This window comes from Heloderma suspectum, chromosome 4, assembly GCF_057233095.1.
Source record: "Heloderma suspectum isolate Gila_16-S chromosome 4, 16-S_ref, whole genome shotgun sequence".
NCBI classification, from domain to species: Eukaryota; Metazoa; Chordata; class Lepidosauria; order Squamata; family Helodermatidae; genus Heloderma; species Heloderma suspectum.
In genome coordinates this window covers 262,446,129-262,590,307 of record NC_139461.1, presented here as the reverse complement: position 1 = coordinate 262,590,307, position 144,179 = coordinate 262,446,129, and the positions used below count along the sequence as shown (strand labels likewise).

Genomic DNA, 144,179 nt, shown 5'->3' with positions numbered 1-144,179 from the left:
GTGGATTGAAGCGGCACAATGAAAGTTGAATTCTGCATATGGCAGTGGGTCAACAGACTAAGTTTTTCCTTACAGTTATCACACACTGAGTTGGTTCTTTAAAATAGGATTTTAAGGCTGCAATCCCATGTACATTTACTAGGGAGTAAGTCTTATTAAACTCAGTGAGAGCAAACTTGTGCTGCGTATGAACTCGTCTCCTCCCCACCCACCCATCCCAACTTCACTTCCAGTGAGAGAAGGCAAATAAGCTGCAATAACTTCAAAAGACAGACTTTGATTGTGTGGCCTCCAGCAAGCTACAGTCTCTCACCATCTGCACAGTTTCTTATCCGTAGAATGGAAGGGAGCATGGTCTACCTCACAGAGCTGTTGGGAGAGCAAAGACAAAAGGAAGATATAAAACTTCACAAGTTAAAAATGCTATATCTGTTATAAGCAGCAGCAGCAACTACATCAAAGCTATTCCTGGGATTTCTTTCTTCTTGGACATGTCCATCTCAGCTCTCACAAAATCCAGGACCCCTGCTAGTGTTTCTTTTGTGCTTTTCACTTCTTGCAAATTACTAGTCCTGCCTGTCATTCTGCTCATAGGAAATAGTATTTACAAATTTAGGCTGTTGTTGGTTTCACTCTCATCATCTTATGACAAGCATCCTGCTCAAGAAGATGAGTTAACATCTAGGCTTAGTAAAGTATACTTTGTTTTCACAAGAGACACAAGGTTGCAATCATATATACTTTTACCACTGGTGAGTAAGCTTACTGAAACATAGTGGGGCTTCCTGCTGAGTTAACATGCATAGGATTGCACTGTGTGTGAGGCTACAATTTCAAGAAATCTTACCAGGGAGTAAGCTTCATTAAGTTCAATGGGTTTTACTTCCAAGTAAACAAGTTTAGGATTGTACTGTAACATGCTCTTGTGTTTGGTGGCAGAAAGAACAGACCAAAAGAAAAAAGAAAGAAAAAATATAAACATAAACTTTCCTACCTTAAGTTGCACAGATGCAAATAGTAAAGAATGGAGGGGAAGATGCAGGAAGGTAATATGAACTGATTCAACTTACCTTATATATTCAGATTTTTGTACCACAACATTTAAAGAGGAAGCCTGGATTTGTCACATAGAAAATCCAGAGTTTGATTAAGCTGTGCTATAGAGATAGAAAGGAGTTTAGGCACATGAGCCTGCAAAAATGCCTATTTGATGTTAAAAGTTTCTGGGTTAATCTTTGTCACTGTAGGCTGTTTAGTGACTTCATGCTGTGTTACTGTAAGGCAGAGAATTTTGCAGAAATGGCCAAAATGCTACTCTTCATGAAATACTCCTGAAAAGACATAATTGTTAATGGATTACAGTAAATCCACATCAGATTATCTCCATTACACCCTATGAATACTGTGTAAAGAGCCAAACATCAGAGATATAATGTGCTGCTTTCTATCAAGGCTGTCAACATACAGTTCTGGAAATGATAGGAATGTTAACATAAGGCACTTCCTTAACACGTACGTCTCAGAGAGGCTGCCACAGAGCAGAGACTATACAGTAGACCAGTGGTCTCCAATCAGTGCAGACCTGGGACAACTTGCAATATGGGGTCATTTTCACTCTCTCTCTCTCTCACTCACTCACACACACACACACACCTCATCTCTCTAGTCACCTTTGGCTTCTATCCATTGACTTTGCCTACACTTTCCCTCCTCTCACTTATCACATTCTGTCATGTCCTTTGTCTTCTCTATTCCCTCCTCTCTGATCCTACTCTCTCCTTCTGTCTGTCAATTTCTCTCACTTTCTTTTCTTTCTGCCTGCCTCCTGCCTTTCTGCCTTCTTCCTTCAAATGCTTTCTCTCTGGTTCTTGCTCATTTACCAGGGGTAGGGAACCTCAGGTCTAGGGCCAAATCCGGCCCTCCTGAGGGCCATATCTGGCCATGCCCACCTTCCCCTGGTCCCTCCCCTTTTCCTCCAAGCACCAATCATGTTGTGGTTTCCTGGCTTTTGTGCAGTTTTTCCCCCATTCTAAGGCTTGGTTATTGGCAATAAGAGCTTTGAGTTATATATGCTGGTACTTTCGGGCTCACCTCTTTTGCCTTTGGCCCTGCTGCCTTTGCCTTAGGCCCTGCCCCCCACTGTTATGCGGCCCTTGAGAGCTTCTCCGGAATTGAATTTGGCCCTCAGGCTGAAAGAGGTTCCCCACCACTGTCAAATGCCTTCACCTTCTCACTTCCATAACATGTAACATAATAATTAGAATGCCTGAGCATATGCAGCAGGCGACAGCCACAGCAAAGATCCTCCCTTCTCATTAGCTCTCAATAACCACATTCTTAGAGTTGCTGTCATGTAGGGCCAAACAGAAATCCCTCCGCCCATTTCACCACACCATTTGTGGGTGGTGAAAAGGAGAGCTTTGGGGGTGTTTATTATTTTTGAAGGGACAAAACTCTCTGCCCACCACTAGAGCTCCTCCCAGCAGCCACCATATTTTTCTCCCAGAAGCTCCAGTCAGAGTGACACTATGTCCACCATGTAACATCACCCTCAGGGGCTTTGGGGAGAAAAAATGGCAGACACTGGGAAAAGCTAGTGGGTGGTGAGTCATGTCCCTCAAACCCTTCATCCACCAATTTTTCATCCCTTCACCAAATTTTTGTGCGGGAGATGGGCCCCCTTTCACATACCCCAGTGTGAAACAATTTGAGATGAAAGTACTCTCTGGAGAACCTTTGGCTCAGCACTATTTTCCAGTAATTCCGCACATCTTTCCACTATTCTCCAACCCAGAACCTTTTTCATCCACTTCTCTGCCAGCCCAGGGCTGCAAAATTAAGCCTGCAATCCAATGCATGCTTATTCTGTGAGGCTTCCTTCCATGTAAACATGCATAGGATCATGCAAGTTCAGGGGTCCACTTTTCATTGCCAGTCATTATTTCCTAGTAGCCAAATGTAAAGTCTACTTCCACCACAATATATTGAATGAAGCTGTTCAAATGTCACACAAAACCATAGCTTGGTGTTACATAAAGGAGCCCTGAGAAATGGGCTTTTCATACCACAATTCCCACCTCCACTTTTGGTGTCTCAGCATCATTTGCCAAAATTAGCAAATAATTGCTGAGAGCCAGAAAGTAAAGATAGGAATCATGGCACACAAGGGGAATAGTGAAGTGGGGTGGGGGCAGGGGGGAGTGTACAAGGCTGAATTTTCCTCTAGCATTATTTGAGGGTGGCCAGGTGTCCTACTTTACAGACAACAACCCTCTATTTGAAGGTATCCTCTGTTTGAAAGGCCAAGTCCAGATAAACACCAACTATAAGAAGGGAGAACAGGGGCCTTGAAGTTGCCCATCATAGATAACACCTGGATAGTAGACTGAATAAAAATTAGGGAAGATGAAACAGGTGTGTGGACTGCAATCAAAATGGGGGCAGAACTGTTGTGATTAGTCAGAAGTAATGAAAAGGCACTCCAGATATCCTCAGCATAAAGGGAATCTGTTCAGAGTATATATTTGTCATAATTTGACAAAGATTTACCAGCAGGGACAATTGATGGTGCCCTGCTGGTAAATCCACTCAGTAATTGTCAAATTGATCATCCAAAAAGCAATTAAATTATTTTCCCACGTGGTCTCTATATCTCCACAGCTTTCCCCCTTATGGTCTTTAGCCAAGGCAAGTATTTTGAACAGCATGAAGCAAGGCATGCTTACTTGGAAATACGTCCCACAGAGTTCAGTGGAACTTTCTCCCAAATAATTATGCATAGGACAGAGGAAGGACATGACACATCATGTCCCCACCAGCAACTTCCTGAGGAGGAGACCAGGAGCATGCCCCCCCCCCTCTCTCTCTTTGAGCATTTCTACATGAGGCTTTTATTGCACACTCATGATTGGTCACTCATGGAAGTTTGTGGGTCCTTCACAAGATATCATCAACCTCCAGGGCATCTCCTGCGCTTTCTGACTTGTATTCCAGTTTTTAAATGATCGGGGGTAATGCAGTAATAAATGTTAACCTGCTTTAATGCCAGTGTAAAATTGAGCAGTTCTGCTATGACACAGCACCATCTAATGGCTGTATAATGAAACATGTAGAACTTGCAAACAAAGGAAGTCCAGGGAAAAAAGCACATGTCAGCCTGTGTAAGGAGCTCATCTTAATCCTGGAAAGAATCCTGAAGCAGAAGTTCCAGTAAGTTGTGGGATAAAAAGTTTGGGATGGAGAAGCCCCCCACCCTCTCACACACATACACGAATCCTTGAGAAAAAGTAAAACTAAAAGGAAGTACATTTTGCAACAGAGGGCAATTTCTCATGCAGCACACAGAGATGTTCACATGATCCTATTTCTCAAAACCATTATAGGTGAGGACAAGGCATTTCCACCCCTGCTCACAAAGAACAGCCCCTTGAGCTGCTCAGCAAAAGCCCCAAAAATAAAAACAAGGGTCAGACATTCCCTTGTCTGAAACAAGGGAATGAAACAAACCTCACTGGTTAGTTGAGTTTTCCTTCCTAGGGAAGCATTTGACAGTCCCCCCCCACACACACACACACACACGCACACACACAGTTTGGTTTTTTTGTGTTCTCTCTCTGGCATGTACATTCAGCAGCCATGCATTTCTCTTAGCCCAATATAAAACTGTAATACAGACACCCTCATGCCTCCCACATCCTTTCTTTCGAAAACTGGATTGTTGTCTTTTATCTCTTTCTATGTCTGGTTGCCTGATTTGTATTATAGCCATATACAACAGTGAGGCATGTATGAATATTAGAAACAAACAAGTGACAGTTATCATTTAGACACTGCTTCTCTGGTAGGCTGACCACTTGCACATCATCAAAAAAGAGGATTTGTATCACCCAAAAGGAGGACAAAAGAGGACACTAATTTTTCATAGAATTTGCATGTGCTGATTTATATGTCTATAGACACACTTTTTGTTTGTTCAGTCATTAAGTCGTGTCCGACTCTTCGTGACCCCATGGACCACAGCACGCCAGGCCTTCCTGTCCTCCGCTCTCTCCCGGAGCGTGCTCAAGTTCATATTCATTGCATCGGTGCTAGAATTTTAATAGAAATACAATACAACTCAGCACAATAGAGAAATATTTGTCCGGAGTACCTCTGTGCTTGCTCAGTGTGATGCCCAGGTGCTAACTGTTAATGGGCAACTTCACAAGGCCCATGCTGTCCTTTCTGATGGTGTTGCATAGTGGTTAGAGTGTTGGACTAGGATCAGGGAGACCCAGGTTCAAATCCGCATTCAACCATAAAACTCACTGGGTGATCTTGGGCCAGTTACTTTCTCTCAGCCTCGCCTACCTCTCAGGGTTTTTGTGAGGATAAAATAGGGTGGGGGAAGAACCATGTACACTGCCTTGAACCCCTTGGAGGAAGGGCAGGATGCATATATGGTGTTGTTGCTGTTAAGCACCAGCAGCCATGTATTCTAAATTGGGGTGGGCAGCCTCACAGCATTCCTAACCATTGGCCATGCTGGCAGGGGCTTCTGGGAGTTGAAGTCCAAAATGTCTGAAGATCTAATAATATGACAGGGGGCTGTATTGCAGTGAAGCAGCAGTAATTCTGCACTACAAGAAGACAGCGTTGCTGCTTGCTCTGGATTTGCCTCTGAAGGGGGGCTTCTCTACACGAGGTATTTATTGCACACTTGTGATTGGTCACTCAGGAAATTTGCATGTCCATTGCACGATTTCATCAACCTCCAGGACATCTCCCACACTTTCCCCCCCTTTATCCTGCTTTCAAAAAGATCAGAGATAAGCTGTAATAAAAGTTAATGGCACCATATCAGCAGTGTGTAATGCCGGCATACCGTTATAATGCGCTATGAACTTGCTCAGGAATTATTTTCCTCGTCTTAAATCAAGTGTCCCCCATGTAAATGCTTGAGTGCATTTCTCTACCGCAGGCACAGAGGGTCTGGCGGCTCCCCTCCACCCGAACAAGCCCAATCCACACTGAGTCAGTCCATCCAGAACTAGCGACAGTGAGCAAGTAAGCAGCTTTGCTTTCTCGAAGCAAACGCCGCTGCCCGCTTCCAGCCCACTCACCTACATTTGGGGCTCAGGGTGGGGTGGGGGGAATGGGGATCGTAGATTTCCTGGGGTCTGTGAGGAAAAGGTCCAGCACAAGTTGAGCAACGAAAACAAGACTCACTCCCCCCCCACTCCTTTGCACACATCAGGGAGGGAGGGAGGCACTCCCTCCATCCCTCGATTCAAACCATGTGAGGATGTGGGGGGGGGGGTTGCTTAATGTAGAGACGGTCTGGATCTCTGCTAGGCTGCAGTGGAGTGTGTGGGCAGAGGATGTGCTAGTACTCAGCAAGCAAGGCAGTGGCAACCAAAGGCTTAAGATAGGCAGGACAACGTGTTCTCTCCCACTGGGAAGGCTGGGATGTCCCTTGCTAAGCTTAAAGCTGAGGAAAGATGAAACTGTTCCTGCCTTGTATGGGCATGCTGAAAACAGGCAAGACCAGTTCTGTACCAACAAGATATCCCACAGAGTCCCTAACGCAGGAGAACAGGTGCAGTAACAGAGGGGTAGGCAAAAGGTAGATCTCCAGAGGTTTTGGACTTCAACTCCCAGAAGCCCCTGCCAGCATGGCCAATGGTCAAGAATGCTGGGAGATTACGTTCAAAACATCTGGAAGTTTACTTTGTGCCCACCCCTGCACTAACAGAAACAAAAAATCAAATGGATTTGGACTGGAGCTTTTTTTGTGGGGGCAGGGGGAGGTGGACACATGGAGATGGAGATTAGGGGCGGGAAAATGCCACACACCCCTCTGGAATACAAGGCCTGGGGTGGTTGCTTCACATTGCTTTATAAGGCCAGCCTTGAGCAGGTTGCAGTGGTACATGGGTGTCCAAACCTTTGAAGGTACTGAATGGTTCTTAACACAGCTAGACATGATGTGCTGGTCTCCTCTGGTGCAGCAGGCCATGGAAGTTCCCCTGTAAGAAGGGTACTTACCCCTGATCTGAAGTATTCTGGGAGCAGAGACCCACTGGGAGAAATCAGGCTGCAATGCAGATATAGTAACTTAAAATGGATTATGGGGTTCATGTTCTCTGTTGGCCTAGTGGCCCTGCTTTCCCAGAGTATTACATTCAGCTCACATTCAAACAAACACGCGCACACACACACCCTTTGAAGCCATTCTCAGATCATATGCTTCTCCCTTACCAGCAACTCTCCAAGCCCTTTAGCATATTGGTATAACTGACAGCATTTTCAAAACATTCCATGCAACACACTTCTGTTTTCAAAAGACAGACAGAATATGAGTGATTAGCAAAGGGAGAAAACAATGCAAAAAAGGTCACAGTGGCTTTGTGTTCATTCATGATCTGGCCACATATTGAGCAATAACATATACAGATCTGATCACTTCTGCAAAGGATGCCATGTTTGCATGTCCCATTTTGGCAGATGCTACCAGAGATAAATGCAACCACAGGATATTCTTCCTCTTCTTCCCATGCAGTGTCAGCTATTTGACTGACATCTGTGTGACTGTGGTCCTCCTGCAGAGCAATATTTGCTGGAAAGTCTGGTGTGACTTACAGTGGAGTTGCTTGATACTGAGAAAGCGTGGCAACCCAATGTTTAGTATTGGAGGTGATAAACACAAACTAGAGCCAATTTAAAAGAAGTTCAATTCAACTTACGTTATTAGTGCTTTTATACACATCATCAGAGAAGGCTATTTAACACTGTTTAACTACAAGCACCCGCTAAAGCTTGGTGTGTGAGCATAAGTGAGCAAAGCCTTCCTTTCTGGAGAGACCACACGACACTCCTTGTTGCAAAGGCAGAGGAAGGGGGAGGAAGGAGCAGGAAAGGGAAACTGAACAGACTACAGAACATTCACTATTGCATCCTAGTGTCTGGAAGCATGCGGAGTTGTTGCTACTACCCAACAATATTATGTGGGGACTGTAGCCCTGCTGATATTCCTACACATCCCTTCCCAAGCTTGAGTGCTGCAGCACAATAGTTCCTAACTTCTACAACTTAATAATACTTTTTAAAAAATCACAAAGTGGCACAGTTTGGGGAGGAGTCATTCATCAGTAGTAATGTCATGGTCACTATCCAATTGGTGACTGCGGTATATGCACAATCACCTTCCATGTGGCAATGAGATGCTGGAGAAAAATTGCATATTCCTGCAGAAGGGCTATCTTAAGTCAAAACTTCTGGATCTCCTCTATGAATAACACCAGTATACTGATGTTACTGTGTTATAAACAAATCATTTGTCGTGGTTTTTAACTATATAAGATAAAGAGTTTAGCTATTTGTATCACAGTCTTAAGCAATCAGGCAACTCTGGGGCTATGAAACATTTACATTTATCAGTTTGCCACAACAAACCAGCTTCTCCACAAACCCATTTCTTCTATGGAGCTCTTTGCACAAAGCCCAGTGAATATACTACCCTTGTAGTTTTTAACAGTAGCTATCATTCAAAGGCCAAGACTTCATTACACTCACTAAAAAGTTTTACTTATTACAATCAGAGGTGTGATTTGGACTTCAGTAACAAAGAACATAGGCCTAATGATTGTTTGGCACTGTTTATAATTAGACCAGGAGGTCAGGCTTCAGTGAAATGTACTCTATAAATATCAGACGAAGGGACTTATCAAAGGAACGTGCTAATCGTAAATACTCCAGAGCGAGAGGGGAATCTTTTTCCATCTAGCTTTTGCCTCCTACAGCAGTGTGCTATTTGGAGGGTTCTCTGCTTCCCTGCATCCAATGTTTGAGTTGGACTGGTCTGACGTTCTCTCGCTTGGAATATGGGAAAGGAGCCCAGGCAAAACCTTGGCAAATAACTGCACAAGGGAAATAAATACGGAGTTAGTTAGCGGCCCTTCTCCGTGAGCCCCTGCCAAAGGAAGTGAGGCGGGTGGCTACTAGGAGGAGGGTTTTTCTGCTGTGGCACCCCGGCTCTGGAATGAGCTCCCTAGTGAGGTTCGCCTGGCGCCTACATTGTATTCCTTTCGGCGCCAGGTGAAGACCTTTTTATTTTCCCAGGCATTTTAGCATTTTAGCTTTCTAAATTTTTATCTTTGCTGTTTTAAATCTGTATTTTAAACTCCTGCACTGCTGCTAGGTTTTATTGTGGTTGTATTGTTATATTGTGGTTTTAATGTTCTATATATTTTAAATTGTTTTATTGTGTGTTGTTTGGTTTTAATTTTTGTGAACCGCCCAGAGAGCTTCGGCTATTGGGCGGTATAGAAATGAAATAAATAAATAAATAAGTTGTCACCAGAGTCCTTTCCTTCACTGAAAGACAGCCTTTCCTTGCACTGGAGAAAAGAACAACTCATCTCCCATCAGATATAGACTGTTCATGGCAACACTGGTGACCCAGGACAAGGCTAAACTCCAAGCCAGTGGAAATATACCCATTGCAGTTCCAGGTTTTTAAGAGCTGGAGCAAGACACCCTCAATGGGCCTCCTCCCTCAGTGACTCTGCCTTTTCACTGCCATTGTCACCAGGTGCTATGAGCATTTCTACATGAGGCTTTTATTGTATGCTCATGATTGTCCACTCACAGAAGTTTGCAGGTCCCTTACACAATGTTGTCAACCTCCAGGGCAATGCTTTCGAACTTTCTGACCTTCATCCTGCTTTTTAAAAGATTGGAGATAACCCAATAAGGAAGTTAATCCCATATATCAGCTGTGTGTAATTGTACAGTTCCACTATAACCACAGCGCCATCTAGTGGCTGTAAAATGAAACATATAGAACTTGCCAAGAAAGGAATTCCCTGATTCAAAGCACATGTCCACCTGTGTAAAGGAGCCTATCTTAATCCCACAAAGAATCCAGAAGAAGCAGCCCCAGTAAGGACGCAGGATTTTAGCCTCATGTGGTGAAGTTCTATTACTCCTCATCCTCTTTCTCAACATTATTGCTTGCTTCACAGGTAAGTGATCAAGTAGGCAGTGGCATCTGCTGTTAGGGATGTACGAAACAACTTACCTGTTTCGTTTCATACATCCGCAGTGTGTGGGGGGGTGCTCTGTCCCTCCCCTTGAAATCCTTGATGGCCGGCTCTACTCCGTGGCAACTCTGCGGAGCCATGGGCCGGGGCAGCCTGCAGCAACATCTGGCCGCTGCTGAGCTGCGCAGGGACACAAATGGTGGCTGCTGTAGCTGCCGCCATTTGCGTTCCCTTTTTTTTGCCGTGATTGTTGTTCTTCAGTCGTGTCCGACTCTTCGTGACCCCATGGACCATAGCACGCGTCCTGCGCTCTCTCCCGGAGCGTGCTCAAGTTCATATTCATTGCATTGGTGATGCTATCTAGCCATCTCATCCTCTGCCCTCCCCTTCTCATTTTGCCTTCAGTCTTTCCCAGCATCAGGGTCTTTTCCAGAGAGTTTTCTCTTCGCATTAGGTGGCCAAAATATTTGAGCTTTAGCTTCAGTATCTGTCCTTCCAATGAGCACTCAGGGTTGATTTCCTTTAGGATGGACTGATTTGACCTCCTTGCAGTCCAGGCGACTCGTAAGAGTCTTCTCCAGCACCACAGTTCGAAAGCATCAATTCTTCGGCGCTCAGCCTTCCTTATAGTCCAGCTCTCACAGCCATACATTACTACTGGGAAAACCATAGCTTTGATTAGACGGACCTTTGTCGGCAAGGTGATGTCTCTGCTTCTTACTATGCTGTCTAGGTTGGCCATAGCTTTCCTCCCAAGGAGCAAGCATCTTTTAATTTCATGGCTACAGTCACCGTCTGCGGTGATCTTGGAGCCCAAGAAAGTAAAATCTGTCACTGCTTCCATATCTTCCCCTTCTATATGCCAGGAAGTGATAGGGCCAGATGCCATGATCTTAGTTTTTTTAATGTTGAGTTTCAAACCAGCTTTTGCACTCTCCACTTTCACCCTCAACAAGAGGCTCTTTAGATCCTCTTCGCTTTCTGCCATTAGGGTGGTATCGTCTGCGTATCCGAGGGTGTTGATAATTCTCCCAGCAATCTTAATTCCAACCTCTGATTCATCCAACCTGGCATTTCTCATGATGTACTCTGCATATAAGTTAAGTAAGCAGGGTGACAATATGCAGCCTTGTCGTACTCCTTTCCCAATTTTGAACCACTCAGTTGTTCCATGTCTAGTACTTACTGTTGCTTCTTGACCCTCGTACAGGTCTCAGGAGACAGGGAAGGTGGTCTGGTACTCCCATCTCTTTAAGAATTTGCCACAGTTTGTTGTGATCCACACAATCAAAGGCTTTAGCGTAGTCAATGAAGCAGAAATAGACGTTTTTCTGGAATTCTCTTGCTTTCTCCATGATGCAGCGAATGTTGGCGATTTGATCTCTAGTTCCTCTACCTCTTCGAAACCCAGCTTGTACTTCCGGTAGTTCTCGGTTCGCATACTGCTGAAGCCTAGCTTGTATGATTTTGAGCATCACCTTGCTGGCATGTGAAATGAGCGCAATTGTGCGGTAGTTTGAACACTCTTTGGAGTTGCCCTTCTTTGGAATTGGAATGTAAACTGACCTTTTCCAGTCTTGTGGCCACTGTTGAGTGTTCCAAATGTGTTGGCATATTGAGTGCAGCACTTTAACAGCACCATCTTTTAGGATTTTAAATAGCTCAGCTGGAATACTGTCATCTCCGCTAGCTTTGTTGTTACTAATGCTTCCTAAGGCCCACTTGACTTCACTCTCTAGGATGTCCAGCTCAAGTTCAGTGGCCGCACTATCATGGCTATCAGGGACATTAAGATCTTTCCTGTATAGTTCTTCTATGTATTCTTTCCACCTCTTCTTAATCTCCTCTGCTTCTGTTAGGTCCCTGCCTTCTTTGTCCTTTATCATGCCCGTCTTTGCACAAAACGTTCCCTTGAGGTCTCCAATTTTCTTGAAGAGATCTCTAGTCTTTCCCATTCTGTTGTTTTCCTCGATTTCTTTGCATTGTTCATTTAAGAAGGCCTTCTTGTCTCTCCTTGCTATTCTCTGGAACTCTGCATTCAGTTGGATATATCTTCCCCTTTCTCCCTTGCTTTTCGCTACCCTTCTTTCCTCAGCTACTTGTAAAGCCTCATCAGACAGCCACTTTGCTTTCTTGCATTTCTTTTTCTTTGGGATGGATTGAGTTGCTGCCTCCTGAACAATGTTACGGACCTCCGTCCATAGTTCCTCAGGCACTCTGTCTATCAGGTCTAATCCCTGAAATCTATTCCTCACCTCCACTGTATATTCATAAGGGATATGACTTAGGTCATACCTGAATGGTTTAGTGGTTTTCCCTACGTTCTTCAATTTAAGCCGAAATTTTGCAAGCAGCAGCTCATGATCTGAGCCACAGTCAGCTCCAGGTCTTGTTTTTACTAACTGTATGGAGCTTCTCCATCTTTGGCTGCAAAGGACATAAGCAATCTGATTTCGATATTGACCATCTGGTGATGTCCATGTGTACAGTCGTCTCTTGTGCTGTTGGAAAAGCGTGTTCTCTTGGCAAAACTCTATTAGCTTTTGTCCTGCTTCATTTTGTACACCAAGGCCATGCCTGCCTGTTATCCCGGTGATTTCTTGACTTCCTACTTTAGCATTCCAATCCCCTATGATGAAGAGGACATCTTTTTTTGGTGTTAGTTCTAGAAGGTGTGGTAGGTCTTCATAGAACCGATCAACCTCAGCTTCTTCGGCATCAGTGGCTTGGGGCATAGACTTGAATTACTGTGATGTTGAATGGTTTGCCTTGGATTCGTACTGAGATCATTCTATCATTTTTAAGATTGTACCCCAGTACTGCTTTTCCCACCCTTTTGTTGACTATGAGTGCTACTCCATTTCGTCTAAGGGATTCTTGCCCACAGTAGTAGATATGATGGTCACCTGAATTAAATTCGCCCATGCCTGTCCATTTTAGTTCGCTGATTCCCAAGATGTCGATGTTCAATCTTGCCATCTCATGTTTGACCACCTCCAGCTTACCTTGATTCATTGATCTGACATTCCAGGTTCCTAAACAATATTGTTCTTTACAGCATCGGATTTTCTTTTCACCACCAGACACATCCACAGCTGAGTGTCCTTTCGGCCTTGTCCCAGCCGCTTCACTCTTTCTGGCGCTACTTGGAAATACCCTCTGCTCTTCCCCAGTAGTATATTGGACACCTTCCGACCTGAGGGGCTCACCTTCCGGCATCATATCTTTTAGCCTTGTGATACGTTCCATGGGGTTTTCTTGGCAAGAATACTGGAGTGGGTTGCCATTTCCTTCTCCAGTGGACCACATTTTCTCAGAACTCTCTGCCATGACCTGTCCATCTTGGGTGGCCCTGCACGGCATAGCTTATGGCTTCACTGAGTTACGCAAGCCCCTTCGCCACAACAAGGCAGTGATCCATGAAGGGGTTTGCCGTGATAGGCTACGTAAATATTTACGTAGCCTATCACCGCCTCCGCAGGGATGCAAATGGCATCCCTGTGTTCCGTGATAGGCTACGTAAGTATTTACGTAGCCTATCATGACTAAAATGGTGAAGCGAATGGCCATTCGCAGAGCAGCTCAAACCGCAGCAGGTCAGTGCTCCGTTTTGTGTGCCTTTTGTGGGGTGGGGGGCGGGGGGCTTCGTTCTGCCACGGGTTTCGGGGGGCCGAATGCACTGGCATTCGGCCTCACCAAGATCCGTGGCGGAATTCTCCACCATCCCTATCTGCTGTTCCTCCTCCTCACCATCATCGTGTGGGCCAGAGCAAGAGGTGGGTTGCAGTGGTGAAGCAGATTGCAATGGTGAAGAAGGGAAGCAACTTCAGGCGGCTCTTGTCAGTGGGTCCCTGCTGGGGTGTGGGCCCTCGGCAAGTGCCCAACCATGCCTACCCTTGATGCCAGTCCTTCCCATGAGCCTAGCAATTAATATGGCTCTGACCCTTTATCTTACACAGAATACAGCATTCTTGCTTGGCAGTGAAATAATGGAAACTATGAGGACATGTACTGCCAGCCCCATTTCTCTTTGCTCTCTGTACCAGCACAAATGAAAATTTTATTTCTACTAAGCAAATGTTATTTTCGGTTGTCAGGAAGAACCAGAGGCGAGATCTTTATTTTTATTTTCTCTTATATACTGCTTTTCCACAGGGTAATGTACATGATTCTCACCCACCTTCTTTTATCCTCACAACAACCCTGTGAGGCAGGTTAGCCTGAGAAGGAGTGACAGGCTTAATGTCACCCAGCTTCATGTTTAAGCAGGGATATGAACCTGGGTGTCTCCAGTTCTAGTTCAATATTCTAACCACAACACTGCATTGATTCTCTTTAAGCACACTTTATGGGGGGTGGAGGCATACTGTCCATCTCAGACACTCATTTGACAAGCTCATCAACATTACAGTTCCAAGGCAAATCCAGTGACTTTTTCATTACCTTGCCCTACCACGTTATGATGGATTTGAGACATCCTCAGCACCCATTCCTATGAGAGAGCTCTGGCAAGCAAGTTGGCCCCTCAGCTCCAGTTACTCAATGACTGTGTGTCTCATACATACACCAAAGGTTCTGTTTATTAGTTGGCAGCTGCCCCAGCACCTTCAAACTCAATGCTTGTTAAGGTCAAGTGTAAGGGAGTTTGTTCATGGAAACTTTTCAGTGCAACCACATTGCGCTATATATTCTTGTTGTGGGAGATGGGGATGGGAGACTCATTCTCTCCACTGGGCAAAGCACACGTTGTTGATTTAGTTCTTCCACCCAGCTCAAATTAGCAACATTTCCTATTAGCTGGATATATGCATGCATATGTGTTCATTTAGGTATCCCTTGCCAGCCAGGATCATCCTCAATATGTGGGAGCTTTCAATTATGTATTTAAAGGCGTGGTCATCCATGTCAAGACCTTAAATAAAGGTATATTTCCCTTGATTAAAAGCCGCACTGAACTCTTCATGCCAGAAGGCAGTTAAGTCATATGATTTAACTTTGGAAATGTTCTCCCCCACCCACATAAATGATTACTGTAGCGTCCTTTGTATGCTCAAACCGAGTATGTTCTTGTATGGCCAGTTGTGAAGCCGGAGCGAAAGCAGGAATGGGGCTTTGACTCCAAAGAAAGAAGTAGGTCAGGAACCCTTTCTTCTCCCAAAATGGTTCCCTAAGACTGCACACATGCCAGGTAGGACTTTGTCTGCATTCAGGGGTACCATATTTAGGAAGTGCAGTGGACACTGTTTCACACATAAACACACACCGAATTCAGATGTGTGTATTCACTGGAACACCTAAATTTCTGGCGAACTCATTGGTTCTATATAATGACCTGGTTCGCATGATCACCACAGCTTAAATAAGCCATGTTGGTTTAATGTTGGAGACGCTTTCCTCTAGAGATGCTTTCTGTAAAGAGAATGTGGGATGTAGTAAAGCCAGGGCCAATCCTAGTGGTGGCCAACCAGCTTCAATGGTCAAGAGCCAAGGAACAGTTAAACTGTTTAAACAGGAAAGCACTACATGTCCCATCCTTGTGTCTTTCCACAGAGGAAGTGGGGAGCACAAAGACACAACAACCTGATTTGCACAATCAAAAGAAGCCACTGTGGCTTGTTTTAATTCCTGGCGTGTGCTGGGAGCCATTTCCCTAATTACCCACCCAGGCATGGCTTCTTGTGTCATCCAAACCTGGGCACCATGGCTTGTTTGAGGGGGAAACAACCCTCAAATAATCCATGACCTGTTGTTGGGTTATTTGAGGGTTGTTTCCCCCTCAAACAGGCCATGGCTGCCCAGTTCGGACGACACAATAAGTTGCACCCAGGTGAGTAATTAGGCAAATGGCGCCCAGCACACACCAGCACACACATGACTTAAATAAGCCATCTTGTTTAAGCCACAATAATTGTGTGAACTGGGCCAATAAGTGACTTTTGTTAAATTAATTCAATAGACCCATGTGCTAGGAACGAATGCCAGAGGCAAAAATCACTTTGCATATGAATAAGGTGCTTTGTAACTACAGTTATTGTGAGATATTACGACGTAGCCACAACACATGCCCATAAAAATACACTGGGTTTTGTCTTTTTGCAATTCGATCTTGAATGTACACAAGATCAAATTTTGCTGCTTTATCTTGCTGCTGAGAATCATTCCCACCCCTGCAATAAAAACTGGAAATGGCACTTATGTCTGCTTGGCTTTTGGCAAGTTGAATAATTTGTCATAGACTCAAACTGTAAATAGGCTTAGGAGCATATCGAATTGCTATTTATGCTTAGGGGGAACTATTTAGGCAATCTGATTCACCATGTACATAGAGAATTTGCTCATGGTGTATCCAGCCCAGCACAATCTGGGCTGAAAAATGAAGTGGCCACCTATATGCAGAGTAGTCCTATGAACTCGGTCAGAGAAGAGTAAGGCTCTTTTGCCCCTGGTCCACATGGCTGCCTTTACATATCTTTGTCCCATCCAGGATCATTCCTCAAAACTCTCTTTCAGGAAAGCTTATCTACTAGTACTGATCTTCTCACTCGAGGAACTGCTCGAGCTTCAAAGAACTCCAGGATTTCCCAGAACACAGTCTTAAAACCACTGCTGTACACTCCCCATCCTTAGCAGACTAACCCCCACCATCCACATTATAATGACCTGGTTTGCATGTAATGGTAGCAATTCCTGGATTGTTTAACCCAGGAATTGCCAGGGGTAAGTGCCATGTGTGAGTCATTTTCAATTTCAATTAATGTTTTGTGATGTGCAAGCAACTCTGGGTTGTTTATGGGTTAAGCAGCTTCCAGGTTCGCAAATCATGAAACAACCCAGGAAGGGAGTGTTCCTGGTTTGTTAAAATTAGAAATGGCTTGTGCATGGCACTTTCCCCCAGCAATTTCTGAGTTAAACAACCCAGAAATTGCTGCCCTTAAGTGAGAACTGGGTCATTATGTCAGTAAAAGAACAGAGCAGGAAAGGTCACAGCTGCAACCCTGTTAATAAACGTGTGTGTGTGTCCGTGTCCATCTGTCTATCAGTCTTTCTTTACATTGCGTCTTGCACCCCTGGCAGGTATACAGATAGTTTGGTATGCAGTATTGGCAAGCATATTCTGGATTGGTTCTCACAAGCCTGTTTCAATTTACAATATTTGCATACCACTTTTCAATCATAACAGTTCTCAAAGCAGTCCTCAACAATAACAAAATGATTAAAATAATATCATATTAAAACAATTAATTTTAAACTATTATGAAAGCAACCCCACAATTAGCAGATAAAAAACAATGGCACAGCACCGAAATTCAAAACTGTCTCAGATGGTATCAGCATTGAAAGGTACAATGAAACGGGTATGCCTTTCCCCTCCCTTCAGAAAGGGAATGTGATCATAAAGGGGGGAACGAATTCTGCATTTACCTTCCAGGCATGAAGAGAACATTCTGACCATAATAGTTGGTGTCCTGTATCCACAGGCCCAAGGATTTTATTCAGTTCCTGCACCACGCCCATTGTTTCTGGTCATTGTTGAAGCTACAATGAATCTTTCTCAAAAGGTGTGCCCAAAGGTGTGGGAACAAGAAGTGCTGGAGGGTTTATAGTTTCCATGCATAACTCGGTTTTCCAACATTTCTTTTTTTTTTCCTGAGAGGATTCACATGCCTTTTACAACTGCATAACAGATCAATATTCAACAGGTAGAGTTTACCCTTCCATGGTGTCTGCCTGTTAAGACAATGCTTATCTGCTGAGTCTGTGTTTCTTAGGCAGCTATTAAAGACATAGGAACCCAACCAAAGATGTTAACAGCCCTATGAACAACTGATGTTAGCTCACTTTGTGTCTTCACTTGACAACACACAGCTGTATGTGTTGCTATGCCTCTGGGCATTTCACAGACTCTTCTTTCACCTCATCCTTGGGCCTTCAATTCTCTCCCATACTGGGTCCATGAATTGCTACCTCCCCTAAACCCCACCTATCTTCAGCAGAGCATATGCCCCATAAAATGCCACAAACACCCTAATCTCAAATATACACACCCCAAGTTCTCAATTAAAGTTTAATCCCTCATCACTATAAACTCTTCCTAACCAAACCTCTAATTACCCTCAGTCAGCATCCAATTATACACAAAGGCCATAACCTGCTAGGTTCTGAGCACCTGCAGAAGAAATTCAAACTAATAGAATGAGATGGCACGCTCTCTTTCAGATCAGGTCAGAACAAATGGTGAAGCAAGCATTTTATAAATGAAGAGCCAGCAGCCAACAGCAAAACCTTCATCTCTCCTTACAGTAATCACAAAGTATATTTAGGGTGCCAACAAAGGGAGTTTTGTGTAGAAACCCTGACTCATATCCCACAGCCTCACTAAATACCTTCTTCATTTTGCCTCAGGAAAATGACTCTTAAAATTCAATTGCCCAAAAACCTCATGTGAAAGAAACCCATAAAATTTATTTATTTATTTATTCATTCATTCATTCATTCATTCATTGCATTTATATCCCACCTTTTTTCCTCCTTAAGGAACCCAAGGCGGCATACATAGTCCTCCTTCTCCTCCATTTTATCCTCACAACAACCACCCTGTGAGGTAGGTTGGGGTGAGAGTTTGTGACTGGCCCAAAGCCACCCAGTGAGCTTCCATGGCTGAGTGGAGACTAGGACTAGAGACTAGAGACTAGAATAAAAACACATTACATTACTAATTCCATATCCTGCACTGGCTTCCAATGGCAATCTCATATCCACGCACTGACCAGACCAAGAGCTGCTTAACTTTAGCAGGTGGCCACACAATTATCATCATCACCATCATCAATCACCATCAATCACCACGACGACCACCACCACCATCCAGTTTGCCCCATCCCATTTTTGCGTTGAATATTGATGGTCTCCTGTATAAAAATGAAAGAAAGAGTATTGACAGCAACTGGATAAAATTGGAAGAGTTCTTTCTTGGAGTTACCTTATTGCAGCCTTCCCCAACTACTGTCCCCAACATATTGATGGACTATGGCATCCTCCAGATATATTGGACAGCCATGCTGACTGTTGGATGCTGGGAGTTGTAGTACAGCACATCTGGAGGGCCCAAGGTTGGGGAAGGTTGTGCTATTGCAATGGCATCTTTTTAAATAATAGCTGTAGCGCTGCTATGTGGAAACTGCAATTGGAGCTGGGGGGGGGGGGCTGTCTTCCATCTCATTACATTCTGAGAAGCTTTAGCAAGGGAACATCTCATTGAAGTCTGTCTTCAATGCAGTTTACTTGGAAGTGCACAGATGGCATGTTAAATATTAACAGCACTTTGGAGTAGAATTGTCACTCTTTCTTTCAATGGCTCCGCTCTTATGTCTTTAAGAAATGCCTAACACTAACACAGAGAATTTTAGCTGGTGAAATTTTCCCAACTATGCTTTAAAAAAGAAAAGCTTTATGCTTAATTTCAACTTGTCCAGCAGTTGGCAACTTTTTTTTGGCCAGCTTGTGTTATTTCCAATGGGGCTAAGGTTTTTACAGGACAGCTTCACTGAGGTTTTGACCCATGGCCCAGAGTTATTTCCTGTCTCTCACCCTTACTGGCCTCCAGAATTTGCTGTCTCTGAAGCACGTGCTTCACTTTGCCTCATGGTAAGGCTGCTCATGATTCAATTACTATCTGTCTTTAAAGTAATGAAAACATAAATCTACCTGCAAGGGTTATTTTGTGGCGTCTTTGGGTTAATGCACTGAAGGTACTTGCCTTTCAATCACTCACTACTCTCTTGCATCATGTCATGGGCGCTCCCCTTTAAAGCAAAGGGTACCCTCACTTCCTTAGCAGAAGGAGTTGTGCTCTGTAAAATTCCAGAGAGATCAGATCTCTAGAGAAAACTGTCTCCAAAGTGCTGACTGCAGCCCTCGCACAAGTGGTGAAGACTTGCAGTCAGGTTATTTTTAATGTCACGTTAAATGGAAAATAAATATTTGAAACGTATTCAATATTTCGCTAGTGTGTTCCAAAGTGTCTGCCTCACCTCCGCTTCCTTCCTAGTGAGGAGTCCAAAGAAGCTCTCTGACACGCTCCTTCTGAAGGTTGTTTGAGTACAGGGAAAGGAGAACTCAGCAGCTCTTTCAGAACTCCTGTGGTCTGTGCAACAGCCCCTTGTGTCATGCACACTTGTGGGTGGATCCAGAAATAAGTCCAGGAAGATCCATTACACTTGCTTAATAGATTACCAACTTGAAATTCACAGCTCTTTATCTACGTATGTACATATAGGATATATTTTTCCCCCTTTAAAAATAACCCACCCCCAAAAGTGGCTTACAAAACAGAATTTCATGCAATGCAAACAAATAAAAATAAACAACATTCCAGTTTAGTAGAACAGAAAAACATCCTTAATGTTCTCTGTTTGAATTATCCTATCCAAGATTAGCATGTAAATACAGAAAAAAAAATCCTTTCTGCAGAGGATGCTTTGAACTATGACAACAGATTTTCTACCCTTCTCCTATTCTGCAGTGAATTTGGGTGCCACTGTGGGAACGTAGAAGGACAAGTTGTGAGGATGCTTTATATCCAGGGCTTTATATTCTACAACACATCTGAAAAGGACATTCAATTTGGCCTCCTACAGACATCACCTTGTCTACAAACCAAGTCTCTAGCTCTCATTGCTGCAGGAAATAAACATAAGAGTTTGACTGGCAATTGGGAGTATCAGCTAAGGGATTAGTAACTAAAGAGAGCTTTGCAGTCATATTCAATGCATCAGTGGAATTAAGATCCACCAAAATTCAGTGAGACATATATAAATGTGCATATGATTGTAGTATGGAAGGAGTTCTAATCCTGTGGGTGGCAAGCTGACCTTGGCCGGGAGAAACCTGGATTCAAATTTCCCATGGGCTCATGGAAATTTCTACATTTCCTGAGGATTTCCTCAGCAAGTTGCTATCTCTGAGGCCTAGCTCTCACAAGCAGCAGATGAGGTGATGAACCGGTAGGAAAAAAAGACTCCAACTAATACACCAGGAATAACCCAGGCTAGAACCCATATGAACCTGCTCAGGTCCTATCCTAAGATAGGTCTCAAGTGGCCCTGCTCTCTAACCCATCACTAAAATCAATCGGGTTGACAGTACTAGGGACAGGGCCTTTTCAGTGGTGATCCCAGAACTGTGGAATTCCCACCCCCAAGAACTCCATGTGGTCCCCTCTTTTGCAACCTTTAAGAAGACCTTAAGCCTTTTTTCTTCTTCCAAGCCTTTTACTTATTTTTATTGATGGCTTCCTGTGTATCATTTTATCTGATGCTGTCTAACATCTTCTTGACCTGAAAATTACATATCCTGTCTTTCTGCAAGCAGCTCAGGCTGGCATGCATGACTATGCATTTTATTGCTGTAAGCCACTTTGGGAGGGCTTCTGCCCTGAAAGGTGGCCAAGAAATGTTTTAAATAAATAAATACATTCTCTCCCCGCAATTATCCTCATAACAACCCAGTGAGGTAGGTTAGGCTGAAGGTGAGCCTAACTGCTCCAAGGCCACCAATGCCTGAGCAAGTATTTGAACCTGGATATTCCAGTCCTAATCCAACACTGTAATCCAGCCTTCCCCAACCTGGTGCTCTCCAGGTGTGTTGGAGTACGCCAGCTGGGGATGATAGGCATTGTAGTCCAATACATCTAGAGGTGCCAGGTTGGGGGAAACTGCTGTAACCACTATACCACACTGGTTCCACAAAGCCAATCATCTTACACTGAGCATCACTTCAAAGCTCTGCCTCCCTTTCTATTTATTTATTTATTTATTTATCTTTATTTTTTAGCTTGCAGACATTTTTGTGCCCCCCCCCCCCGCCCGCTTCTGTCTTATATGGTACCTGGTTTCAGCCTTTCTAGTCCAGCGGGTCATGTTTCCCTGCTGTTTGCCAAAATGAGATGGATTGCAATAGAATTAAATCGCTGCAGAAGTTGGATTCCGCAGCCTGCAGGATGCCCAGTAAATGGCCTTTATCTTTTAACTTTTCTGCCAGGGAACCTAAAGAGTCGCTTTCCAAAAGGGCTCCTGTCCCAGATTCTCAGCTCCCCTGACAACGACTGGAAAACAAATCACAACAGAACAACACAGCCAGTGGCAACAATCCTGCCTTCACTGGTGCTGACAAGTCACGCTGACAACCAGGAAGCGGTTCCCCACCCACAGCTGAACACAAGCAGCCATTGAGGATTCCCAGGGCTTTCCCAGGAGGAGTGGCTTAGGGAGCAGGGCAAGGGGGGGGGGGCTCCATTTGTAACGAGAGAGGCGCTCAGGTGTCTCACGCAAGTTTGGGGTGAGCCATGCCTTCTACAGCAATGGTTTATAATGTAGAGATATTCCCTTATTTGAGATACTAGCCGATCTTTCTTAGAAACTGGCAAGTTTTAAGCATGCCCTCGAGTCACAAGAGACTGTTGGAAGAAAGGAAGGCCTGCAGTACAAACTGACTGCAGATTTCAAGTGGTGTGTTATGCCAGTTCTCACCTGCAGTTTGTATTTGTAGACCCCAAATCATTATGTCTTCTCCAACTCCAAAGTTCTCCACATTAAGGGCTGCAGCTCAGTGGTAGAAGACACGCTCTGCATGTAAAGCGGCCTAGGTTCAATCCCCAGCATCTCCAGGTAGACCTGGAAAAGAGCCTTGTCAGAAACCCTAGACTGCTGCTGCAAGTCAGTGCAGCCAATACTAAGCTCAGTGGGTCAATATAAGGTAGCTTCCTAGTGTTGTAAGTTTGAGAGGTTGGATTAATGACCTCCGGGGCATCTTCCAACTTGGTGGTTCCATAGACATGCAAGCCCTTATGGAATTAGACTCACAGGAAATGGCAGAGGCATGTTCACTGGCCCTGCCCAACTGTCACAGCCCTGTCACCTGGCCCCACTGCCTTCTGTGCCCTTGAAGGGTGAAGGTCTCATGCAAGGAAATTCTTCTATGTATGTGGTCTCCCCATGGAATTTAGAAAACCACATGAACAGGGCTCCAAATTGTGCAAGAAGCCTAGATGCATACAGTGCCAGCTCCAGGTTTTTGAAGGTCCTTGGGCAAGACAGCCCCAATGGGCCCCCTCCAGTGTGCCCATTCACACTAGCATGGGGGGAAGGTGGGTGGAGGAACTACGCTGTGGGGAGGGCTAAGAAACCCATGACGCATTCCCCCACACAACCGCGGAACCACACAGAGCAGCGTGGTTCCCTTACCCATCCCCACAGCATGGTTCCGGCACTGTTGCGCTGGCCGCTCCACTGTTGCTAAGCAAAGATGACCATAGAGATCCCCACACTGGCTAGAATGTCACTGGATGTTCCAGACACTCTAGGCGGCCGTCTCTATGGTGGCCAGGATTTATCCACCCATTGCCCGAGGGGTGACACGGTAAGCCACTCTGGGGTCCCTTACCCCCACTGCAGAGGGTGGGTAACGGGAGTGGGTAATTTACCAGTCGTGGACGGGAAACCACCCATATGACTAACCCATCACGGGTCACTCCTGAACACCACGGTGGGTTAGCATGTCATCTGAACCCAGCCAGGGAGTCTACGGCTGAATCTACACACAGCAGTTTTATCGTTATCATACCGCAATGGTAATTATTGGTGCACATGACACCAATGGGCACCAATAGTTATCACTGCAGTATGATAACAGTAAAACTGCTACTTGTAGATTCACCCTACCTTCTCACCACCATCGTCACCAGCTGCTGTTGTTTCTCATCCTCTTTCTCATCGTTGCTACCACTTCCTTGCTTGATGGGCTGAGAGCCGGAGAGCAAGCAGGCTGTGGCGTCTACTGCTCCTCCTCCTCACCACCACCATTGTCTGAGCCAGAGCGAGAGGCAGGTGAACAGGCAGGTTGAAGTGATGAAGAGGAGGAGCAACCCCAGGGGGGTCTTGTTAGGGGCCCCCTCAGCAGCTGCCTGACCTTGCTTACCCTTAACACTGGCCCTGTACATACAACAGGGCCTCTGCTGTAGCCCCTCATCCTCCAATGCATGGAGGGCAACAGGACTGAGCAATGGGGACTCCACAGAGGGTGTCTGAAAAGGTCAACCGATTCTAAGACAGGAGTTTACCTTAATAGGTCTCCTTTGTTAGGCAGACTAGAGGCGGTATGTTGTCATGGGAATTACATAGATCAGCTCATTGCTCACTAAAAAAAGGTAAAGGTAAAGGTGTCCCCAGCCAGTCGTGTCCGACTCTAGGGTGTGGTGCTCATCTCCATTTCTAAGCCGAAGAGCCAGCGCTGTCCGAAGACGCTTCCGTGGTCATGTGGCCGGCGTGACTGAACACCGAGGTGCACGGAATGCTGTTACCTTTCCCGCCGAGGCGGTACCTATTTATCTCCTTGCAATTTCTTGCTTTCGAACTGCTAGGTTGGCAGAAGCTGGGACTGAAGACAGGAGCTCGCTCCGTCACGCAGCACTCAGGTCTCGAACTGCTGTCCTGCCGACCTTCCAGTCTGCAGTTCAGCGTCTTAACCACTAAGGCACCGCGGCCCCTCATTGCTCAGTAGCTGACCTTAACTCAGAAGCAAGTCCCACTGACTTCAATACAACTTACATCCTAGTAGGTATGTATACCATTCCAGCCTTAATTGCACCCCAGGAGTTATGTACATGAGCATTCAGTGCAGATTGCTACTTGTAACAGCTACTGAGGCCATTCTACAGCTGGAATGTACACCACTGAGCAGAAGGTGGTGGCGGAACAGACCGCACCATTTCAGATTGCAGATCATGGTTCTGAATGCTCCCCTACCCTACATTACAAAGAAAACCACTACTTCCAAAGTAGAAAGGAAATACAGAAGGGAGTAGGTTGGTCTAGCTTTCTCCCTAAAATGCCATTTTTTCTACTTATGGAGAGTCTTGTGGCTGTGGTATTGGGGGGGGGGGAGAGGAGGTGTTTAAAAATGACGTCACCCACTTGCAATGGTACAATCCATTCCACTGCGAGGGTAGGCCAGGCAGCTTTCACACCAGAGCTAGTAGCGGTGCTGTCCTATGCATGTCTACTCTAAAGCAAGCTCCATTCGAGTTCAGTGGGGCTTAGAGGTGCGAGTGCATTGGGCTGCAAGCTGAAGAGAGCAAAAAGATGTGTTGAGCAGCGGTAGGGCTTAACTTGAGCTACAGCTTCGTCTGGGCTTCTGTTTCCAGGACCAGGGCCAAGCCCAACCATGAGCAGAAGTCGGTGCTGCTTTTGGCCAAGTGCAGATTGCTTTCCCCTCATCTCCCAGGGTCCCCAATCCGTCCCCGCAGCCTTAGGAGCAAGGTGTTCCAGGACGTCACCCCGGGGGCTCTTTTTCTGAGAAGTGGAGCCCGGGAGGGGTCCCTCCAAGGCGAGGAGGCGGGTCAGCCACAAACAAGCGCGCCCCCGGGCCGCCCCGCACCTGCCTCCCCCGCAGGCCCCGCCCCGGCCCGGCCCGGCCCCGCCCTCCCTGGCTGGGAAGCGGCAGCCGGCGAAGGCGCCAGCCCGCGAGCCCTTCGCAAAGGAGCTGCCGCCGTCGCCGACGAAGGCCCCGCTGCCATGGGGAGAGTGCAAGGAGGGATGCGCTGTGTCAAGTTCCTGCTCTTCATTTTCAACTTCATCTTCTGGGTCAGTGCGGGGCGCCGCGGGCTGGAGAATCAGACGGGGCCGGAGGGGGGGCGCGGGGCTCCGGAAGAGGAGATCCGTGGTCAGGGAGGGGGGCGAGCTGGGCGGGACTGAGGCTCTTCGGGAAGGGGCGCAGAGCGAGGGCTGGCCAACGCCGGAGCGCAGTGAGCATGGTGCTGCGAGTGGGAGGGTCCAAACCGTCCAGCGGTGGGTCTTTTGCGGCGTGCTCCCGCCTCACCACCACGAGCCGAGTCCCTTGCCGCCGCCCCCCCCCCGCTTCTTGCTCCTCCATGGGGCTGCGAACTGGCCCGCTCGCTGTGCCAGAGCCCCACGAAGCTGACTCCCTTCTCCCCCTCGAGCATCCTTCCCTGCCCAACCCCCGGTTATGCCACTCCTGGGTCTCCCTGGGCGGCCAGGCTGAAATGACAAAAGCAAGAGCCGCTTCGCACACGCCTCCTCGTCCGAGCGCATTGGGGAGCCTAATGCCATCTCTCATTGACGCCCCGGATGACGGACGGCTGAAATGCTTCAGTGGGGAAAGGCAGGTTCCTGTCCTGTCCGACCCTCTCTTTCTGCAGCGGCTGCTCTGCACATACAAGCCATCAAGTGATGACTCTGCGTGTATGAACTTGTCTGAAGATAATGAAGCAGTGTGTGGTGGAGTTAGTGTGTTCTGACGCAAGCAGCACAGCGTGGATCATCTGCCATATGATGATCCACGGCAGCCTTCCTCAATCTGGTGCCCTCCAGCTGTGTTAGACTACAACTCCCATCAGCCAGCATGGCCTGTTGTCAAGGATTATGGGAGTTGTGGTCCAAAACATCTGGAGGGTGGAATAAGGCATGTATTATTATTATTATTATTATTATTATTATTATTAACTTTTCAGGTTATATACTTTTTAAATTAGGGGCATTATCAATCCTACCAAAGCTGGCTCCATGATAGTAATAAATGTATCTAGTGGATGAGTTGCCTTTGTTAATGTTCCCACCTGCATCATGCCACTATCTTTCTCTTGGGGGCTGGTGAGGTCATCAGGCCAGGAAAGGTGTCTGCCTCTGCATCCCTCTTGTGTAAATGCCAGTAATCTGTAAATTATCTGTATCACTGTGGGTTTGCCCCAATAATCTGTATGGCCATTCACACCGGTGCCGCAAGTGAGGCAGGCTTGCACCAGTCAAAGCCAAATGAAAAAGCTGAAACCCTCAATGATGCCAAAATGGTTTATTGCATGTGATCGTGATGTGTTTTAGTGGAGTTGGGGTTTTGTTTTTAATTTCTATGGGAAGTCAGTCAAGAAACCACTACAAGTTTTAAATAGCACTGATATGTCAGCATTGGTTAGAATACTGCATGAAAGCGAAGCTGCTCGTACCTGAAGGATATAAAAAACTTTGTGGAGGTTTGGTTGATTTGCCTAGAAGTGCTGTTAACCTAGTGCAGCCTTCCCCAACCTGATGTCCTCCAGATATATTGAAATACAGCTCCTATCATCCTCAGCATGGTCATTAGCCCATACTGGTTATCATCTCCTGAATCTGCATATAATAAAAGGTGACCATGATTAGCCAGAGTTTTCATTCCATTCGAAGAGTGTAAGGACGGCAGACTCCAGTAGATTTGCCCTCCCCCAAAATCACACTTCACTTCTCCCTTTTGATGTATCCATAGACTGCCACCAGCAGCAGCCTTGCCCACCCCTCCTCCATCACTGACTGGGCAGACTTCCATACTCTCTCGCTAGATAGGATGGCTTCAGGGAACCGGTGAGGAGAAAGCAGGCAATAGAGAAACCTGTCTGCGCTAAACAGTGCAATGCCAGGTGGTTGAAGCTAGACTTGACCACTATTGGTATTAAGCAATTTTTTCCCATAAGAAAAAGCCTGAGGACTAGTTATGTCTGGCAATTTAAGCTAGAACTGGTTGGTTGGAAATTTGCTTATAATCTGCAATCAAGTCACTAGTTGGCTGATCAGATAATTTATCAATCATTTGCTTCTGAAGATAACAGTCGTTAGAAGGATTGTTTGTTCTGTTGCCTAATATCCTGCCTGCAGAGCTGTGATCCCCTTTCTTAGAAACAGCTTTTAATTTCAGCATCTCTAGTCACATGGTGAAGGAACAACTGCCAAGGCTGAGTGCATTTTAGGCGATGTAATGAATTCAACTTTGCTCTTTATCTTATTAACAATTTGGATTAAACTTCTCCAATTCGTCTATTGCACATACAAGAATCCTGGGCTTTGCTGTACTCTGATGAGAATTGTTCCATTAGTAGAGAGATGTTTTACCCCCTGAATTCCAAAAGAATAAGCATCACTTTAATTGCTGGTACTCTAGTTTATATCTCGTACAACACATCTCCCAGATCTGAGTACCAGTACAACTTGCCAGTAGAAAAAATAGCTCTTCAGCGAAACCATAGAAACAGCAAAGGAAATAAACAGCCACAATGGGGCACATTTGTTTATCCTTGACATTGTTTTGCTATCAACACTTTCTCAGAGCTGTGTGGCTTTCTGTGCCTAGGCAGTGCAGCTGATCATTAGAGGGAAGCAAAAAATTAATGATTCCCTAAGGAACACTTTGGGACTCTTAAATATGGGCACACTCCTACGATTACATAAAATGGCCCATGTGAAAATAGTCTTCCCTATAACTCTCTTCTGTAAGTTTACTAAGACTTTTGGGAGCTTGTTTGGTTCCTTCCAAGGACAACATCTCAGTTTTTAAATGCAATGAACAGTAAAGAGAGTCCAGAATAACAACACAGTCCTATCCATTGAGTTCAATGGGACTTACTCCTTGGTAAGAAGCATGTATAGGATTGCAGCCTTAATATCATGTATTTGAACTTCCAGGGCCGCATTTATTTATTTATTTATTTATTTACAATATTTGTATAGTGCTCCACATCAAAAGATTTTGGAGTGGTGACCAGCAAACATAAAAGAATAAAACACTATGGGAAAACAGTTAAAACGTTTTAAAATGTTGACTTGGATTCCTGCATTGAGCAGGGGGGTGGACTCGATGGCCTTGTAGGCCCCTTCCAACCCTACTGTTCTATGATTCAATGAAAAGAGAAAAGTTCTGATAAGGCTGAATTTAGTAAATCACAGCTGATCACTCAAGGAAGGCCTCTCAAAATAACTGGAGGCACCAGAAGGAATACAATGTTGGCATCTGCCTTACCTCCAAAGGCAGGGAGTTCCACAGGAAGGGAGCCACCACACTGAAGGCTCTTTTCCTGGTGGACTCCAACCAGGCCATGGGTCCATGTGGAACCACCAGGATCTTGCCCTCTGATGACTTCAGTGACCGGGCAGGTTTGTTTAGGACTTTGTACACTAGTACTGCTACCTTAAACCTGGCTCGGTAGCAAATAGGCATCGAGTGCTGTTCCTTGAGCAAAGGGGTTGCACACTAAAAAGGAGCAGCTCCTGACAACAGCTGAGCTGCTACATCCTGCGCTAGCTCCAGTTTCTGGACCAGCCTTAAGGGCAGGCCCACATAGCGTGCATTGCAGTAATCCTGTCTTGAGGTTACTTATACCTGTCCCGCTGTTATCAAGCTATCCTTGTCTAGGAGAGGCTGTAGCTGGCAAACCAGCTGAAGCTGGTAAAAGGCACTCTGAGCCACCGCAGCCGCTTGGGCCTCCAGTGACAATGCTGGATCTCAGAGTACCCCCAGACCACAAACCTCATCTTTCAGAGGGAGAGCAACCCCATACAAAACAGGCAATGAGCCTGTCTCCCAGACTCGGGAACCACTCACCCACAAGGCTTCCATCTTGCCAGGATTCATTTTCAGTTTATTGGCCCTCATCCAGCCCATTACTGAGTCTAAGCACTGATCCAGAACTTGCGCAGCCTCTCCTGATTCAGATGTCACAGGGAGATAGAGCTGCAGGTAATCAGCATACTGATGGCATTTAGTTCCGAATCCCCTAGTGACAGCTCCCAGCAGCTTCATATAAATGTTAAATAACATTGGGGACAAGATAGTACCCTGCAGAACCTCATAGCTCAATTGCCAAAGGGCCAAGGAAAGGTCACCTAATGTTAACTCTGAAATCGGCCCTGTAGGTAGGACCAGAACCACTGTAGCACAGTGCCTCCAATACCCATCCCACGGAGTTGACCCAGAAGGATACCATGGTCAATGGTATCAAAAGCCGATGAGAAATCAAGCAGAATTAAAAGGGTTGCACTGCCCCTGTCCCTCTCTCTAGCATATATTCCATGCTAAAAACAAATCAAATATCTGCATCAAGACAACCTGAATTTGGTGTGCTGTAAAGGCCTATTTTGCATATTTCCTTCTTCTCCCCCCTCAGAAAGCAGAGAGAGGGTCTGACCTTGGGTTCAGATTTTGACTTGAATGTGCACACCAACCTTCATTCTGATATCTCAGTCTTCAGGGGAGATATTGAATATTTTTGGTATTTTCCTTTTCCCCTTTGAAAATGAGTGCAAGGAGTTGAACTTTCAATGTGAAATTGTGTCCTGGACAGGAGTTATCCAAAGTTGATGCTGTTATTTCAATACTGCATTATAAACAAATACATGTGCAAACAAATGGATTTCCAAATATAGAAATTAAATTGAAGGTTTCAGTTTGCTTAGATAGTAGCACAAATTAAGGGTATTTGCATAATTGACTCCTGTTTTTCATGCATTGGGATAAGGACACTAAATTCTGCCTTCTCACTAGTGAAAATCCTATACAGCACTCCTGGCTTTTGATGTTTCAGCAGGTATTTCCCATATACTTCTAAGCCTATATTCACAGCCATAAGGCCAAGAAACTTGATATTTAGAAAAATGAAAGCTGAGATTCTCAGCATTCTAAGTTCTGCATCCAATACCAGTTTCAGAGCTTGTATGGGTCCTTTGGTCAGTTGCAAAATTCTCAGTGGCCGATCCTGTTGTTTTCTTCCTCTTAGTAGCAATTCTGTCCTGCTTGGTGGATACGCAGATATGGTGCTGTCATATGATCTCTTGGGGACCTGGACGTAGCATTTACTGGTAGTAAGAAAGGACACTTTTTGCCTCTCACTCAGTAATTGCTTCATCCCCGTGGTTTCTGCCTCAGGATGTGGTTCCAGGTGCTTCCAGATGGATGAATCCTATCACTTCCAATCGAAAGACATTTTGCAGCTGTACTGTCTTCCCCTCCTTAACGGAAATTTTTGTGGTGAGAAAAAAGACAGAACTGGTAGGACAACATAGGAGGGTTACAAATGGAAGACAATGCCTGGACCCTCGCATAAAATTCCGTGAATGAAGCAGTGTGATCTCTTGATAAAAACCTCATCTGTGAGCACCTGTTGTCCTTCTGGCTTTGTTTTATCATCTTACACTGTCAAACTGAGATGCTTTCATGCCACTGCAGTTTTTAAGCCAGGGGGTGGGCAACTTAAGGCTCTGCAGTTGTTTTGGTCTACAGCCTTAGCTAGCATAGCCCCTCATGAGGGGTCATGGGAGTTGTAGGCCAAAACATCTACAGGGCCACAAATTGCCCATCCCTGTTTTAAACACACCTTTCCAGTGCCCTGAAAGTTTTTTTGGGTGTGGAAAGTTTAGGTGTACTCCATATTAAAATGGGGGGGGAAACACTCCTTAAAAGCACTCAGCCAACCATCAGTCGTGCAACAGTGATCATACATGGTGCCTGAACACCCATCACTACCATTTAAACAGAAAAGTGTGGTTTCATGTTTTGTACCCAATGGGGCAACAGAGTTTTGGGGACTGTGGTGTGTATAACCTCAGAGCTGGAGTACTTCTTTAAAAAAAAAATCTTAAAAAAAATCTCCTTTGGAATAAATGGCTGTAAGCAGGCAAGAAGAGGAAAGGAAAAGATGAGAGTAAAGCTGGCAGCTCTAGTTGTGAGCATCAGAGAGGGATGTGACATGCCATCAAACCAGCACTCAGAAAATGAACCTCTCACCTTGACCTTATTACATCACAGTAGTGTCGACAGGGCGATGATGCAGGATGCAAACGTACACTTGAATATTTGTAGTCAGCACGCTACACCGGTGCTACTCTGGCAGCATGAAGAAAAGCCTCCATCTGGGCTTGTTAAAAAATGACTGCATGATTTATACTTGACTAAAACCTCTCTGCGTGCACCTGTGCAACACGTGATAATGGGTCTCTGATGGCTATTGTTTTCTGTCATAGACAAGCCTATTCCTCCCAGGTGTGACTTGCTGGTCTGTGTATAACCAACAGAAGGGATTTTAAAAACAGCAGTAAAAGCCAAGCAAAGACAAAAAAAAAAACCCATATGTTCTTAGTACGCCTACATAGGGTTGCACTGCAAGTGGTCAAATCTTAACTATTAGTAGTGCGTATAAAAATAAATGTTTATACTCAGACCAAAGACAACTGCACCAGTGTTTATTGTTCCCAACCCATTTCGAGAACATCTCTTTATCAAGGGCAGTTCTTATTAACTTCCAAACGATGTTTAGAACTTCTGGTTTGCAACTTAATTTTTGTGAAGCACCCAGAGAGCTTTGGCTATGGTGTGGTATAGAAATATAATAAATGAATGGAATGAAATGAATCGCCCTTGATAAAGAGACAATCTCGCAATGGAAGTGTCTTTGGTCTGCATGAAAAGATTTCTTTTTATGCACACTACTGATAAGATTTGACTACTTACAGTACAGTCCTATGCATGCTTACTCACAACAGAAGGAAGTCCTACACAGTTCAATAAGGCTTACTCTGGATAAGGTTACCGTTGCAGCCTTCGTAAATGAGCATCAAGGCACATTCGTCGAGGGACTCTCCTTACATGAGTCTGTAAGTATCCCTACAAAGTTGAAATGGCATTGGAAACTAGCTTATAGCAGCAGACCTTAGTCAAAGGTGGGTGTCATTTGTTCATAATTAGACAAATAGCTGCACAGTGCCCTCCAAGGGGCTGTTCGTGTAATCTAATGTGCAGTGTGGGGCCAGCATCAAAAGTAGGCATGGTGGGGCACTTGCTGAAGGCCCACATCCCGGCAGGGGCCCACTGACAAGAGCCCCCTGGATTGCTCCTCCTCTTCACCATTGCAGCCTACTTGTTCACCTGCCCCTCGCTCTGGTCCACACAACAGTGGTGGTGATGATAAGGAAGAGCAATAGACGCCACTGCCTACTTGCTCATTAGCTCTCTGCCTGTTAAGCGTGCAAATGGCAGCACTTATGAAAAAGAGGCGCAATAGCAGCTGGTGGCAGTGGTGATGAGAAGATAGACTCATTGAAGGTGGGAGTCCATTGAGGGTGCCTTGCCCAAGGGCCCTCAAAAACCTGGAGCTGGTGCAGTGGATGAAGCAGCAAAATGACTGGATAAAATGTTAATAGGACTAGAGGGGGCTTTTGAAGGGACAACCATGGATGTTGCCACAGGATAGTGCAAACAAGACGCAAAGGAGCCCTATATAGATTGCTTTTAACCAGAATGAGCATTCATCTATGGTCTTGTTTGCACATGCATGTTCATAATAACAATAATACTATTTATTCTTTGTAAAGAATTTTAAAATCAAAGGCTGTTCAGTAGATAAAATCAAAGTCAAGCCCTGCCCACAGGCTTACACTCTGTTAGAAGTCATTTGATGTTTACAACATCACAGCTCAAATGCCATGCACAGAGGTTGTCCATGCCACCTCCAAAGGCAAAACTTTGTGAATGGAAGTAGTTCATACATTCAGCTGCAAGGCATCAGAGGATGAAAGAGCAATTGAGTGTGTGTGTGTGTGTGTGTGCGCGCGCACGCGCAGGGCCACCACAAAACATTTTGCTGCTTGAGGTGAAAGACAAAATGGCGCCCACTGCCATTACATGTGTAGAAGCTGACCAGGCTGGCAGCTGAACCTTACTCTGACATTGGCAAAGGGCCAGCATCTTCCACTGCACCTGGGGGCAGCAGGCTAGCTTAGGAGGTGCAAAGCAGGCTACATGGCACACCCAGCTCTGTCCTCCACCATCTTGCCGCCGCTCTCCTCCGTCCCCAGCATCTGCCCTGCCTGATGGTAAGCCTGGCCCAGTGTTATGCATTAGCCCTATGTGTTTCTCTGTGGAAGGAGAAGAGGTCATTGGTCCATACTGGATCCTTGCCCATCTTGGCTTATAAAAACCAGCAAGGGGGGGGGGAATAGGTGGCTGAGCCAGGGAGGTGATTAATGCCTCCTTGCGAGAGGGAGTGGAACAGGCAGTGGTGAGACCACTCCTGAAGAAATTATCTCTGAACCCAGAAGATCTTAACGTGAGGTCAGTGACAAAGGTTCCTTTCCTGGCAAGGTCCTTGAGCGGGTGGTGGCCAACCAACTCCAGACACTCTTGGATGAGACCAATTATTTGGATCCATTTCAGTCAGGCTTCAGGCTGGGTTTTGGCACGGAAACAGCCTTGGTCACCCTGTATGATGACCTATGTCGGGGGAGAGACAGGGGGAGTGCGGCCTGTTGATACTCCCGGATCTCTTGTCAGCTTTCAATACCATTGATGATGGTATCCTTCTGGGGTGACTGAACTGGGCGTGGGGAATACTGCACTGCTCCTATTTGGATGGATGGCTCCAGAAAGTAGTGCTTGGGGAATATCGCTTGGCCCTGTGGATTCTCCAGCATGGGATTCCTCAGGGGTCAGTTTTGTCCCGTATTCTATTTAACATCTACATGAAACTGTTGAGTGGGGTCATCTGGAGTTTTAGAGTGCATTGCCATCAGTACTCTGATGACACGCTGCTCTACTTCTCCTTTTCATCCTCATCAGATGAGGCTGTGGATGTGCTAAATCAGCCCCTGGCTGTGACCATGGACTGGATGAGGGCTAATAAACTGAAGCTAAATCCAGACGACGTTGCTAGCAGGTGGTTCTTCAGTCTGGGTGGAGGGTGCTCAAACCGTTCTGGATGGGATCGCGTTCCCCCGAAGGAGCAGAATCATAGCTTGATGGTTCTCCTGGTGCCAACATTGTCACTTGAGGCTCAGATGGCTCCAGTGGCATGGAATGCCTTCTACCAGACTCGGCTGGTAGCCCAGCTATGCCCCTATCCAGACAGGGATGACCTGGCTTCAGTAGTCTGTGCTGTGGTAACTTCCAAGTTAGATTATTGCAATGCACTCCACATGGGGCTGCCCTTGGACTGTTTGGAAGCTACAGCTTGTGCAAAATGCAGCAGCCAGATTAATAACTGGGGCAGAAGGTCTGAGCATATAACACCAATTCTGGCCCGCTTGCATTGGCTGCCTTTATGTTTCCAAGCCCGATTCAACATGCTAGTTCTAACCTATAAAGCCTTACATGGCTAGGAGCCACAATACCTGATGGAGCGCCTCTCCCAACATGAACATATCTGGACACTATGATTAACATCTGAAGCCTTCCTCCGAGTGCCTCCTCCAAGGGAGGCTCAGAAGGTGGCAGCAAGGGAGAAGGCCTTCTCAGTGGTGGCCCCCTGATTATGGAACAATCTCCCCACTGAGGCTCGCCTGGCACCAACAGCTGGCATCTTTTCGGTGGCAGGTTAAGACTACACCGGGCATTTAATGGCATATGATAGGGCATTTATGACAATATTTATTTATTTTATTTAGGGTGTTTTTACCCCACTCTTCACCCAAAAAAGGCTCCCAGAGTGGTTTACAAGGACGAATATTAAGACAGTCCCTGCCCTCGGGCTTACAATCTAAAAGACGTGACACAAAAGGAGAAGGGATTGGGAGGAAGGAGGGGAAGGAGAGCAAATACACCAATGACTAATGTATAGGACCAGGTTGGTCTCCCCCCTGCGACGATGTTCATCCTGGGAGGCAGGAGGTGCAGCTCCGTAGTGGCCCTCTAGCCGATGGATGAAGCCAGAGTCTGCAGTCCCAAGGAACTGTCAGTTGGAGCTGCGTGTTTTTTCTAGCAGGGAGGGGTGGAGCGATCTCCCTGCAGCTCCTCCCTCTCTGGCTGATGTGTAGGACCAGGTTGGTCTCCCCCCTGCAATGATGTTTATCCTGGGAGGCAGCAGGTGCAGCCCCCCAATTATTTTGTCATTTATGTAAGTATAGTGTCTTATTGAAATTGTTTTAGCTGTTTAAATTGTTTTAAATTTTGTATATTAAAATTTTTACACTATGTTTTATTATCATGTGTTTGTGGTGTGTAATTATTGTGAACTGACCAGAGAGCTTCAGCTATTGGGTGATATAGAAATGAAATAAACAACAACAACAACATCAACAATAACAATAACAAGAAAAACAGTTGGTCACTCTTATCTCAATGCTTCCTTTGTTGGGTAAGTGTATTTGCTTGATTAAAACTGCACTTTTCTGTTCTGCCTTTCATTTTTTTCTCTCAGAGTTATCACCATATTAGTTCCAGAGAATGAGGCCTAGGTCTAGACATGCAGCAGAAATGGTAGAATATTGAGGTGGTAAAATGGACTGCATTACTTCAGATTGCTGGTGGGGACTCATATTTTTGAATGATTTTCTCTGTAACCAAAAACCAAATTTCCCTGCAAATAGTCAACTAATACTGCAAGGACAGGGATAGGCTAGAATCTTCCAGATTTGTTAGTTTTCTACCTGCAGCGAACGTTTAAAAGGAGGAGCAATAAAAATGGTATCTTCTGCTTGCAATCTGAAGTGGTGCAGTCCAGTCTACCACTTCATTCTGTTACAGGTGTAGACCAGGCCTGAGAAATGCAGTGAAGACAAGATGAGATGGAGGCCTCTCAGCCTTCCCATGTCTTTTGATAGATATATACCTGCTTTTAACATTTAACAGAGTTCTTCATGAAGAAATAAAAAGAGTAGCATGAGCGAACTCTCGCTAGCCATGGAAATATGCATTCATTTTTTGGTGTAAAAGTGCCATTTTCCTTGGGGTAGGCTCTTGCTTTTGTTCAAAGCTATACAGAATTTATATATCCTTTGGGGGGGTTGAAATTATTAATTTTCATATATGAAAATGTATCACAGAAATCTGTCTTGGGACTTAGTGGCTGCTAAGGAAGCTATTGGAGGGAAGCAGTGAAATTAATGCATTCTCTGTATGAACAGATCTGTTTTTAATTTTTAAAGAATTGTATATTTCTATTATGGAAGCTTTTGGAGTGAAGACAGAGGTAATATAAAAAGAGTCCACTGGGGTCCTGCGGTGAGCCTGATGTCCTCTGGGCTTTGCAACAGAAATGACACAGGTGCAACACCGGTGAATCCAACGTGGGCTCAGCGATCTGATTTACCTTTTCTTTCTGCTTTGGATGGAGGGTCTGCATTTTAAATTTTAAATGGGCCACTTATACATATTTCAATCCATTTGTCATCTAATTTAAGAAAATGTGTCCCTTTTTAAAATGAAACTGCAAAGCTGCTCTGGAGATGTGGGTGGAGGCTTCTTGGTTGCATCACAAGTGACATCACTTGATGCCAGCCAATCTCAGCACTGTTAGGGATGTACGAAAGTCACTTACCTTTCTGCGGATTATGTTGATGGTAGGGGGGGAGGCGTTCCGTCCCTCCCCCCGGAATCCTCGACGGGGGGGAGGTGATCCGTTCCTCCCCCCCCGGAATCCTCCACGGCCGGCTGTGCTCTGCGGAAGCTCCGCGGAGCAGCTGGCCAGGCCCAGCCAGGCCAGAGCCATCCGCAACCGGATTTCCGGCCGCGGAGGGCTCTGGGGGGAAAAACAAAACAAAACTGCATACGCAAATGGCAGCGGCTACAGCCGCCACAGTTTGCGTTCCTTATTTTTGGCCATCTTAATCTACGTAAATATTTACGTAGTAGACTATGACAGCGAAAATCAAGGGGAACACAAATAGCGTAGCGGGCGCTATTTGCGTCCCTTTTTGATTCACCGTTTTAGCCTACGTAAATATTTACGTAGGCTAAAACGGGGAATCAAAAAGGGACACAAATAGCGCCCGCTACGCTATTTGCGTTCCCCTTGATTTTCGCCGTCATAGTCTACGTAAATATTTATGTAGACTAAGGCGGCCAAAAATAAGGAACGCAAATGGCGGCGGCTATAGCCACCGCCATTTGCGTAAGCGGTTTTTTGTTTTTTTTTTAAACCCAGCCATGATAGGCTACGTAAATCTTTACGTAGCCTATCACGTCATGTTTTTTTTGTTTTTTGTTTAAACCCAGCCATGATAGGCTACATAAATCTTTACGTAGCCTATCACGTTGTTTTTTGTTGTTGTTTTTTACAAGACTGCAAATGGTGGCGGCGGCAGCCGGTCGGAAGACCAGCCGCCACCCGGAACATCCGCCCCAGGTAAGTCTCATCCCAGGGGGGATCCACGGGGGGGCGGGGGGGTGGCAGGTCGTTCCGCCACGGAATTCGGGGAATGCACTGGCATTCGGCCTCACCGAGATCCGTGGCAGAATTCTCTGACATCCCTAAGCACTGTGCAAAGCAGGCTTCTACTGGAAATTTGTACAGGAAGTGCTTTTTTTTTGTCCTCCAGAGCTGGAAATGGTGCTTTTAAAGTAGCCTCACTGCTTGCTTTTTTTTTCTTTTTTTTTAAGTTATGTCTGTCTTCACCATTACAGTGCTAGCCTATGCACATCTACTGGAAAGTAAGTCCCATGGTGTTCAATGCAACTTTCCCCCAGGTAAGTGTATGTAGGATTGCAGCCTAACAGTGCACAGGATTGCATGTCCACTCAGAAGTAAGTCCTATTGAGTTTAATGGAACAAGCTTCCAGATAAGTGGGTTTTTCATCCACCAAAGCCAAAACATTAAAGGAACCAATTTCTCCAAGCATGTAGTTAGCTGTTCATGGGTATGAGATTTTACAGTTAAGAGCACTGTTTGAAACTTCTCTCATGGCAGTATAACTGAGTTTTTTTCCCTTCTGGAAATTCTTTCTTTGTGTGATTAAAATCTCAGGTTATAGTTTATTATATCAGCTTACAGGTTTCCTCTGCATTTAATACAATTTCCTTACTGTGTAGGGTGGACACTGCTATGCAATTCCACTGATGCAAGGAGGGTTGTGTTATTCATTTAAACAATGGCACTACATCCCATAGAAAGAACATTTTCTGATGTGTTCAACAGGCAATAACAGGGTTACAGTAACTGCCGAAAGTCAGTAGAACTTGCAGGTTAGAGGGCATTTTCCAAACCACAGTACCGATAGGGATCAGAAAAAACAGCTTTAAGGCTGGAAACCAAAATCAAAAAAGGAACAGCTGCACCAATCGAATTCCCAATGCATTTCAATACAGGTCATTATCATGATATATAATGTACACCAAAGCATTTAATATACAATTTTACATGTTTCAAAAAAAAATTAAATAATATACATTAGCTAATTAGGACAGATTCCTACTTAGCAAGTTCTGAAGTTTGTGATTAGCTAATTCATATTATTAAAGACATTTTTGGAAACATGTAAAATTGTATTTTAAATGCTTTGGTGTACATTATATATAATTTATCATGTATTTTACATTCTTCAGTTCCCTTGATAAAGACTTGTGTCGAAACACGTCGGGAATTCAATTGGTGCAGCTGTTCCTTTTTTTATTTTCATTTTCCAAATCAATTTTCTCTGCTAGTAGGACTGTGCACACAGCTCTGGTAAATGTCCAGATCTAGCCACTTCCAGTCTCAGATCATAAAATAGACACTTTAGCATTTGCTGCAACCCCTACCACAGATGCTTCCAGTGCTGTCTCACAGCTTCTTCCTTTTCATATTGAATGTACTTGTAAATTAAGCTTGTTTATCTTCCACTGTTTTTTAATGTTTGTTTGCTTTTAATTAAACTGCCCTTCATATTTGTGGATACCAGGGCAGGGTGCAATCAGTATAGCCAAACAAGACATTCAAAAAATAAAATACACGATAAAGCACCAAAACAAAATCTTCACAATAAGACAGTTAAGAGGCAGCTAAAACAACAACAGACTGATCACCGTAGCCCCATCGAGGGACATTTGGGGGATCAGTAAGGTCAAAGTCAACTGCCGCTACATAGGGGCAAGCTGCAATAGTTGGAGAAAATGTGGCAACCTAAGCTGCCCCATTAGTGGATGGATCATCTGCTTGGCGTAGTGGTGTTCACCTTGTTCTGGAAGGGGTTACACTCCCTCTATTGGATCAGATTCGTAGTTGGGGGGGGCAGTCTTGGATCCAACATCGTAACTGGAGGCGCAAGTGTCCTCATTGGAGCACCTTTTATCAGCTTAGGCTGATGCACCAACTGCGACCCTATCAAGACCGGTAGTTTAGCGGCAAAGTCAGAAGTGCAGGGTCCCTTCGTGACAGTCACAGCCACGCCCCCTCAGAGCCATGCCCCCTTCTAAGGTTGTACAACCTTGTAAGATATACCGCCTTCAACTGGGTTCCAAAAACAGTGCAGCTGAGAGTGAGGCAGGGGTGTTTCAATTGGATGTCTGAGAAAAAATGCAGGGGTGTTAAAATCTTTTTCACCCATTCACTCCAACACAAACATTTTAGGTTTTCAAAATATGACACTCTGTGGAAGCTTCATCCTCTCAACTCAGCCCTCATGGACAGATCCCTTCTCGTTTAAACAGCCCCTTGCACACTTCCCTAGTGCCCCAACATTGCCCATTAGCCTTCCCCAAGCTCCTTCATTATATCTCCTCCCTCCCCCTCCAACAGAAACGTCCACACACCCAGCTAGATTGAACTACACACACACACACACACACACACACACAGAGGTGTAGTGGTAAATTTGGAAATGCAGGAGCTCATTGTGACAGTCTCCAAGGGCAGTCCAAAAATGTCAGGTAGCTGGGTCGATCCATATCAACAAACCAGTTCTAGGGGTTTTCATCTCCACCAGGAGCACGTCTTTGGTAAAGCGAATAGGTCTTAATTGAGCATTCCAGACCAAGTCATCCCAAATACTTTGCATTCCAACATGGAACAATATATTGTTGCTTGGTAAATTCATTCCCCCCACAGCTACAGTGAGGATCGCAGCTAAGCTCAGAGGGAACAGGGAATTCTAAGGGACGTGGCAGATGACATCAGAGTCCCTGCTAATGAAAAAATGTCGGGGCTGCATCCCTGCGAGCCCTGCTTCCACTATACCACTGATCAAGACAGAGATAGCCTAGCTACGGTTGTCCATGTTCTGGTAAACTCTATTTTTTATTAATGTGGTGCATTTTACATGGGACTGCTTTTGGAAAAGGTCCAGATTTTAGCTGGTCCAAAATTGGTCAGCGAGAATGTTAACAGGGACTGGCTGATGCGATCATATTATGCCAGTGCTTTGTAATCTGCGCTGGCTTCCAGTCCATTTCCAGATGCAATTTCAAAGTGGTGGTATTTACTTTCAAAGCCCTAAATGGCATGGGACCATCTTACCTGAAGGTTTCCCACGTATAACAGCCCAGATCTTAAGGTCATCTTCCAAGTCCGTCCTCCAAGTACTCCTGCCAAATTAGACAAAGTGGGTGGCTACAAGAAGAGGGCCTTTTCAGTGGTGGTGCCCTAGTTGTGGAATGTTATTGCATTTTATGGTTTTAAATCTTGTTTTGTGAACTGCTGAGAGAGTTTTGCTATTGGACAGTATAGAAATATAACAATCAATCAGTACATGCATAAATAATGCCTTCTCATTCTACTTCCAAACTGAACCAAAAATGCATCTTCAGGCATCAGTTGAAGTAGGCTGTTGTCTCTCAGAAGGTGTGTGACAATAAATCAACCTCCATAGTGTTTTGATGATACTTTTTGCTGCCATAGACTAACATGGCAACTTTTCTGGAATTTCTTTCCTCTTAGAACATTGTTTCCTTATTGCTGAATGTTGTGTTTCTGATGCCCCTGTTTATACCTACTGACCTCTCTTGATGCCATGTTCAATCAAGTGACTGTTGTTTCTGAAATGGCTGTTTTGTCAGGGTGCAGCTATGCCACTGGTTTAGCACATGTTGATGGCTGCTCACAACGACACACTCATGACTGCTGTGGTATGTGCTTAGCTCTGTCCATTTTGGGGCATATCTATGTTTGTACTGGTATGTAGATCCTGTGTTCATGTTGAGCCTATGGTTTGGAGCAACTTGTAGCCCTCCAGATGTTTGGGCCTACAACTCCCATGATCTCTCACCATGGGCTATGCTGGCTAAAGCTGTTGAGAGTTGTAGGCCCAAACATCTGGAGGGCCACACGTTGTCCACCCTTGATCTACCACATGTTAGAAATCTGAACAATGCATATCAGGAAGTCAACACAGGAATGAATGGTTCTGTAGCTGTGCCTTCACTGTGGCTGAATAAGGTGGTGTCACCATTTGTACCGCAGAATGAGGCGACAACTCGAATTTCTTCCATGAAATTGTTGGGCCTAGATTCCAGCCTAGTAGCCTATCAAGCCTCTTGCTGATCTTTTTCACAATTACTTGTCACTTGTATTTTGTTGTTTACATGAAACCCCAGCAGTGACACCCCATGTGGCAATTAGGCCTTTGAGAATCCTCCATTGATACCAATGCAGGCTTTTAAAAAACTTTATTTCTATGTAAGGTGTGGGTGGGGCAGGGTCAAGAAGGGAGGCCGTGGGCCAAATGGGGAGGCCCCATGGGCTGCAACTGGCCCATGGGCCAGAGGTTCATTGCCCCTGCTTTAATGTATTACTGATTCTGGTTACAAAGCAACTTGTCATTGAATGATATTCAAAGTATGGACCGTGTCTTAGCAGCTGTTCTGTTCTGAGTGCATGTGCTTCCGTGTTTAGAATTGGAATATACAAAAGCATATGGCCTGAGAAATCCTATAGTGCAGTTCAGCTGTTCAAAGTAATATGGTGCCCTGCATGTCGCCTTTGTAGACATGCTGTAAGTTTTGCAGGTTGCACGGTAGCTTGACGAGAGCAGCACCCAGGTGTGTATTCATTAGCAGTTCTAAGTCCAGGAAAAGTTGCACGCCTCCTCCTGCTCTTTTGCCTGCTCTCCCCATATCACAGTGGTATACCCCACACTTGCAACCCTCTCCACCAAACTTGCAGCTCCAGCACCACACAAAGGATTGCGCTACTGGACTCTCAGTGTCTATATGGCAGCTTCTCCATGTGCTCATTTCAGTGCTCCAGCAATAAACTTGGCAGTACAGAGAACATGCTAAGAGAAGACTTCCCAAAAGAAGGCTTCTGGGTCTGCATTCATATCTGCATCCAGAAGCCATCAATGCAACACCCACGGGGGGGCATGGTGCTACATAGATGAGTGGAGTAAATGCATAGGCTGAAGCAGGGGTGGACAACGTTGGCCTCAGATGGGTCCCCATGTCCATTTTTTGGCCCCCTGTATGTTGCTGCCACATTTGCCATGGCAGCAGCAATGTTGTCTGATTTTGCAGAAAACAGAGCATGTGGGGAGCATTGCCCACTCCTGGGCTGAAGCCTCCATGCATCTGGACAGCAGAAGTGTGGGTGTGTTCTGTGGAACCTCTTGAGAAACAGGAAGCTGCAGTTCAGCCTTTCTTCCTCCTGGCTCTTATTGTTTGCTTGCTTGCTTTTGGAAAGTGCTTTCTTGTATACAGGCTGGGCCTGTGAGCATGAGCAGAGCATTTTTTCTAAGAAGTATTATGGCCCAGCTGAATAATACAAAAGACACTAGGATGAATATCAGGCTCCACCTCTGCCCTGTAAGTATAAGTTAGAGGTCCTTTAGCCCCCAGGAAGGGTTGCAAAGCAATCCTGAATCCTCTTATTAAGCATCAGACCATGTGTGATTTTGCAGGCTGCTCACACTTGGGTCTCCCCTTGCTAGCCATTAGTGATGTTTGAGCCCATGGGCAACATTACTGGACCCATTTTAAGGACTGAACGCTGAGCTGCTTCATTGCCAAGAGGACATAAATGGGGCAGCTGGAGTTCCAGAGGAGTGTGATACCTTTTTATAGCAATCAGCCAAGTGTGAATAAGACCGTCAATCAAAATGTAAGGAACATGGGTGTCTGTGGGGCAATGTAGTGTTATGAACAGATATTACAAAGACACCCTAAGTCTCCATTACTCTCACATCCAAAGGAAATGAGATCTAGTAGTCCTGCCCGTGGACCTTTTGCTGCTTGAGGGGGTAATATAGTTTGAGTCCAAGGGAGTATCCCTACAGTGGAATGTAGGTGGGTGGGAGGACAGTGCAGCTTCTTCTGTTAGCTGTGTATATGTGTGTCTTCTAAGGTCAGTTCAGCGCACCAAGAGTCTGCTGTTTTTACTCATATGCTGAGCATGTGCTGAGAGGATCATTATCATCCTGCAGGAGCATTTGGAAGAGACAGCCAGTCCCTGCAGGAACTGTGGGTCTGATCACTTACCACGTTAATTCATGAGTAGGTTGTGAAAGAGACAAGATGATTTCGTCTTGCCTTGGAATCGGTCTGCTTCACAAACTCTCCTGCCAGCAAGCTGCATCACAGAACGCACAGCATGATTTCATCCACCTAAGATGTAGAGGAGAGCCATTGCACAATGGCTGTGCTTTGCAGGCCTGAAATGGAAGCTGTTGCACTGGGCCTTACTCCTGAGTAGGCTTGCTTAGAATTGAACTGGGAGTTTTTATGCTTGGTGGCAAAATGGCCAAATTGGTAAGCATTATATCTGCCCTTGGCCCTGCCCACTGGGGGAATGCAGCCCCAAAGATCCTTCCCAAATTGGAATTTGGCCCCTGAGCTGAAAAAAAGTTTGCTGCCCCTGTTCTAAGGGGAGACTGTGTCATCAGGAACTGTGGGGTATTTCTGAAATGAGTGCTGAATTGCAGCTGTGGGTGTGTGCACACACGAATATGAGAGAGTGTGGTACTGAGAAGTCTGAGAGATGAGCGAGTTTAGAAGTGACACTGGAGAGAGAGAATTAAAAAAAAACACACTGTGAAATGTTAAAGACTTCAGGAAATAAATACTATCCACTGGTGTAACAAACTACAATAACCTACACCAGGTGGACGACCACTTGTAATCCTCCAGATGTTGTTGAATTGCAACTCCAAGCAGCCCTAGCCAGCATAGCCAATGGTGACGGATGATGGGAGTTGCAGTCCAACAACATTTGGAGGATCACAAGTTGCTCACCCCCTGACCTACAAATTTAATGCCTCACTGCAAAGTTGGGCCCCCACAGCTCTTAATGGGGTTCTGCCATCTCCTGCATATCTGCAGGGGCGAGGGGAAATCTGCAAGCTGCTGCTTCGATTATTTCACCAAAGCAAATCCTTTCTATTGTTTCCTTGTAACATCTGAAGGGTGTGTTTTTGCCATCACTTGTTCAGAGAAATGCATGTGTTAAGCTGACTTTAGCTTTGGAGTTGTACACATGGGCAAAGAGTGACAGTGACTTTTGCGCAGTCCTATGCGAAGCAACTGTTTCCAGCAACAGCACTTGTAAGTAACATGCCAGCACAAAGCAGCTGCTTCTCCATGGCCTGTTTCCTTAAGCAGGTTACAGGGAGCTAGTAGTCTGTGCACTGTATCTCTCGATTTCAATACCCTAAGTGTTGACAAAATATAGTATTTTTTAGTCTAACAGTACACTTACATTCTCACAGACCTAACTTAACATAGCAAATGTATAACTTTTATCATTACAACCAAATAACGGATTAGCTTTATTATACACAATTTAAAAGTGATTAGTTTCATGCTCTTCATTACTGCCCCTTTCTACTATGTCTCAGAGCTATATGCACACTGATAGTTGCTTATTTGGGGGGAGAGGTTGTTGTGTGCTACAATCTCTCTGTGTGTCAATAGGAGAGGTCTGAATTGTCTATTTGATGCCACGAGAAAAAGCACAGCAATTAGAAGCAATGGGTAGTGTGCACACACCACACAGCACCCTGCTCCAAAGTGCACTGGACAGAGACCCTTTCCCACCTAAAGTGTTCTTCTGCTTGTCGGAACATGGCAAGTTACCTTCTATCAGGGTCAGGGGTTTTTTGTCCACCTAACTCGGTGTTGTGTGTTTCAGTCTCCTCCATCCTGGCACCCTCCAGATGTGTTGGAACTACAGCTCCCATCATCACCAGTCAGCATGGCTGTTGGTTGTGCTGGCTAGGGATGATGGGAGTTATAGTTCTCTGGCAGCATCTCTCCAGGGACTTAGGCAGAGGTCTCTCTTGTCACCTACTAGCTAATCCTTTTTTAAAAACCTGAGGTGCCAAGGATTTGAACCTGGGATTTTTTTAATGGAAACCATGTGTTCTGCTATTTAACTACAGTCCCTCCCCATATTGTTCTTTGTGAGACTCGCAGATGCAGAGATAACTCTGTAACATGCCCTGAAAATGAGTCCCTCCTGTTCCTTTTCCATTCTCTCACACACCCTATTTTTGCCCCCTCGCTTTCCCCAGCCAATATTCATTGGAACAGCAGGCAGTAGCTGAGGCACAACAGAGATGGAGGTTTGAACTAGCCCCAGCCTGCAGCATTGAGGGCTCCTCCCTCCCTGGGTTTCTGATAGTGGAATTTTCTATGAATGACCTGGGACAATTATGCTCTGCAGCACAGTCAGCAGCAGCGGGGAGTATGTAGATGATAATGAGCACTTGGGCTAGAGGTCTAATAAGATCAGATTTTCATTTGTTTTAAAAAGAAAGGTGAGTGAGGGCCAAAACAGACATCACTTTTAATCTAGCAGCGTTTTTTCTTTCCTTTTTGACTCCTGAATAGGTTCTGGGAGCCCTCTGCCTACTCTAGAGTAAAAATGTTTTTTAGAACATTTAGAACCTAGCTGCTAGATACGGATTTAAAGTAATGTCTGTTTTGGCCCCGAGAGACTTGGAAAAGAAGACTGGTTTATTTCAGGTATTATTGTACTGGAATTGCTGTTGCCAAGAAAGGGAGTCACATAGGCATCTTAACTGAATCAGCTCCTCAGATTGTTTTGAGCAACCTGGAGCACAGCAGGAACACACACACACACACACACACACTTTTTTTTTCATGTGTGCCTATTCTGTGGTGCAGCACAGAATGGTTTGCCTGAGGTGCATTGTGTTTGAGGGGTATGTGTGTATAAATGTTCTGTAAGAGGGAAGAATTGGGATAGACAGATCAGACAGTTTCACTGGCTATGTTCGGATGATCGCAGGAGTGAAAGAACCCACCTGTTTCTGCCCTGGGGCACGTGCCAGTCGTGTGACCACGATGCAGCATGGGTTGCTGTGCTGGCCAGACCTGGCACTCAGCATGGCGGGGTGGCCTTGTACCCACCCCACAACCCCTACTGCAAGTTGTGGATTGGAGAGCGGGTACGAAGCCAGCCCTGTCATGTGGTGCGCCGGGTTCAGACAACACAGCAACCCACGCTGCATCGTGGGTAATTATGTAACTAATAGTCCCGTGACCGGCACCCACGGGGGCAGGAAAAGAATCCATGATGGGTTCTTTCACCCCTGCAATCGTCCAAACCCAGCCAGTGTCTCCCACACTCAGATTTCATGAGCCAAGTTCTTTCTGTCCCATTTATGAAGAAATTTGCAGATTTTGATATGTTCTTACCAAAAACAAACCAAATGAAATTCTCACCCATCTGCACTGGCCAAATTCAATAGGTACAGCCATTTCAGCCTTTCCCAACTTGATTCCCTCCTGATATGTTGGACTGAAATGCCTATCATTCCCAGCCAGCATGGCCAATGGCAGTACAGCACATCTGGAGGGCACCAGGTTGGGGAAGGCTAAGCAATCTTCATCATGGAGAGGACTGTGTTGTACCTACCTGCCATGCAGCTGTTAACAACAAGGGGACCATCAGGAAAAGAACAGGTGGCAGCCCTAATTCAGCATTACAAACACGGCTGGATATACAGGGATTCGAACCCTGACATTTACGTGCTAAGCACTCAAAGTTTTCTGCCTGGATGGACAAATCTGTCAGTTTCAATTTCTCCCACATTTAATTTTTTTTACGAATCTCGAGTTCTTTCCATCTTGCTTGCTTGTTTGTTTATTGTTAGATTTATATCCTGCCTTTTTATTTTTGTAAGGAACCCAAGGCAGCTTACATAGTCCTCCTCCTCTATATGTCATCCTCACAACAACCTTGTGAGGTAGGATAGGTTGAGAGTCAGTGACTGGCCCAAAGTCACCCAGTGAGCTTCATAGTCGAGTGGAAACTAGAACCCAGGTCTCCCAAGTCCCAGTCCAACACTCTAACCACTACACCACACTGGCTCTAAAATGTTTATGAAGACATTTGGGAATTTTGGTAAACTCTTATTAAAAACAAACAGATTAAATTCTCACCCATCCCTGTGGAAGAATGATTTAGCTATGTGGGATTGGTGCGGTTTTTGTCAGACAGCTTTTGTAATTTGTTCCCCTGATGCATTCACTCTGATGAGTTGAAATGTTTCTTGACCTTCCATGATATTGGAACGGCTCGGCCAAATCAGAGCCATAGGTTTCATAATCTCTGAAAACACAAAATCCCTTAGCGCATTACTACAGAGGCATGTGTTTCAGGTGTGTATATATGTATGTGTCCTAGGGAGAACCACGCAGATCAAAGATTGGAGGCTTTTGGTAAGCTAAAGGGCTCAAGTGAAACCTTTGTAACAGGGATGGGGAACGTGTGGCCCTCCAGATGTTGTTGGATTGCAAGTCCCATCAGCTCACTAACATAGCCAATGGAAAGGGATTATGGGAGTTACAGTCCAACAATATCTGGAAGGCCACAGGTTCCCCATCCCTGCTTTATAACAAGTCTGGTGCTGAAGTGAGTGTTGAAAGCAAATTCCATGAGTGGCCTATGTCTGCCGTACATATTATGGCTCGGATCTTTCATAGCCACTGCTTCTGTTTCAGGATTACCAGCTGTATAAATGATACAACAGTCATAGTTGTATGACAGCCCTCTTTAATTCCTACCACGGCAATAGCTACACTCCTCTCCCTGCCTGCTCAACGAGGCAATAGTTACTCCTCCACTCCCACCATGCTCCATGAACTGGTACGGCAGCTAAGAGGGTGTTCCTGCTGGGTATGATGGAAGTTGTAGTCCAACTCAAGTGGAGGGCCCCAAGTTGGGGGAGGCTCTGTTAGGTAGTTGTAGGCAATTTACCTTCTCTTAGACTCCCCTGCCCATCTACTATGTGGATATAACAATACTGGGCCAACCTACTGTAAAGATACTAATGTATGTGAAATACCTTGAATGTTCTCAAGGGGGTCTAGATGAATGCTAAATGTTCTTGTTTAAAAATACAATGGGTCTGTGTCTGCACTCAGTCTGTGTGTGCACATCCTGTTGATTTCATGTTGAAGTAACTGATTAATTGGTCTAATTAGATTAATTGATCTCCTGTGTCTTTTCCGTCTCACCTGAGAAAGACCTGAAGTAAGATGAACAACCGAGCATAAAAAAAAATTAACAGCCTTTCTTGATTTTGTAAAGCCTATTTTTTAAAAAATACACCTATTTCTGTATGTTCCCCATTCTCTCTGCCCAGCAGTCATAGTTTGTTATTGCTGTTTGGTTTTGAATAGCCTGAAGTTACACAGTGAAAGACACTAGGAAGGTATAGGTGCAATTTGCTTTTAATTTTTTGTTTGTTTGTTTTAATGGTTTAATATGGTTTTATTGCTTTTATATTTTCATTTATTACTGTCTTGATTTGAATTGTTGTATGCTGCCTTCAAGACATTTATGGTATATAAGGTGGTATATAAATATTATAAAAAAATAATCTCCATGTTTCTACCTTGAAGCAGAAAGGCATAGAATTGACCTCTCTCTCTCTCTCTCTCTCTCTCTGTCTGTCTCTGTCTCTGTCTCGCTGTTATGGTTAAACACAATAAGAGCTCACATTTCCCACCATTGCACGGCCTTATGAAAGGTCACCTCTGCCGCCTTCTATGTGACTTTTTCTTTGGGAATTGACAGCTCCTAGCTGTTCCTGCTGTGCACACAGGTCTGTGCTCTGTAGAACTACAGAACAGCCCAGCGGGGTCCTTGAAATTGCTCTTGGCAGCCAAGGACAGAGCGGCTACCAGCCAACTACCCTGGCTCTCTGGGAGTACAAGAATTAGGTGAAACTGCCAGGGTGGGGGCTGTTTTATTTTGTTTTTCTGCTTGGATCTGTGATGATGTAAAGGGATTTCTTTGCCCTCGGCAATTGCTGTCTGCCACATTCTTTGTTGAGTAGGTTATTGTATAATTAAGCCGCAAAGTAGGGAGGGGCCGAAGACCTAAGCTTATCTTACGCAGATGGGTGCAGCAGCATTGACAGCTATTCGTTTCTTCTGCTAATAGTTTTGTACTAATTGTTCTGAACAGGAAGCCAGTGTAGTAGTAGTAGTAGTAGTAGTAATTACATTTCTATACCACCCCATAGCTGAAGCGCCCTGGGCTCTTTACAAAGTGTAAAGATTTAAGGAGGGCATCACATATATAGCAGAGGTGTGCAACCTGCGGCCCTCGGCCTAATTTCATGGGGCCCTTGGGCCTCTGCAGAAGGCCTCTGCAATTGATCAGGTCAGACTTATGGCAAGGCTGACCTACCCCTTTCCTACTGATTGTCCTCGAGTGGAGCTTGGACACAGAGTAAGGAGAGAGGTGAATGATTTTGGTGGAAGAGTTCTGGAGAGAGCTGAGAGGGCTGATGTGTGACCCACAGAAAGGCAGAGAGAAGGTTGCCATGTGTTTCAGGAGCCTTTATTGTGCTTATTTATTTACACCTCAGAATAACTATACCAATGTGACCTACCAATGTGACCTATAACTCAGAGGATAACTATACCAGTCTTGTCAAAACAGATTATTACCTCATCCACCCATCTTGATTTTTAAAGCAAACCAGTGAGTTGACTAGAAATTAACAAAGGTACAAGACTTTGAATTCAGGGGAGGGGGGCTTGTAATGTGAACTCCCCCTCCCCTCACTCGCAGAGTCTGTCCCTGGTCCCCTTTGAGCTGAACCAGAATCAAAGTGCAGTTTGCAGCCTGCCCTCTCTTGCCCTGCGATCCACTCCTCCTTGCCAGTTCCAGTCTTCCTTTCTCAAGCCTCAAAAAAAAAAAGCCTTGCCCTGAGGAGGAGGAGGAGGCAGTAACAGGCAATGGGGAAGGCCTACCACATAGGGAAGGCCTTACAGAGCCCATGTTTAGCTAGAAATTATTGGGGGAAGGGGAACTTGTGTCACCCTTTGGACTTATCCTGTCAAAATGTTCCTATCAAAGGTTAGAAAAACTCTTGAGTCATTTTCAAATGTTCAACAGGACTGTTCAAGAAGCCCAAATGGTTTTTAGGGTGAGCTGAGGGTAGCTCACACATCCCGCATAGAAATGGGTGCTTGAGCCTGAGGGCTGATCACACATGGTCTAAAACACACATTGGCTAGGTTTGCAGAACACGCTAACCCACACTCAGTAGTTGAGTGTGGGTTAGCATGTTATCTGAACCCAGAACATTTTTTGCCTGGATTCCATGTAGTGTGCCTCCCACATTTGTGGGAGCTTTGCACGCCTGCTCCGCCATTTGCAACCCCTTTTCAGATCTCTAAGGCAGCCAGGCACATGAGGACATGGGGGAGGGGGAGCCTGCATGTGCACCTGTGGCCCCTCCCCAGTTTAGGTCTGCTTATGTTGCAGGTGAATACCTGCATAGCGTTATTGGCTGAGGAAAGAAGAGACAGAAAGCTGAGTTTGGGCTCTAGTATTTTGGGATGCTGGCTTTCTCTCCCTGGAGATCTGATGTAGGGCAGTGGAGGCTGGTGGCTCCAATGTTAGTGGGGTAATAAATCTGCTCCAGGTTTCAGTCAGAACTCTAAAGGAGCTATCCAACGTGCTTTGCACCTTTAGAGATCTGACTGAAATCCAGAGTGGATTCACTGCCATACTGACATCGGAACCATCCTCCTCTGATGTAGGGCAGAGAATTTGGCTGTCGGAGTCCTTGAGCTGTGCTTCCAAGAATGCTCAACCTGTACATTTGTAAATAAACTCAAATATTACAAAAAGCCATAAGCCTTCTCTAAAGGAAGCTAGACCTGGTAAGCACTGCGTCCCTGGAACTTCTCACCGCTCAGAGAAGTAGGGTGAGTATGACAATACTTCGCTCTCCCATCTCCATAAAAGCTTTCTGGGAAGGAGCAAAACCTTTTCTCCATGTTCCTCAGCCTCAGTGGCTGCATTTCCTCTAACTCATACCTGTCAGCCCATTCACTATCCTCCAGTATTTCACCGACAACTGAAAAAAGACGCTCTGGTATGTGGAACACCTATTCTCACATCAAGGGCCACTGCCTGGGAGAAAAGACACATACACATCTTCTTTGACCCATTTACACTGCATCAATAGCTGAAGCGGTATGGATTAGTAAACTCACCACGGCAGTTCCCTTTTTTGTTTAAGCCTAAGAATGTTCGGTAGAATTTACAGTTTCACAATGGATCTGACTGTACTTATGAAATAACTGCTGCTCAACATGTTCAGCAATATTTACTAGCTGGCTACATGGTTATTGCTGTGTGTGTGTGTGTAAAGGAAGCAGTACCCCTGGCATTTTGTGTCCGTGTGCAGGCACTGACATGCACATGCGCTACACTACAGCCGAGAACAGCCTTCCCCAGCTTGGTGCCCTCCAGATGTGTTGGACTGCATCTCCTCTCATTCCCAGCCAGCATGGCCAGTCCAACACATCTGGAGAGCACCAGGCTGGGGAAGTCTGGTCAAGAAGATGCATCTGCCCCTCCCTTCAGATATTTAATGTCTAATATAAAGTCCCAGGAAAGGGGACGGGAAGCTGAATAATTATAATGCATATCCAGAACGTTTTATCAATTGGGTTCCCATTGTTTTCCCCCAAAGGAAAAATAGGAACAAAATCAGGACACTGTTTGCTCTCATTTTTTAAAACCAGAGAATAAGAACTGTTTATGGCAAATAGGGACAATTGGAATGTATGAATGCATGGGAGACAAAGATGCATTCTAAGTCTTTGGGATGGTCTCTGTTGGATTGTATTAACCTGAATCTTCAAGCAAAGAGCACTCCCCCCCCCCCGGTCCCCCTCTCTGCCTGAGCCCTGTTATAGGGCAAGGCCCACACAGAAGAGGGAGAAGGAATCATTCAGTTGTAACTGATGGAGTGGCATCTTGGTGATGGGTTTTGACAGCCAGCTCCACTTAAAGGGACTGCTTGTGTTTGCCTCCGTTGGCTTATGTGAGGGCCTTTGTTTGTTGGGGTAGTTAAGTGAAGGGGGCAGCTGAATAAGCCACTCATTCCCCTGTCAATTCTAAGGACCTTTTCACTTACTTGGCAAAGGCACTTTCTGTAAACCTTATATCCACAGAATCTTACTTGCAGCTTTCTAGGACAGGGATTTCCTCAACTATGGCTTATTATAACCAAAATGCCAATAGATGGACAGACTAACTTGCAGAGATATTGTAGTCTACTTTACAATACGCTACCCTCTCCATCTAGAGCAGCCTTCCCCAACCTGATGCCCTCCAGATGTGTTGGGATACAACTCCCATCATCTCAAGCCAGCCAGGGCAATGGGATTTGTAGTTCACCACATCTGGAGGATTACAAGTTGGGGAAGGTGGGTGTAGAATTTGAAAGAACATCACAAAGTGTGAGAAATATGAGTGAGTTGAAATAATTGATCCCAGTAGGCTTGCTGTTGGTGAAACTGGCGTATATTTGGTTGTCTGGCCACCAAGGCATTCTATTTCTACAAACAAAATAAACATATTGGGTTAAGGGGGTAGGATTTTGTTGCACCTGGCTCAGGAAAGTCCATGTAATCTGTTGCATCCTTGGGGGAATAGCGGATGTCTTGGCTTGAGGCAGTGGAAAGGATGGCCCCTCCAAAGCAGAGCTCTGCCTAGGCAGACCAGCAGGGCCTGGTCTTTCTGATCCAGATATGTGTGGTTCAGTCCAAACAGTGTCCTGTTGGGTAGAAGCTTTTGCAGGGTGGGGAGAGGAGGGCTCATACTTCCATTTTGTGTATCTTTGAGAAACCTTTATTGTGGACAGCAGCAGAGGCTGGTGACTGTGGGGCAGTGAATCTGCTCCAGGTTTCAATCAGAACTCTAAAGGAGCTATCCAAGGTGTGCTGCAGTGGTGGACAAGAAGATGGAGACAAGATCCACCTCCATGGGTGGACAAGAATAAGTGCCATTGAAAGAGAGCACTTGTTAGAAGAGCTACAGTGTATGCTTCTATTGAAAAAGTTGCGGCCATCAGAACAAGGGTGGGCAGAAGATAGGCCTGGACCTACTGGTTGATCCCTGGGTGATGTGCAGCACATTAGCAAGAATTTCTGACTTCTAATTAATTAACAGTAAAACAACAAATAGTTTTTTCTTCTTCTTTCTCCCCCTAAATTAGGCTGCCAAAATGAAAATAGCTTAGAAACGAGAGGTGGATTCTTGTGTGAAAGGACTTTGAACTCAGTTCTGCTACTGAAAATGTAGTCCTGGGCTGAGCATGTGCTCAAAACACCCTGTTCCTTAATTCTAAGTTTATGTCCATCACCCTGAGCCACTATTTTGCACATGGCTGTTCTGGGTTCTAGTGGCCCTTGGCATTCCAGTAAAAATCAAAGTCAATCCCACAAGCCTGCCCGTGCCTGCACTAGAAGATGACTCTCTCTTCTCTCACTGAGATGAGTTTCGGCTCTCTACTATGGTGTGAATGAACGAGTACAGAGTTGTGAGGCTGGCATCACTCAGCTGCAGCTGGGAATCCAACACCAGCAACACAAAGCTACATGTTGTGTGGCCTTGCAGAAGCCCTGGCTATTGTCTCTTGTTCACTCTGTGCCATAAGAGAAAACTGGATTGTCTTTCTTTTCCCCCTCCTCCAAGTTGATTGGAAGAGGCATGCTCTTTCTATCAAGACTGTGATTGTCAAAGGACCTGAGCTCCCCTAGTGAAGTAATTACTCTCCTTCCACACAGGAATAAACTTACAAGTTTTCTTAGGGTTTTCCTCCTCATTGAAAACCACCTCCTCCATAACAGCCATGCAGACCCACATATTTTGGGAAACAAACTATTATTCTGGACTGAAGTGAATTCCAATCTAGGATTAGTACCTGCCTATAAGTAATATGTTTATGGGTCTGTTATGCTGTTGATGGGCTCGAGCACTTAAGTGTTTGGTAATCTCTCTTAGTACAACATGAGGTAACCACAACTCTTGGCTGCTTGCCCAGCAAAGAGCCTTTCTTGAAAGCAACAAGGATGGCATATTTATAATCATGGAACTGATTTAAATGTTTGGTGAAGAGCTTTTGAGCAACAGACAGAGAATTGTGCAAAGCATTTTTATCCAAGACTGACTATCCAAGAAAATGCAACCCCTCACTAAGCAAATGTCAAAATACGAGTTCATTCATGGTCAGCATAGTTTTTATGTACCAATGGCCTTGGGGTATGTATGAACATATATGCAGACCAGAACTCACTGTGTTCTTTTCTTCCACAATGCAAGCCTAGATGTTTCCTGCTGTTGCAATGCATTTGTCAGACACACTGATCAGCAAATTGAATACTGATTCAGTAGTCTGTCTTGCCTCTCCCCACTTCCTTCTGGTGGGCTGTTTGCCGTTTTTATTTTTAATACACTAAATGTACATTAAGGGTGCAATGCTATGCAACTTCAGACAGAAAAAAGTCCTACAGCTTCCAGCACACAGGAAGTTGTAGGACTTTTTTCACCCTTATTCAATTAAATGTGCATTTCCCCCATTTAAAAAAGTGGGCTATAGTCCATGAACGCTTATGCCAGAATAAATTGGTTAGTCTTTAAGGTGCCACAAGACTCTTTGTTGGTTTTAAAAGATACTGAAAAACTGCTTGGGGAGTAGGAAGGAAGTGAGTTAGTGATGTCACCAGTTTTTAGCCAATCAGCACTGTGCACAGCCAGCTTCTGCTATAAATGCACACATCTGGTTTCCTTCGAGTTCAATCCATGAGAAAGATTGTACCTCTAAATGAAGTGTGCTTCCGCAATGAGCTTACTGATCAAAACATCTGTATACATCCTTGTTAGCAGAGCAGTATTAAAACAAAAGGTGGTAATGCCAATAGCAATCTTTTATACCATAGTATGTGGATGGAGCCTCAAAATCATCTGCATTGGGAGTTTCCAGGAAGAACAAGGAGTTGTTTGCAGATTTTCTGTGCTCACCAGCCCTTCCTTTCGCTGTTAAACTTTTGGATTTTGTTTTGCTTTTCCAGTTGGCAGGTTCAGCTGTCGTCGCATTTGGGCTATGGCTGCGATTTGGAAATGTAATAAGAGATTTAGCGACTGATGAAAAGTCCCCAGAATACTTTTATATGGGTAAGTTCTGTGTAAATACTAACTCTGTAAAGGTCCACGTTCCGTAACCTCCAAACTCAAGAAATTGCTGACATGAATGGCACAGTCCTATACACTTCCACAACACTCTAGTGATATTCTCTGACAGCTCTCTCCTTTTAGCATGCTCAGTAACAGCTTGCTCTGACTGAGCAGCCATAGGAGCAGAAGAGGGAGGAGATGGGAGTGTTGGCTCTCCAGGGTCAAGAAATGCACATCTGTGCAATCTCAGGCACAGTATAGGAGAAACAATGTCATAGGTTCACGGGGTCAAATATTTTATGTAAACAAACCCTTACCAGCAGTTGTAAAACCAAAATGTATGACTATAAATTCTACAAATCAGGCAGTTTGCCTATCATTTAATTTCCAAACTCTGTTGCTAATTGTGGAGGTTTCCTTGGGATGTCAGTTCTTTCTTTTTTTTTTCCTTGGAGGGTGACTAGGGTGGGACTACCATGATTCACTCTCTGGACTTTTAGGAACAACAACACAGGTGTTTAGGCTGCAGTTTGAAGTATAATCACCATACCATGGAGAGGGGGCCTTCTTAACCCTTTGCCCTCACATAGCTTTTTCAACTGAAAATGCCCCCCCCCTCCCCGCTGCCCAAGCTGCTTTTAGCCCCACAAGGGAAAAGATATGGGCACTCACCACATTTTGATACCTACATGTAACATTCTCTTAGGAGCATCCTCTGGGGAAACTGGTTCTTCCTCCCCCAATGTCATTTGAGCAGAAGCCAGCTATGCAAACACTGCTTGGCTTACTCCAGTGATCTTACAGCATCATGCTCCTCCTGCTGCCTAGGATCAGGGAGTGTGTTTTTTGCTTTTGAAAAGTGGGTTGATTTTTTTTTCTTCTTTTTCAAATAATTCACGGAAATGTATGGCCATGCTGAGCTTTGAAAAATTAAAAAAGATGGGCAGCTGCTGGAACAGAGGGGGCAAGGAAAGACAGACAACTGAACTGGCACTCAGTTTTCTAATTAGCGCAACTGTCAAATGGGCTGCCAAGGTGAGGAGAAATTCATGGAGATTTCCGTGCATAAGGCAGTGAATTTGGATGTGTTGAGATCCACATGACCAACCTCCAGAAAGCATGGTAACAAGATGTGGGCTGAGCCAAATAGGCATTGGGTTCCCATTATTTTAAGCATTTTTCATTTGATGTGGCACCTTGCAACAAAATTTTATTGTCATGCTTGCTTCATCCCTGTCCAATCCCAAACATGAAAGCAGGAAAGCACAAGTCAGCTTCCCTAACCTGGCCAAGATCCACCAGGGAGCAATAGATAGGCTGACTGTCAGGGTAAGAGAAATACTGGCAAAGCAGAACTTGTGACAAGACTGAGGGATGGCTCATAGTATCCCAGCGCCTCAGTTATCCCTCCCGAGGGCTGACTATTCCCAAGGTAGCTTCAAGTGTCTTGTACAGAGTGAGGAGCTGGCGCAGAGCCCAATCTTTCCAGGATAATGGACCATCAGTGCTAAGGAGGTCTACTACTGAGAACGTAGAGCAACTGGCACCTCTGTTGTATCCTCTTAGGTCCAGTTTTTCAGCAGAGTTTGATGCACAGAGGGAAATAAGAACAGAATTCTCAGAAAATCCTTCCTAATATAAATGTTCATTTATCCTGGAATTAATATGACACCTGAGATGCACATAAATGAATTTGGCGCTCCTTAGACAGAGGCACTATGGGTTCTATATGCATCCCAGCACTTCGCAGATTCCCTTCCTTCTCTATGCTTCTCCATATCCATGCCTGAGGCTGAAGTCCTCTACCCACTTACCTGGGGGTAAGCCCCATTGAACTCAGTGGGACTTCTAAGTAGAGATGTATAGGCTTGCACTATTTGTCTGCATTTCTGTTGATATTCTGCTCCTGTGCTCTTTGTATCTGACTGTCTGTTAGCTCATCCCAGATCTGACCACAAGGTTCATGGGGAATGGGCAGGATGGGAAAGCCATGTATCAAGTTGCCACTGCTCTGGGAATGTGCGACAGACTGTATTAGTTGAGTAGAATTCACATACTCGGAGATGTCTCATTCTTTGTCCTGTGTCTCATGGGACTCTGTATTGGCACCTTGCAAACCAAAAAAGGAAAAAATGAACCATTCATATACATTAAAAGCTCATGCTAGTCACTCCCCTCTCCCTCTCTACCAGCACGCAACTGCAAAGAGGACTTTGGAAGCTTGCACTTTCATTTTCAATTAACCATAGTTTGCTGCATCATCTGAATTCAACAAACTCTGCTTAATGTTAATAATGTTTGTTTGAAACAAGCCAACTTCAAGCCGTGGTTTATGAAGCTGGCTTAGTTCAACAAAGCATAGTTCAGATTAAGCACAATTTAGGGTTTGGATGAAACACTAAACTGGGGTTAAATGAAAGCAGAAGTAAAAGCTTCCCATCTCTTCATGGCCATGTTGGGGGAGGGGAGGAGGGAGCATGCAAGCCCAAGGCTCGCCATGCCTCATTCTTGTCAGCCTAAACTATGGTTTAGCATGATGTCTCAATGTGGCCAAATTATCTCCACAGCTTGATACCCCAGGCTAACCAAAGACATCCTCTTGAGTAATGTTATTGTCCTTAAGGGTACAATCCTATGAATATTTAGACAGAAAAACGTCCTTCAACTCCCAGAATTCCTCAACCAGCACTGTTGGCTGGGGAACGTGCATAGGATTGCGCATTAAATGAGCAAAGCTATCAAGGGCTAGGGAAGTGGCAACCATACTATTTTGGGTTGTAACCCAATGAGAGCCCTTTCAGACACAAAGCAATCTGATAAGGAAACTGAATGCCTGTACTACTTTCAGTTAATATTTACTTATTAAAATATTTCTATCCTGCCTCTCAGTCAGAGACTCTTGAGATACCTAAAAACATATTAAAACAATAAACAGAATAACATCTTAAAAATGTAAAATGGAATGAAAGCTATAAATAATAAAACACACTTTGTTACAGCAGTGACAATAAAAATCAGCAATAAAATCAGATTCCATTAACAGCAGTGAGGATGGTGCCTGAGAATTGGATAGGGAGTTCCAAAGGCACCACAACTGAGAAAGTCCTGCCAATTTAATATTGATAGGATTTCTCGGGGGGGGGGGGTGCAGGTGGAAGAAATGTAGAGTATCTTCACAGGATTTTTGTCCCCTTTGATCGCGTAGCCATTCACTAAGGAGAAAATAGATAAGCCAGAGAATGTAGAACAAAAGCTGTAATTTTGATTTGTAGGCTGGCTGGCTACCTTTGTAAAGGAGTCAGTAGGTAAACAAGCAGTCATGTCTCTCAGATGGGGAGTGGTACTTCTAAAATGGCTTTAGCAAGGTTGGCCAGGCACAAGGAAATGAATAATTCCACACATTATCTTCTTTTTGTCACAGTGCCCCACGTGGTGCGATCTCTATTTAGCTGTACCCTGGGAAACAATAATAATGGTTTTATACAATGCTGTTAAATAGCACATCAACCATTGGACATTTGGCAGGCAGCATCCGAACAAACAGATGCCACCTCAGGACCTTTTTGCCATCAAAACCAGTGATGTCTATTCTGCGGTCCAGTTCATGGCCATGTATGCTGAGGTTCTTAGACTCCTGGTGTGATTGGTGTGGCCCTGTCCATGCCTGCTTGGGCCTTAGGCTAGATTGGATTAAAAAATCCATGCTGGGTTTTGAACATGTCCACTGTTTCTAGAGTTGCCAAGTTACAGGAAGGCAGCAGTGGAGGCGGGTGGCTCCGATGTCAGTGGGACAATGAATCAGCTCCGGGTTCCAGTCAGAACTCTAAAGGAGCCATCCAAGGCAGCAAGGATGGATGAAGCTATGTCAGATCAAAGGACAACCCATAGACAGATGAAGCTGTGTCAGATCGCTGCTGCAGTCCTGCACAGATATGATGTCCTGTGTAACTTCGAACATTTGTGGACACACTGTACTGTCAAGTCCCTCAAGGACATTCCTGTAGTCTAGGGTGGGTTTACATTGGCAGAGACAAAAGCTGTAAAAGCAGTTCACTGGATGACTCTGCAAGGGGAGTAAAGGAGTAACTGGGCGCAGGGCGCTGCTTGCATGGCGGCATTCAGAGCTGTTCCCCTGGCTCTGGGTTCATCAGTACTTTTCAAGATGGCATGCGCCTCTGGAAGAGCAGAGGAGTTCTGTGTTGTGTTCTCTGGCCCATTATAGCTGGCAGCTGCAGTTTTGCAGTATGAGAGCCTTTTGTGGTTTGTATTTGTTCTCTTTGCCAGGGAAGCTTCTCAGGAGCATGGTGGAAGAAAGGGAATCAGATAATCAATGTGACAGGGAGATGTAAATCTGCTCAGTTGCATTAAATATCCTTCTTAGTGGCTGTTTATGTTGGCAACCTTACAGATATTCTCTGCCTTTGCACAGCCAGGTGCCTCCCATGAGATCAGTGCAAAGGCTCCATTGCCTTCTTTGGGCATCATCTGTGGGTGGATGGTGGACAGCAGATGAACTGATCAGATACTTGATTTCAAGGTGCAAACCCCTCCCGTTTCCATTAAAGACACAGCAGGATGCTTTTGTTTGGAATGAACTTCAGTATAGTGCTGACTTTCCTGAAACAAACCCCAGCAATGAAGCTCTAATCTGGGACTCAATCCAGGATGAGGTGCAGCTTGTAATTGTGCCCACCTTTCTGGATGAAAGGGACAGAACTGGAAGCCCAATTGGCAAGCTATTGTTTTGCTCAAGTCTTTTGGTTTTGTTCCTTTTATCCAGAAAGGCAAGCTTTCTCTAGCAAGAAAAGAAATCCTCTTGTTTCCATGCCTAGCAATGATGCTGTCTTGACCAATGCACTAAGAACTGGAGCAGAGGTCTGTAAATTCGATGGTTGGTCAGGTCTCTGGTAAACCTAGGACTCATAGCAGAGCAATATTGTCTCATGGTTGTACCTGTTCCCTTACTGCATGAAAGGATTGGTGAGTGTGCTGAATTTCCTTCCAGTGCTGGCCAACAAAACCGATTTCATTGGGCAAATGCAACCTAATTTACTTTGGAACTGGATTTTACAAACTGGCTACTGCATACTGAATTTTGAGGTGTGCTATGGCTTAGTGGTTAAGATGCTGAGCTGCAGACTGGAAGGTCGGCAGGTCAGCAGTTCGAGACCCGAGTGCTGCGTGACGGAGTGAGCTCCCGTCTTCAGTCCCAGCTTCTGCCAACCTAGCAGTTCGAAAGCAAGAAATTGCAAGTAGTTAAATAGGTACCGCCTCGGCGGGAAAGGTAACAGCGTTCCGTGCACCTCGGTGTTCAGTCATGCAGGCCACATGACCGGAAGCGTCTTCGGACAGCGCTGGCTCTTCGGCTTAGAAACGGGGATGAGCACTGCACCCTAGAGTCGGACACGACTGGTTGGGGACACCTTTACCTTTTTTTTATGAATTTACATGTACATTGTCAGATCTTGCAGGGAAATGCACATTTTGCTGTCACTGTATGTTATTGGACTCCTTGAGACCCACATGGCTCACTGTTATCGTATAAAGCCCTTGTTCGCTTAATTTAAGCAGGTTTATGTGTTTTCCTTGATCAGCTATTGAAGGGTATGGAGCAGCCCCTGTGGATTAGAGACAGAAAGGGGCATGGCCACCAAGGGAAGGAAGGTGCTGCAAGATGAGATGAGGCACAGGCATATGGGATTGACACTGTTGTTAGTTGCTGCTGCTCAAGTTGGCCTAGTCAGTATTCATGTGGCTGGTTGGAACTGCTGGCGAGATGTCTGGCGTTTTCTGCTTTCTGTCTCTTGCTTATTTCTGGAGGGATTTTCCTGGATCTGCAGTATTTTTGACTTTACAACCATTGATAATTATAGTCCTGTATTTTCCCTTGAGTTTGCATGAGCTTGCTGCACATAGTCCGATCTCTGCCCACACACACAGGCCTTCCCTGCCCACTTGGACAGATCCCACCCTAGCCTGGCTCTCAGAGCCAGCACTCTGCTCATCTTTTCCATCCACTGATTCTGTCCCCTTGGTAACAGGCAGGCAGCCGTGCTAATAGCTCAGGCATGTGCTGTGGTGCAAGGTGCGGGGCCCTGCCAGGTGGGCTGAAATTCCCCTGCCGGTTTGTGTTAAATAAATATACAGTCCACAGGAGCCAGGCTGGCAGGAAATACGTCTCTAGCACCATAGAAACCAAACTGGTTGATTGCTGCAGAACCCGTCCACCTGCCATCTGGGTTTGAGTGAAGATCTTGGAGAATATAAACAAATAAAAGCGACGGTGGTGAGGGGAGCAGCAAACCTGAAGTTGAACTGGCTATATATAGCCAAGGCTCTGGTGTTCTCAGGCCTGCCTACAGAAGCGCCAGAGATGGCTGGACTTTATTTCACAACCTTTATTGTCCGATCGTAACAGGCACATATGTAAGTTTGCCAGCCCATTCGCAGTTCTTACAAGCTATTCGTATTTCAAAAGCAGCCCAGAGTCTTGTGACACCTTAAAGCAAACAACAAGAGGGGAAGGCATTTATGTGTGCCAAACCAGAAGAGAAAATATTCTCAGGTGCCTGAAAAATCCTTCTGTTATGCCCAACATGTTTCGGAAAGGACTTTCCATCTTCAGGGGCCACTTTTCTCCAAATGTGTTGCAAAGAGTTTTTCCAATGCTTCTTCTGTCTTAAAATGCTGGGACTGATGGGAGTTGTCGTCCAAAACATCTGGAGGGCACCAGCTTGCTGAAGGCTGCCTTAAAACGTCTAACAGATTTAGGCCGCAGTCCCGTGTACGCAAACCTGAGTGTAAGTCCCATTGAACTCACTTGGACTTGCTACCAAGTAGACACGCATTGGATTGCATTATAGTTGTGACTTACATTGTTGTGGTCCACTTTGGCAGGTGCATGAAGTGTTAGTTGGCGCATGCACACATGCATACACATACGTGCACACACTCATGCACACATGGAACAGGGGATGGAACATAAAACAACGTTGCCCAAATGTAAGAGGCAGCAATAGGCCTGTGATGTTTCTTTGCACAGCCAAAATGTATGCAAACATAATAACAGTGACCCATTCACAACAACAGTAATTGGTGATGGTACTATCTTTCTGACTATGCTAAGTTAATTTAACATAACACAAAATGAAACCCCAGTCCTGATTAAATCTGAATTGAATGGATTCAAACTTCTGATACATCCTAATAATCACATTACGTCACTAGATATCATGGTTTGGTTGATATTGTACTAGTTTTGCCTGACTGGTGCAGTGAATGGCTGGACTGCCCCTACTAGCCAGGTTAAAAGATGGCAACCTTAGGCATGAGGTGGAATTCCAGTTATCTGAGAAGAACAGGGGGATTCTTATCCTGCTCAGATAAGTGGGTCAGTGGATTTGCTAGACTACCTTGCTCCGGTTATATGCTCAGACGTGCGCTGGCCACCAGAATTCAGCAGTAGCTAACAACCTGTCCATGCTGTTCCGAGTGCCTGTCTGAATGCTCCTGCTCACCCCTTAATTCCTTACACTGTGTGTGGATGTGCTGTCATAGGCTGTGCTTAATTTCTAAAAAGAAAGGTGTGGCCCACTGCTGTGGAAAGGCTCAGCCTTAATCCCAGATTTGAGGGATCTAGCTGTGTTTTATGTAGTGGTGAAGAAAGAAAAAAGAGTCTATGTACATACACAGAGGCTTCAGTGATATTTTCAAACAGGTTCTAGCTCAAATTAAGCATAAGTTGTGACTTTAGGTGCCTAAAGTGCCTCTTACCTCATTGGTATAAATCACTGGTTTCAAATCCATACAGGAAATGGAGCTGTCCTGAAGGTTACGCTAACACCCGAATAACCGGACATGTAGTGAGAGCCCAAAGGCAGAGGACAACTTGCGCAGGAAATAATTGTATATAGGGGGAAATCAGCGGAGAAGGGAAAGTACATTAAATAATGGAATAATCATTGTCAAGGAAGAGGAAACAGAAATAAGAGTCAGTGAACATTTCTGTATGATACTTGTGAAGTTGCATCCGACTATGATTCTCTTACTGTCTCTTCTGGTTTGACTTCTCTCTCTCTCTCTCCAGTATATCACATGGAGAAATCAAACAAAATTTCCTCTCTCATAAGCACTCGTTAAATCAGGTTCCATAGGCATTTTGCTACAGCAGTGATGGGTGTCTTACTTGCTGTGGCTGCCTTAACTGATATAATCCTTCTCCTGGGGATTGCCCTCTCTGTACTGCCCTGATCACATTTCTTCTGGGTGCTGGTGCAATGGCAGCCGTTTTACAGCTTCTCTGGGCATCATTCCAATTCTTCTTTCATGTCTTGAAGTCTCTACTTCCTGATGCAGGTTAGTCCTCCAGATCAGCTTCTCTCTTCCTCAATCCACATTTTTCTCCAACTCCTTTCTTAACTTTTTTTTGTGAACCGCCCAGAGAGCTTTGGGTATTGGGTGGTATAGAAATGAAATAAATAAATAACTGTCATTCCTGAAGTCAAAACATCCAGTGTCTTTTCCATTCACCGTGCAAATACCTTGATTTCCCATAACTGCACTCCCATTCGTGTCCTCTGTAACCCTTACATTGAAGCCAGCATGTGGAACGGTGCTGGTTGAAGCTGAACATTTGTTAAAAAGAAAACATTCAAGCATGGAATGCCTATTTTCTCTTCTCCACCCTCTTTCTTGGTTACTTTGTGGAGAGGGACCATAAATCACTGGTCGAACACATGCTTTGCATGCAGAAGGCCCCAGATTCCAACCACTGGCATCAACAGTTAAATGGAACTTAGCCGTAATGCTAAAAAAAGACCTTTTCCTGAGAGCTGCTGCTACCAGTCAAAGTAAGTAGTACTGTGCTAGATGGATTAGTATAAGTATACTGACACAGTATAAGGCAGCTTCCTATGTTCATACATTTGGATATAAACCCAGAAGGTTTCAGACAGTACTTGAGGCAAAATATGGACATTAAAAGACTGCTATGTGATTGTAAAACTGCATATACATTCCCAATGACAGCACATGGATAGTTTGAACAAAAGAAGAGCCCTGCTGGATTAGACCAAAGGGCCATCTATTCCTGTATCCCATTGTGGCTCTGGGAAGTCCACAAGCAGGACATGAGTTCAACAGCATCTTCCTTCTCATATTCCCCAGCAACTGGCATTCAGAGGCATACCGCCTCTGATATTGGAAGTAATATATAGCCATCATTGCTAGTAGCCATTGATAAATGCATTCACCATGAATTTGTCTAACCTTTTAAAGTCATCCAAGTTGGTGGCCATCGCTACATCTTGTGGTGGCAAATTCCATAGTTTAACTATTATGCACTGTATGATGAAGTACTTTCTTTTGTCTGCTCTGAATCTCCCACCACTCAGCTTCATTGGATAACCCCCGGATTCTGGTATTATATATGAGAGAGAGAGAGAGAGAGAGAGACTTCTTTCTCCGCACCATGCATGATTTTATACACCTTTATTGGATTTTAGTTTTCTCCCCTATACCACTTATTTCCTCAGTATATTTCAAGAGGATTATCCTTTCTGGGGGATTAATCCAGGCTATTGATGCGGTAACTGACTGAGTACAGGCTGAAACTCCTGTGCCTTTAACAGCTGCACAGAAAAGACCATTTTGGTAAGTGCTACTGCACAGTGCTGCAGCAGTGGAAAGTGCATCCATTGAAATTCTTCTTGTTATGCCTTTCTGCGTGGGATTAGTATTCTGCAAGAAGAGGGAACTCTCTCCAATACTGTCTGATTTGCTTTTTGTGTGTGAAAGGGTTGAAGTTAGATGGCTTGTGTTTTGTGAGACAGGAATAATGATGATGTGTGAGAAAGAGACACCAGCAGTGCCTTGATCTTCATAAGAGCATTTTTCACTATAAGAGATGGAGTCTTCCTTACATCCGGGCGGCAAGGCATAGATTGGGATCTAGTGGTGGATCACTAATGATTTGCAATAGATCAGCAAGGTTTTCTGACTCCCAATTGTTCAAAAAAGAGCAATTATGAAAAGACTTGCTCTCTGAACTAGGCTGTTATGATCCCTTATCTGTAGTCATTCAGATGTAAATTTGTATTTGTACATGCAGGTCATCCCAGTGCATGACTCATGAGACACAGCAGGTCATCCCCCTGCCTCCTGAGACGCCATTTTGCATTTGGCTCCTCCTCCAAACCACTCTCTTGCACTGTGACCTGGCTTTGGTTGGGGAGCCTCAGGGTTCTAATCAAGCTTGTAGACCCTGCAAGCTTGAAGGCTGCCCATGCCTACCTTACATGACCCAGCAGGCTCAGTTATGCCACCTGCTTCCTCCTGTAAATCAACATTCTCTTTTTGGATACTTTTAGATGGCGCATGTATGTGTTTCCCAACAGCCAACTAGACTACATTTTAGCCATGTGAAGAATGTTCCAGTTGGTAGCATCTCTGTAGCATTCAATAGAGCTATAGAGATGCTGTCATAAGGACATCTGACAGCTACGACTTAGGCAGTGAAAGCCATCAGGGCAACATGAGCAGGGGGCAGTACAAGGGATATGACTGGCCTTCCCCATATTTGACAATTATAGAGGTTGTTGCAATGGAAGCTCTGGGCCAGGAGTTAGGTGGGCCAAGTCTAGCGGCAGTAGCATTCCATCCCATTGGTTTCCGGAGTACTTGCATGAGGTCTGAATTTCTGGGCAGAAGGGAATGCTTCTGGCACCATGCAGAAGGAAGAAGGTACTATGCACAAATCTGAGATTCCCTCTAATAAATTCAGAATCCTTCTGCTATAACATAAATACAGGAAGACAATATGCCTAGAGTACAAATCACTCTTCCTCACAGTCCTGTTGGCATCATTTCCCTCCCTCTTCGTGTAGGCTGCTCTGTCAATGTGGCAAGAATTCTCCCCTCCCCCACACATGCTCCCCCACACATGCATGCTCCCCCACACCTCTAAGTCTTTATTCTTATCATTTGTGGGCGCTAAAATTTCCTGTGGTAGAAACCTTAATGAGTGACTAGACCCTTCCTTTTCAGAGGCTGCGCTGCTGCGGTTTGTTTCACAGAAGCCCTAACGAGACAGCTTGTGCTTTTAGGATATGAAGTCATGTCTGCCCTAGAAGGATATTAGCAGACTTCCTCCATGAGGGTGGTGCCCACGCCAACAGCCCAGCTACAACAAGAGCCACGTGCTTCTTGCTGCCTGGTGGTCCAGTCCTGCTGTAACTTTGCCTCCCTGTCAGAGTTAAAAGCTAAGCTCTGTGCATTGCAGCACCTGATTAAACCCTGCGTACTGTCTTTGCAAGCCGTGAAAGCCAAATAAAATCTGACACCCAAACCAGAAAGGCACACAGAATGGACTCTTAGATCAGGCCCACAACTCACAATGGCAAAGAAATGGAAATGGCAAAGGCAAAGGCAGGTGTTGGGGGTGGGGGGAACTTGCTACTCACAATGTGCAACACCAATTCTGTAATAAAAGTTGGCATAAGCGAGAAAAACCTCTGTGGTAAATGATACTTTGATAAAAGGATGTCTGAGGAATGGCCACAAATATGTAGATTACCACAAGCTGAAATTTGAGAGGAGTTAAATTCAGTTTTTTGAAGCCTCCACTATCATGTTCTTCTCTTTAGACCAGGGATGCACACCCCTCAGGTACCCTGACTCCATACCCTGCTGATTTCCCATCGCTTGTACTGTGTAGTTGAGGCAGCTGTCTCTGCTTCGGCCACCACCAGTTACTAGCCTTCTCTCCACCCCCTCGCCCAGTGAACCTGATACAGACCACTCTTTCCTCACTGGTAGCAGTAGCAAGGAAAGAGTGATCTGTATCAGGTTTACTGGGATGTGTGTGAGTGGGTGCAGACCCCGCCCATATATCATATGTGGCCTTCATAGCTGAGGTTGTGTACCCTGCATTAGACATAGGCCTGGTTTGCACCTAACACTAACCCATGGTTTATTTAACCCATGGTTTTTGCCCTACCCAGAGTTTGTCTGGCAGAGAATTAAACAAACCATGGTTGGTTGTTTCCTCCTCCTTTATCCGCTCCCTCCATGTATATCAAATGCCTTTGCAGTGCTGTAGTACTGGTATATAAAGCAACTAGGGTTTGTTTTTTTTGTTTTTTGTTTTTTAGCACTCTTGCCTGCTGCCTCTGTAGCCTGGTAAAACAACCTATGAAAAATCCACAGTTCTGGGTTTGCACATAATGACAACCCATGGTTTAAACAAACCAGAGTTCACAACCCAGCAACAAACCATAGGTTATCTTTCTGGATCGGTCATGGTTAACAAACTGTGGTTTGTTATTGTGGCTGCATTCACACATCACGATAGCAAAGAATTCAACAACCCATACCATGGATTAGCCTGATGTGTGAACCAGGCTTATTTTCCCTGCAGTTTCAGAACTGCTTCCCTTTAAAATGACAGGTGAGGAAAAGTAATTCTAGAATGAAACAAAAGTAGGTTGGTAGACAGTCCTTCCCTGTACTGTGTTCCAGAAAGGCAGTTCCTGCTCAAAATGGGATTTCTCATCAACAGTGCCATGATCAAAATCTGTGGTGTAGTGGAGCCAGGGCTCACAGAAATGCAGCGCCAGCTCTTTTTTATTAGCAGGGACACTGATATCTGCTACCTTGATCCCCCTCAGACTTCCCTGCTCCCTCTGAGCTTAGCTGCAATCCTCACAGTGGCTGCAGGGGGCGGGGGATGAATTTCCCTAGCAACAATATATTGTTCTTTGTTGAAATGCAAAGTATTTGGGGGTGGCTTGTGCAATTAAAATCCATGACCTTTACAAAAGACTTTCTTCTGGTGGGGATGAAAACTGGTTTGTTGATATGGATCAACACAGCTGCCTGAATATTTGGACTCTCCATAGGGCCATGGTTATGGGGACTATCACAATGAGCGCCTGCACTTCCAAATTTACCACTGCACCACTTATCAAAATCCCAAGAATATTATATGCTGGAAGCCTCTTGTTTACATCTCGGGCATGTCTGTGCACATATACTAAGGTGGGAGGCCACTGTAGTTTCTGTAGTACAGCAGTGGGGAACCTTGACCTTACAGATATTACTGAGCTCCAGGTCCCATCATGGTCATGGTTGATGGCAGTCCAACAACATCTGGAAGGCCACCCCTGCTCCAGTAGATAGGCAGGATCTGAGAGACCTTGTCTCTCACTCTTAGTTCCTGCCTCTGTCAAATGTGATGATTTTGACGATGAGAAGACAAGGATAAAACTTTTGAAAAGCAAAGAGCCAATGTTTTAAGGAAGCATGATGTAGTAGTAATGGGGGACTTCAATTTCCCCGATATTTGTTGGGAGACAAATTCTGCAAAACATGGCCCCTTCAGGAAATTCCTGACTTGTGTGGCGGATAACTTCCTCCTACAGAAAGTAGAGGAAGGAACTAGAGGATCGGCTATCCTTGGCTTGATCCTAACCAACAGAGATGACTTAGTGGATAAAGTAGCAGTTACAGGAACTCTGGGGGGAAGCAACCATGTTGTACTTGAGTTCTTGGTTCTAAGGGAATCAAAAGCCGAGTGTAGTCAAACGCGTACCCTGGATTTTAGGAAAGCTGATTTTAATAAACTCAGAACAATGATCAGTAAGGTCCCATGGCAAGCGACTCTAATGAGAAAAGGAGTCCAAGATGGGTGAGAGCTTTTAAAAAAGGAAATTCTCAAGGCATAATTACAAACAATTCCAACAAGAAGAAAAGGTGGAAGACAACAGAAGAAGCCAATGTGGCTTCACAAAAAGCTTAGGGATGACCTGAAAACAAAAAAAGACACATATAGGAAGTGGAAAGAAGGCCAAGTAACAAAGGAAGAGTACAGGCAGGTATCACAGAATTGCAGGGATGGTGTCAGGAAAGCTAAAGCTGAGAACGAGCTGAGGTTAGCGAGGGATGCTAAAAACAACAAAAAGGCTTTCTTCAGCTACGTGCATAGTAAAAGGCAGAGGAAAGAAATGGTTGTTCAGCTATTAAATAAGGATGGCAAAACGACAATAGATGACAAAGAAAAGGCAGAGGTGCTCAATTCCTACTTTGGCTCAGTCTTCTCCCAAAACAGGGTCTATGACCCCCCTGGCAAAGGCGAAGTACAGGCTGAAGGGGCAGGATTGCAGCTTGAGATCGATAGGCATATGGTCAAGGAACACCTAATGACTTTGAATGAGTTCAAATCTCCAGGGCCAGATGAACAACATCCTAGAGTAATAAAGGAACTGGCAGAAGAACTCTCAGAACCACTGTCTATTCTCTTGGAGAAATCATGGAGGACGGGGGAAGTGCCAGATGACTGGAGGAGGGCTAATGTTGTCCCTATCTTCCAAAAGGGTAAAAAGGAGGAGCCTGGGAACTTCAGACCAGTCAGTCTGACATCAATCCCGGGGAAAATTCTGGAGCAGATGATAAAGCAATCCATCTGGAACCACCTTGAAAACAATGCAGTGATTACTCGAAGCCAACATGGATTTGTCAAAAACAAGGCCTGCCAGACGAATCTGATCTCATTTTTTGATCAAGTAACCTCCCTTGTCCCCTTCATGGATCACTGCCTTGTTGTGGCGAAGGGGCTTGCGTAACTCAGTGAAGCCATAAGCTATGGCGTGCAGGGCCACCCAAGACCGACAGGTCATGGCAGAGAGTTCTGACAAAATGTGGTCCACTGGAGAAGGAAATGGCAACCCACTCCAGTATTCTTGCCAAGAAAACCCCATGCAACGTATCACAAGGCCAAAAGATATGACACCGGAAGATGCGCCCCTCAGGTCGGAAGGTGTCCATTATACTACTGGGGAAGAGCAGAGGGTATTTCCAAGTAGCGCCAGAAAGAGTGAAGCGGCTGGGCCAAAGCTGAAAGGACACTCAGCTGTGGATGTGGAAAATCCGATGCAAGAACAATATTGTTTAGGAACCTGGAATGTAAGATCAATGAATCAAGGTAAGCTGGAGCTAGTCAAACATGAGATGGCAAGATTGAACATCGACATCTTGGGAATCAGCAAACTCAAATGGACAGGCATGGGCGAATTTAATTCAGGTGACCATCATATCTACTATTGTGGGCAAGAATCCCTGAGAAGAAATGGAGTAGCACTCATAGTCAACAAAAGGGTGGGAAAAGCAGTACTGGGGTACAATCTTAAAAACGATAGAATGATCTCAGTACGAATCCAAGGCAAACCATTCAGCATCACAGTAATTCAAGTCTATGCCCCAACCACTGATGCTGAAGAAGCTGAGGTTGATCGGTTCTATGAAGACCTACAACACCTTCTAGAACTAACACCAAAAAAAGATGTCCTCTTCATCATAGGGGATTGGAATGCTAAAGTAGGAAGTCAATAAATCACTGGGATAACAGGCAGGCATGGCCTTGGTGTACAAAATGAAGCAGGACAAAGGCTAATAGAGTTTTGCCAAGAGAACACGCTGATCATAGCAAACACTGTTTTCCAACAGCACAAGAGACGACTCTACACATGGACATCACCAGATGGTCAATATCGAAATCAGATTGCTTATGTCCTTTGCAGCCAAAGATGGAGAAGCTCTATAAAGTCAGTCAAAACAAGACCTGGAGCTGACTGTGGCTCAGATCGTGAGCTGCTTGTTGCAAAATTTCGGCTTAAATTGAAGGACATAGGGAAAACCACTAAACCATTCAGGTATGACCTAAATCATATCCCTTATGAATATACAGTGGAGGTGAGGAATAGATTTCAGGGATTAGACCTGATAGACAGAGTGCCTGAGGAACTATGGACGGAGGTCTGTAACATTGTTCAGGAGGCAGCAACTCAATCCATCCCAAAGAAAAAGAAATGCAAGAAAGCCAAGTGGCTGCCTGATGAGGCTTGACAAGTAGCTGAGGAAAGAAGGGAAGCGAAAAGCAAGGGAGAAAGGGGAAGATATATCCAACTGAATGCAGAGTTCCAGAGAATAGCAAGGAGAGACAAGAAGGCCTTCTTAAATGAACAATGCAAAGAAATCGAGGAAAACAACAGAATGGGAAAGACTAGAGATCTCTTCAAGAAAATCGGAGATATCAAGGGAACGTTTTGTGCAAAGACAGGCATGATAAAGGACAAAGAAGGCAGGGACCTAACAGAAGCAGATGAGATTAAGAAGAGGTGGAAAGAATACACAGAAGAACTATACAGGAAAGAACTATATAATGTCCCTGGTAGCCATGATAGTGCGGTCACTGAACTTGAGCCGGATATCCTAGAGAGTGAAGTCAAGTGGGCCTTAGGAAGCATTACTAACAACAAAGCTAGTGGAGATGACAGTATTCCAGCTGAGTTATTTAAAATCCTAAAAGATGATGCTGTTAAAGTGCTGCACTCAATATGCCAACACATTTGGAACACTCAACAGTGGCCGCAAGACTGGAAAAGGTCAGTTTACATTCCAATTCCAAAGAAGGGTAATGCCAAAGAATGTTCAAACTACTGCACAATTGCGCTCATTTCACATGCCAGCAAGGTGATGCTCAAAATCCTACAAGCTAGGCTTCAGCAGTATGCAAACCGAGAACTACCGGAAGTACAAGCTGGGTTTCGAAGAGGCAGAGGAACTAGAGATCAAATCGCCAACATTCGCTGCATCATGGAGAAAGCAAGAGAATTCCAGAAAAAGTCTATTTCTGCTTCATTGACTACGCTAAAGCCTTTGATTGTATGGATCACAACAAACTGTGGCAAATTCTTAAAGTGATGGGAGTACCAGACCACCTTACCTGTCTCCTGAGAAACCTGTACGAGGGTCAAGAAGCAACAGTAAGAACCAGACATGGAACAACCGAGTGGTTCAAAATTGGGAAAGGAGTACGACAAGGCTGCATATTGTCACCTTGCTTATTTAACTTATATGCAGAGTACATCATGAGAAATGCCAGGTTGGATGAATCAGAGGTCGGAATTAAGATTGCTGGGAGAATTATCAACAACCTCCGATATGCAGACGATACCATCCTAATGGCAGAAAGCGAAGAGGATCTAAAGAGCCTGTTGTTGAGGGTGAAAGAGGAGAGTGCAAAAAGCTGGTTTGAAACTCAACATTAAAAAAAACTAAGATCATGGCATCTGGCCCTATCACTTCCTGGCATATAGAAGGGGAAGAAATGGAAGCAGTGACAGATTTTATTTTCTTGGGCTCCAAGATCACCACAGACAGTGACTGTAGCCATGAAATTAAAAGACTCTTGCTCCTTGGGAAGAAAGCTATGGCAAACCTAGACAGCATAGTAAGAAGCAGAGACATCACCTTGCCGACAAAGGTCCGTCTAATCAAAGCTATGGTTTTCCCAGTAGTAATGTATGGCTGTGAGAGCTGGACTATAAGGAAGGCTGAGCGCCGAAGAATTGCTGCTTTCGAACTGTAGTGCTGGAGAAGACTCTTACAAGTCCCCTGGACTGCAAGGAGGTCAAATCAGTCAGTCCTAAAGGAAATCAACCCTGAGTGCTCATTGGAAGGACAGATACTGAAGCTGAACCTCCAATATTTTGGCCACCTAATGCGAAGAGAAAACTCTCTGGAAAAGACCCTGATGCTGGGAAAGACTGAAGGCAAAAGGAGAAGGGGAGGGCAGAGGAGGAGATGGCTAGATAGCATCACCGATGCAATGAATATGAACTTGAGCATGCTCCGGGAGAGAGCGCAGGACGTGGCGTGCTATGGTCCATGGGGTCACGAAGAGTCAGACACGACTGAACAACAACAAACCTCCCTTGCGGACCGTGGGAATGCTGTAGACATCATATACCTCGACTTCAGCAAAGCTTTCAGCAAAGTGCCCCATGATATCCTAATGAGCAAACTAGCTCAAAGTGGGCTAGATGAAACAACGATCCGGTGGATGCACAGTTGGCTACAGAATCGGACTCAAAGCGTGCTTATCAATGGGACCTTCTCAAACTGGGGAGAGGTAACGAGTGGGGTACCACAGGGCTCAGTCCTGGGCCCAGTGCTCTTCAACATTTTTATTAATGACTTGGAGGAGGTGGTGCAGGGAATGCTGATCAAATTTGCAGATGACACAAAATTGGGTGGGATAGCTAATACTTTGGAAGACAGAAACAAAATTCAAAGTGATCTGGATAGACTGGAGTGCTGGGCAGAAAACAACAGAATGACATTTAATAGGGATAAATGCCAAGTTCTGCATCTAGGGGAAAAAAACCAAATGCACAGTTACAAGATGGGGGATACTTGGCTCAACAACACTACAAGCAAGAAGGATCTTGGAATTGTTGTCGATCACAAGCTGAAAACGAGCCAACAATGTGATGTGGCTGCACAAAAGGTAAATGCTCTTTTGGGCTGCATTAATAGAAGCATAGCTTCCAAATCCTGGGAAGTACTAGTTCCCCTCTACTCAGCACTGGTTAGGCCTCATCTGGAGTACTGTGTCCAGTTCTGGGCACCACACTTTAAGAAGGATGCAGACAAACTGGAGAGGGTTCAGAGGAGGGCAACAAAGATGATCAGGGGACTGGAAACAAAGCCCTATGAAGAGAGACTGAAAGAACTGGGCATGTTTAGCCTTGAGAAGAGAAGACTGAGGGGAGATAGGATAGCGCTCTTGAAGTACTTGAAAGGTTGTCACAGAGAGGAAGGCCAGGATCTCTTCTTGATCATGCCAGAGTGCAGGACACGGAATAATGGGCTCAAGTTACAGGAAGCCAGAAAATCTTCCTGACTGTTAGAGCAGTACAACAATGGAACCACTTACCTAGGGAGGTGGTGGGCTTTCCCACACTGGAGGCGTTTCAAGACGAGGCTGGACAGCCATCTGTCAGGGATGCTCTGACTTGGATTCCTGCACTGAGCAGGGAGTTGGACTTGATGGCCTTGTAGGCCCCTTCCAACCCTACTATTCTATGTGATTCTATGGCTTCTCTCACAGGGTTGTTTTGGAATGAACAAACCAAACACCTTTAATATAGAACAGTTGATATTAAGGCAGATTTGGAGCAAAGGGTTACCACTGCTGGCAATGTGAGATGTATGCCTCATTTCTCATGTTAGCAACTTTGCAACTGTTTGGTGTGCTCTGCAGTGCAAGAGGTGATAATGGACTGTAGACATGCTTAAACCAGAGTAAAAATTGCTTCTGTAGTTTTGCATTACTTGTTCTGCACCTGCTTTCAGGAGTCCCCCACTGAATTCACAGGCAAAGAGTACTAAGGGCATCAGGCACTCTGTAATTTTAGTGTAAGCTGCTATAGTGGTCATTAGGGAATCACAGGGTACCTACAGGCAAGAATTTCAAATAGTCAGAAACAGCTGCTTATAATGCAGGAATATTCTGAAAGGAGTAGGGGTTGTACTGGTTAAGAATTGGCTTCAATTTCGTACTCTGTCCTCGCTCCATGAGCTTTTCTGCACTACCACTAGTTAAAACCCACAGTAGGTATTGTGTGAGGTGTTGGTTCACAAAGCTTTCACCGCCTTTGAGCCCTTAATGTTTTTCCTTACTCTTAAGTGTTACCAAATGATAAGGCAGTCCTGTTTTTACACAGATATGGGCTGTTCCATGCTAAGAAGGGTGTTCCAATCCCAGGTCTTCCTTGTGTCATTGCTTTGCTTGTTTTGTTTTTGTTCTTTTATTAAGTCATGACTAACTTAAGTCCAATTGATTTCACTGGGTCTACTCTAGGTATGACTAAATCTGAATCCTATCCAATGTTTTCTTTCTCAGCCCATTGACAGGAGCTTGTCACCCTCCTAATTCTTTCTTGAATCATTACATCTCATGAAGAAATGTAAGAACCTCATGCAAAATCTTATGAAGTACTGAGCAAGTGTAAAAACTCCCCTTAAACACACACACACACACACACTCCACACAGGTTGAAAATAGGTTTGCCAGGCCTAAAATAACTTTTAAAATATCCCATAGAATAAATGTATTTTCAAGAAAAAGAGAATAAGTATACAGACAGGGCCAGAAATATTGGAACAAGGATAACTGTTTTGGCAGTTGGCCTCTGTACACCAACACATTAAAGTTGAAAGGAAACACACCCAGATGGGAGCGAAGTCAGGACTTCCAGCTGTAATTCAAGGGATTTGACAAAAGTGGGGCACTAACCATTCAGGAAGGACAGCCAGTGGCATACACCCCCCCCCCATTGTTGGTGGCTCATAAGTAATGGAACAAACCAACATCATTTCAAACTGAAGGATCACCTTTAATACCTGGATGAAAATCCTTTGCAGTCAATGACTGCCTGAAGTCTGGAACCCATGGACATGACCAAATGCTGAGTTTCCTCCCTCGAGATGCTTTGCCAGGCTTTTACTGCAGCTGCCTTCAGCTGCTGCTTGTTTGTGGATCTTTCTGCCTTCAGTCTTGTCTTCAGTAAGTGAAAAGCATGCTCTATTGGGTTGAGATCAGGTGACTGACTTGGCCATTGAAGAACATCACACTTCTTTGCCTGGAGAAACTCTTGGGTAGTTTTTGCTGTATGTTTTGGGTCATTATCCATCTGCAATATGAAGCAGCGTCCTATCAGTTTGGCAGCATTCAGCTGAATCTGAGCAGAAAGTATAGCCCTATACGCTTCAGAATTCATCCTGCTGCTTTTATCAGCAGTCAGGTCACCAATAAACACCAGTGACCTGGCTCCATTGGCAGCCGTACATGCCCAAACCATAACACTGCCTCCACCATGTTTGACAGATGATGTGGTATGCTTTGGATCATGAGCTGTTCCTTTCCTTCGCCATACTTTTCTCTTCCCAACATTCTGGTACAAGTTAATCTTGGTTTCATCAGTCCAAAGAATCTTATTCCAGAACTGGGCAGGTTTTTGGGGGGGTTTTCCTGGCAAAGGCTAATCTGGCCTTTCTGTTCTTGAGCGTTACCAGTGGTTTCTACTTTGTTGTGAAGCCTCTGTATTTACATTCATAAAACCTTCTCTTGACTGTAGATGTTGACAATGACTTGCCTACCTCCTCAAGAGCTTGACCTGGCTAGATGTTGTGAAAGGGTTCCTCTTCACCATGAGCAGAATTCTGCGGTCATCCACTTTAGTTGTCTTCCGTGGTCTTCCAGGCCTTTTGCTGTTGCTTAGCTTGGCAGTTAATTCCTTCCTTTTCAGGATGTTCCAAACTGTTGTACTGGCCACTCCCACTGTTTTTGCTATCTCTCTGATGGGTTTATTTTGTTTCCTCAGCCTAATGATGGCCTCCTTCACTCGCATGGACACCTCTTTGGACCTCATGTTGGGGGTTCCAGTGAACAGCTACCAAATGCAAATGTAACACTCAGAATCACCTCCAGACCTTTTATCTGCTTGATTGGTCATGGGGTACCCAGAAAACAGACCACACCTGGCCATGAAGCTGCTTGTCAGCCATTCGTTCCATTACTTATGAGCCACCAATGATGGGGGGGGGTATGCCACTGGCTGTCCTTCCTGAATGGTTAGTGCCCCAGTTTTGTCAAACCCCTTGAATTAGAGCTAAAAGTCCTGACTTCGCTCCCATCTGGGTGTGTTTCCTTTCAACTTCAATGTGGTGGTGTAAAGAGGCCAACTGCCAAAACAGTTATCCTTGTTCCAATATTTCTGGCCCTGACTGTATACATATTACTGAATGACACACATATGCTTCAGCTATAGTTCTGTACAATATGAATTCAAGTAATTAATACATGGATTCCATTTTCTTGATAAATCCTGTGGATTAATAATTTCCTCCATGTATGATTTCAGTTATTTCTCTGTTTCAGCTCTGTCAAGGACTTTTCATAATCACTCAGAAATAGATGCACTGTTTTCCTGTATTGAGTCAAGACTGTTTTAGCTGCCACTAATGCATTTGCTAGCAGCATGTTCGCTATTGATGTAAAACAATGCTTCATTACATTTAACATGATTTTCAAGCACCCAATTGACCATATGGCCAAAATCAAGTTATTATTTCCAAGAGAGGAACCCAACTTTGTTGAGCTTTTACACGTTTTCACTGTAGATGGAAGAGATGAGTTCTAGCATCCTGATATTTCCAACATTTAAAAAAGATTTATGCCCTATACCCTCTTAGGTTTTGCTGGGGTCAGGTACCATCATATAGCACTTTACAGTGAGCTTCTTTAAAAGTTAAATATGCCCCATGTATCAGGGCTATCAAATTCTGGTCCTTTGTTCCATTGGCTTTTATAATTATCTGGTAGAGATTGTACTCTCATTAGACCATAAATTTTTGAGAGCTGGGTCTTAGTTCCAGTTTCCACCTCCATTAATTTTTCACAAGGAGACAAAGTTTTTAATTGAGAATAGACCTCGTTTTTGGTAATAAAAAGTACATAGCTGAAACTACCGAAAAAGTACTGAAAAGTGCAGTCTGCATTTTTTAAATCCAAATTTATACATAAACAGTCTATTTTGTTCCCACAACAAAAAGTCACCCAGATTATTTTTTTAAATTAAAGGGTTTCTGTCAAATGACAGATGCCACCATCTACAGACATGGTGTGAAGTTTTTAATGACTCAGCTGTGAAAGCAAGCAACAGTGGGAAAAGCAGTCAGCCTTGTCTTGTGCCTTTTCAAAATCTAAAAGTCATCTGTCAAATTAGAGCTATTTACTAACTTAGCGGTTGGACTGGTTTATATCATTCCAGCTCTTTTCTTGAAATTATGCTCAGGGGTGTCTAATCAAATTCGGCCACTCTACCTGGCCCAATGATATAACAGCTGACATATCAGATGTAACTGATAAAAGATGCCTTTGACTATGGTGATCACATTTCCCCCCCTGTACCAGTACTATGTTGAGGAACACACCTGATTTGACAGATCAAGAGGACCTCCACAGATACATAGGGAACTGCCTTATATCAAGTCAGACCATTGGTCCATCTAGTTCAGTGGCGCAACATATCTGGAGGACACCAGGTTGGGGAAGGCTGGTTGATACTGGCTGGTAGCAGAAATCCAGGGTTTCAGATAGGAGTCTTCCCAGCCAAGAGACTGAAGGTGGGAACTTTTGCATGCAAAGCATGTGCTGTACCCCTGAGCTGTAGCCCCACCTTCAAACTCGTTTCTTCCAGAATGTCTGGCTTCCCCGTCAGCATCACTTCCATCTTCCTAGATTCAAGGCCTCCCTGCACATAATTGTAAGTGCTTTCAGTGCTTGAAGCGACATCAGGGCACTTTCCTCCAGGTTACCTCAAGCATCCCTAAAGAAAGGTTTGTGGTGACATGATGAAATTGCCTGATCTGAGTGCTTTACCACACACAAAAACACAAGAAGAGCCATGCTGGATCAGATCAAGGGTCCATCTAGTCCAGCATTCTATTCATACTGTGGCCAACCAGCTGTTGACCAGGAACTCACAAGCAGGGCATGAGCGCAACAGCACCCTCCCACCCATGTTCCCCAGCAACTGGTGTACATAGACTCACTGCCTCTGGTACTGGAGGTAGCACATAGCCATCAAGACTAGTAGCCATTGATAGCCTTTTCCTCCAGGAATTTGTCTAACCCTCTTTTAAAGCCATCCAAACTGGTGGCCATCACTTCTTCCTGTGGTAGCGAATTCCATAGTTTAACTATGCGCTGCGTGAAGAAGTACATCCTTTTATCTGTCCTGAATCTCCCACCAATCAGCTTCATAGGATGACCACAGGTTCTAGTATTTTGAGAGAGGGAGACACCATGCATAATTATGCTACATCCAGTATCAGAGGCAGTATGCCTATGTACACCAGTTGCTGGGGAACATGGGTGGGAGGGTGCTGTTGCGCTCATGCCCTGCTGTGAGTTCCTGGTCAACAGCTGGTTGGCCACAATATGAACAGAATGCTGGACTAGATGGACCCTTGATCTGATCCAGCATGGGTCTCTTATGTTCTTATGTTATATATAATGTTCATATAGCCATCAGACGAATAGCCTTCTTCTCCAGGAATTTGTCTATCACCCTTTTAAAGTCATCCAAATTGGTGGTCATAACTACTTCCTGTGGTGGCGAATTTCATAGTTTAACTATGCGCTGGTTGGCCACCGTGTGAACAGAATGCTGGACTAGATGGACCCTTGGTCTGATCCAGCATGGCTCATCGGGCCATGTTTGCAATGTCTTGTGGTAAACATATTGGACCATGTTCACAATGCTTTACTACACCATACTGAATGATTTAAAATAGTCCTAAGCAAGGGCACAGAAGTACTGTGGAGAACAATAGACAAACCCAAGGTCCATTTCAGTTCTCCATTTTCTCTAGTTTAAAACACAGTGTAGCATGGCACCTACTGCACTTACTAGAACCCTGTTACTTGGAGGCATTACATTCCAAATCCTTAATCAGTTGTTAGGATGAAAATGCAGTAGAAATAGAGTATTTGGTACAGTATGTGTGCAATATTTAATTACAATTGTGATCGGATCCCATAAAAGGCTTTCAAATGCTACTGCAGCAAAAAGAAGAAAGAGTGGACTAGATTCGATTTCATTGCTGAAGCTTTATGAGAGAAAAGAGGAAGGGAGGACAATTGTCTAATTATCGTTTCTAATAATCTTGAGTCATTTACCCTCTGGATTGTCATCCAAAGTGGAAGGAACTTAATTTCCCTTTAATATCTGTCTCTAAGTGGAATTCAGTTGTTTCCATGGAAGCTTTGTTTATGCCCCGTGAACATGTCCAGTATACTTGACAATTAAACCTGGAAAATTCACTAAGAAAGGGGAAATCATTGCTGAGGCAGATATTTTAAGATAATCACACTTCTGTCCTTGCATTGCCAGCTCCTAGCAAACCTCTGCTTCAGAGCACTGCCATGATAAAACTATATATATATAATCACATTAAGACAGATGCAGAACAGTCAGGACAGCTAGCTCTGCTGAATTTTACTGCTGTCTTGATGGTTCCATGTCTATTTTAATAGTTGTTTTATCTTTTTTTATTGTACTGATAGTTTTACTGAAGGGAAACCTAGACATTTCTTAAGTAATTGCAAAAAATGGGAACTACATTTCTCATGGTTCTTGATACCTAAGACACTGCCATGGTAGTATCTCGGCCTAATCAAGCGTCACCACCAGCGTTCCCTGCTGCTTCCATTCCTGTCCCAAAGGTAATTTGAGTGGGAAAAGGATTAGAGTATTCTGGCAAGCCTATGATGACACAGGCCCAAATGTATGTGGGATTTGGGCCTGTTGCATATTGTATTTGGGGTGGGCAAACCTTAAGCTCGCCTTTCTGAACTTCCCTTTTCAAGTCTTGGGGCTGTATCTAATGGGTTATATCTGGTGTTAGTCTAACTTAAGCCCCATTCATTTCAATGGGTCTACTTTAAGTAAGACTACCATTACATATTGAGGACATACTCTCGTTTTGGTCTTTGCCTCAGAGAGTGGGTGGGATGGTTTGGATATAGAAGGGGTTGTGGTGATTGTTGTTATGGCCGGACCACTTCCTAGTGAAGTTTGGTTTTGCAGCAGCTATTCCCCTTTGCAGGTGTGGGGGACTCATTAAGTCTCTGCCCTCAGAGAGTTATGGAATCCAATGAATTCCTGAATGTTCTAGAGGATTTTCCAGTAGCTAGAGCAGATGATCCTATCATGGCTCTAGTCTTGCTGTGGAATGGCAAGATGTAACAGTCCACCAACATAATGGGTGGAATGATCTCGCCTCTGAGGCACATCAGGCCTCAACACTGGCATGCTTTAGGCATGTATTGAAAGCTGTCCCCCAGCCATGAGCTGTATTTGTGCCCGCCTCATGATACTATTGAGTGTGTGTGTTCTTTCGAGTTTGTTTTGTTTCTGTTTCCTTGTATTCTTTTGTAAACCACTTCAGGATTTGTCTCAAATGAGAAGTAGAATATTAATTAATTAATAGCAATAATTAATAATATACAACCCTTGGTGCCATCATTGGTCAACACTTCACTGGGTGGCTTGGGGCAACACACCGTCTGTCTCTCAGCCTAACTTGACTTCACAGACTGGTTGTGAGGCCAAAATGTCTCTCTGAATTCCATGGAGGAATCGTGCAATACAAAAGTAAGGTATGATTAGTCCAATAACAACTACTGCATTGAAGCTAAAGTTGCTTCCTTGTGTACTTCAGTTTGTGTTCTGTCGATGGAAACTAAACCTCAGGGGCCTGTCAGATGTTTTGGTGGGTGTTTCCCTCCAAACGTGCACCAAGATGATACAGTGGATATTGTATGTCTGCAGGGCCTTTTTTTAATCAGCCTGATTGTAAACTACCATAAGCTCCCTGTCTAGCAAAGAATTGTCTGTTCCCAACTTAGGCTCGTTTTACAATGGTAGCAGGCACAGGCTGTGCTGGGAAGGAGTTACATCATTAGCCGGGGTGTTATTGGTGCTGTGGGGTTTCTAGCACATTACATCATGGCTGCATAAACAAGTAAACTTCCTCTGAGGTTAATTATGTGCAGGAGCTCTGGCTGAAGGTTTGCACGTCACCTTAGAGACGGGGCTCTGAAGCAGGGAATGTGCAGCTTGCCTGCCTGGAGCAGAGCCAGCTCCCAACCCCAATAAGCGCAAGGCCCCACTTGCTTTGCAGCTGCAATATCCTCTCTCCAGCCGTTCCATAAGGGGGGCAGAGCGATGGAATCCTGCATTCACCACTTGAGACAAAGACCCTGTTCATCCTTGGCCATCACACAAAATACTCTTTTTTTTTTCTTGTTACTCGGTGGTAAGCCACGTTGCCAGGCCGTTGCGGCCTCCACCATGCTCAGACGGGACTCTCCTATTGCAAAGAGCGAAAGAGGGGAAAGAGCAAATGCCTCCTGCGAAGCAGGAATAAGCAGGGGTTCTGTGGTCTAAGCTGGTGGCCCTGACACAGTTTTGTGTGACCCTGGAGGCCCTACCAGGATACTCCCTGACCATTGCACAGCAGATGGATTGGCGGGGGGGGGGGCATTTGTGGGCAGGTGCAGGAGGGAGAACCAACCACCGCTGGCTGGAATCCAGCGGGAAGCAGGAAGCAGCAAATGAGAAAGAAGCTAAGCAGCCAGCTCCCTGCACTTGGCACAGTGAGGAATTAGCCTTCGCAGCCTGTATTGGCCTTGGGGCATGTTTTTCCCCTGCACTTACTTTGTACTAGGGATGTCAGAGAATTTCGCCACGAATCTCGAGGAGGCCGAATGCCAGCACATTCGGCCCCCCGAAATCAGTGGCAAAACGGTCTGCCCCCCTGCGCCCCCCCCCGGGATGGGACTTACCTTGGGCAAATCTTCCTGGCGGCGGCAGCTTCGGTGGTGGGGCGGCCGCCGCCGCCATTTCCAGTTAAAAAACAACAACAACATTTTTTTCAACAAAAATCAACAAAGATTTACGCAGCCCATCACGGCTAGATTTTTAAAAAATACCGTGATAGGCTACATAAATGTTTACATAGCCTATCACATCTGATTTAAAAGAAAAAAAAACACGCGCGTACGCAAATGGCAGCGCCCATGGGCGCCGCCATTTGCATTCCTTATTTTAACATGTCTTAGTCTACATAAACATTTACGTAGACTAAGACGGCAAAAATAAGGGGAACGCAAATAGCGTAGCGTCTACGCTATTTGCGTTCCCCTTATTTTCGCCGTAGTCTTACGTAGTCATTTGCGTACATGCGTTTTTGTTTTTGTTTTTTTACTCAGCCGTGGTAGGCTACGTAAATATTTATGTAGCCTATCACGGCTGACAGCAGGGACGCAAACAGCGGCAGCTATGGCCGCCGCCATTTGCAGACCCGGCCGGCCAGGATTCGGGCGGGGGAGGGACGGAGCGCCTCCCCCCCCGGCCAGAATTTCGGGGGGGAGGGACGGAGCGCCTCCCCCCCGGGCAGAATTTGGGGGGGAGGGACGGAGCACCTCTCCCCCACCGCGAATCAATTTCGTTAAAAGGTAAGTGACTTTCGTACATCCCTACTTTGTACTGATTAGCCAGGGAATGGTACTGTATGGTGTAGTGTGGGCAAAGAGACAGCAGGATGTATTAGTGAGAGGCCAGAAGTAGCAGGCCAGAAGTAGGGTGACCGCTGGTTCCTCAGATCACTGTCCTGTGAGTATTAGGCCCGGGAAGCGGGGAACAGCAACACCCTTGGGAACACGTCTGAATCACCCACCTAGAGTTAGCTGGCTTGGGGGCTGGTGTGGCTTAGGCATGGTCTTCCCCACCACACCACACCATAATGGGTGTGGTGATGAGATAGGGGTAGTGCTCTGGCAGTTTCTGGTTCAGTGCCAGGGTAGAGCTTGACCGGAAATAGTTCTCCCTTAATGCAGCCTTCCTCCAGGTGTGTTGAACTGCAACTCCCTCCATTCCCATTGGCCATGCTGGCAAGGAATGATGGGAGTTGCATCTGTAGGGCACCAGGCTGGGGAAGCCGGCCTTAATCAGAATGGCCACACTGTGAGATTAGCTGGCAGAACTGTTGCTTGCTGCAGATCCTATTGGATTGTTAACAGCATTGTAGCCCTTGTCATGTGTCCTGTCCCTTCAGTGTCCTCAACTGTCTTGCCCTCGGACTTGCCTGTATTGCCGCCTGCTTTCCTTATCTCAACAAGCCATGATGCCTTGGGGCACAATGATGCCAGGCTCTGGCCACTCCAAAAAAACCCTAATTGCCAGGCAATTTGCCCTTGCTTCAGTGGCTTTTAGCATTTCACTTGTGTGACTCAGTCAGCTGAACGGGTCATCTTTAAGCATAGCTTCCCTTTTAAGGCATGTTAAGAGGAAGTACTTCTAACCTCACGCTTGGAACACATACCCGGGTGGAAGAGTGTGTGTTGTGTGCCCTGTGGAGGGCTGCTCCAGATGAAAGAAGAAGAAAAACTACCTCCACATTCCTCTTTAAGGGGGGTTGACCCTGCCTTACAAAGAACTCATCGAGCCTGGTACAACACCCAGCCCCCCAGTGCTGACTTTAGCTGGAAAATAGGAGTGAGAGATTTAAAAGTGCTCGTTGACACTCACATCCACCCAACATTACGCAAGCAAGATAAAGTCATTTTGGTTCAGGGCTGTTTTTATACTTCAAAGTGTATTTAAACTATGGATGGCCAACTTCATTCAATTCTCAGGGACCACGCTATTTTCTAGGGCAGCCTTCCCCAACCCGGTGCCCCCAAGATGCTGTGGACTACAGCTCCCAGCATTCCTCAGATCACTCTGCTGAGTATTGGGAAGGGGGAATAGCAACACCCTTGGGGACACCTAACTGGGGTTGATGAGAATTGAAGTCCAAAACATCTGGAGGGCCCCACATTGAGGAAGTCATCTCTAGAAAGGGGTTAGGCCATACAAACTGACCTTCTCTTCCAACATCAGGCATTCCAAGGCCAGCACATGTATATGGGCGGACTTAATGAGAGTTAGTAGTGGCCCAAAAGAAAAAACATGACTTATATCAGCTTTCCCCAACCTGGTGTCCTCCATATGTATTGGACTACAACTCCCACCATGCTGGTTGGGGATGGTGCAAGTTGTAGTCCAACATGCTTTGGCAGGATAACAAACCATCCCTTTGGGGAATTGTCACTCTGGAGTTCAGCAAAGGACAGACCATGTACTACTTCTGACATGCTTCAAAAAATGCCACTTGCCTACCACTACTACCCAGTCACAAAACCAATATTCTGTGACTGTTGCTGCAGTACCTCACCATACACAGCCAAAGTTATTTAAGCTAGGTTAAGAAGTTATTTCGTATTCTTTTAGAGTGGTTTGCATATCACAGGAAGCTACGGTTAAGTGCTGTATCCTAGTTTGTTTTGCCGCTCGTGTGAAGGGAGGAATGACGCAGAAAGGAAAGGGTGCTTCCCCAACCCAGCATCCTCCTGGTGCATGTACAGGCATGCTGCTTGTGCGTCTTAGTGCTATGTGAGTATTGTGTTCATTCACATGAACGTCGGATGGTCAGAACTACTTGATGGATGAAAAATGTATTGCGTGCATTGACCCCAAATAAACATGTCATTTTGGAAAGCAGGAAGCACCATACTGGATGAGCCTCACAATGCATTTCACTCAATATCTTCTTACGGGAAGGCACCACTATTCTAAGATGAAGGTATTATCCTAACACATAGCCAGAGACTAGGGGCTAACTACACATTAATACAAATATGTTTAATGGAGCCCTGACACCATTTTTTAAATGAGAACACCTATAGGAGAAAGGCATTTGGACTAGAGAAGCGCTGAGAGGTTGGCCACATCCCCTCCTGGACACCTCTGTGCTCTAAGTTCCCTTCTCCTGAATCCATTTTTCTTTTCTAGACAAGGAACAGAAAACAGGCATCAAATGTCAGCTACAAATATTTGTGTGTAACACATAATTATCTTCTGGCTTTCAGTTTGAAGTAGAAGATATTGTGAAGACAGCCAAGTGAAATAATCCAGTAGCATAAGCCATGCTTGCTTTTTTCCCCCCTGATACTCCTGATCTCTGCTTGCTTATTTTCCTGATAACCTTGACTTTTTCTATGCAGGGGTAGGCAACCTGATAACCTCCAGATTTTGAGGACTGAAACTCCCATAAGCCCCAGCCAGCATGACCAATGGTCAGAGGTAATGGGAGTTGTAGGCCAAAACATCTGGAGGGCATCAGGTTGCCTACCACTGCTCTATGCCATTCTGTCACAAACAGTAGTAGAGCTTGAAAGCCTTGCTATCACCTCATTCTCTTGCCAAGGCAAGAAAGGTCTGTCAATTACCCTGGTGCACCAGCAGATGATGTCATCACTGCTACTCTGAAAAAAGTCCTGGAGCTGGACTCCCCTGCACTCCCCCCTCCACTCCACCACTTATAGAGACTCAACACAAGATCTCTCCAGGGAAAAGAAAGAATAAGGATATTTTTCTACAACCACAACTCTGCAGGATAAATACCGAGCCATGACATTTCACAGGTAACATCAGTCTGGCTAAAAATTTGCTACTCCAAAACAGTGAGTTTCACCTACTCCCTGTCCCTCCTCCCCTTGCGTGCAGCAGTTAGTAACTTCTGGTCCTTCTTTGCAGAAAACCATAGTTTGCATTTATGTCCAAGCAGGCAAACTATGGTTTGTGCTTGTTTGCAAACAAACCAGGATCGCAAACTAGGTTTTGGCTCTGATTTGTGATCATGATTTGCAGATAAGCGCAAACCATAGTTTGCCTGTTTGGATGAGACACCAAACGATTGTTACTGCAAAGAAGGCCCAGAAGTTACAAAAAGCTACATGCAAGGGAAAGGGGAGCAGGAGGAGGAAGGAGCGTGCAAATATGAAGCGTCTGTCTGTTCATTCTCATAACAACACCAAACCCTAGTTTGACATTACATCTGAATGCAGCCACATCTTGGAGATGGTCAGTAACAAGAGGGCTGAAACAGAGACCGCTCTTATTACTGCTCGTTTAATCATTCTTGAACAAGAATCCACTTTGCAGGCTATTTGTACATTGCGTGAGCAGTATGAACAGGGTTACACTATAGACTCCTGACAGGTATTGGTGTGTTTGGACGGACTGGGGAGAAGGAGAAAAAAGGTGACTGGCCAGACTGATGTGAAGGCAGTAATCCTGCAGAAATCAAGTGTCTGGAACATTTTGGAACTTGCAATGTTTATGCTCTCAAAAAGATCTCTAATTCAGTGGCACAACATATGCATTGGAGGTTTGGGTTTGGGTTTGAAACCCAAGTAGCAGATATATGTATATCTATCTATCTATAGATCATTTTGAATGAACAGGAAAAAAGGTGTGCTTTATGGCAAAATCTCTTTTTTTAACTAAAATGAAAATCTAAACACATAACTAATTGAAAATATTTTGATGGGCAGCATTGTGGAGTCTGACAGGTATGTTCTGCCCTCTTGTGGAATAGCTGCGTTTTGTGATTAACGGCGGAGAAATCTGAAACTTTAAAAAATAAATGCAAGGAAGTTAAGGTGACACTGGAACTGGGCCTTCAGCGGGAGTGCTGGGCATGCATGGTTTAACTCGGCAATATTTGCCCCTTGCGGGAGCTGTGTGACTCTGGGAAGCTGCAGAATGGTGATTGTACTTGCTGAAGCCTTCAGCAGCATCAGAAGTGTTGTCACTTGGATTGTTAAAGCTTTGCATGATGAAGATCTTTTCAAATGAGTTAAGTAACCAGCTGTTTATCTGCCACTGTGTTTTTCCAAGGCCTTCTATGAAACTCTCGTGAGCTTCTGGTGCTTTGTATTAGTTCTGTACTTCAGCAACTTCCAGTTTTTGCGCCGTTGCCTACCGATAAATGCTTTGGGGCTACTCATTGTAATTCTGTCTATATATTGCCTTTATTTAGGTGCATTATATATTTTCTTGATTGATTCATTATCCCGAGTACTGAGTAATTCATGTTTTGCCTTCTGGTTTGGGCCCTGCTATAGTCCAAGCCTCCCTATGAAGAGATCTCTGGCAAGAATAACGCAATTACACATTCACTAGGAGCAGCCGTGCCTGATTCTGTATACCAATAGCAAACTCATTCCCTGAAAGGGGATCCGTCTGTAGCCAAAACAGCACCATCTACGCAAAAGAGGGAGGTATCAGCAAACCCCAAGGTTTGCAGAAGTACAACAACTCTTTAGAAAAATCTGAAGAGGAGAATGAGGACTGAGCATGCTCAGTGGGCAGAAATGCCGACTTCCTACTGTTGGGGGTCGGGGGGGATGAAGTATCCTGAAAGAAGCCATAGCTGGCTGGCTGCAGTGCTCAATAGGAACATTTCATGCTGCAAATTTTGTTGCAGGTCCCACTTGTTTCTTCATAATAAACAGTTCCCTACCACCTGTCAAACCCTATCTCCTGTTTCCTCAAGTATTGCTGCTGCCAAATGACCCATTTTAATTTGGGCGTTTCAGGAGAGGAAGGGAGCCAGGAGTAACTAACACCAACACCAAAGAAGGGTTTTGATATTATGTATAGAGAAAACAACAACAAAGCTGCAGACCTTGAATTTTATAATATTTAATCTTTAACATCCTCTTTTTATTGGTAACTGCCTTGACCTTCAGGAAAGGTTGTATGTTAGTGTTTAAGAAATAATGATTACGTTTAAGCATCTGCAGTATTTACAAGAAAACCATTCCTATTACTCCTTTCTTTGCAAGAACCTGGATTCTATTAATGGGTTGCATAGTTGGCCTACCTGGTGACAAAGGGGGGTTGTATGGACCACTCCTGTTGGGGGAGAGATGGGAGGGTGATGAGAACCATCCCAGCTTACAGGTGGGAAATAACCTGGGGAAGATGTTGTATTCATTCTCCTTCTCTTGATGGTAACTCTACCTTCCCCTACAGGACTCTATGTGTTGGTGGGAGCAGGTGTGCTGATGATGACAGTGGGATTTTTTGGGTGTTGTGGAGCTGCACGGGAATCTCAATGCCTGCTTGGAGCTGTAAGTAAAGGAGTGATTTCCAGCTAGGGTGACATGAGGGCCTTTTTTTACATGTTCTTTGTTTAATAAACCATCAGCCAGAAACAAGGGTTAGGCCCTCGCCTCCTCTGTTTGTAGTCTAGCTTCAAAACTTTAGACACAAAGCACACGTTACTTTCAAGGCACAGCTACCAGCTATGTCTATTTTACTCAAGAGTAAGTGCAGGGGGGCAATCTGGATTGGGACTCTAGCTTGGGGAGTAGGGGGGCTTTAACCCTTTCCCCCCAATATAGTCCCAATCCAGATGGGGGGGGCATACCTGCAATTTATATTGCCAGATAGTAATCCATTAAAGCATATGGATCACTATTTGGGAATATATACCGCAGATGTGTGTGTGTGGGGGGGGGGGGAATCCAGATCGAGATCATGGGGGGAAAGGTTAAAGCCGCCCTACCCCTGCTCCATGTTAGGGCCTTGATCGGTATTGGGGCCCTTGAGCTTACTCTAGAGTAAAAAAGAAAAAAAACCATAGCAGCTAGCTGCATCTTTAAAGTAATGAGTGCTCTGGCCCTCAGTTATAGTCTTTTAAAACTAGAATTCCCCATTGTCAGAAACAGGGGAAAGGAAAGGAAAGGTTCCTCCTGTGCAAGCACCAGGTCATTGCTGACCCCTATAGGGACGCCGCTTGCGCTGGCGTTTTCATGGCAGACTATAGCGGGGTGGTTTACCATTGCCACTCTATTCTAATGTCTGTTTACTAACCAAGATCTTAAAACAAGATCAAACTGACATTAAACCAGAGGTCCTCGCTTCATACATAACAGGGAACCCTGGTTCAGACAGATCAGAACTGAAGTCGGCATGCCAAGACAGGGGGAGCACGTGGGCATGATGCTTACCTCCAGGTTAATAAACTACGATTTATTAAGCCAGGACCATTATGCCCAAACTGGGGTTTTGTGTCTTCTGATAAATCCTGGAGGGGGAGGGGGAAAGAGGTACATTTTCAAGTCAGTTTTTTATATGAATTCAATAACTTGGCAGCCCCTTTATTATTTCCTGTCAGGTAAGCTCCACTGGGAGATTGACAATGAAATCCTATACATGTCTACCTAGAAGAAAGTCCCATTGAGTTCAGGTAGCCTGCAGTCTCCATCTTGAACATTGTGGGACTTATGTCTTGAATAAACATGTACAGGGTTGCACTCTTAAGCATCAGGACAGAGTGTAGCACTAGAGGCATCTCTCCAATAGTCTCCTCCGGGCTGCCCTTCCTTTTACACTAGAACTTTCCCTTACCTCTTCACTTTTGGCCTGCATAATATATTTATTACCAAATCTGGGGTAAAAGATTTAGATGTTGTGTACAAGATCCCATACCAGTTAAACCTGTGGTCCTGTCTCCATCCTTTTGTAGTTCTTTACTTGCTTGTTGGTGATTTTTGCTGCTGAAGTCACTGCAGGAGTTTTCGCTTTTCTTGGCAAGAAAGCGGTGAGTGAAATGTTTCTTGCGCACCATCCCGTGAAGCTTGCATAGAAGGGTGTCTTACAAATGTATTAAACGAACAAACAAACAAATGTGTCTTACGATCTGTGGATGAGGATCAAACAAACAGAAATGTAATGACAGAAGGAGCTGCCATAGTGTACAAACCCCAATGCTTTTAGGGGGCAATCCTATGTATGTTTAGACAGCTGGCTGAGGAATGCTGGGAGTTGTAGGAGTTTTGTTCTGTCTCAACATACATAGGATTATGCCTTTAGTGTACTTTCTTCAGACCTCTTCCAAGGTGTACACTTACAGATGTAGTGTGAATTCATTAAACACACCTAAACTTTTTAGGGAGCCACTCTTCCTTGCTCAGTAGCAAACCCAGGTTTGCTCTCAGTGCTGGCTTGGGCGGGGAGTGCGGGGGGGAGCTTGGTCCCCTTAAAACAGAGATGCCAAACCTTAGGCCCAGGGGCCACATTTGATCTCAATCCACCACACCGGTGGTCCTTGGATGCCCATGCCCCTTTTCCTCAACCATCATTTGTTGGTGGTGTCCCACCTTTTGCCCAGGTTTTTCCCCATTCTAAAAGATTGAAATGTCTTTCCTAAGGCTTCAGTAAGAGCTTTAAGCTAAAATATATTGGTATTTTTGGTCCTGCCCCTTTTGCCTTTGGCCCCACCCTCCATTGGAATGTGGCCCCCGAGAGCTTATCCGAAATGGAGTTCAGCCCCCAAGCTGACAGAGGTTCCAAGCTACCTTGAAATGTGAGGGGTAGAGAAAGAATGGATTCTCTTGCATACGTACCCTTCCTACAATGCATATTAAGTGTTTCGTTCCCCCCAAGTCCAAAACTGCAGTACCCTGCCAGATTTTCCTCATCCTTCACCCTGTAGCATCCCTGAACATGTTTGGTAGTGAATGTGGTGATGCTGCCTATTAGCTTGCTGAGCCAAGAGGTGGCCTGTATTGAGGTGGGGTTCTGATTCTATCAGGTCCCAGTCAAATTAGATTCTTTGGAGTACCAAGATGAAACAAAGTCACTTGTGCAAAAAAAGATGACAGTTGATTGATAGAAAATGGGTGCAGAATATATATCTCACATTTCCCCTTAGCCAAGGCACAGCTGAATTGTGTGTCTGGGTCCCCTCACCCCCCAAGACAGATGGAAAATCATTCCTCTAGGACTGGGAAAAGTTCTCCAAGCTGACAGCACGTATTGTCCCTTGGAGGGAGACCAAGGCACAGAGCTTGCAGACTTGCTTTCATAGGTGTCCCTTTCCAGCTCAGGAGCTGACAGGATGGCACACAGACACACACTGTCTTCCCAGGTGGGGGGTGGGGGTGGGAGCTAGGCTTCATTCTCACAGGAAACAAATCCTATCTCTGCTCAAGCGGAGTGAGGTCAAAACTGCTTCAAGGTGAAAGCCGTAGATTGCTGGCCTGTGTGAAAGAGCTTCTCAATTCACTATTAAGCTGCTGGTTAAGCCAGATTACACAGGTCTACTACTAGCATGTAGGAACTCTGTGAAGTCCACTTTTTTGCTTACTAGTCAACTTACTACTTGGCCAAACTCCTGCCCAGTCTTCCTCCTTCTGCACCCCTCAGCCAAGCCCAGTGCCCAGGTCACATTGCCCCGCAAAGCTGGGGAAGGCACTTAGTATCTGCTCACTCATGCCGAGGCTGTTCCACCAGGCTTCCATCTCTTTAAAAATATACTTCTAAAAGTGGGTACAGTTTTCCTTCCCTCCATCCAACTGGAACCCTCTCTGTTGTCCTGCCCTCCTCTCTCCCTCTCTTCTGTGTATTCGCAAGCAGTAGAGGAGCCAGGAGGCTGGAGAAAAGCCCAGACGTGGCATGTAGCAGAACCTTTCCTGGTTCCCTGGCTGTTATTCATTATCTCATTACAGTTGTCTGTCTGGTTTTCTTCAGGCTGTCAAAGAGGTCCAGGCCATCTATGACGAAGCTTATGAAAACTACGTCAATGATATGGGGAAAAACAAAACCCTCATCCAGTTCCATGATGCAGTGAGTAACTTGTTATGAATTCAGATCTTGCACTCATTAAGTTTGATTTTATGAGGTTTCAAATGGAGGAAGGCTCCTGGTCTTACATTTCTAAAACCAGAATGCGCAATCTGTTATAAGGCTCAAATGTAAGCGTAGGCACACTAGAATAGGCAGAAAATACTAATATTCAGTGTTTGGGGTCGTGGTCTTGGTTACCTGGCACAACACTGGTGGCCTGATGGTACTCCATAGGGCACACTTCCCCAGCTTGGTGCCCCCAGATGTCTGGGACTGCAACTCCCAGCCAACATAGCCAGTGGTTAGGGGTGATGGGAGGTAGTCCAAATAACTGGAGGGCACCAAGTTGAAGAAGGCTGCACTAGAGTAGCTGAATTCCTCCTTCCACTGAAATGGACCAGATTCTATAGGGAAATTTGCTTACACTCCCTTAAAGATAAGCTTCTGTTTATGCATTTTTATTTATTTATTACATTTTTATCCCGCCCATCCTCCCAAAAGTTCAGGGTGGCATATTTAGTTCTCCTCGTCTTTCTTTTTTTTTATCCTCATGGTATCCCTATGAGTTCGGTCAGATTACTGGCCCTTGGTCACCCAGTGAGCTTCATAGGTGAGCAGGGATTTGAACCCAGATCTCCCTGGCCTCAGTCTGACAATCTTCACCATGCTTGGACTTGCATGAGTAGCACTCTACTGATCAGAATATGTGTCTTCTTTCATACTACAGTGGCAAAACTGATTCACCTCTTCATTTGGCCTGTACTAAGAGACCAAGGAGCATGTTTGCTATCCCCTCACTCCTTTGGCCAGCCCTCAGTCTTACATTGGTCTTATTAATGAAGGGCATGGAGCCTGTAATAAACCCCCATTGCATGTGTGCTGATTTATCCTCAGTTCTTAGGTTCATATTGGCAAATAAGCATGCTGCTGTAGGGCAACCCTTATGGCTGGAAAAAAAGCCAATAGGGCAGGTGTTCCCATTTGTATTCAGACTGCAATAGTATGTTAAGTCGTAATTTCGTTTAGCTTGCCTGGCTGAGCTTGAATTCATTTAGTTTAATTGACTTTGTAGAAAACTAAACTTAATGAAATCCAATCCAATGTGACTAAAGTGCCAGAGTCAGCAAATTTTCTTCCCGTGCAGGAAGTTTTTTTTAAGAGTGTCCAGGTCTGAGTTATGCTTAACAACCCAGTCTTAAACATATTTGCTTGGAAGTGGGGGGATTAACTCCACATTACTTCAAATGCAGCACTTGAAGAGACAGCAGGGTTTGCTTGTTTTTAATTAAATCCAAAGGCAGGGCACTCCAATCCCGATCTGCACCATAGTCACAGTCCTGAAAATAACCCCCTTGTGCAGCACACAGTGATAGCAAAAACCCCTCCCACTGGTGCCATCCTGCCCCCAGCTTGGTTTTAATTACAAACACAAACCTGACATTGCTTCAGGTTTAAACACATTTAAAGTAACGTGTAGTATGTCCCATGAATTTCAGTGGAACTAGCTTCCTAGTTAAGGGACCAGTTGGGATCAGTGCCATTTTGCACAACCTCTGTCAGTACCAGCTAAGGATGTTGGAATTAATATTTCCGGTGCTAGAGTGTTGGCAGAGAATTGCAGCCAGAATGGGAAGCAATGCACCATTTCATTGCAAACTGAAACTCATCCAAGGGGAATATAAATGCTACTTAACAAGTGAAATCAAGAAATTCATCACATATCATCTAATAGTTGTCTTTCAAAACTTCCGATTGGTAATTTAGACTGGAGAGAGAGAATCAGGTTTTTTAAAGTGTATTGGAAGATGCGATAGGGAGGCATCATTGCTTACGGTGAATTCATCTCTGGAAATTGGGTTTTGCAGGCTTTTGTATTGTTTGTAAAAGCCTGCAGATGCTGTCTGACAAGAGATGACAGCAGAGCAAAAGAAACAAGTGTGTACATCACAGGAAACTATGCCTTTATCATACTACATCTCTAAGAATGATAATCTGTGTCAGCCTCGGGTTATATTCAGAATGGACATTTCCCGCATGGCTGGTTGCACTGTTTATTACTAAATCCAAAGTGTTGCATGGGATTTTCTGCAACACTCCTGCCATGATCTGTCCATTTGGGTAGTGGCACTTTTGCTGAACAGCAGGTCCACACAAGAGCTGCTGTGGCTGGCAGCTGGTATCCACCACACAGTGTATGTTGTTTATTACATTTCTGCTGAGAAAAATATTTCCATGAGAAAAGAGGCATAATTGAGGATATCATGATAAGCACATCCTATCTGTTCTTCACTATAAAATACAGACTTTGGACAATATGATTGGAAGAAGTATGTGTTGGGACTTTCGAGAGTTTAGCCTGGGATGAGACTTTAATGCAAATCTGGAAGTGGGTACTTTCAGAGGATTTTCAAAGTGTTATCTCTGTCATTACAGCTCCAATGCTGTGGGAAAGAAAGTGATGCCTCAGTGAAGGCCACCTGTCCAAAAGACATGGAGCAGCCCAAAGTACGTACCTTTGACAGATGTGTCGGCTTAACACCATAGCAAAAAATAGCCTTGAAACAGGGTAAGACATGTAAGCCAGAGAAACTGGTGTGTGTGGAGCCAGAGGAGAAGGCCTGGACAGGGGCCATTTGGCACCTGTGTTTTTTTTACCATTAGTCATTTGAGATGCCACTGAGGAGTGTGCCAGAAGGACTGACTCTTAAGCAGCTGTTTGCTGTGCCTGCCATGGGCTGCTCTGTGAATCTGAACCACACCACTGCATAATACAACCAGAGATTAATAAAGAGTGTTAGTTGGCAGCAGAGTTGGTTCCCCTAGTCTTCATATTTGCTTGCAGCCTCCCATGATGTCTGAACCAATTGACAATTTCCTGCTCCCTGTACCACTGAGAATCCCAAGAGGGCCAAACTAGATGAACATGAAATGCATTTTCTATCTCTTTTTTATCTGTATTTCATGCCAGTGGAAGCTTTCCTCCCAGGTGGAACAGCAGTTTGGCAGGGCAGGGCAAGGGGTGATTCTCATAGAGACAGTGGGCCGGTTCACATGACATGGGGGTAGTTAATAAGTGACGGTGACTTGTTAACCACCCCCACGTGTGCCAGTCACATGCAGGCTCATTTCCCTAGGTACCTTCAGTGACACGTCTTCTCATGTCATCTGAACCCAGCAAGGTTGGCTTGTTGGGGGAGGTTTAACAAACCACCCAGAACCCATGGCCTGTTGTAAGGTTGTGGAGTGGTTTGTTAACCACCTCAACAAGCCACCCTTGCCAGGTTCAGACAACACTAGAAACTGCAGCAGGGGGCTTGTATCAAAAACCTGTCACCCGTGGGCACCACAACCCACCATGGCTTAAATAAGCCACGGTGGGCTGCAGTTCTTGTGCAGACCAGGTCTATGATATAGAAGGAAAAGTTTAAACCCATATAGTGTGGTCATGACGACTGTTGCTATTTCATTTTTTAAAAACCAATGGAATGTATTCATGCATTTTATGCTTCTTGTAGCTTGGCCCATAATTGTCCATTTTTGTGGTATTAATCTGTGTTTACTTGCTTGGAAATGTCTAGGGCAGGGGTCTCCAACCTTTTTGGACCCCCAGGCACATTTGGGAAAGTGAGAAACTGCTGTGGGCGCCACCACAAATTGTCTAATCAGTGGATTGCCATTTTGGCGTCTACCTGTCGCATCTATGAATCTTAGGCTGTGTCTTATTCAGCAAAAATGTTTGCCTTGTGTCTATTAGACACTGCAACATCTATTTAATAAGGGGCTAGGAGGTTGCACAAATGAGTGGGAGAAGCCGAGACTGCAGTAGAGAAAGGAGAGAGAATAGAATTGACTTTCTGGATTATCCAAAGCTGTTAGCTGCAGCTGCAGCAGCAAAGTGATCTTTATACAGTTTTCACAAACCAAATTATAAAAAGAGCACCATCAAAACCATGGGAAAATATTATTGATTGTTTTAAATGAAGAGCATATAATTTAAATAAAACTATAAATGCCATCACAGCCCAGTGCTTGAGCATGTTAGGATGATAATGAGGTGAAGTTTGGTTGGATGTATTAGATTTGGTTGGACATATTAGATATAATACCAAATATTTTAGAGACTACAGATATTCAAGCAAGTGCTTCTGTGGTGGTGTGCTGGGCTGCCCACATATTTCAACTCACCGTTTTAGCATGCTCAAGGCCAACATCCCAACTGTAGCAAAAGCAATAAAGACAAGCAGAAGACCTAAGCAAGTGACATTTGGATGAGGTGGTTGTTCTCAAGGGTGGGTCAAAAGAAGCAACGTTAGGATGTTAGGACGTTTTCCAGAGGCAGATGCTGCAAAGAGGAAAAGGGTGAACTAAGCAACTGGAAGAAGGCATGGGCCAGACTTTTCCTATGGTTGCAACAGGCAGAGGTTATTAGGAGGACTGTCCTTTAGGAGAAAGAGGAAGGCTCTTCAAGACCACTGTGATGTTTAAAACATAACAACTTTGTGTCTCTAACAGAATTGTCTGGATGAAATTGAGACTCTCATTGACTCAAAGCTCCATTTAGTTGGCATTGTCGGGATTGCAATTGCTGGGATCACAGTGAGTAATCCATTTATTGATGATGTTGTTGTTACTGCTATCACAACCACTATCATCCATGTGTTTATTAAAAAAACCCAAATCTGTCCAAGCCAGGGAAATTACAGCAGGTTGCTGAGGAGCATGAATATGACCGTAGTGCCTGGCATGGAACTCAGATGGCTCTGCACATCTCCATTTAGCTAATAGGCTGGTAGCTCCTCAAAGGAGGGGTGCAAGATGTGTGGGGAAATCACACCAGCTCCTAGGCTGTGATCTATGGAAAGTCCAACCTCAACTCATGTGTTTGTAATTTTAAAGAAATTATTGCTTTTATAAATTAGCAAAATGCTTCCCAAGACAGGGACATCTTCACCCAACAAGCCCGGCCCGTCATGCATGATGCCACCTCTTCTGGCTGGGGGAAGAGCTGGTTCAGGAGACAGTTGGCAAGCAGTGCTGTGCTGTTTCACCTTGCAGCCTGTCACCTTCTGCAACTTTTGGGCAAGGGTGCTATATGCCTTGCAGCCTCAAAGGAAGGTGTTTTCCCTTGACACAGCCAGTCCTCTTTACTCATACCTGGCTGGCCCCCAAACCATCCTTCCTCCTTCAGCCCAGCCTGCCTGGCCTGTCTCTTCCTTCCCAGTTTGATTTTCTCTGAGGCAAGCCAAAAAGGGCAGGATAAGCTCCAGTCCTCAACACTTGCATTAGTGTCATCATCCTGGAATCTTGGGTAAAGGGTGGCATATAAATCTATTAACAAACAGTGTCCCTTACTTGCATTTCCTATTTAGGAAGACTTTATAGTGCAGCTTTGTTGTAAGATTTATTCCAGAAACTGGGAGGGCAATAGGTATGTGAAGAAGGAAAAGCATGGCTAAATATTTTTGATTCTAACAATAGTTTTAAGTAAAATAACATTTTGCTATGCTGTGCGTATTTTTCTGGAGTTAGAAGTAGTGTCTGAGGATCACCAGAATTATTGATGGAAGATTTATCTAAGCAAGCATCCACATTTCTCAGGGCCAAATTACACTAGATGTGACCAGGGCAGCCCTGTTTATTCATGTGTCTGCTGCTCCATTCACCAATAATGGAGGGGTAAGAGGTCTTATTTTAACACCAAAAGGGTGTGCAGAAGAAGGCAGCTGAGCCCTTCTCTGCCTAATCTCCGTGCACTCCTTTGCATGAAACACTGTTCCCCTCAGCTGAGTTTAAATAATGGAAGTGTCTAAATACTATGTTTAGATATTGTGTTAAAATTAGACCCCAACCTACACATTTTGTAAACCAGCAGGGCAGACATGTGAACAATATACATGGTTTTCCCCCCGTTGTGTCTACTTTGCCCTCACTAACCATATTTTGCCGGAAACATTGTTCTTCCAACTCTAGAGCTGGCTAGTTCATAATCTGTGTTATATAGCCTCTAGGTGGCACCATTATACATAAGCCTGGCTTGTAGGAGGAGATCTGAGGGGCCAAACTAATCTTTCTTTCTTTCTGTTTCTTTCTTTCTTTCTTTCTTTCTTTCTTTCTTTCTTTCTTTCTTTCTTTCTGTTTGTTTATTATATTTATACATTGCACCCTCTGTCTTCCAGATGCCTGGGGCAATGTACAATGAAAACATTAAAACATCACACCCCCACCCCACACCGCCAAAAAACCACAGGAACAACAAAACATACAATAAAATATGAGTGGCATTAAAACTGAAGAGTGACAAAACATTATACAACATTAAAAGCTCAACAGAACAGTCTTTACTGCCCATGTAAAGAAAATAAGGAAGAAGCCAATGTTACCTCCTTGGGAGGGAGTTCCTCAATCGGGGTGCTGCTACTGAAAAGGCCCTTTCTCAAGTACCCACCAATTCAGCCCCGCTAAGTGGTGGAACTTAAGCTGTGCACAAATAGCCTCTCCAAATTCTCCACCCAATTTGTGGGCAGAGAAATTGGGGTAACAATTTCACCGAATTTTTCCCAGGGGAGGATAAATTCTCCAACGGTTTCTCACAGATAGGGCTCACTATTGGCAGGGGTTGTAGCACAGGGGTTTTTTTTTGTTCCTAAGGGTTTTTGGTTTATTGCACTGCTTCTGTAAGTGGCAGCAGCATCAACTGTGTCCAGGTTTCCACTTCTTTGAGGCAGAATTTTGAATTTCTTTTGCTGGTATTTTTGAGCTTACCTAATCACTGCGAGGTGGCCGAGGGTGCTGAGTGTGTTTTGTCTCTCTATTACACACCTGTCCATTGCTCTGCAGCCTCCCAGGCCACCTGCACTTTCTGAACTGAAAAAGCCCCATGGGAGGAATTGCCACATGATGTCTTCCTCATGATGGCTTTAACTGAAGTGCGGGAAGCTGAGGAGGCTATAGGCTGCCACAGCGATTATTGTACAATGACAGACAGGACACTCATGCACACTCCTTAGCCGCCTCATAAGTAAGGTAAGCACAAGAATCCCAAACCCAACCCATGAGAATTTCTCCAAAATTTCTCCTCGTTTGAATGTCTTTTTGAAAGCAATTTCTTTTCTATCCAATTGAATGAGAGTGGTCGAAAACATTGTGGGAGAAATTTTTGGCACAGCACTAGGTGGAACATATAACAAGGCCTTCCGTGGGGTGAGAATAGGAACTGCAAGTTCAAACCATATTGTTACCTTGTGCTTACCAAGACAGTAGGTGAGCAGAGCACTGGACTCAACTGACCATACCTGCCTGAAAGCAATCATTCAATTTCTCTGAAAGGCCAAACATAGTGACAAAAAATTGCAAGCATTTCTTGGGCATCCTTTAAAAGATGTTCCTTATCTTCCAGATATTCGGCATGGTCTTCAGCATGGTCCTCTGTTGTGCAATCCGTAACACAAGAGACATGCTGTAGGACTCTCTCTGCATGAGATTACTTTCACCCCAGGGACTGGAAGGCTTCTCAATGGAACTCTGCAAGAAGCGCTTGCCCACTCAGCTTAACAACTGTAATCCATTTTAATTAGCAGCATTAACCAGCTGACAGAGAAAAAAGGGACGTTTGATGAGCCCAAGAGTTTGCATCATTTGCATTTAAAATTTTGAGACAAAGACATCTGAAGTGAGCAAATAGGATGAGCTTAAAAATGCCTTTTCCAAGACAATGGCAGCATCTGAAACTATTTTTTTTTGTAAGATTACTTTGCACATGTGTGTGGGTGAACAGTGCCTGTATTTCCTTATTCAAGTACATGTTTGTTTTGGCATACAGATGCATGTGGTGCAGCTGCACAGATATCTGTATATAAGGTACTCCATATGATCTTATGTATGTTTTGTGGGTGTCTGTATTTGCATGCATGTTCCTGTAGTATATATACACTTGGGTGCATACCCAGCCAAAAGCCCTTTCCAAGTGGACTCCTCCTTGCTGATAATCTGTGGAGAAACAAATGGATTTTGAAAAACCAAATGTCCCCTCCAGTCTTTATTCAGTCTTTGCAATATTTAAAGGGAACTAGATTTAACCAATTGGATTGAGTTAAATATCATACTACTAGGCTCTGTTCCTGGACAATTCTCATCCATGGGAAGATTTCTACTGATTTCTTTGCCACATGCAGAATTGTTTATAGGCCAGGGGCCTTATTTTGATCACTGGAGGCTCCATGGGGAACCCTCTGGCCTGCACAAAGGAAGACAGAGCAACAATGGAGTAGCTCGCAATTAGTGGAGATCAATTAAAGCAATAGGTGCAAAATGAAGTTTATCAGGCACAACAAAGAGAGCCTTTTGTGAAACCAAGCAGACATTTTTCTGAAGAGGGTCTCTCTCTTTTTAAAAAAAATATCAGTAGCTTAGTCTCCCTCAAAATATATTGGGTTTCCTGGTTGTTTTCCCCCCAATAAATATTACTTTGTGCCACATGACTTAATTATTTTTTATCTCCATACAAAGGTCCTTTGTGCACAATCAAAAACACTATGTCCCATCTACATTATATGCTTGGTGTGATAATCCCACAAACCCCACTGCAACACAAATAACATGAGATCGTGCCATGCTGGTGCAGCACAATTCTAAGCATATTTATTCAGAAGTAGGTCCCTCTGTTCAGTGCAATTTATTCTCTAGTAAATGTTTAGGATTGCAGCATTAATGGATAGGGATTATAGACTTACTACAGGTGATAACCATGCTGCTGTTCACAACTGTTTATTCATTACACAAGCACTTCTATGCTCACTTTGCATAGCAAAGGAGTGCACAACTAGTAACCGACATACATACATACATACAGCTACTAGCTGTTACTCTAATTAATTATGTTACTACTTTGGCTGGATCATAATATAAGCATGTGCTTAACTCTCCCATTGAAATCAGTGGGAGTCCAAAGTTCTTAACTCTGTTTCAGTTTATTTTTTTAAGGAAAGATTCTTGAAATGACAGGTCAGTGCAGAGGTAGCAGAAAGGCCTTGCTGTACTTTAACTCTAAAAACAACACAAAAAAGAATTTTTAACATTTAATTTAAAAATAAACCCAGGCTGGAGGGAGATGGGTCACTTGTCATTAATGACATCACAGACAATGTTCAGTAAGAGACTGTGACACTTGTACAGCCAGGTTTACAACAGCAGTCATACTAGCAACCTTCAGTGCTATGTGGGAACTATGTACAACTGTACATTTATTTTGCTAAAAAACAATTGCTTGTAAAGAGCCAGAGAGACTAGAGGAAAGGGTGGGGAATTTGGGGCATACAGTATGCTGTGGCCTTCTTCCCCATCTGTGGCACAGTAAGAAGTATCAGCCAAACTAGCCTTCAGAGTTCTGATCATTTTTAAAGTTGATCTCAAATGGTCTACCTTTGCCTCGGAGCCAGCCCTACTGTTAGGCAGTCTGAGGCAGCTGCCCCAGGTGGCAGATGCTAGGAGGAGGACAGCAGCAATCAAATGTTGAAGGACAGCTGTGTGTGGGCCATATGGCCTGCCTTACGGCCCCTAAGCTAGCCTGCTGCCCACAAGTGTGGTGGAAGACACTGTCCTGTCACCAGTGTTGAAGTAAGATTCAACTGCCAATCTGACCAGCTTCTGTAGATGGGAGGGGATGCCATTTTGTCCTTTGTGTCAGGCAGCACAATGTTTTTGGCTGGCTCTGTTTTGTCTTATACCTGTTCTAGGACTGAAAGAAGTCAGCACAGACTCAATGCTTGAATAGAAGCTGCTCCGTCTGGTGGGACTCTGTATGCATAGGATCCATGCTACAGCAGATGCCAATACACGACTGGGAACTTTGGGCCAAAATGCAGTGACCTTTCAGGAGATCCTGTCCCTAGGGTTCTGGGTAATAGAATGTGGGTCAACATTTTGGAACAAGGAAAGTGGCATTTTAATATCTTTCTTTTCCATTGATTCTTCCTGAAACAGAGCTAGGGTTACTGCAGAGCATTTTAACTAGTTCATGCTATTACTGTCTGAAGTGGGTAAAAGTTGTAGAAATGACACTGTATGCTTGAAATACCTCAGGAGTGAGTTTACAGTTTGCATCTATGCTTTGTATTATTTCTGTTTATTTCTACTAATATGTTCCTTGAAAAGTAATCAGATGGAATTAATCCAGCTAGCCAGAGGGAAATTTATCATGCAGTCCTAATACATTACAATCAATGGGATCTTGCCATTGACTTCAACAAGAGGTGCACCCTTTGGAACCTTTCTATTTGGCCAGTTTTCTGGGAAGCGGTCTTTTAGGAATCAGAACTCTGGTAATGGCCTCTGTTCTTCTGTCATTTTCCGATTCAGTTATGTTTTGCTATGAATCGGAGTAGTCTGTCTAAAATATGTTATCAAAAGAACACTGTTTTTTAAAAATACAGATATAGATATTGATATATGTGCTACATGTACACGTTCCATCAAAACATATTAAAAGCATATGAGACCTCAGGGAAAGCCTTCTGTAGCAGGGCTTCATTTGAAGCGCAATGTGCACCCAAGTGTGTATATGTGTGTCAGAGAGTGAGAAGCCCCAAGGTGTATGTAATCTTTTCTTTCTCCCACAAACATTAATGCATGCACACCCCATCTCCCCCAAGAGACTTAAGCTATACCTCTTTATCTGTCTCTATTCCTTGGCCCAGTTCAGACATTTGGACTCATAATATTTCACATGAGGGGGTCTGGGCACAGCTTCTGGAGCAGGCACATGATGTGCACAATTCACCCTGCGTACACAAGTGGTCATTTGGTACTGGTGGCTCCTGAGGCACAGGCACAGCCTACACGATATGAAATGCATTGTTTGGGGTCTGAATGGCTGAATAAAGCCCTTGTTCTATTTGGGAAGCAGACTTACCTGCACTGTAAGTAGTTCTTATTTGGGATTTGATGGTTGGGGTGATCAGGAATAGCTGGGAAAAAGTGTGTGTGTGTGAGGAGGGGGTCATCTTTGTTCAAAAATGTTCATTAATATGAAAACATCTTAAAATTCAGATTTTGGATTCAATGGGAATTTCTGCCAGTTTTTCAATTGGAAATGGATATCTTCCTGGAATTTTTATTCCAGAGGAAAATTATGGGAGAGCCCGTTCTAAATGAGAATGAGATATATGTCATTTATTTATTTCCAAACATTTCTACCTTGCTCTTCTATTTGAATAACTAGCAATTCCCTTAGGAGACGGATCATCTCCATCAGAATCCCAGCAATTCTCAAATGAAACCAAAGCTGTCCTAAAAGTGAAAACAGCAGGATGCAGAACAGACATTAACAAAACTGGTAACTTCTGTGGCGTTTTACAGAGTACCCAATCTTGCCATCCCTGTTTTTCACTTTGGTCCCTGACTCCTCCATTATCCACTGCAGACCTTTCATTTTTCCTTATAGGCTCAGGGCTTGTTCAGGTGGATTCCATTTCAGGGAATAGGAATGCTGTTGCAATGTTCCCCAGGCACTGTAATCCAGCTTTCCAGACTGCTTTCAAGTTGCGGTGATCCTTGTCAGCTCACACATAGCTGACTGAGATCAGTGTGGACAGTGGGGTTTTCTTCCCTTTTGGGAAACTTCCCGTGCTCCCAGTTTTATGCTACAGGATCAAACCAGGCACAGAGGAAGCATTAGTTGGATTAATCTTGTTTTCACTTGCATCCCCACCTTCTCCTTTCTATCGCTTACTCCTCTTTACCTGGATTTAGTAAATGAGACAGGCGAACTGATGTCCTAAATACAGGTTAAAGAGCTTTGTTCTGCTCCATTCTGGCAGCTGCCATTTCTCACTGGCAGTGCGAACTACACCTACTCTTCCTACTAATCAGAATAGGTATATGGCATAGCAGGGGCATGGACAGTGCCAGGTCAGAAATGGCTCCAAGTCAGACTCTGATTAACTTTTGACATTTCTGTGAAATGGCTTTGTCCTTTCCAGACCTCACCCCTGCCTTCTGAACTGTTCTGATAACTGTACTATGGGTAGCTCCCAAAGGTGGGGATGTGTTATCTGCATAGACAGATTGGGCAATGCACACACCCAGTGAAAGTAAACTGGAGCAGGAAGGGCATACACATACGCACACATGCCATTATTTTATTTATTTCACATTGGAGCAGTGATGACAATTTTGGGTTTTGCTTCGTTCTTCGCTGACTCCATCAGAGTTGCCAAGCTTGGAGAAACCAGTCTTGCTTCCCAAATGTCATCTCTTGTTGCTCAATTGCTTCTTTACCTCTAAGTGCCTTTTTGGAACAAGCCTGGGTGCCAGTTCTACAAGTAGATTTTTAAAAAATCAAAATCAGACTTGAACTATATTACTTCCTAGCAAATTCTCACTTCCCCATGTCCCATTGTATTTTTTTCTATGCATGTAATTGTTATACCTGCCCCGGGATAATCTGCTTTCCAGAAATAAAAGCATGTGTTTGGAATTGCAGGGCAGAAATGCAATGGCACCACACGCATGTTTTTCTGGATTATTTGTGTGTCCCAGAAAGCAGCATATATTAAGTCTACCAGTGCCTTTTAAAAACTCCACAGCTGTAGCCCTCCCACCTGACCATGTCAGAAATAACTTCTAATGCCATATTTCTTTAGGGTGAGGGGAGAGTCTCTCACTTCTGAATTACATTTGAAATATATTGTATCTTGAGTATCAGCAAATGCTGGCAAATGATTATTTAGCTCTGTCTATCCCTATCTTAAACTCTGCATTTTTCTATGATGTTTTGCTAACAGTTTACAATGAGCAAGAGCTGGGCCTACTGATACAGCTGCTGGGGCAGACAGGTGCCACCTTGGATTCTTGTGGGGGATACACCCTTTTCATTGTGCTGCTGCTGCTGCGGCTGAAGTCTGACATCATTTTATTTCCAAGCTCTGCTAGGGAAGGCAGCCTTTAAGAGAATTAATTTGAGAAATGCCCACTGCAGGGATCTAGCAGGAGCATCAGACAACAGTTTGAGGGAAACATGGAGGTAGTGCAGTCAAATGCTCCCAAATGTCTTCATTGCTGCTGATGAAATGGAGAGGAAAAACCAGCACCTCAAAAATGCAAACTCCAAAAAGAGCAAACTCAGGAGCTGAATAGTGTAATGGTTCACTATGCGCCATGTGTTTCAGAGTGTCCTTCCAAGGAGGCTTGGAAGATTTCGAAATCCCGCACAACCTTTGCAAAGAGGAGAGAAAGAAAATGTTGCTCTTTTGTTTTTTAGGCTGCCATATCTAAAGAGGTACAGGGATTTCTAAATCTTTCAAGCTCCTGAAGAAGGCATCCTCAACTCCAAAACATGTCAAGCTATTAAACCATTTGCACTATTCAGCACTTGGGTTTGCTCTTATCTTTAGTGTTCATTGCTGCTGAGCAAGCAGTACTTCCCAAGCTACCAAACACGTGTGGTCTATCTCAGCACAATGACCCAGCAAACATGCCAAGCAGTGCCATACTGCTTTGGGGGTGGGACAAATTGAGGACCCTTCAAAGTACATTTAATAAGCCCTTACTCGGAGGGGAAGCTTCTAACTTTTTTTCCCCTTGTGGAGCCTTGGGTACATTATGCATCTAATAGATGCTCAGTCCTGCTTAAGGTAAATATGGGCGTTCTCACTAACCATGGGAATGACTGAACTGAGTTCCAAACCTTCCACTGTCTTCGTTGTATCTGTTGGAGAATAGTGCCTGACCACTCCTGGCAAACGTGCAGGGATCAGGCTAGACCTGACAGCCACAGCACCACCAAACTGCTGTGCCTCCTTTGCAGATTCCCTGGTGGAAGCAATTATTTTATGTGAAAATGTGTTGTTTTCTATTGAAATGAATGTGCAAAATTGTTATTTCCACCTTTTAAAGCCTACATTTTAGAGTGTGCAAGAGACCTCATTAACTCTTAAAATTATTATAGAAATGTAAATAAGCAGAGTCCTCCTTCCCAGTGTGCCTGATACCTCATAGAATCAGTGCATCAAGTTGTTATCATGGGAAGTTAAGTATATTCACTATGTAGTCATTTCCCCTGGCTGTAAATGTTGTTAAGCAATTGTTCTGTTACTGAAATATGTTCTAGTATGGCCGGCTTTCTGAATGCATTTTTTTATCACCCTTTCTCTACTGAAGTTGATGCATAAATCTAATAAAAATAATCTGAAATAAAATTTGTGAAGTGTTTCTTTTTGCTAGCCAATGTTATAACACATGTTACATATACTAGCTTCCTTTCTCAAATATATCCATGGTGTTGTGCAAGAGAATGGACTGGTTTCGGGGGGTGGGGTGTTGGAGAGAGAGAACCTGTGGTTCCAAGCAATATTTGCACTAACAGTGTACTGAGGGCATATGATACGTGCCGGTAGCATGCTGAAGCCATACCAAGGTGCACACTATGCATTTCACCCTTTTACTCTGTTTTGCCATTTCACTTAAGTTACTCTCCTGTAATTCCAAAGTGATAGAGAACCCATAGGATTTTTTGTTGTAATGTTTTGGCAACATTATTTCAATCTGGTTGAGGCGGAGGATTGCTGCTTTGATCTTTATTCTGCAGACTCAAATGACTGTATAGTTTTCCTTCACTCCCTAGCCATTTTCTTAGTAAAGATTTGGCAAGCTTTTCCCCTAAATCCATGGCATCCATTCTTCAGAAACCTCAGCTGGCTGCCTCTTGTTCCTTAAAGGGCTCTTTTACAGATTAGTAGTATGTCATGATATGTTCAATTAGGCATATACAATGAAAAGAGCATTTCTGAATAGGCGGCCCATTCACATTAATGACGAGTAGGCAAGCAAAATGTTTAGTGGCAAGGGAAGAATGTTCTCTGTGGGTTCCTACCTTCTTCTTGAATTAGAATTCCACCTCCACAGACATAAAGTGGGATCTCCAAGCTCTTACGCTGTTTGATTAATGCACACTTCCAAGCTTTTCTCTGCCAGAGCTTCCTTTCTTATGTGTTGGGGCGGGGGGGGAGAAACTCCTCACATTGTTATTGATCATGCCAAGCAAAATTAAATTGCATTTCAGGTGAAAATGACCATGAGTTCTAACTCGGGCCAGACCAACAATATCTTTTTTTTTTATAAAGTCTGGTAGATCATGGGGGTACCATGGATATATTATATCCAGACATAAGCAAAGCATCTGACAAGGTTTCCTATGATATCCTTGCTGACAAGATGGTAAGATGTGGGCTGGATGCTACAACTGTTAGGTGAATCAAAGGCAAGTTAAGCAGCTGTACTCAATGACTGTTCATTAGGTGAGGGCCAAGAGGCTGTGAGAGTTCACATGGGCTCCTGCTGGCTCCCTGAGCTGTCCTTCAGCCTTCCCTCCGTCTGCCGCTCCTCCCCTTGGCAAGTAGTTAAGGCATGGCTGCCAGAGGCCGTACCTCTGCGCACTTGGCAGTGCATTTCTAGTCGCACAAGTCCTTTCTCTCTGTCTCTGTCTCCTGTTTAGGTTGTGGTATTTATTTTAATTATGGTTTTAACTCTGAAGCAGCATAAATTAAGGGCGTACAATTCTACATCTGGAACTCCTAAACTTAAACAACTTTGTATTGATGATTGTATAACCCACTCTATCATATCAGCTGCACACAGACTTGTGCAGGACCCACTTTTTTTAAAGAACCCATGCCAATATTTGATAAAATCTCAGAAGACATCGGCAAGCTTATGGCACAAGCTTTGGGTGAACCGCTTGATGAGAGCCTACTCTAGGCGGACTGCCCCATTAAAGCAGACTTGGTTGCCTCAGTTGATGCCTCAGTCCCTCATTTGGAACAGGATAAGAGAGCTCTTTCCTTTAACTTGCTAAGTCTCCTGCATGACAATGATTTGGAGATCCTCTCTAAACATTGTCTCCTGACCTCCAAAGTGAATACTAAACCTTTCCAGGAAATCTGGGCCATTAGGTTGATGGTGACATGCTTTAAGTCTCACTTAGAGGTGTTTGTCGAATTGCTTAGTCAGGGTTTTCCTGTGGTGAACAAGGAACTACCGTATATAGTCACAGAAGAGGAAAGCTCGATTTCAGAGATCTTTGGACAAATCCTCCTCCTGTTTGCAGGAGATTCCGCCCCCCCCCCCCCGCTTCATCTGATTGCCCTTGTTGAGAAGGCGGGCTGGTTGGACCCTGAAGCAGCTAAGATAGGTGTTACCAACTTGAAAGTACAACTCTGTCAGGGCTCTAAAGAGTAATAAAAATCCTGGTAATAGGTTCCCCAAGAGGAGGAATCTGGAGAAAATGAAATGTATGTTTAATAAAAGATTGGGAGCAGGGGCTGGCAAATTGTCAGCGTATAGAGCAAATGTTCGCAAGAAGGCAAAAGGGTTAAATTTCAAATCACTATTAACAGTATCAGATAACAAGATGCTAAAATGAAGGACAGGCAGAGGCAGGTCAAACATCTGAAAAGAGAGAAAATACAGATGAACACCCCCAGCCCATAGTCCAAAATTACTCAGGAATCCAGTATGCAGGCAGACCCCATTGGCCTAGTTTCGAAACAGGAACAATCAATCGCATGTCGAAAGACCCCCACTATATGATAGAACCAGTCTTGTCTGATTTTAATGAGAAGCCATCTAGTCTTCTCAAATTTGGTTCTGCCCAAGGTTTACTCAACTCACAGAAATACTCAGCTCATAGAAATAAGGTAGAAGTAGGGATGTACAAAATCCCTTACCTCCAGTCCGCGGGGGGAGGGGGGGAGGCGATCCGTTCCTCCCCCCCAGAATCCTCACTGGCCAGCTCCATTCCGCAAGCGATATGGCTGCCACTGCAGTCCGTATCGCTGTCTGAATGGAAAGAGGAAGTGATCCGGATGCAAATGGCATCCGCTATGCCGTTCACGTCCCCGTTTCTTCTTGCAATAGGCTACGTAAGTATCTATGTAAATAAAGACGCGTAGCCTATCGCGAGAAGAAACGGGAACGCAAATGGTGTAGTGGATGCCATTTGCGTCCGATCACTTCCTGGTTCCACGCAGGACAGCGGAACGGAGTGGGCCAGGAGGGGAGATTCGGCCTGTTGCATCCGGGGTGGTGGGAGTAAGTACATTTGTTCTGCCACGGACTCCGGGGGGCCGAATTCACTGAAATTCAGCCTCATTTGAGTCTGTGGCAGTTTTCATGGCCATCCCTAGGTAGAAGACTTTTTGCAGGCAGTGAGACATTCTGGTCTTAAGGAACTTATTGCCCTGGACATAATATAAATAGAATACATCTCAAGCTCCAGAATTTTGGCCTCACTTGCAGACAATTTGATCAATTCAGAGCTACACTTTTCTATGCTTAAATTAGAATCTCAAATCCCTGGTTCATTATGGCAACAACATTTTGAAAACATTTTGAGAGCCAGCATGGTGTAGTGGCTAGAGGGCTGGACTGGGAGCCGGGACATCTGGGTTCTAGTCCCCACTCAGCCATGGAAGCTCACTGGGTGACTTTGGACCAGTCACAGACTCTCAGCCCAGCCTACCTCACAGGTTTGTTGTTGTGAGGATAAAATGGAGAGGAGGAGAATGTAAGCCGCCTTGGGTTCCTTGCAAGAAGAAAAAGGTGGGATATAAATGCAATCAATCAATCAATAAAACGTTTTGCAGGGACCTGCCCATGTAGAGGTTAATTCCACTTGTATGGATCTCCCTGACAGGCCATTGGTCTCAGTCTTGGAAATCAAGCATTTACTCCACAACCTGGTATCTGGCAAAGCACCCGGGGGAGATATGCTCCCTGCAGAATTATTTAAATGTAATCTTGCCTGGTGGGCCCCACTGTTGGTGAAGCTGTTTTCATATATTAATCCAACTGGAATCATCCCTGCCAGGTGGGGGTCCAGCATTATATTTCCGCTGCACAAAAAGGGCAAAAGATCAGACCCTGAGAATTATAGGGCAATTAGCCTTTTGGACATAGTTTCTAAAGCATTCCGAAGATTCCTGTTGAATAAATTGGAAGCGTGGGCAGAAGAAAACAACATACTTGCCAACGAACAAGGTGGTGGGGAAGGAGGACAATTGATCAATGCTTTGTGCTCTCCCATTTGATTTGTAAAAGTCTGAATAGGCCTGGAGGTAGACCGTATGTAGCCTTTGTGGATTTTACTTCTGCATTTGATCTCATAGACAGAAACAGTTTATGGGGAAAATTGTCACATACAAGCATTGATAAGTGGCTGCTGTTTTTGGTGCAGAAAATCCACTCTCATACAGATCTGAAAGTTTGTACTGGTCTGTCAGGAGCACTTTCTGGAAAAGTCACACCGGAAGAGGTGTTAAGACAGGGCTGCATACAGGCCCCCTTTGTGTTCAATTTTTATGTGAATATTTTAGTGGCAGGTTTAAGTTCCCTGGATCACTTCCCTCCATGTTTGGGACCTTGAAATGTTATTTTATGCAGATGATATGACCCTTCTTTCAACCACTCCAGTAGGTCTAAGGAGACTTTTAAACCAACTTAGTTTGGTCCACAGACAGGAGAAGATCATAGAATAGTAGGGTTGGAAGGGGCCTACAAGACCATCAAGTCCAACCCCCTGCTCAATGCAGGAATCCAAGTCACAGCATCCCTGACAGATGGCTGTCCAGCCTCATCTTGAATGCCTTCAGTGTGGGAGAACCCACTACCTCTCTAGGTCATTGGTTCCATTGTCGTATTGCTCTTAACAGGAAGATTTCCTGATGTTCAGCCGGAATCTGGCTTCCTGTAACATTACAGGAGCCCATTATTGAGCCCATTATTCCGTGTCCTGCATTCTGGGATGATCGAGAAGAGATGCTGGCCTTCCTCTCTGTGACAACCTTTCAAGTACTTGAAGAACGCTATCCTATCTCCCCTCAGTCTTCTCTTCTCAAGGCTAAACATGCCCAGTTCTTTCAGTCTCTCTTCACAGGGCTTTGTTTCCAATCCCCTGGTCATCTTTGTTGCCCTCCTCTGAACCCTCTCCAGTTTGTCTGCATCCATCTTAAAGTGTGGCGCCCAGAACTGGACACAGTACTCCAGATAAGGCCTAACCAGTGCTGAGTAGAGGGGAACTAGTACTTCCCAGGATTTGGAAGCTATGCTTCTATTAATGCAGCCCAAAAGACCATTTGCCTTTTTTGCAGCCACATCACATTGTTGGCTCATACTCAGCTTGTGATTGATAACAATTCCAAGATCCTTCTCGCTTGTAGTGTTGTTGAGCCAAGTATCCCCCATCTTGTAACTGTGCATTTGGTTTCTTTTTCCTGGGTGCAGAACTTGGTATTTATCCCTATTAAATTTCATTCTGTTGTTTTCAGCCCAGCACTCCAGTCTATCAAGATCACTTTGAATTTTGTTTCTGTCTTCCAAGGTATTGGCTATCCCTCCCAATTTTGTGTCATCTGCAAATTTTATCAGCATACCCTGCACCTCCTCCTACAAGTCATTAATAAAAATGTTGAAGAGCACTGGGCCCAGGACTGAGCCCTGCGGTACCCCACTCGTTACCTCTCCCCAGTTTGAGAAGATCCTATTGATAAGCACTCTTTGAGTCCGATTCTGTAGCCAACTGTGGATCCACCGGATCGTTGTTTCATCTAGCCCACTTTGAGCTAGTTTGCTCATCAGGATATCATGGGGCACTTTGCTGAAAGCTTTGCTGAACTTGAGGTATAATATGTCTACAGCATTCCCACGGTCCACAAGGGAGGTTACCTGATCCAAAAATGAGATCAGATTTGTCTGGCAGGATTTGTTCTTGCCAAATCCATGTTGGCTTCAAGTAATCACTGCATTATTTTCAAGGTGCTTCCAGATGGATTGCTTTTATCATCTGCTCCAGAATTTTCCCCGGGATTGATGTCAGACTGACTGGTCTGTAGTTCCCAGGTTCCTCCTTTTTGCCCTTTTTGAAGATAGGGACAACATTAGCCCTCCTCCAGTCATCCGGCACTTCACCCGTTCTCCATGATTTCTCAAAGATAATAGACAGTGGTTCTGAGAGTCCTTCTGCCAGTTCTTTTATTACTCTGGGATGCAGTTCATCTGGCCCTGGAGATTTGAACTCATTCAAAGTAATTAGGTGTTCCTTGACCATATGCCTATCGATCTCAAGCTCAATCCTGCCCCTTCAGCCTGTACTTTGCCTTTGCCAGGGGCGTAATAGACCCTCTTTTGGGAGAAGACTGACCAAAGTAGGAATTGAGCACTTCTGCCTTTTCTTTGTCATCTGTTATCATTTTGCCATCCTTATTTAAGCCTTTTTGTTGCATTTAGCATCCCTCGTTAACCTCAGCTCGTTCTCAGCTTTAGCCTTCCTGACGCCATCCCTGCAATTCTGTACTACCTGCCTGTACTCTTCCTTTGTTGCTTGTTCTTCTCTGCGCTGCTGAGTTGATTATAAATTAAAGTTGGTTATAAATTACTCCAAAACCAAGGTTATGTTTTTTTCTAAAAGGAAACAACTACATAAATGGTGCCTTGATGAGCATACAATCGAGCAATGTTCCAGCTGCAAATATTTGGGGGTACAATTGTTCTCAAATGGCAACTGGAAACCCCACACAGAGGCAGTAAAGTTTGCCACCTGGAGGACTGTTAAAACAACTTTATCAGGTGACCCAATGGTGGTTCTCTGGTGGGCCCAGCGTTGGAAATATATCTAACTCAAGTATTTCCCCAACTTCTGTCTGGTGCGAAGATATGGGGTCAGGGTCATGCCCCAGCAGCTGAGACCATTCAAAATACATTTTTGAGAGAGCTGCTGGTGCTCCCACTGGGGGGGTCACTTTTTCCCTGCTAAGAATGGAAGCTGCAATTATGTCTATCAAAGCAAGAATAGATAAAGCTTGCATCCTTTAATGGCAAAAGACTACTGAGCTCCACTGATGGAAATTTGGCAAAACAAAGCTTTCTTGAATGAATTGATAAGTGTGGTTGGGCCCAGCGTTGGCTAGTGCTGTCCCAGGCCTATTTTGAGGATCCCCGCAACTCCCTAATTAACTTGGATAAGCATTAGGGACAGAGTTATTTTCGAAGCAGATTGCCATGAGACTATTCTGGCTAGCCAACACCAGGCCTTCTCACCATGCTTCAGTTTTTTCAAAAGAGGACAATATTTACAACAGTATTTCCAAGATTTAACTTTTGTGGTTCTCAGAAAGGCTTTTACAGCCCCTCTTTCTCAAACCATGCTAACTGCTTATTTGGACAGAAAGTACAATGGGATCCCTTTGGCTCTGCGGACCTGCATTTTTGGCTCTGGGGAAGTTGAGGATATAGTACACTATCTTCTTCATTGCCCCTTGTATGAGGAACCCTGGGCCTGCCTTTTGGGGGACCTCCTGAAAAGTAGAGCTGGCAGGTCTCCTGTGCAAATCATCTGTGATCTACTGGCAGACTATAACAAATGTATTACAATGAGGGTTGTATCTTTTGCAGTAGCAGCTCAAGAAATCTGTTGTAACATTTTAATGACATCTGCTGTGAATTGCCAAGGAGATAGTTTATTATAACGTAAAGCTGCATGAGCTTGTCCAGTTTGTTCGTTTGGTATATTTGTTATATAAACTTTTTTATTCTCAGCACCAGTTTTTAATGAACTGATTTGTTTTAACGTTTGTATGGTTATTCAGTTTTATTGTGGCCTGATCTTAGCATTTTTACTTTCTTATTTTCTATTTTTCGTATAGCCCCCCGGATTCTGCTTTTAGGTATTCAGTATTTGATGTTTTCGCTTTGGACTGCTCATTAATGGTTTTGCACCACCCTGGAGGGAGGTCTTGAGTGGAATGCTGCAGGACTCTGTCCTAGGCCTTCTGCTGTTCAACCTTTTTGCATATCACCTGGATGAAGATGCAGAGAGGATGCTTATCAAATTATTTGCACATGACGCCAAGCTAGAACGGATAGCCTACAACATAGACGACAAAATCAAGATTCAAAAGCTGGAATACTGGGTCAAAATTAACAAGATGAAATTCTGTTAAATGCAAATGTAAAAATGTAATGCCTTTATGTAAATGTGAAGTCTTACATTTCAGTACAAAAAACCACAACAAAGGCATGAATATAGGATGGGGGAGACCTGGCTTGGAAAAAGTACATGTGAAAAGGATCTGTGTCACTTAGTAGATCAGAAGCTGAATATGAGCCAGCAGTGTGATGCGGCTGCATAATGTCCAGGTCATGGGAAGTAATAGTTCCACTCTACTCTTCATTAGTCAGGCCACATTTCGCCAGAACTGTGTCTATTTTAAGAAGGGCGTTGACAAACTAGAGCAGGATGGTGAGGGGCCTGGAACTGTTGGAAGAGCTTGGTATAAGCTGAAGGAGAGAAAATTAAGGGGAGACATTATGGTGGACTTAAAATATCTGAAAGGCTTTGTGCAGAACATAGAGCAGACTTTGTTCTCTGTTGCTCCAGGAGGCAGGGCTAGAACCAATGGGTGGAAATTACAGGGAAGCAGATTTCAGCTAAACGTTTGGAGAGACTTCCTAATGGTGAGAGCTGTTTATTTATTTATTTTTATTTATTTATTTATTGCATTTATACCCCGCCTTTCTCCCTCTCGCAAGGAACTCAAGGCGGCTTACATTATCCTCCTCCTCACCGTTGTATCCTCACAACAACAACCCGGTGAGGTAGGTTGGGCTGAGAGTCTGTGACTGGCCCAAAGTCACCCAGTGAGCTTCCATGGCCAAGTGGGGACTAGAACCCGGATCTCCCGGCTCCCAGTCCGTCACTCTCACCACTACACTACACTGGCTGTGGCAGTGGAACAATGGAACAGACTGCTGCAGGAGATGGTGAGTTCTCCTTCACTGAATCTAAGCAGAGGCTAGACAGCCATCTGTCAGTGATGCTGTAGACAGCCATCTGTTTGCATTAAGTAGAGCCTACACTGAGCGGGCGTGGGGGGGGGGGGTTGGCTTAGACGATCTCCAAAGCCAACTCTGGGATTCTATCAGTTTTTAAACAATAAGCTATAGCTTCCAAGAGTATGCTTAGATAAAAGGAAATCACCCAAAAAAATTTAAAGAGAAAGGAAAATTTTGTGTTTGGCATCATCCCTTAAATCAGAACCAAGGCTTTACTTGCTTACCTTTGCTATCATCACTAGCAAACTAACATTTTTAAAAACAAAAAAATGTAATGAAACCAGCCAAAATGGTGTATGAAGTGCTCCATGGGGAAAAAGATTCATACTTAGCTGTCCTACTGAATGTGAAACACCAAAAAAAGGGTATGTTAGATAAAATCAGTGTTTGTAGGAGTTTACAAGAACTACTGTAAGAAGCCAATCACAAATTAGAATTGGTTGGCTTCTTGGGACTCATTCATAAAGTACAATATTATGTTTGTTTTTTTATTAACTTCTACCTGGTATCAGTGAATTCCAGAAGGGCAGTCATCTGTTGCAGCAAGAACAACGAAGTGTTGTGGCACCTTAGGGCACAATCCTATGGCCGCTAGTCAGCAGCTAGACAGCCATAGGATAAGTCGCTTCCCTAAGAACCAACTTCCACCCCTCCTGCGCTGCCTTGTAGGCAGCATGGATCAGCCCCTTGCTCCACGCTCGTAAGAGCAGCGCAGAGAAGCGAAAATGGGGCATTCCTGGGGGCAGGCTGGGGAGGAGAGGGCAGAAGTGCCTTTCCAATGCTTCCTATGCTTCGTCCAGTGTCCACCACCACCACCCCACTCCAAATTCCTGCATCTAGACAACTGAAATCAGCTGTCTAGCCACAAATGCAGGGCGGCTGAAGCACGGAAGGGAAGATCCTCTCCACGCTGCTCCTGCCCTGCATTGGATAGGCAGTCGCCTCCAAGTCCGGAGGCAGCCGCCTATCCTGATAGGATTGCATCCTCCAAGATTTAAAAAAAATATTATGACATAAGTTAACGTTTAGTAGACTAGCAGCACAATGCTATCCATGCACACACACACACACACACACACACACACGAGTTGGGGGGGGATTCTAAACAGTGAGGCCAAAAAGCTATGAAATGCAAGAAGTACGGGAGGTCTAGAACATATATGCAAAGCTCAAATGTATATAAGATAAGAATAGCACTTACATATTGCATGTGGCGAGGTAGCAGCCAGGAATTTCAATGATGTACAACATAATTAGGAGTGTACGAAACTCCGCTTACCTGGCTCCACCGGGTTCCGCAGGTGGGGGGAAGAGATCCGTTCCTCCCCCCGGAATCCTCGACGTGGGGGGAGCAATCTGTTCCTCCCCCCCGGAATCCTGCCCGGCCGGCTCCGCTCCACGGCCAGGCTGCGGAGCCATTGGCCTGGCCAACCTGGAGCTGGGCCTCCAGCCGCTGCCATGCTGGTGAGGATGCAAATGGCGTCCTGCATAGGGGACGCCATTTGCTTCCCTACGCAAGCCCATGATAGGTTACGTATATATTTACGTACCCTATCACGGCTAAAGCAGAGACTCAAATGGCATCCCCTATGCCATTTGCGTCCCTGATTTAGCCATGATAGGCTACGTAAATATATACGTAGCCTATCACGGGCCGGCGTAGGGACGCAAATGGCGGCCGCTACGACGGCTGCCATTTGCGGCCGCAGCAGCCCAGCAGCAGCTGGAGCCGCCATCAGAGCCAGGTAGGCTCCGTTTCACGGGGCTTTTGCGGGGTGGTGGGGGGCTCCGTTCCACCACAGATTCCGGGGGGCTGAATTCACTGGAATTTGGCCCCCCTGGGATCCGTGGCAGAATTCTCTAACATCCCTAAACATAATACAAGACATTTCAATTACTCATTAGGATAAGACCAGTCACATTCCCAAACAAGGCCAAGCCCAAGCCCATCCCATTTCAGAAACCTGGGTGATTGCCTGGGAATCCTGAATGTTGCATGCTTGTGATGACATTTGGTTTAAGCAAATTACTGAAATTCTATTTCACTCTTTCTCAAAAGCATGTTTTAACAACAGTTAAAACACACACATAAAACAAAATATGCAATTAAATTAAAGTTACCATGCACCTACTTAAACCTAGCTGGAATTCCAACCCTATCAGGGAAGTTTTACAGCTGTTCCAGAAAATATTTTGGTTTGGACTTAGATGAACCCTTTAACAAAAGAGAGTTCCACAACTGTGTAGCTGAGAAAAGACACCCCTTGATGTTCAAACTTGGATCATGTACGATACAGTCAAGATGGTATTCTCAGGCTGTAATCCTATGTTCTACCTGGGAATAACTTCTCTTGAACTAAATGGGACTTACTTCTGAATAGAAAGGTATAAGGCTGCACTGTCAGTCCATCTCAGTCATGATGCTACAAAGGACAAAAGATATATACCAGGGCTGGGCAAAATGTGGCCCTGTTGCTGAGTCTCTGTAGTGGTTTCTCGGAGAGTTTTGGTGGCTAACAACCAATGTTTTTGCAGCTGCAGGCAGTGTGGTGGCAGCAGTGTGGCCCTCAAGAGGGTCTGGAAATTGACCCCCAGACTGCCCAAAGTTGCCCACCCCGGTACACAGTAAGGACATGAACATGCATGCTTTCCTATCATTGATGTCAGTGGAATTCAAGTATATGCAACAATGTCCAGAATTGCAGCCAGTAACGGTAATTCAAAAGTGAACATGAACTTGCATATAATCACCTCAGATTTTCAAAGGGGGGGGGGGAAACCACTTTTTTGTCATTGTCATTTTATTTATATACCATCTTTCCACATATATTATGCTCAAAGTGTTTTACATTGTAATAACAAGAATAAAACAAATAGATCCAGAACAATATATCACAACCCACAATATAAAAATCTTAGCATAAGACAACTTGTTCTACTAAAATAAATTGTGTTTAGGATTAAATTATCCCTGTGCTAAAGAAGTTCCATCTCATACCCTCTCGCAAACTCTCTGCAGCTTTTCCTGGCACAGAGATACAGAGCTGAAAACTTTGCCTGATTACTGCCTTTTTCCCAGCTGTTAAAGGCACAGGAGCCTACCGGGGGGGGGGGGGGGGAGTAGCAAACCCATGAAGAACAGGGTATTAGATGCAAGCTGTCTTTTTCTTGTTCCTCCCCTGTCAGAGCAGAGTATCCAATAACAATGAACTAATGCAGGGGTATTCCAGGTTACCTAGATTTGTGCTGAGACGAGCAGTATAGTGTACAACTGCCTGTCCTACAAACCATGTTCCTGTGAAGTTTCACATTACTTATCCTGGGGAGCCCTAAAGCTTCCTGTGCTGCTAAGGTCCAGCATACATCAGTGGTTCTAAATTTGAGAAGTAATATAGCTTAATTTTGCCTGGACATATTAACACCTTTCCTTTATCCTGCATCAAGGATAGGGAATACCCTTGTGAGCCTCCACATGTTGGACTACAAGTCCCATCATCCTTGTTGGCCAGGCTGCCTAGGGCTGATGTGGAAAAAGTAAACAGTACCAGAATTGCTGGGATGCATGTGTGTGCATATATGCGTGTGCACGTACAATATGAGTGTATAATATGTGTGTGCGCATGCGTACATGCATCTGCATCCCCAGACCCGAAAGCTGCATGACATGTAGCCCTTGGGGCTGAAAAGATTGCTCACCTGTGCTCTATTGTAATTCATTTGGAAATCTTTGGACAAGTATGCATGCACAATAGCAGCTCCCACTCTGGTAGCATAAATGTTGTTAAATGAGGAAAGCAGAAAAGAAGCATTTGTAATTCAAATGAACATTCTGGTCAACACAACACATTTTCATACGAGGTTGTTTGCTTCATTTGTCATTAACATGAACATTCTCTTTTCTTTCTTTTTTTGCTTATAGCCAAAGGCCGTCCCAAAATTAAAATAAAAAATACAAATAGATGGGCAAAATGTGCAAAAATAAATGACATTACAAAATTTGATAATGACAATGTAAAAAAAACCCTACATGGACCAGAAACTTCATTCGCATTGTAAACGTTCTGCTTTTCTTCCCCATGAACAACTCATCAAGTTAAGTATTAAGATAAATAGTGAGAACAAGGAAATTGTGTAAAAATGCTCATAGGTTTTATAGCTGCAATTTAGGCATACCAAAACAAACCACTTTAACTCTCATCACTGAAAACACTTGCCTATATAACTGAAAAGGCTTGACCAGGGCCTGGAATGCATGGCAACCTTACTATCTTACATTTTGCCTCCTGCATCCTATATCTTCTGCAGGCAATTCCCAAAATATGAGCAGGCACATCCAGAACAGCAAAAATGGGCAAATGAGTGCACAAGCAAGCAGGAACACACATGAGCTCTGAGCTGATGGCAGCTAGTCATGTGCAATGGAAGGTGACACACACCCCCCAGCTTAATTGCCATGGAGGGGGAAATTTTCAAGGGGGATTGCAGCTGGAGAGAGAAAGGTTAACTCTCCCCCCACTACATGATGCAATCTTCCTCCCCCATGCGAAAAAATAATTAAAAAATATCTCCCTGCATGGCAATTAAGCTTTGTTGTTGTTGTTCAGTCGTTCAGTCGTGTCCGACTCTTCGTGACCCCATGGACCATAGCACGCCAGGCCTTCCTGTCTTGCGCTCTCTCCCGGAGCGTGCTCAAGTCTATATTCATTGCATCGGTGATGCTATCTAGCCATCTCATCCTCTGCCATCCCCTTCTCCTTTTGCCTTCAGTCTTTCCCAGCATCAGGGTCTTTTCCAGAGAGTTTTCTCTTCGCATTAGGTGGCCAAAATATTTGAGCTTCAGCTTCAGTATCTGTCCTTCCAATGAGCACTCAGGGTTGATTTCCTTCAGGATTGACTGATTTGACCTCCTTGCAGTCCAGGGGACTCGTAAGAGTCTTCGCCAGCACCACAGTTCGAAAGCATCAATTCTTCGGCGCTCAGCCTTCCTTATAGTCCAGCTCTCACAGCCATACATTACTACTGGGAAAACCATAGCTTTGATTAGACGGACCTTTGTCGGCAAGGTGATGTCTCTGCTTCTTACTATGCTGTCTAGGTTGGCCATAGCTTTCCTCCCCAGGAGCAAGCGTCTTTTAATTTCATGGCTACAGTCACCGTCTGCGGTGATCTTGGAGCCCAAGAAAGTAAAATCTGTCACTGCTTCCATTTCTTCCCCTTCTATATGCCAGGAAGTGATGGGGCCAGATGCCATGATCTTAGTTTTTTTAAAGTTGAGTTTCAAACCAGCTTTTGCACTCTCCTCTTTCACCCACAACAAGAGGCTCTTTAGATCCTCTTCACTTTCTGCCATTAGGGTGGTATCGTCTGCATATCGAAGGTTGTTGATAATTCTCCCAGCAATCTTAATTCCGACCTCTGATTCATCCAACCCAGCATTTCTCATAATGTACAGACTTACGTGGGAGTAAATCCCACTGAATTCAGTGGGGCTTATTTCTGAGTAGACATGCCTACGATTGCAATGCATGCCTTTTTAAAGGGCGCGGTTTCCTGTCATCCCGTTCGTTTGAGCGCTTGTTTGCAGGCCACAGCAAGCATATAAGGGTTTCACGCTAGCAGTAATTCATACTCTGACATGGGGACCATGTAGTATGGATCTCTGTCATAAATAAGAAATAAGCCCCACTGAATTCAGTGGGATTTACTCCCACGTAAGTCTGTACATCATGAGAAATGCTGGGTTGGATGAATCAGAGGTCGGAATTAAGATTGCTGGGAGAATTATCAACAACCTCCGATATGCAGACGATACCACCCTAATGGCAGAAAGCGAAGAGGATCTAAAGAGCCTCTTGTTGAGGGTGAAAGAGGAGAGTGCAAAAGCTGGTTTGAAACTCAACATTAACAAAACTAAGATCATGGCATCTGGCCCCATCACTTCCTGGCATATAGAAGGGGAAGAAATGGAAGCAGTGACAGATTTTACTTTCTTGGGCTCCAAGATCACCGCAGACGGTGACTGTAGCCATGAAATTAAAAGACGCTTGCTTCTTGGGAGGAAAGCTATGGCAAACCTAGACAGCACAGTAAGAAGCAGAGACATCACCTTGCCGACAAAGGTCCGTCTAATCAAAGCTATGGTTTTCCCAGTAGTAATGTATGGCTGTGAGAGCTGGACTATAAGGAAGGCTGAGCGCCGAAGAATTGATGCTTTCGAACTGTGGTGCTGGAGAAGACTCTTACGAGTCCCCTGGACTGCAAGGAGGTCAAATCAGTCCATCCTAAAGGAAATCAACCCTGAGTGCTCATTGGAAGGACAGATAATGAAGCTGAAGCTCCAATATTTTGGCCACCTAATGCGAAAACTCCCTGGAAAAGACCCTGATGCTGGGAAAGACTGAAGGCAAAAGGAGAAGGGGACGGCAGAGGATGAGATGGCTAGATAGCATCACGGATGCAATGAATATGAACTTGAGCACGCTCCGGGAGACAGCGCAGGACAGGAAGGCCTGGCGTGCTATGGTCCATGGGGTCACGAAGAGTCGGACACGACTGAACGACTGAACAACAACAAAGTCTGTACAGGATTGCAGCCCAAAGTAAGGAGAGAGTCTGAGACCGAGGAGCACACAGAACTGTGGATGAGGAAGCAGAAGAACGGAATTAAAAAACCAAAGGCTAGCCCTGTTGGGCCATGAGTCAAATAATCCAAAATTCACAGTTGGGCAATTCCTTTATTAGGACCAATCAAAATTCCACAAAAGGGAAAGCTATTAGATGCAGAGAAAGGAGCGATGAAAGGAAACGGGTCAACCGTGAATGAGTTTAAACACACGCTTGAGTTAGACTTGTAACCAAAAAAAGGGAAGTATCCAATGTTTGTCCTACTTAGAGTAGACCCATTGAAATAAATGGATCTTAAGTTAGTCATGACTAAAAAGTGCCATTCATTTCAAGGAGCCTACGCTCACTAGGATTAACACTGCATAATGGCCACTCCTTCTCGAGCAGCGCGCCCTCACAAAACGGTCACTTTGGCCCTCGGAGCACTAATGAGCCCCGGAACGCGAGAAACGAGGGGTCGAGAGAACGAGCCAGCCTAGTCCCTTCCTGTCATTGGGTGAGCTGTAGCAGCCGTGGCCAATCACAACGCGCGATAGAGGCGGGAGAGAGCGGGGCGACCGGTCGCCGGGCTGAAGGGATTCTTTCTCCCTTGTGCGTCGGTGGAGGAGCAGCTCTGCTCGCGGTAGCTGGGTGAGTAAAGGGGAAAGCCAAGGAGGTGCAGCGGCTCCCAAAAATTGATAACCGGCGGCCGTTACCCGGCAGTTGACCCGACGGGAAAGAGCCTTCTCGTGTTTCATGGGCGCGCTGCTCGGTTCCCATTTCGTTTCAAACGCCCGTTTTTTCTGGAAGGTATCCATGCCGACGTATCCAAGGACTGCTAATATTTATGGGCATGGGAGGCTTGTGTCGAGGTGGTTTTGTTCTTCATTTCCTAAATAGGGCTGCTGTATCCTTTAACTGCTTGATGACAACCAGAAATTCCGTGGGTGAAGCTTTTCCTAACGTGGCTTTGATATGCTGCCGGAAAAATTGTACCTCTTGAATTTTTTTTAATCTATCATGCATGCAACCGTGAAATGAGAAGAATCTCAATTAGTAAAAATATAGTAATCTTACCTGAGGGGTGTGTGTGTGTATGTATGTGTGTGTTTGGGGGGGGGGGGCTGGAAGTACTCCATATTGTCCCTTGTTCCAGGGCGTGAGGGCAGTCGTCAGAAGCAGCATACCTGTAGCAGGGACTAGATCTTTTCTCTGCTGCAACTATCATTTGGGAAGATAAGAGGAATCCAAGGTAGTGGGGCACAGCTGGTGCCAGCTACCATTTGCTGGCAGGCAGACTTGTTCCAAAGTTGACTCCTTTTATTTCCTCCACCCTGCCCCACTCAGTATTTTTTCCCCTCCACTTGCCTGTATTTATTTATTCATTTATGGTAGCATTACTCTGCTTTTCAGTCCGCAAGGCTCCCAAAATAGTTAACAGAAATATAAGACGCTGCCTTATACCAAGTCAGGCCATGGGTCCATCATGCCCAGTATCATCAACATTGACTGGCAACCTCTCCAGGTTTCAGACAGAAATACCTCCAGCCCTAACTGGGGTTGCTGGGGATTGAACCCAGGACCTTCTGCATGCAAAGCATGTGCTCTGCCACTGAGCCCTCACCTAACCAATAAAATCAATAAATGATCAGTCAAACAATGTAAGTGGAGCAATTAATCACAACAAAAAGCAGCATTACAGCCAGGATCTAAAAGTACAGTCCTGTCTACTTGAAAGTAAGTCCCATTGAGTTCAATTGGATTTTCTTCCAGGTAAGTGAATATAGGGTAGGATTACAGCATAAAATGTTTTTTTTAAAAACCTGCATAAAATGAAATGCAGCATTAAAAGGCCTGGGCAAATTTTTAAAAAAAGTTTTCACCGGCTACCAAAAATAAAATAAGGATGAAGAAATGTAACAAATGCAGCCTTTCCTCTTATGAAGGTTCTGTGATGGGGAATATTTCATCTGTATAATTGTTGCCAGACATGTAGGTGCAAGGAGATGTGCCAGAAAAAGGCAGAAACCTTAGAATGATGTGCTTATAGGCTTGAATTACCAGGCAGAGTTTTGCAGCTGCAGGGTGAAACTGAGACGAGACTGTAGTGGGAAGGGCTAGAATAAGCTATCATTGCTGTTAGCCACTGACACCAGCCCATTGGCTGTAGCCCCGCCCAAGGCCTTTTCTATTGCATTCCCAGTAGCAAGCCAACTGACAAAAGTTGAAGAGAAAAGGGTCCTGCTAGAAGCTACCAACCAATCCCTGGTACTGTTGTGCCCACTTTGCGCTCACACACACGGGGTGGGAGGAATAAAATTATATGTATATTTGAAGTGTTTTTTTACTTAGAGCTCACTTGGTAGTCATCCAGAACTTAGTGTTGGAACCAGCTCAGAATACCCTTGGTATGCCTTGCATTCTGCTGCAGTTGAGCCCTCCCCCATCTGTTTCTCATTAGTATTCCTTTCTGATCTGAAGACAAATGACTTCAAAGTATAGCAGTCTTTACTATACACACCTTTGTGTGTAGTATTTGATCATTTGAAGATGTCACTTACTTTTACTTTCTCACCCCTCTTCCCATACAGCAGACACTAGACTAGAAAACTGCCCATGGCCTTCTCTACTTCCATACCACACCAACTGCATTTTTATCAATCCATTAGAGTGAGCGTTGTGCTTCCTGGCTCATTGATGCTATATTTGGCATATTCTAATATATATTCACTATTGATGCTAGCACATCAACGAGCATAGTCTCCTTTCTTTACTTTTTGCTCATTTTTGAGCTAAAGCATCAGCTTCATGGGTACACTGCACAAACCAAATGAGTGGTCTGAATTTTATATCCTGTCTCTCTTAGGGATGGGAGAAGAGCTTTAGGAAAGTGGTTAACTAAGTTTCAGGATTTCATAGATGTAGATCTAGATTTTATTTAAGACAAGCAAATTTTAAATACGTATTTTGCAGGGTAATTTAAATTAATTTGGGATTATTTTTTCCCGAAATGCGTTATTGTGGGATTTTGACATAAAGAGGATTGTCAAAAGAAATTTGATATTGGCAAGCTCTATATGATTTTTCATTATTTTCCTTTGGCGAGAGCAATTACAGTGATTACACCTGCCTTGGTCAGTCATAGGAGGCAATAAAGCCTTGCTGTCACTCTGTTTCTTTGCAACTGTACAGATTTAGGGAGCTTTATTGAAACTGGAACACTGCAGCTGGAATTTCCCTGTAGGCTTCATAGGCAACTATCTGCCTAACCCATCAGATTGTAGGCTAATAATACCTCAGCCTTTATGTAATACACCCTTCTCTGATGTTGGCAATGAAAACTCTACCCCCATGAGTTGTCTTCATTTCTTGATCATTTGCTCTTTTCATGTGGCTCTATGGGTGTCTGTCTCACCATGGACACTGGGAATTCCCAGCGACTAATTGGCAGCTTGTGCGATACTGGCATTGCTCTGACACATTTCATCATGAGCCTCAAGAAGTGCAACCCACAACTCCCGTGATTTTCGAGTACAACTAGACTAAAAGAAATATTGGTATAATATCTGTTGTTAATAGGCCTAGGAAGTATTATGGGTATTATTTTCCTCTTCCTCTGTAGTGAATGTTTTAGCAGGATAATGTTGCCACTGTCTGCCCATTTGTTAAGGCAGAAGGTGGGAAACTGTTTCCTCGAAATCAGACAATGCAATTTACTCAAAAGTAAGTTCTGCTTAAGTTCAGTGGGACTTCCTCCGTAGTAAGTGTGCTTAGGACTGCAGCCGAAGTTACTTTTTCATGTGTACTGTACTGAAAAATATAGATTAAAATTATGTATGTATTGTTTCCCTTCCTCTTGTCTTGCTAAAGAGATGTCATCTTCCATATAATTTCAAAGTCATTCCCACGTCAAAATAATAAATTTCAGTTGCATCTTTTTTATGGCATAAATTAATCATCTAGGTATTAATAACAGATGATGACACTGTGCAATAGTAGCGATGAGAGGGCATTCTGATTTATCGTGCTGAATTTGAGCTGCTTGAAATGCCTGTATGCTCAAACAGCCAATGAGATAACTTTGCATTATTTATAGAACAACTGATGGATTTTAAAGCTTCAATTCACTCCACAGAGATTAGACAAAATTGTCTCTTTGAAGAACCAACATCTCACCATTGGCAGCTTTTATTATTTACTGACCAAAAAGAGCTTAGAGCACTTTTCCCTTTGTGATCCCAAAGAAGATGGCTGAGAAACAGATTAGGTACGTGTCCTGTTCAGAATTTTAAAAATATAGGGAGCGTGAGTGCAGACATTGGGGATCGCTTGCAGTATATTTGGAGAACAAATTAGACAACAAATTCTGTAAAAATCAAATGCATAAACATGTTGGTTTTTATTTATTATCTAGGCCAATAGTGTGATAAATCGTATGTAAAACACAGTAGCATAAAAGGTGAAGGAGAAAAAAGTGGTTTGAATAAAGTAAGCGCAAAATTGGAGACTGGCATATATTAGAATGTAAATCTCTGGTGGTCTGGAGTTGGTTTTGCAGAGGAGGGCGATAAATTTGAGGGAGGATTTTAAAGTAGGAGAGACAGACTGGGAGTGCCAGACAAAAATATTTTTTTAAATAGAGGTATCAATTCAGGCTTGTTCTAACAAAGGTCAAAGATCTGTTCTTGTAAATATTTAAGAAGAAATTAAGATTAAATTGTGAAGCAAAGTATTCAAGAGCATTTATACCTCGCAATAAGTAGAGGTGTACATGCTCATGAAGAATAATTGCTTGTGGTCTAAAATTCAGCAGTGTGGCTACCTCAACTTTCTACTAAATGGTACTCCTAGGTGGGAGCAGAATAGGAGACCAAAGGGAGCCAGCAGCATGGTTTTGTGTGGATTGAAGGAAGGGAGATTAGGAGATGACTGAAGAGATATTACTCAGCTGTGACTATAAAGGCAAGATAAGGGGTGTTTCTATGAAGCAGCCAAAGGATGCAAGTCTCTCAATACGGGTATTCAGTATAGCAGCTACAGCCAATTGGAAGCTCATTGTGGGGTGCACACGTATTAAAGTTTAATATATGCACATCCTACAAGGAGTGTCCAGTTGGCTGCATGTTTATAAATACAGCACACTATGTTTTTAGCATGTGTGGGTTCAGATAAACAATGCACCAGTATCCCATACAAAGTGGCTCTAAAAGCTTAATTGTGGCAATGCTGAAATTAACAAAGAGCTAGTAGCCAGTGTCAAAGAAATGGGAATTTGTTGCATCACAAAGCTGAATTTCTGCATAACAGAAGAATTTGGAGAATTGTCATTTGCATACAATTGAGTTATATTTTTTCTTGTTCAGTTTGCCTGCTAAGCTCATCAATGGAGGAGCTGCAGGGATCATTGGGGTTACTTGTATATTTCCAATTGACCTTGTTAAAACCAGGCTACAGAATCAGAGAAGTGGACAGCAACTCTACAAAAGCATGTAAGTGCTCTTTGGAAATCAATAAGTTGCTAGTAAACCTTATGTCAGAGAAATTATTTTCTAAAAACCATTTTAGAATTGGTGTGCTCAAAAAGAATACTGTTCTTCATTTTTTATTACACTTGGTTACTTTAGTACAGGGGTGCAGAACTTCTTCCAGCTCAAGGGCTGAATTCAGTTTCAGAGAACCTCTCAGGGGCTACATTCCAGTGGTGGCTGGGGCTGAAGACAAAGGGAGTGGGGCCAAAAATGCCATCATATTATAGCTTAAGGGTGCGATCCTATGCATGTTTAGACAGAAGAAAAGGCCTACAACTCCCAGCATTCCCGAGCCAGAGTTGTAGGCCTTTTCTCTGCCTAAATATGCATAGGATTGCACCCTAAAGCTCTAACAGCTAGTAATCAAGCCTTAGGAGAGGGAATTTAGAATGAGGGGAGAACTGCACAAAAGCTGGGAAACCACCAAACCATCGGTGGTTAGGGAATAGGGAGTGGGGCCAAGGGAAGGAGGCATGGTCATCTGAGGAACCCAGGAGGACTAGATTGGGACCCCAGGAGTTTTGGTCCCTGGGCCTGAGGTTCTCCACCGCTGTTTTAGTAGCTCAGTGTGTAATTCAAGCTTTCAAGGTTGTGGGGCTCTTGGGCTCTGTGTTTCTTGTCTTGGAGGGAACAATCCTATGTCTGGGGGACAAAGGATTTTTTAGTTTTCTGGATCCAAGCTTGAAGACTGGAATCAGACCTTGGAGCCAGGAAACCGCGCTTCCTGCCCCCTCCTCCTCGTCGGAGGCATGGAGGGAACCATGCTGGCTACCTCTCCACACTCAGTAAACCGAGTGTGGAGATGGGGGAAAGGGGGTGTTCCTGGTGGAGGGGAGGAGACTGGGTCAGCTGGCTTACGCCTTTTCTTATTGTCACCCCAGCCTCCTTCCCTCCCCCTCCCTGAAGCCTCCACTAGACTGGGGAAATTGCTCATCTAACTTAAATGCAGTGCAGGAGACGCAAGGCACTGCATTTGAAAACTCAAAAGCCTCTGAGTTCAGACACTTAACATGTACCCAGGGAGCAACCCATAGGATTGCACACTAAATTGACTTTGTAGTCAAACAGCTTTTTCACCGTTTTCAGGTACCTATAGATGGGGCTGGGCACCTTATGATCCTCCAGATGTTTTGAACTACAACTTCCATCATCCCTCACCATTGGCTACACTGAGTGGGGCTGATGGCAGTATGGGAGTACCATTATGTATGGAAGGATAGGGAAGACAAATAGATAACAAGGTTGTTGAGAAATGAGGCTTTTTTGTTGTCTTGGAATGATAAAGTTCATGATGACATGCAGCCATATGCTGTGTTTCAGTTTTGCTATGCTGATGTGTTTTTTAAATTATCTTTCTGTTTAATTTTTAATGTATTGGGTATAAATATAGATGGATTGCAATCGAAAGGTAGTTAGTTATTAAAAAACAATCTAGAATTAATCAAAATATCCTACCCAGAAATTCACAAACTGTGTTTGTGTCTTGATCAGGTTGGATTGTCTAATTAAAACGCTACGTTCAGAAGGCTATTTTGGCATGTACAGAGGTAAGTGTCATCATCCCCCCCACACACACGCACACACCATGTTTTATAACTGGCTATAGGTAATTGAATAATACCACTTCATGGTGGTATTCGTTTTGGCTTGGATCCAGTGGTATTCTTCAAGTGGAAGGACAACTGCGGGCATAACAGATATCCTTACCTGCCCCACATACCCCTTTGTGTGCTCCAAATCTGCTCTGGGGGGTTGAGGGATCCTCAACCAGATTTAAGGGATGTTTGGCAGCTGCATTGGGGAGAAGAGGACGGGGAGATGTTGGATCCAAGCCTTTCACTGGAATGTTTCCCATTTTGAAAAGTCAGTATTATAGATTTCTGCAGCAGTCCTAAATGCTCTTGCTAGGGAGTAAGCCACATTGTTTGTGGTACTTACTTCTGAGTAAACATAGAATTGTGCTGTTCAGAACTCAACTATTTAAAATAAAGGGGGGAAAAGGAGTTCTAGTGGCTGCTTCAGATTCACTGACATTTTTGGAACACAGCATTAGGACATAGCTAAAGAGTAGAGTGTCTCAGACCACAAACTTCCAGTTTCAATACAGTCTCTAGGCTGTCATCCGTTTTCTATTTACAACCAAGACTCCTGATTCTGTGGGGAAAGCCCATGTGATCAGGCCCACCAACATGGCTGAATCATTCAGACAAAGCATCCAACCATATGGATTCATCACATAGGTAATAGTTCCCACATGATGACAGATGTGTCTAAAGAGTACCTAACTGAAGACTGAAATAATAGTGCATACCATTATTTCAAATGTGTGGAGGATTTCAGCTTCTGTTTTTAAGGTTGCAGTACTATAGTCACTTACTTCATAATAGCTGATTTGAAGTTAATGGGCTACTTACAGTAACTTGAGATTTGTAATATGGGTCTGTACCACAGTAAATGGCCTAACATGCCTGTATTTAAAACATACTTCACAGAGCGGTGTTACTTTATACTATTTTTGTGGGGCTTATGATGCATTTGAGTTTTTTAAGCTATTTGTTTTTTTTAGATTGCCTTTTATTAATTGGATATTTTTCTATAGTGCCCCTGAAGAAGAGGCATTGACTTGAAATACATTGCGCTAAATAAACATATTTCCAGTGCACCTTTGAAGTTTCCTCTCTCATGGTTTCTGCATCAGTGGCCTTCCTTTCCTCACTTCATTGCTTTGCTTCTACTAATCATAACCTGAAACTTCCTCTGGTTTGGACTGCTACTGATTTGTGTCATATTTTAAAACAAAATATGTTTCCCGTGGTTTCCATTAAGCATGTCCATTTATTTTTAGGTGCAGCAGTGAATCTGACCCTTGTAACACCCGAGAAGGCTATCAAACTGGCTGCTAATGACTATTTTAGGCACCTTCTTGCCAAAGAAGGGTATGTTACTTGAGATGCTAGAGCACTCTCATTTATATGTTACGTAAGTTAAGATCTGTGTCTATACTTGAGAGTTGAAGACTTTAATGTTTAAAGTTTTATGTTTTAATATTGTATTTTTGAATATTTTGTGCACGCTGCCTTGGAATCGATTTTTGGATGAAGGCACAATTTACAATTTTATAGTTAAAGAAATAAAAATAAAATTATATGAATGCAACAAATAGTGCATAATTCATTAAATACTTTCGGGAGCACCTTTGAGGAAAAAATGAACAATAACATATTTTATAGTAAAGAATGCAGTATTACTAATCCTAAATAAAAAGAGGACAATAACTGTGGGAAAGAGAAAACAAAACTTATGTGTGTTGGGCAGACAAATTTTAAAATGAGCATTGGGCAGAAAGTGCAGCCTTTGCAGTGCATATCGTCCCATTCCTCCCCATGGCTTTTATTATGCATGGTCCCTTGCCCCCATTTCTACCTCAACTCAGACATTTCTCCTTTTCTTAATCCTTGCTGCCTCCTAAGCCCGTTTACTGAATTTTGCAAAAATGTAGATATTGTGATAAGAATAATATAAATGTATTAAGTATGTCTTTGCCAAAACTTCATGATTTCAATAATTTGAACTCCAGAATGGGCATTACAAATTATTGAAAGGGGAGAGGAAAGAAGTGACACAGAGCACCAGCAGCCCTTTATGCAGCCCCCTTTGGACAAGCAAAATGATGTGGCTGTAATTGTAATCACAGGCATTATAATACTGGGACCCTGTTGAGCTATTTGCTGCAAGAAGCTGTTGACTCTTGGACTGTGTCCGTTCCAACGCTTGTGTCATAATTCATTCCATTTCATTCATTTTTCAAAGTTCCTTGCTGGCATGGAGTTAATTTATGTATTTCCTTTACACAGCCCTTCCCCCTTCTGTAATTTCAGGTTTGGAGATCTTAGTTTTTAAAATAATGTAATATTTATAGTTTAAAATATATGATAAATATTCTAATGTTTCTATTATAGGATAGCCCTGTCTTTATCTAAGGAGATGATGGCAGGTTGTGGTGCTGGAACTTGCCAGGTTATCATCACCAGTCCTATGGAGATGCTGAAAATCCAGCTGCAAGATGCAGGGAGACTAGGTAATGGCACATGCTGCCTTTCTCCATATGTCACACTTATCTCTGGCAACAAGGTTCTTGGTGCTCATACATTGTGAGGCCTCTCTGTAAAGCTGATAATACGTTGCAGAACATCTCATTTATTGAACAAGAGATGTTCAGCTTGGCTTAGGTTTCAAATTCATTTTGGTTGCCATGGACCAAGTCAATAATAACCTGGTGGTTTGTAGCAAGGACAAGGACAAATTAAAGTCCTGACCCAGTACCTACATGGTTTGATCTGTTTGGTCAGTGAGGGACCTAGTGAAGCAGATACATATACTTTGTCATTGAAAATGTTCTGAGTAATGTCTGCTTGGCATTGAAAAATCAGAAGTAAAGTTTCTGATATTCCTGCTATAGATTGGTGGCTGCAGAAAGTTATCTATTGTGTGGCTTTGTCTGTCAAAATCAGGTCATTTGAATGTATTGGCTAACTGAGCTGAAATGGCAATCCAAGATATAACAACAGCAGGCCCATAACGCAGTTCTAGAACTCACTAACACTTGAAGTTATTGAGCCAAAGGGGGGCAGAATAAAGTAGTGAAAAGTGGAGAATCTGTGCTACTTTGGACAGAAATAGAGTTGGTCCTAGAAACATGGAACAAGTTTGAAGAACAAGGTATGCCACCAGAAGCCAGCACATAAATTGGAGTCTGATGTAGCAGGCAGAAACCCTTTGCACCCAAACTATAGCCCTATTCAGGTGTTCTAAATCACATGATTGTGTATTTATTGATTTATTTGATTTATTAGCCGCCCATCTGGCTGGCTACCCTACTCTAGGCAGCGTGCAATACTAATAACAAATTTACATAATCAACTGAACAAAAAAACAACAAAACAACACTGCTCTAAAAAACCCTAACCCACCCCAAATGCCCAGCTGAACAGCCAGGTTTTTAAAGCCTGGCAGAAGCTCATCAAAGAGCAGGGCCCCACCTCTGCCAGCTGCATCCCCTGCTGTCCACACATTGGGGCAAAGTTTGAAGAAGGGAATCCTTGATTGCATAGGGTTCCAAATCTTGGGAGAGTTTATGCATGTAGAGCAGGCTCCCCTCTTCAGATCCTCCACAAACTGCGGGCAGGTATGACCCCACTGTCCTGCTCCATGTGATTGTAATCACATGATATAGAATGCCCAAATAAGTCTTCCGTTTCAATGAAATTTGTAAGGTCTCATGACAAAGTAGTTAGAGGGATTTCCAAGGATCATACCTTCAGATATTCAGATTTAGAATGCATCTAAGACTTGTCTGTGCTGAGGGCCAAATCAGATTTTTCAGGAGATCACTCAGCCTGACACGTTTTCTACTTTCATTTCAGCATCTCAGCAACTTGTTAGCCAAGTTCCTTGTCCCGTTCCTGGATGTAAGCTTGTATCTCTCAGCCCTGTTCTAACTAGAGCATATAATGCAGGACCTGTCCCCTTTCCAAGGAAGATATCTGCCACCCAGATAGCGGCCGAGCTTCTGCATACCCAAGGCATTAAAGGACTCTACAAAGGACTTGGAGCAACATTGCTGAGGTAAAGGTGCTGCATGTTCCTTGCCTTTATCATTCCCTGACCAGTTTTCCATATAGCTTTATAAAAATAGAATGTCTCTTGTCTTCTAGGGATGTCCCGTTCTCCATCATCTATTTCCCACTGTTTGCCCATCTGAACCGAGCAGAACAGGATTCCCTGGAGGGGAGAGCCCCTTTCTTTCGTTCTTTTCTTGCTGGTTGCATGGCAGGTTCTGTGGCAGCTGTGTCTGTCAATCCTTGTGATGGTAAAATAAGTTTTATGTCCATCTGTTTGCTGATCTTTGTGTTTTACAGTACTTTATGGTGCTCCGTACATAGTCATAGGGAAATATTGGGGAAAGGGTATTCCTTGTGGATCTTTGGAAGCTACTCTCCATCTGTTTGGTGCTTTCTGTGCAGGGAAGGTTGTTGCTTCCAGGATAACACAGAATGACTATAAAATAGAAGGAAGCGTAGTGTGCTGCAGGCTCACCTGCAATCATCTTCTAAACTGTCAATATTTTTGTTTTGCAGTAATAAAGACTCGTCTTCAATCAATGGGCAAGGGAAGAAATGAGGAAAGCTATAATGGAATTATTGATTGTGCAAGGTAAAGAATAAAAAGCCCACAGAGCACTGTGAATTATTTGACTATTTAGCTGGAGTATAAGCAAACTTCTATAGTTTTCAGCAATCTGTTAAATGTGGAGGAGTGTTGCTGTTTGTGAGATGTGAAAAGTATCTCCTCCACACATCCACACCAGGCTTTTTGAGCTTGTTTTTAGACACACACGAGCTTTTGCCCCAGACACCGCTACAATCAGGTGAAGGTAGCTGTGAACTCTCATAAAATTATGAGTAACTTATTAACTCTGAGTGCACACTTGTAACATTCACAAGCCACATTCCATATGATTCAACCCAGGATGTGCCATGGAGAGTTTCCATGCAGTTAAGTCAAACCATGTAGAAAGCAGCTTTCAAATGTTACAGCCATTCCCTGGAATGTTACCATCCTGAAATGTTTTTCAGTAGCTTCCACATGGGTGCAATAAGATTTGAATCAGCCATAAATTGGTTGGAATAATGCCCATCTTTGGTGTGTTTTTCTCTTGTAAGACTTAATAGGGTGAGATGAATTACAACTGCAGGAGGAAATTGGGTGTTCAAGCTCTTGGCAAGGGCATGCATAGAGATCTCCGAGTGAATATTTTGAGATATGCAGTGAGATTTTTGCCACAACACTGGTGAAATCTTTTTTTAAGTAACGTGTTGCTGATTTTGTAACTCAGTATATATTGGGTTTTGTTTTCTCTCAGGAAGATTTGGATGAAGGAGGGTCCCTCAGCCTTCCTAAAGGGGGCTGGCTGCAGAGCGCTAGTCATTGCCCCCCTCTTTGGTATAGCCCAAGTTATTTACTTTATTGGCGTTGGAGAATTTCTTATCAAGCTATGCCAGTATGGAAGACTTTCCCCTTAGACTTTCTTGCTCAGTCATTGGACCTACTGGAAGAGATCCACAAGAACTACCAGTCAAGACACAAGTAAACAATGGCACTCAAATCAACTTACCAATGTTTTTTCCATTGGGAAACTTGGACTCAAAGCCTTGTTAAATGTTGCTAGATTTCAATGCATATGCCAAGGCTAGTTAGTTCTTTAATGGTGACATTTGTGTCTTTTGTGATTTTGAAGTCAGAGTAGTAGGACAGACATCTGTATGTGCAAAACAGAGGCGTGTCTTTTAGTTCTGGGAGCTGAGAGAATGATGCCTCTGAGAATACAATAACAATGGCTGCTTTTATGGAATGAAATGACAATGGCTATGGAGGATGTATCGGGGGAAAAAAATTACTTATGAGTGAAGCAAGAAGAAAAAGTAAACAAATATCTGTGGGGCCAAATCTTTTTGAATTGTTGAGAAACAAACCAGGTAGTTGTTCTTGGAACAGATGCTATAGATCTACCCCACTTGTAATCTTTCCAGCTACAGTAAAGTAAAATTCAATAAAACTCTATTTCACATACCAAAAGTAAATTGGGGAACAAAAGTGTGTGACTTTTCATACACCTATGTTTATAATTTTACCTAGAGTAAAAAATTTGGTTCCTATGGTGACTGCTAAATACAAAGCAACATAAGACAATACAAGTGTTTCAGGCAAAGTAAGCTAGATATACACTCTGTTTTGCATAGAGGAAGTTCAATCCAAGGATTTTCAATGTTCTCTAGAACTGTAGTTCAGCCAGGAACTGAGGGATGTACTTGGTTGTTAATAATACGTGTTGTGCAACCAAACTGCTAAGCAGTCTTTCTTGGTTGGCAGTTGCACTTACATTTTATGAAACTCTATTCTACGTTTTAATATTTGTTAATTACACAGTGTCTGTATTGAGAGGCTGTCATCAATGTGGAGTATGGGCATAATCTTTTTCTAGGGAACTGTAAACTGGTCTCTAGGCATAATGTAAATTCTATGTATGCAGTGGCAAGAACGATCATACCTCTGCACTTACCCTTGCACAATAAAACGGTTCAGACTAGTGTAGTGACAATCTGTGTGTTTTGTTTTTATTGCGCCCTTACTAAGTACGCTTTGCCATCTATGCTTTTTGTTGAGTACTTGGACTGGGTATGGGAGACTGTTTCAGTTTCCATTAAATCTTTTTACTCTTTTATCCTCTTGGGTTCTGATAAATACATTGGTGTAATCGTTGCTAACTTGCTTGATAAATTGAAATTGAATCAGTCTTCTCAAAGACCTGGTTGATTTATCTTAAGCTCACTAGGCAACCATTTATCACTACTTCACCTTACTCTACTTAAGAGGAGCTGGGGCTGATGAGAGACAAGTGTTTTCACATCCTGTCATATCATGAAAACTTTTATCTGTGTAAGCATATCACTCCAAAGGATTATATGAAATGGCATGAACTGATTATAGCAATGATTTACCCCCTCCTTCACCAGCCCATGTTGAGCCTTCAGCATTCTGTTAACTCTTGCAAATAAGACTGTAAGCAAGAGGGAATAGTCTAAATACATGTGTTCTTATGAAAGGCAGGGGTAGCTAGGACTCAAAAAGATACAGAAGTCTTTTCAGTCTGCTTCCTCACTAACCAAGGTGAGTGGAGAAGTAAGTTCACAGGAAAACATTCCGATTAACAGGAATAAACATTTCCCAGATGCATCTCAAAAATCAATCACTAGTTCTCTCCACAGTTGCCCTGGTCAACCCTAATAAAGCCAGGCCCTACACTTTTCAGACAACAAGAAAGAAATTGCAACAGTGAGAAATGGTATCCTTTACATAATTTTTGTCTAGAAATTCCATGAACAAGATGAGATAAAACCCTTACACTAAGTTCAGCTTTGTAGAGCCCATTTGAACACATCACTATATTCAGTTGATTTCATGAGTGACAGTTTCTAACTATACCTAGTCCCTTCGCTGTAGCTGCAGTGATTGTCTTGCCTCTATTTCAAAATCATGGTTATTCTATATGGCCAATAGGAAAGGCAATCTTGTTAAGCCAGTGGGGTGGGCTTCCAACACCCTACTGCTACACAGCAGCTACAGTGGAAGGTTGGGTTGTCTTGTGCCAGGTTTGGGGCTGGTATTGTTTTGTTTTTTTTCAACTTTTCCACATCAGGTTTGACATAGTGTGTTGGAAGAAGGGGGCCTAGGAATTTGTGGATCTTTGGCCTTTCCTGCTGTGTCCCATTCTGGCCGCTAGACCTGTAGAACACCATGGGTAGCGTAGCTACAGTGTCGGTGCTTTCTGCCACTGCACCAGGGAGGCCTCTGCCCACTGGGAGGGACATCCACAGTATGGCCTTCAGTAATCCTCTCTGAGAGTTTAGAATTGATCCCTAAGACTCCCTTAGAAGTTCTCCCTAAGAACACAACTGGTGCTCTTTTAGGAAATGCTAGTCAGTTATTAAGAGTAGCCAGATTAGCCTTTGTGTGAAAGAAAGACAGGCACAGACAGACGGTCCGTCCATCCATCCGGGAACTGATGTATTGCATAAGCAAGTTGCCTCTGGTGAAGTTGTCTCTTGTCTACAAATGCTTGTGCTATAATAGTCTTTTCAGTACCACAAGAGTGTTGGGTTCTACAGCCATGATCTGATGCAGCAAAAATACTGACCATAACCAAGCAATAGAAGATAACCACACCAATATTACACTAACATTGCAATTACATTTGGGATATCTGTAGGTAAACCTGTGCTTTTGCATAGCAATTCTGGCCCTTGACGCAAATCCTCCAACTAGCAAGGCAAGAAAGGAAGGAAGGAAGGAGCAAACTGTTTTCCTTGCTCCTCCTTGCTCAGGAAGGGGAGTGAATCCAGTGAAGAAACGGAGATTCCTTGCGCGTCCCTCACCACATGTGCCTGTTCATACATCCACGCTGTGCTCTGAAAGTATATCGTTGTAGGTACATTTTCAGGATTGTAATGTTGCAGTATTCCCATGCTGCTGCAATTTATTTTTATGTCTGTGTGTGTTATGTAAAATGAAAAAACAGCAGCCTGTTTTGTTTTTCTGTCTGAGAAGAATTTGACAGAACAAATATTGGATATGCCACCCATTCTATTTATTCTTGAACTGCCAATAATTTCCCATGTGTTAGGACAGAGGGTTTGTGTGCAGGAGGGGGAGACAGCCAGGGCTTCACGGACTGTGTTGTTTCTGGGGTAAAGTGCAATAACCAGTGCGGCTCGCCTCCTGAACACAGTCACTATAGTCAGTGTTGCATTTCCCGCACCTGCAGCTCACTGCCACCGGGTAGGAATAGTAGGAGACAGCATGGTGTTGACAGCCAGGGATCATCACGGTCCTGTACACCATGTCCTTGTACGTGCACACTTCCTGGGACAGGGCACTCCGAAGCAGAAGTTTCTTACCGTTACTGTCCTGTAAGGGAATGCCAGTGGTTATTCCATCTCTCTGATTACTTTGGTTTAAACCTATCCAGATGATTTGTGTTATGCTCAGAGAGCAATCTCTCCTCTCCACTTCATCTCTTCCCTCCCTTAGAATCATAGAATAGTAGGGTTGGAAAGGGGCCTACAAGACCATCAAGTCCAACCCCCTGCTCAATGCAGGAACCCAAGTCAGAGCATCCCTGACAGATGGCTGTCCAGCCTCATCTTGAATGCCTCCAGTGTGGGAGAGCCCACCACCAACCTAGGGAATTGGTTCCATTGTCATATTGCTCTAACAGTCAGGAAGTTTTTCCTGATGTTCAGCCGGAATCTGGCTTCCTGTAACTTGAGCCCATTATTCCGTGTCCTGCACTCTGGAATGATTGAGAAGAGATCCTGGCCTTCCTCTCTGTGACAACCTTTCAAGTACTTGAAGAGCGCTATCCTATCTCCCCTCAGTCTTCTCAAGGCTAAACATGCCCAGTTCTTTCATAGGGCTCTGTTTCTAGTCCCCTGATCACCTTCCCCAAAGGTCACACTGGTTACTGTGCAGCTAAAGCAAGATTTCATCCTTGTGAGGGTTTTTCAAACGAATTCAAGTGATAGCACATGCACTATGATGGGTCTGAGACACTGAGCTCAGGTCCCTCCATGGTTACTGGGTATGATTAACAGAGGAAGGATTACTTAGGGGTATACAATAATATAAAACAGATTGGTTGTGACTTTGACAGAGTCCCTTGGGATCCTAGCTGACCTGGGTAAGTCTGTCTAAATAGCTTGGGTCCTATTTGAAAGCTTCCTTTAGAGTTTGTTTTGCTGTGCCCAAATGCAACACAGAAGTGGTCACGAGAGAGAGAGAGAGGACATAGGAAGCCACCTTATACTAAGTCAGACCATTGGCCCAACTAGCTCAGTACTGTCTATACCAATTGGCAAAATACTAGGGAGTGAACCTGAGACCTGCGGCACGCAAAGCACATAACCCTACCACTGAGCGCCAGCCCTTTTCGAGGGGAAAAGTGGCACTCTGTCCCAAGCAAACCATTTACTTCCAAGCAAACAATTTATAATCTCTCTTGATGTTCATGTGGGGTTTCTGTTAATGGTTATCTTTTCCCCATTCCACCCCCTTTCTCTTGTTCTTCCCCAAATATTACACTTGGCCCTGTCTGTCTCTTCTCTATATCCTATATCCTACCCCTTGGCCCTCTTGTGTTACCCTTTGGTTTGCATTATCCCTTTTATGATCATCTTAAATTATAATTCTTGATTCTTTCTCTTTATGAATTGGTACTCTATCCTGTCTAATTGCCATTTCTTCCTGGACAACTCACTCAAAATTAAACTAGGTAAAACTGCATTTCTTGTTTTTCCTTCATGCCACAATGTGTTTCACTGAACCTTGCCGATCTCACCATCTATCCTTTTGCTCAGGCATGCTTCCAAGAGGAATATTTTTACCATTATCTTTTGCTTTTCATATACACTTTGTTGTCAATACATTTATTCTCACTTTTTTCCTCTTGCTGCTTTTCATCTCAATTACTGCAAAAATTATTTTCACTGCATCACCTACTTCTCACTTTTAGTCCTTCACCTTCATTAGTTCTGTTGTTCTGATTACCACTTTGATCCATCTCTCTCCCTATCTTTGCCTGTGCACAGACAACCGTTTCCATAGACCAGTAGAGACAACTTCTATGTTAGCACTGCCCTGATACTAACCCTAATTCAGCATCAGATGCTTGACAACTGTGTACAAAGGTAATAGGCAAGGGACAGCTGTGTTCTCTGTGTGGCTATTTGCTCACTTTCTCCTACAATCAGGGCCAGAAATAGTGGAACAAGGATAACTGTTTTGGCAGTTAGCATCTGTACACCACCACATTGAAGTTGAAAGGAAACACACCCAGATGGAAGCGAAGTCAGGACTTTCAGCTGTAATTCAAGGGGTTTGACAAAAGTGAGGCACTAACCATTCAGGAAGTACAGCCAGTGGCATACACACACACCCATTGTTGGTGGCTCATAAGTAATGGAACAAATGGCTGACAAGCAGCTGCATGGCCAGGTGTGGCCTGTTTCCCGGGTACCCCATGACCAATCAAGCAGATAAAAGGCCTGGAGGTGGTTCGGAGTGTTACATTTGCATTTGGTAGCTGTTCACTGGAACTCCCAACATGAGGTCCAAAGAGGTGTCCATGCCAGTGAAGGAGGCTGAGGAAACAAACTAAACCCATCAGAGAGAGATAGCACAAACAGTGGGAGTGGCCAATACAACAGTTTGGAACATCCTGAAAAGGAAGGAATTTGCTGGCAAGCTCAGCAACAGCAAAAGGCCTGGAAGACCACGGAAGGCAACTCAAGTGGATGACTGCAGAATTCTGCTCACGGTGAAGAGGAACCCTTTCACAACATCTAGCCAGGTCAGGAATGCTCTTGCGGAGGTAGGCATATCATCATCAACATCTACAGTCAAGAGACGGCTTTATGAATGTAAATACAGAGGCTTCACAACAAGGTGGAAACCACTGGTAACGCTCAAGAACAGACAGGCCAGATTAGCCTTTGCCAGCAAACACCCAAAAAAGCCTGCCCAGTTCTGGAATAAGATTCTTTGGACTGATGAAACCAAGATTAACTTGTACCAGAATGATGGGAAGAGAAAAGTATGGCGAAGGAAAGGAACAGCTCATGATCCAAAGCATACCACATCATCTGTCAAACATGGTGGAGGCAGTGTTATGGTTTGGGCATGTATGGCTGCCAATGGAGCCAGGTCACTGGTGTTTATTGATGACCTAACTGCTGATAAAAGCAGCAAGATGAATTCTGAAGTGTATAGGGCTATACTTTCTGCTCAGATTCAGCCGAATGCTGCCAAACTGATAGGACGCTGCTTCATATTGCAGATGGATAATGACCCAAAGCATACAGCAAAAGCTACCGAAGAGTTTCTCAAGGCAAAGAAGTGGGATGTTCTTCAATGGCCAAGTCAGTCTCCTGATCTCAACCCAATACAGCATGCTTTTCACTTGCTGAAGACAAGACTGAAGGCAGAAAGACCCACAAACAAGCAGCAGCTGAAGGCAGCTGCAGTAAAGGCCTGGCAAAGCATCTCGAGGGAGGAAACTCAGCATTTGGTCATGTCCATGGGTTCCAGACTTCAGGCAGTCATTGACTGCCTAGGATTTTCATCCAAGTATTAAAGTTTGGAAACCCTTAAGTTTGAAATGATGTTGTTTTGTTCCATTACTTATGAGCCACCAGCGATGTGTGTGTGTGTGTATGCCACTGGCTGTCCTTCCTGAATGGTTAGTGCCCCACTTTTGTCAAACCCCTTGAATTACAGCTGAAAGTCCTGACTTCGCTCCCATCTGGGTGTGTTTCCTTTCAACTTCAATGTGGTGGTGTACAGAGGCCAACTGCCAAAACAGTTATCCTTGTTCCAATATTTCTGGCCCTGACGGTATTTCCTAATTACAATAATTTCCTTCTGTTACCCAATCCGGTAAAGCTGATTAGATTGGATTGAAAGTGACTTCTGGTCTAGTCAGTTTCAGAAAGAAATGTTTTTTGTATGTGCTGGAAAGCGGGAGTACAAGAAAAACAGACTTCTAAAAATTGAGAAAATGCTCTTGAAAGGGTGGGGTGTTGTGGGGAAGGGATGATAGCCTTGTAATGGATGACTTTCCTAGATCACTTCCAAATCTCTGAAAAGTTATTTCCTATTCACAGTCTTCCTCTCCATGGCTTCCATATCCCCTCCTCATTCAATATAAGCTTTGTGTCTCATCCTTTATATTTTTTTCGTCTAGTCCTCCCCTATTCACTTTCCTCTAAGAGACCTAAGCTACTTATTAAACTCCATGTTTCCTCTGTCCTTTCTTTTATTCTTCCATTTTCTGCTGTAGTTCCCTGTTAATGAAGTGTCCTTCCCTTTGATATGTACACTGCTTCTCTCATTTCTTTTTCAAAACTATTCCCTTGTGTTTCACATGGATGATTGCTCCTGGGCTTGGTGCCTTGTCTCCTGTTTTTAACTTCCCACTCCCCTCGGTGCCCCCGTGATCCTTCTGTGTCTTGTCTAACTTAGTAGGAAATTGGAATGGAAGGGACTGCCTGTAGTACAATTGCATCTGTTTCTAGCTCTTTAGGGACTTTATAAAATAAGAGCAATAGCTCTCACCCTGGTAATGAACAGGCCTATTCAGGGTTCTTTCAAATGATCCTCCCTTGTGCTAATTTTGTGACTTTCTCTCCACTGTAGATTTCATTAAAGCACCCATTCTCAGCCAAAGGCTAACCAAGTCCTGTATGAAGGGATTCAAGAGCATCATGTAAGAAAGTACCCGGGTCATGCAGAATCCTTCACAGATGGTAGTGTTGATAGCCAGACAATAGGCGCATTCTCTCTTCTCCACGTGGATGACGTACTCAACGGGGACACAAAGGGACATGCTCTGCCCCAAAGTCAGAGCAAAGACTAGGGAGAGAGAGATGAAAAGGGCAGGCTTCATGCTGGATCCAAAGACAAAGCAAAGTTGCATTAGACATTGTGAAGTATGGGATGGAGGCAGGTAGCTTATTATCAGAAACAGGAATCAGGCTAACTCCAACATCATAATGTGCTTTCCCTGTCTCCATCGCCAAACTGTTTGAAATTTGCAACCAGAATGCCCATTTGTGGCTAGGTTAGTATGATGGAGGACATATCCAGGTGGAAGGTTCCTAGTTAAGCACTGTAATATGTTCATCTGCAGCTGCACTGGGGAAAGTCGGGAGTATTTCTTCTCAGAGGCTTCCATGATCATCTTATACATTAAATACCTTGTCTCGATATGAGAACTTCTGTATCAGGACCACCTTTCCCTTCTCTTTCTGTTTACATCACCATGAACCTGCACAACTAGGTGTTAGCAGTGCTGACTTAATTCTCCCAAATTCGGGCTATCTAGATGTATGCATATACACTCAGGCAATAATGTTTATGTTCTGTCAATCGCATGATAGCTGACTTCCTCAAAAGCTGAAATAAAGAACCAACAGAATATTTTTGACCCTCCTTTTCTTTAGACTGAACAAAGAAACCCACAAATTTATAGAATTATAAAGATGGAATGGGCTGTAGAGGTCATTTAGTCCAACCCCCTGCTCAATACAGGATGCAACTACAGCATCCCTGAGAGATGGCTGTCCAGGCTCTGCTTAAAAACCTCCAGTGAAGGAGAACCCACCACCTCCTGAGGTAGACTGTTCCACTGTCAAATAGCTTTTACCATTAGAGTAAAAGTTCCTCCTAATGTTTAGCCATAATCTACTTCCCTGAAATTTCCGTCCATTGGTTCTAGCCCTGTAAAGAACAACTCTGCTCCATCTTCTGGGCCTTTTAGATATGTTAAGACCACTTTCACGTCTCCCCTTAATCTTCTCTCCTCCAGGCTAAACATGCTGAGCTCTTTTCAACCATTCCTCATAGAACTTGGTTTCCAGACCCCTCATCACTCAGGTTGCCCATCTCTAGATGTGTTCCTCCTTAAAATATGGCACCCAGAACTGGACACAGTACTCCAGATGCAGCCGACCAACACAGAATAGAGCAGAACTATTACTTTTCATGATCTCAACACTATGCTTTTGTTAATGCAACCCAAGACTGCAATAACGTTTTTAGCAGCTGCATTGCACTGCTGCCTCATGTTCAGCTTGTGATCAGCTAAGACACCTAGATCATTTTTAA

General features: G+C 44.3%; 3 protein-coding genes across 7 annotated transcripts; 2 read left to right on the top strand and 1 right to left on the bottom strand.

The window, feature by feature from the left end:
• Positions 1-25,489: 25,489 nt before the first annotated feature.
• Positions 25,490-107,076, top strand: TSPAN2 (tetraspanin 2). Of its 2 annotated transcripts, XM_084853582.1 has the most exons (10): positions 25,490-25,660; positions 35,842-35,955; positions 38,199-38,285; positions 55,858-55,960; positions 89,293-89,390; positions 90,791-90,865; positions 92,797-92,892; positions 95,326-95,397; positions 97,405-97,488; positions 100,289-107,076. In XM_084853582.1, exons 3-10 carry the CDS (start codon positions 38,232-38,234, stop codon positions 100,352-100,354), a joined length of 648 nt encoding a protein of 215 aa, XP_084709708.1. In that variant the 5' UTR covers positions 25,490-25,660; positions 35,842-35,955; positions 38,199-38,231; the 3' UTR covers positions 100,355-107,076. The 2 variants fall into 2 exon arrangements, with proteins under 2 accessions (XP_084709708.1, XP_084709707.1); XM_084853581.1 differs by lacking the exons at positions 35,842-35,955; positions 38,199-38,285 and having other exon boundaries at positions 25,502-25,660.
• A 15,902-nt stretch (positions 107,077-122,978) lies between these two features.
• LOC146348604 (mitochondrial glutamate carrier 1-like) lies at positions 122,979-136,058 on the top strand. Of its 4 annotated transcripts, none has more exons than XM_084853576.1 (10): positions 122,979-123,024; positions 126,509-126,640; positions 127,737-127,862; positions 129,393-129,448; positions 130,747-130,837; positions 131,861-131,979; positions 133,325-133,526; positions 133,616-133,770; positions 134,039-134,114; positions 134,824-136,058. In XM_084853576.1, exons 2-10 carry the CDS (start codon positions 126,621-126,623, stop codon positions 134,981-134,983), a joined length of 1,005 nt encoding a protein of 334 aa, XP_084709702.1. In that variant the 5' UTR covers positions 122,979-123,024; positions 126,509-126,620; the 3' UTR covers positions 134,984-136,058. The 4 variants fall into 4 exon arrangements, with proteins under 4 accessions (XP_084709702.1, XP_084709703.1, XP_084709705.1 ...); XM_084853577.1 differs by having other exon boundaries at positions 126,470-126,640; XM_084853579.1 differs by having other exon boundaries at positions 122,979-123,183.
• Positions 136,059-138,182: 2,124 nt separating this feature from the next.
• TSHB (thyroid stimulating hormone subunit beta) lies at positions 138,183-142,968 on the bottom strand. Its single transcript, XM_084853580.1, has 2 exons — positions 142,792-142,968; positions 138,183-138,425 (listed from the first exon to the last, which is right to left on the bottom strand). The coding sequence occupies exons 1-2, from the start codon at positions 142,957-142,959 to the stop codon at positions 138,183-138,185; spliced, it is 411 nt and encodes a 136-aa protein (XP_084709706.1). The 5' UTR covers positions 142,960-142,968.
• Between the last annotated feature and the right edge of the window lie 1,211 nt (positions 142,969-144,179).

What these genes read in the sequence shown, in the direction of transcription:
- TSPAN2 (XM_084853581.1), top strand. Translation starts at nt 25,592, where the DNA reads ATGGGGAGAGTGCAAGGAGGGATGCGCTGTGTCAAGTTCCTGCTCTTC. An exon ending in CTTTTCTTGGCAAGAAAGCG is followed by an intron (nt 90,866 to 92,796) that starts GTGAGTGAAATG and finishes GGTTTTCTTCAG; the next exon opens with GCTGTCAAAGAGGTCCAGGC. An exon ending in TTGCAATTGCTGGGATCACA is followed by an intron (nt 97,489 to 100,288) that starts GTGAGTAATCCA and finishes CTTATCTTCCAG; the next exon opens with ATATTCGGCATGGTCTTCAG.
- LOC146348604 (XM_084853576.1), top strand. Translation starts at nt 126,621, where the DNA reads ATGGCTGAGAAACAGATTAG. An exon ending in ATGGCTGAGAAACAGATTAG is followed by an intron (nt 126,641 to 127,736) that starts GTACGTGTCCTG and finishes TTTCTTGTTCAG; the next exon opens with TTTGCCTGCTAAGCTCATCA. An exon ending in CTATTTTGGCATGTACAGAG is followed by an intron (nt 129,449 to 130,746) that starts GTAAGTGTCATC and finishes ATTTATTTTTAG; the next exon opens with GTGCAGCAGTGAATCTGACC.
- TSHB (XM_084853580.1), bottom strand. Translation starts at nt 142,959, where the DNA reads ATGAAGCCTGCCCTTTTCATCTCTCTCTCCCTAGTCTTTGCTCTGACT. An exon ending in AAGGATTCTGCATGACCCGG is followed by an intron (nt 138,426 to 142,791) that starts GTACTTTCTTAC and finishes ATTCCCTTACAG; the next exon opens with GACAGTAACGGTAAGAAACT.